This window comes from Mytilus galloprovincialis, chromosome 8, assembly GCF_965363235.1.
Source record: "Mytilus galloprovincialis chromosome 8, xbMytGall1.hap1.1, whole genome shotgun sequence".
Classification (NCBI taxonomy): Eukaryota; Metazoa; Mollusca; class Bivalvia; order Mytilida; family Mytilidae; genus Mytilus; species Mytilus galloprovincialis.
This window is the reverse complement of record NC_134845.1, coordinates 69479884-69624062: the sequence shown is the minus strand read 5'-3', so window position 1 is coordinate 69624062 and position 144179 is coordinate 69479884. Positions and strand designations below refer to the sequence as shown.

General features: G+C 32.3%; 3 protein-coding genes and 2 long non-coding RNA genes across 10 annotated transcripts; all 5 read right to left on the bottom strand.

Annotated features, from left to right (window-relative positions):
• Positions 1-23067: 23067 nt before the first annotated feature.
• On the bottom strand, positions 23068-29029 carry LOC143043495 (matrilin-1-like). Of its 2 annotated transcripts, none has more exons than XM_076215782.1 (5): positions 28868-29029; positions 27745-28287; positions 25561-25680; positions 24312-24411; positions 23068-23189 (listed from the first exon to the last, which is right to left on the bottom strand). In XM_076215782.1, exons 1-5 carry the CDS (start codon positions 28935-28937, stop codon positions 23126-23128), a joined length of 897 nt encoding a protein of 298 aa, XP_076071897.1. In that variant the 5' UTR covers positions 28938-29029; the 3' UTR covers positions 23068-23125. The 2 variants fall into 2 exon arrangements, with proteins under 2 accessions (XP_076071897.1, XP_076071895.1); XM_076215780.1 differs by having other exon boundaries at positions 24320-24411.
• A 9338-nt stretch (positions 29030-38367) lies between these two features.
• Positions 38368-131678, bottom strand: LOC143042465 (sialate:O-sulfotransferase 1-like). 3 transcript variants are annotated; one of them, XM_076214762.1, is made up of 4 exons: positions 131364-131678; positions 42183-42307; positions 40813-40951; positions 38368-39204 (listed from the first exon to the last, which is right to left on the bottom strand). In XM_076214762.1, the coding sequence occupies exons 1-4, from the start codon at positions 131620-131622 to the stop codon at positions 39200-39202; spliced, it is 528 nt and encodes a 175-aa protein (XP_076070877.1). In that variant the 5' UTR covers positions 131623-131678; the 3' UTR covers positions 38368-39199. The 3 variants fall into 3 exon arrangements, 1 of the variants encoding a protein (XP_076070877.1); XR_012968002.1 differs by lacking the exon at positions 131364-131678 and adding an exon at positions 42721-43288 and having other exon boundaries at positions 38386-39204; XR_012968001.1 differs by lacking the exons at positions 38368-39204; positions 40813-40951; positions 42183-42307 and adding exons at positions 129000-129088; positions 129554-129692; positions 130285-130409 and having other exon boundaries at positions 131364-131670.
• LOC143042464 (uncharacterized) lies at positions 101297-102407 on the bottom strand. Its single transcript, XR_012968000.1, has 2 exons — positions 101896-102407; positions 101297-101360 (listed from the first exon to the last, which is right to left on the bottom strand). It is a non-coding gene; the product is annotated as an uncharacterized LOC143042464 (long non-coding RNA).
• On the bottom strand, positions 108368-109098 carry LOC143042463 (uncharacterized). The gene is made up of 2 exons (XR_012967999.1): positions 108967-109098; positions 108368-108431 (listed from the first exon to the last, which is right to left on the bottom strand). It is a non-coding gene; the product is annotated as an uncharacterized LOC143042463 (long non-coding RNA).
• LOC143042462 (perlucin-like protein) lies at positions 120746-126891 on the bottom strand. Of its 3 annotated transcripts, none has more exons than XM_076214758.1 (6): positions 126770-126891; positions 125735-125874; positions 124308-124399; positions 123892-123973; positions 122764-122984; positions 120746-121523 (listed from the first exon to the last, which is right to left on the bottom strand). In XM_076214758.1, exons 2-6 carry the CDS (start codon positions 125865-125867, stop codon positions 121482-121484), a joined length of 570 nt encoding a protein of 189 aa, XP_076070873.1. In that variant the 5' UTR covers positions 125868-125874; positions 126770-126891; the 3' UTR covers positions 120746-121481. The 3 variants fall into 3 exon arrangements, with proteins under 3 accessions (XP_076070873.1, XP_076070874.1, XP_076070875.1); XM_076214759.1 differs by having other exon boundaries at positions 125735-125927; positions 126770-126880; XM_076214760.1 differs by lacking the exon at positions 126770-126891 and adding an exon at positions 126673-126720 and having other exon boundaries at positions 125735-125927.
• Positions 131679-144179: the final 12501 nt, after the last annotated feature.

Here is a 144179-nt window from a genome sequence, read left to right as displayed (position 1 = left end):
ACAAAACTTTACGACAAAAGAGATGATTTCAGCTTTCCAACTGTGAACTTTCCATTTCTAAGTATCAACTTTCATACGGCGTATATATCTCCCAATTGATACGATATTCCCGTGCTGGCATTTCCTATCATGATTTTCTTGATCAGTTGCTGCTCACAAGGAAGCTATTAAACCAAGAGTTCCAAATGGTGAAGATGAAATCAGCCCTTCGTAAATTTTACGGACGCCATCACGAGTTGGTTTACCGTTATGGAATAACCGTTTCACAAATGATATTGGATATGTTCCTTACGTCGTAACTACAATCCCCTTCCCTTTCATGAATGTGACCTACCGAATTAGACAATTTACCGGATTTGTTATCACATAAACAACACGATGGGTGCCACATGTAAAGCAGGATCTGCTTACCCTTCCGGAGCACCAGAGATCACCCCTAGTTTTTTGGTGGGGTTCGTGTTGTTTATTCTTTAGTTTTCTATGTTGTGTCATGTGTGCTGTTGTTTGTTTTTCTTTTTTCATTTTTAGCCATGGCGTTGTCAGTTTGTTTTAGATTTATGAGTTTGACTGTCCCTTTGGTATCTTTCGTCCCTCTTTTACTGTAGTCGAACTTTACAATGTCAGATATTTCAAAATTTATCTTCAGATGTATGTTTACATCATGGTTGATCGTTATTTACCAAATAATGAGTACTTTGTGTGCAGCCTCCATTCAAACGATTAATCGCATTTTAACGTCTTCTGATTCCATAAGTCGACTTATTTGTTGCTAAGGTAACAGCAACCATTCCTGACGAAGAGTATTGTTTATTGCATGATGTGTTTGAACTGAGTGTCCATTCGTGCACTTTACGCCCAAAAATGTCCCATATATGCTCGATATGGTTCAAATTCGGGCTACGATCAAGCCAAGGAAGATAAACCGAATTCCATTCGAACAATGGATCTTTTTCCACGATACTTATTTCCAACTTTGGCGAGCTCTGCACTATATTGGATATGGGCAACTGTGTGTCTGTACGTAGGCAAATATCCCCGAAATGGTCTTATCGCTCGATAACCAGTAGCGATGAGCCGATCTCGAACAGTTCTTGTTTAATGGCTCCTGTATGGTCATCACTCTCGTTTTAGGATTGTATTGTTTGCAATGGGTTTCCTTCTGAACAACCTTTATTATGCTTGATTTTCCCCAGCAGATGTTATAGAGGGTTTTCTTGATCTCGGAAGAAGGTCTTTAACATCGTCTGTTGCCTGATTTTTATTCTCAAAACGACTTATAGTGGAATGGTGATGACCAACAATACGTGCAGTTGTCACAGTGACATACCTGCTTTGAATTTCAATTTGGTGTTGCAATACTTTTTTCCATGTGTATAGTTAGAATTCCCAGTAAATTTTCTTTTCTTAAGAAAGTTTTCTTTATTGAAATATTGTCATACTTAATTAGTAATGCATTGTATGCATTGCTTCATTTCCTTTTGGCAATGTATATGCCGACTTAATCATAATGTATATATCTATCTTCTATTAAAAAAGCCCGATGGTAAATATCAAATAGTCCAGAAAAAAGATGTTATAGTGTGACAGTGGTGAAAATAGAAATTATTGCATTAACAAAATGATATTTAAACGTACTGTTTAGACAATAAAGGGCTCTCATTCGCAGTTTATTTCATCAATTGTATGCATTGTTTTAAGTTTAAAACGAAGGTTTTAACAAGATGAAGCAAGTTATAACTAAAATGCAAAGCATTCAAAGTGATAATACTACTTTTGATTTCCCCCTATAAGTCTTTGATAAATTTGCAAAATTTGTGCCAATTCTATCTTTGTTTCAAATAAAGAAATACTTGGTATGAGTCAAATGTTATCCTGTCTAGTACTGTTTCATTGCATATTAGACAGTAAACATCACTAGACTACACAACTCATAGTTTCACCCTTTTTCCTCCTGTTTACAATCTTTTATAACAATTTAACCTCAAGTTTTCAAAATAGTGTATAGAAACACAAAATAAAAACGTAAGGATGCGTTGAAACACCAAAGTTATATATCTATGACACAGATAATTTTTACTGCAATAAAATGTAGGATACATTTCTTAAAACTGTCAATTTCAAGGGATTTTTTTCTATCCTTTTTCGTATGCAACAGGATGTGACGTACTGTGATTATCTGGTATTACACCTACACAAGAGTTTTTAAGCGTTTGGAATGATTTCAAGACCGGTACTTTATCTAAGACATATTTATACCTTACACGTTCTTTAACAATAGAAGTCTGAAATTGGAATTTCAGTTTTCGAAATAATACTTCACTTAAAAAGTTCATGTTACATTAAGGTTATACACTCCTTTTGCCTTATCATGTTATTATTCACTAGTTCATACAATGGTAAAACATAGCCACTTGACCTTCTTTCAAGGTTTATTTTTGCGTGCTTTGAAATACCAATCAACTATTAGAGACAATTCACTTCCGGTGGTTTAAGATATATTGTATATTTGACGTGTATCTATTGAGAAATTGCTCTACGGTGCTTTTGTACTGTAAGTTCCACGAGTTTCATAATGTCTCATTAAATCCATCATGACTGATTGAAATTATGCACTATACGTACTGGAATTGAACTATTTTACTATAAAATGTGTGACGCTCGTTGTTTAGTCATGAATATTGCCCAGTGCTAGCTGCTTATAGATTTTTTCATTGCTTTTAACATGTTTAATTTAAACACCGGATGATGAAAATCCGGATTTTACTAATTGGATAGGAAATAAAAGATCATACACAATATATGGTACATGCTGTTTCTGTGAACACAAAAATGATGATCTATTTTATTTGGAGGTTTGCATGGGGTGTCATGCTTATCTTTATACTTGAATTGTTTAGATAGTTTTGCTTTCAATTCTTCATTAATTTTATCAATTATTTTGTTATACGTTAGCACGCAATTATTCTCAATTCTCGAAATTGATTACCGTTTGTTGTCTGTTTATTCATTATTTGGATGTGGTATGAGTTCCAATGTGACCACTCACTTTTCAAGTCATGTATAAATAGTAAACAATTATCATGATTTAAAACGGCATACAACACGGGGCCCTAGCTCACACAGAATAGCAAGCTATCAATGCCACCAAAAATGACAATTGTAAAACAATTCAAACAGGTAAATCAAAGGTCTAATCTTTGAAAAAAAAATACACAAAATGGCACACACTGAACAATAGGCTCCCTACTTAGAACTAGTGCATACACATGCAGTGGGATTACACGTGTATACAAGCGCCATTCTTCACTTTAACGTGTAATGAAATGAACTTTTGGTGTCTTAATATTCTTGGCAAAGAAAACAAAAACAGTCTGCGGGACAAGTTTGCAATTCCGCTGAGTGCAAAAGTTGTCACCTTCATTTTTGAAGTTAAGTCAAAATGAAGTTGATAACTTGGTTGGTATTGGTTCCCTGATATTTTTCCTAAAATTGTTTGGCTCTAGCACCACTGTTGAAAAAATATGCCCCTTTTTTGACAATTTCCTCAGCGGAAAAGTAGTTTTCCTCAAGGGAAATCAAATTTCCCTAAAGGAAAAACATTTTTCCTCAGGGGAAATTGTTTTTCCTCTAGGGAAAAAGATTTTCTCAGGAAATTTGCTGCATGAATATTTCATTCGAGGAAATTCTATTTCCTTTGAGGAAATATGCTGCGTCAAATTTTCCTTTGAGGCAAAATACTTACTGTTAAAATGGAGATTCAATTGCTAAAAAAGTTAATAATTTTATACTGTAGTTACAGTAAATGTATATGATAATGTACCATATAGACTGCACCCATGATAAAGTAAGAAGATGTGGTATGATTACCAATGTCTCCGAAAATAGAATTGTTTTGATATGATCGTCACTGATGAGTTTTATGTAGACGAAGCGCGCGTCTGGCGTATTAAGTTATAATCCTGGTACCTTTACTTTTACCTGACGCTCATATCAAAATATTTACAAGTACAAAGCTAAAGAGCATTGCTGATCTAAAATTTCAAAAAGTTACGCAAAATACAGCTAAGGTAATCTATGCCTGGGTTAAGAAAATCTTTAGTTTTTCGAAAATGTCAAGGTTTTGTATACAGGAAAAATTATAAAAATGACCACATTATTGATGTTCATGTCAGTTAACGGCCTGATGTGTGTTCAGAATATTTTACAAAAACCAAATATTATCTACAGCAATAAAACGACAACTGCTGAAATACAGGCTGCTGAATTGAGACATGCACATGCATAAGGTGATGGGATTTAACTAGTGTGGCAGCGATAACCTTCCCTTTCACCTCGAACAGTGTTGAACCAATATAAAATAAAACATAAAAAAGCATTTGAAAAGGGATTTATCTATCAGATCGATACACATTTTGTTTTACTTAACTTTACTAATATGCCTTAAAGGGTATTTCTGGTTAAATTGCCTTGGAGATGATTAATGCTGCAGAAATAAGTACATCTCTGATATTTGTGTGATGTGCAGTTTTCCCACATTTAACTTTCTTTAAATAATCAGTTATGACACGTTTAGATTTAAAGAAAAAAGCTGAATAGACAATATGAGGATGATATGAAATCTTTTATATGATTGAGGACAAATAACAGCAGAAATACGTTAACTATACAAATCAGAAGTCCGATATGATTAAAGAATGTCAAGACTAAGCATACATGTTATCTAAATATGTTCTCTTGCGTCTGCAAAATAATCTAATTAACGTTCGTTGTACGCGTCTAACTGTTAAAATACAAACCAACGGGTCAACGAGAAAATTGATTACAGAAAAGCAAATAACTAAATCTTTAAAGAAATATGTTTCTTGAATGTTGGATCCAAAGAGAAACAACAACATCTGTCTTTTATTCTTGACGAATTTCTAATTTCTGTCAAGGCATTCCTGAAACTAACATTGTAAGCAATAGTATTGCAATTCCTTTTGATATTAAAAAATGTTAACATGCACAATGGTATATCGATGGCAAAAATGCAAATGAGAATTGACGATGCAAAACAAATCCGTAATACAGTAAGGGTTGTTCCTCCATTCAGTGATTGTTGAGATGTGCATTCCATATGCTCCTTGTAGCCAACAATTCCAATTACAATAAACAATATATACACTATACAACACAGTACAATAGAAAATTGTCCCAATTTCAATCTACGTGTCACTAAAACAGATCTTGATACACATCGTGATGACTGAAAACGGTCTATTGAAACCATTGCTGTTTGTATTATAGATGAAATACTGGTACCAAGTAACAATACTCGTCCGATTGCACATTCCATTTTCAGGTCCCGATTGCATGAATAACCCAAAAATATTCCAACAGCGCTACATATATGCATTATATTAATTGAAAATAGTAGTTTATAAAATATATTTGTTCTGAATCCTTTGTTCAGGAAATAAACGACCACTACAAACGAATTTAATGTGATTCCAAAAATGCCTAATCCTATGTTAACAAAAACAAGAGAGTAAATCTTTATAAATTCACATTTAGTTTCTGACGAATTAAGAAAAGTACTGAGATTAATCGCCATGATCATGATGCTGATGACTTTTGTATGATTCCTAAAAAACCTCCATGCTTCCAATGATTCCTTATGAAGTTTTCCTTGTCATATGTCTTTTTCTAGCTTATTGATTATATAAAATGAGACAAATTTTTCTGTAAGAACGTGTAAAATTTCAATTAACGTTATCTGTGCTACTTTGAAAGTCAGACCATTCATAACTACAAATTAATTAATTATTACTTGATACTTTTTTTATTGGTACAAAGTTTAATTTGGAAATTTGATTGTACTCCTACATATATTTTAAATTGAAATAATTTAATTTAAAACAGGATATGACATTGACTGACTTATGTTCTTTCATCATGTGAATTCACTTCCTGTAAATGTCATAATGAAATCTAATGCAATTATATTTTTAGAAAAGATATTGAAAAATTTCATTGTCTTTCCTACTGTAAAAATTGAAAGACGATAAAAGGTCTTTGATGTAAATAAACTAATAAATAAATACCAGGACTGAATTTAGTATATACGATAGACGCGCGTTTCGTCTACAAAAGACTCATCAGTGACGCTCGAATCCAAAAAAGTTAAAAAGGCCAAATAAAGTACGAAATTGAAGAGCATTAAGGACCAAATTCCTAAAAGTTTTGCCAAATACAGCTAAGGTAATCTATGTCTGAGGTAGAAAAGCCATAGTATTTCAAAAAATTCTAAAATTTGTAAACAGTAAATTTATAAATATAACCATATCAATGACAATTCATGTCAGCACAAAAAGTGCTAACTACTGGGCTTGTGTGTAATACGTTCTAGAGTGTATGTGATCCAATTTTAATACCCTTTTTACAGTAGAATGATTGGATCTGGAATGTATTGTCTTTCTTATTAATTTTTTTTATACTGAAAAGTGAAACCCCATCATAAAATGAGATTTTCGAACACACGTATACGATATTACAAAAAAGGGGGTAGTTTCAGTTTTAAATGATGTATTTTTTTCTAGTAATAAAAACAACGTCTGTCAAAACTTACCAAAATTTATAGAAAATTATGAGCAAATATGTATTTATCAATATAACCAGCTAGAATACCTCAAGTGAAAACTTACGTTTTGGCCATATACGTTGAATTCGGTAAATGCAAAAAAGACAAAAAGAATTATCTCAAAATATACTTATAATTGAGTTTTTACAATGTCATGACGGTTTCTATATAATGACTTTGAATTAATAGGAATATAAACCATTTTAAGATAAACTAAAAAATCTAAAAGTATATGTTTTATGAAAGAACAGCCTTTTTTCTTATGAAAATGGAGAAAGTTTCGATTAATCAATCCCAAACTAAGTGACGCAAGATAATATTATTTTTTCTATGGAAAATAGTTTTGCATAGCACTAAATAAACGTAATTTTAATCAGTAATTCAGACCTAAAATGCCTTCTGTAATGTTAAAACGTTATAACTATGTTCTGACCCTTGGCAGGAATACATATGTTCTTAAGTGTAAGGTTTAGCAAATCTCGAATGTCATTATTGGTCCATAGGGTTTAAAGAACACGACAAAGTTCTTATCCTATAATTATATAATTGCGAATATGTATGTTAAACTTCGGACATTTAACGTGTTGTGCATTGATTGCATTAGAGTAGTGGTCAAATGTTTGTGTACCACATATATCAAGCTTTTATCCAGCATCATTGGACATTAATTTCAAAACATTTCGTCATTTCAAAATACACTTTGGCCATATCAGTCTATAAATTGGGGACATAAAACAACTGAAACATCAGTGCACCTCTAGGACAAATGTCAAAAGAACCCTGTATTGACGTAAACGTCTTGTCCTGCTGCCTGCAACTCAAGTATCTTTAAATAAAAGTCAAGAAAACCCGTATCTCTGATCGACAGTATACACTAGCCATGATCACATGACTGTAGTTTGCGGAATGTTTCCTATTGTCATGGTCGTTATGCCCTACAGTCGGTCTGTATGATTGATTTGATATCTGAACTAGGGTTAGCATTTATATCGCACTGCTGATGGTAAAAAACTTTCTTCTGTGAATGTTCTTGTAATTCAGAATACAGTTTGACTCCCAGTAAAGGTTTAAAGTGGTTGTATAACAAATTAGCATTAAACAGCCTTTACTTAAATGTTCTGTTTTTGAGAACGAAATTACTTGTCTTGGTTGTAGTTTATTTTTACAATAAATTCAAGCATATGAAAGAGAGACAAAAAATACCAGAGCGACATTAAAAGTCATAAGTCGAAAATAAATTGACAACGCTCTGGCAAAAAAGCGCGGAAAAAATCACAGACACACTATAGTACATATAGCACAACCTTTGATAGCTGTGACTTCGTTTCTTGACCTGAGCCGGCTGCTATTTTATCTGAATGTCTCAGCGAAACATTAGAGACAACAGTAGTTTATCAATGTTGTTGTTTTTAAACAAAAGCTAGGGGAATTCAGAATTTTTTACAAAGAGTTCAGTTCAACAACAACATGTAAACCCTGTCATAGCCCCCCCCCCCCTGGTTTTCAATATGTTTTGGGTTGGTCTTTGGAGGTCTATGTAGACTTGTGTTCGTTATTTACGTCGTTCTTCGACTTATACCATTTAATTTTGATATTATCGTCGACTAATATGTTTGAATATCCCTTTGAAATCTGCGGCCTGTTTTAAGTAGTCAGGGGTACACCACTGTTCACGAAGTCTGTATTGACTCAACATGCACGATCGTAAGGTATCATTTGAGATATGTGCATATTATACAATAGCGAAGATTGTAGTACATTGAGACATGGGAAATTGACCATTGAAAAGTTAAAATCGACCTTCAAAGTTTGTCATAGATTTTTGTCAATCTGTCTCAATGTCAAAGAAAAGGCCAAGATATGAAACAAAAATTCTAGTTTCTGTAGTATCCTTTGCCACAAGCTACTAGGGAAATATAGGTACTGTCTGACTGATGTGTGGGTAAAAGAGAGACAAGGAATCTTCAATATATCTGAATTTGAATTCAAAGCACTAAGCAAAATGGTTTTCTTTAGATCTTTGAAAAGGTTCTGCATTTCAAATTGCAGTGCGAACTGAAAATACCACTATGTTATGTAGACTAATGCATCATTCGTATCTGCTTTTATTTTCAAGCAAATAGAATGAACCATAGATGTAGATTAATGAATGAACTAAAACCACAACCATTTGCGCAATTTCAGGTAAATTTCATCATTACACTAATCAACTTTGTCAAAATATCTAGATTTACTGTAAGTGGTAAAAAAATCGATAATTCCACTTCCGCATTTAATAAAATAACACTATTTAAGGGATAATCTTCAATATTTGGCTATTTGAAATGTTTAAGCCAAGTTTCAAAAGACTTTCTAGTTTTATTCTCTTTTGGTGATTTTGTCGGATCCTTATTTCCTAAATAAACAACTGAAACAATTATTTTTCCTCTAATATAAATAAAATCATATTAACACAACTTAAAAACAAAAAGATTACGGATACCCAAATAATTCAACGAAACAATAAAACATCAACAAAATTCATAAATATCAAGTCCAAAATATTACAGGAAAATTATGTATTCAGCCCAATCATGGACGGGACACAACTTTCCGGAATTGTTTTAAGTTAATGATTGAATAGCAGAGATTTTTGAAAGTTTAAAAAATATCGTTGTAAACAATCTTACCTCTTAAAAACATGTGTACACATAAAGGAAAATTGCAATTTTATTACTTTAAAGTAGATACGATATAGTCCATTCATGAGCGCTGTATTGTATGATGTTGGAATCAGGTGCAACACCAAAATGTTCCCGTTAAAAGTTAGTTTTTACCTTCAAAATTTTTCATCAAAATGCTTTTAATATGTTTTTTTCTTTCTTTCGCTTAATACATAGAGCACTATGTCTAATGTTTGAATAAAACAAAAAGGAAAGATATTCGGTGACAGCTTTTGAATAAAAAGCCAAACTGCATGACACTTATGATCTGCAATTAAAGTAAAATTTGCTGACTAAAAGCTTAAATAAAAAAAAACCGGCACCACACGACATCTTAAATTTAAGTAAAATCATTTTTCAAGCACTGTGCCAATTTTTAGCCGTATACCAGGAAGTGAAATTAAACTCTTTTAATAATATATTTTTTCCTATTCGGTCACCGCACTATTAGTCAATGCATCCAAAATAAAATGCTTACAATATAGAATTATATTTTCTCCACAAACAAATACAAAATTGTATGTATAAATGTACTGGCTCAAACAACTTGTTTTTTTCTTTAATCAAATATCGAATATTTTTATACGGTTGACTATTGTTTTACAAGCATAATCAAAGCTCAGACACATCAAACGAATGGATAATAACTGTTATATTCCTGACTTGGTGCAGGCAGGTTCTTATGTAGAAAATGGTGGTTTTGACCTGATTTTATACTCGTTAAACCTTTCACTTGTATGACAGTCGCATAACATTACATAATATTGACAACGATGGGTGAACAAATTAAACAGACATAATAGGTAAAAAAATTAAACATAGAGGTACAGCAGTCAATACTGTGTTATAATCTTAATCACTATAAGAAATCTTATGTTCACGAAATGACGCGATTTATATCAAGTCTGCATTTTATAAAAGTGAACTGAAGTGCAGTTCAAATGTGAACGATATTGATATTTTAACATGTTTAAAGATATTCTAACTCATAGCTATCTAACATTCGTGATGAGTTTATTTATCACTGTTACACTACAGACAAGTCCGGAGTATAACAGTAGAATATGGTTGGCGTACATATCATAAATAACATAAAGTGTATAATATTCAACTTCAAAACGAGACATCTGAAGACACTTTAATTCTGAATCAAAACATGTTACAAATTGTGAGCTGTTTTTATAGTTAGAGCATATTTACGATGAACAGTTTGCTATTTTCCAAGGCAAACTGAAAAGTTACCGTTTTTATTTCTCAAAAAGTTTAGTAATGTGTAATAAAATTTTGTAACATTCGATGTTTTTTATGTGAATATGATAAAAACAATGGTTTTTGTTAGAACTCCTAATCTGCACATTTTATCTTTAAAATATAATCCTACTCTGTCTATAAATGAAAGGTTGAAAAGCCTCTATTCGTATACATCATGAGATATTGCCAGGAAATACATTCCTAATCATTTAAAGATGCGTCGAGTTGCTACAGAACTAGAGTTTCCTCAAAGATTAATCTACATGTACATGCCAGCACTTTTGAACTGAAAGATTGAAGAAAGGACAAATCGTCAATTTAACTCTCATTTTTCAAAACATTCAAAAGTGTTACGTATACACGAATTGTAATTAGATGTTCGTGTCAACTAAACGCATAGTATGATCGATTGATTGGTTGATTGTTTTTAAACAAGAAGTAACTTTTAATGAACAATCTGATCTTGAAGAAAATAACCATTTATCACAAGGTTTGATTATATATATATACTTTCTACAAATATTGTTATCAACAGGAACTAAATGAACGATTGAATATGCATTGTCCTAAAAGAAAGGAATATTCTGTCTATAGAACAATTCTGTAATTATATCTTTTATTTTTTAGTGCATATTTGGGCCTTGGTGGCCGAATGGGCTCAGAAGTTTAACTTCTGTAATCACAAGCCAGTCACTCGAAGGTTGTTAATTCAAACCCGCTCGTGCAAGAGAACTAGATTCTCTTCTTAATTCTTCAGAATTGTCTGCTTTCCTACTGAATGTAAGCAGTTTTGTCCGGGGACCGCGGCTGCCACGACTGAAAAAAACCTAACCGACATGAAATAACATAAAAGGTGTTGAAAGAGGCGTTAATCACCAATAAATCAATGAATCAAGCAAATACATTAAACACATTTACCAACACTTTTTTTTATTTTTATATCAATGTTTTACTGCTTCTACATGTTATATGATATTATAACATTGCTACAGCTTTATTGAAATATTGTACCAATAATTTAATGACTAAGACCACAGTATCACATTAATTATCGTGTAGTGTATTCGTTTATAGCGACGGATACATTGCATACAATTGGGTTTAGCTATTTGTTTGGTTTTGAATAAGTGTTAATTTTTACAAACAAGAGAGTATTGAAATATAGATATATCTCTCAAGTGCAAAATCAATGTGGGTCTTTGTTTAATCCTTGGTTTTGATTGTTATTGTCTAATAAGTGAACATAATACTCCAAAGATTAGCTCGGGGATGAATTTCCTCTTTCTGTTTATTTTAATTTTTTTAATTGAAATTCATGTTGGAAAATTTCAGGTCACGTACGTAACGTTTATTAGCTATCAAAGGTGCAATGATTATGATTTGATACACCAGACGCGCGTTTCGTCTAAATAAAACTCATTAGTGACGCTCAAATCAAACTTGTTATAAAGCCAAACAAGTACAAATGGAAGAGCATTGAGAACCTAAATTCCAAAAAGTTGTGCCAAATACAGCTAAGGTAATTTTTTCCTTGTATATAAAATCCTTACTATTTAGAAAAATATATACTTTTGAAAACATTACATTTCTAAAAATTTAAATGAGGATAATGTTTACAATGACCAACGCTATTTTCAAGATTTTTTTAAAAAGATGTTGGAAATGTAGACATATTTGGTGTTCAACATAAACAAGTAAGAGTTGTGTCCCTTGTTCTGTCAAACTTCCGGTTTTCGTTTGAGTCGAACTATGTGTATCTCGAAATATTTCTCTGGTCCGGCTGACTTCGAGATAATGAGAGTCGACTGTATATTTAACTGAAATCGACACTTTATATATCTATCAATATCTACCAGGAATAAGCTTACCACTACGGTGTTTCTGCGCCTAAACAAGCGAGATTCATATTTAAATGGCTTTCAATTATTGTCGTATAGTTAACGGGTTGTTTTTGCTAATGTTACGTGATATGTATAGTAACATGTACTCAAATCAACTTCAGTCTTGTTTAATCAAATAAAGGAATACAGAACTTGGCCTGTAAACGGAAACAGGCATATTAGAAAGGTTAAAAACTTGTTTCAATGACGAAATAAATTAAAAATTTGAAACGGAAAGTCTAACGGTATAAAATTACCAAAGAAAAAGCTCAAATACATCACAAATTTGTCATATTCCTGATTTGCATAACTAATCGTAAAATGTTTTAATTTGTAGAGTACTAAATTCCTGATGTGGGCAACATGTTACAGACAATCCTTGAAATAAAGTATCTAGATGACTGCACCAAGCCTTGAATATAAACCATTGTCGATAAATTTCAAAAATACCAAATCGTCGTCATGCAAGATGTGCACTGATGAAATTTAACATCTTAACATATAAGGATACATATTTTATGTATTCTTTATAATAGATTTCACCTCTGCAAATACGAAATATAAAGGCATGATTTAAACTATAACTTTTTTATAGAATTATACCGATTTACTTACATGATTTATATTTTTTTAGATTAAAAATATTTAATTTTAAACGAATATCGCAGCTGAAGATTGCCTTCTTAATAAACGAAAGTATGAAAATAACTCTAGACAATATATATTCCTCCTTTGCAAAATGCTCTTATATGTACCCTTAAGCAAACACTTAGATACCAGATAAATGTTTATATTGGTTTTGATGAAAATCCAAATCAAAACTAAAACATTAATCTTTTTGGAATTACGGCTTCTCGTGGTAACTGTGGTAGCACTTAAAGTATATAATGTAGAAATAGAAATACATGGACATTTACATGGATGTGCTAATTTCCGTGGCTTTAGAGTTTTTTTTTTCTTTCCCAATGATTTGAATATGAAATTTTAATCAGATAATTAAAAATGATCTTAAATGAAGACTATTATCATATCATCTTCAAAATCTACAATCTGATCATATTATCAAGCAATTACAGACTTCACGATAACTCTGATTACAGCTCGTGCTTCTTTTTGTTCATGTTGTTATTTGTATACCAGACTGCAGTAATAATTCTTGTGACCCTTTAAGTAATTTTACAAGCTCGTGCTGTTTAATTCGATATTCAACCCTTTTATACGTATTCTAAAATAAAAATGAGAAAAATATATACCTATCTAACCAATCGAAGTATCTTATTTTTTAAAACAACATGTCATTGTAGCTTTTGATTTTGTTCTAAAATGAACTGCAGAAAAGCGGGCGGTTAATGGTCCTTTCATCACCTCATTCTCTCGTCTTTTCATTTATCCTTCAACTTTGTATTATTAACTGCTCCAGAACAGTTTAACAGAAATTCGGAGACCTGAAATCTCATACAAATAATGCTATTCTGTACCACATCTGTTTTTTTTTTATAGTTTACTTTACGATAACATGTTTTTTGTCATATTTGCCTTCTTTGCGACTGTTATAAGACACATTTGTTTTATGCCACTGTTCATAAATTTGATAGTTTAATTAATATATAGTTTGTTGTGTCTATCCCACGTGTCTACGAACAATCATCATATTCCCCTCCATATTCGCCCCTACATATCATACTCCACTCTGAACCTTCGGGACTACGTCGGGCGATGGTACGCACGGTTTATGTATAAAACGTTTTTGACTTCTTTTTTTCCAATATCTATAACATTACTTATCGTGTTTTAATTTAATTCAAACGTTAAAACAAAAAGACTAATCTTTTACTTTTGATCCGTACTATGTGTATGGATTAAGTTATAAAAACACGCTAATAAAATCATGTATAAAACTAATATTTTATGTTCTGGTAGTAAACAAAGGTACATGTAAGGCAGTGGAAATCATCATCCGTTTCCCTTGGGTTGGGAGATATGAAGATTTGCTTACCCTCGAAAAACGATATTTCCCTCGGACAAAGCTCCAGTGAAATATAAATATTCTTGGATGAATAAATCTTCATATCTTCCTCAGGCACGGGAAATAAATGTATAAATGTTTCTCCTTTAAAACCCCCTATTGCATTTTTGTTCGATAGTTAATCAATAATTATTTGGTCTTTCAACTCCTCAAACAAACTCTTTCCCTGAATGAGATATCTCAACAAAAAACGATTTTCTTGTGATCTTTACTCCTTAGAAACCGTTAACCGATTTTGTAACTGGTAATCCTTAGTTCACTGAGGGCTTAGGGTCTTTAGATATGAGGTCATAGGTACACCAAAAAAGAGAATATATTCAAGGTAAGAGATCAAGGTCACGTTCCTCGTTTTGATTCACTTCATATCGCTTCTACTACGAAAAGGTACTTCTAAAATAATAACCCCACCCTGCAAAAATCTGTAGGAATTGCAACTTTGTGAAAAACTGATGAGATTTAAACACCGGTTAACGTCTGTTTCTTCTAATTATATTGTACTCAGTTTCATTGTTTTAATGTAGGTTAAAATGTTGAAGTCATATTCCTTTTTTTTTCATAAAATCACCAATTAATGAGCCAAATGAAAAAAATATAAAATATTTAAAATCACAGTGTTATAATTACAAATTTTATTATATACAATTGTAGGTAATTAAGTGGTAGAAAACATTCTTCGTATAACAAAACAATCACGAAACTTCAGATTCCTTGTATCGACAAGCACAATCACCTCATCACCACCAGCCTTCTTTAGAGGACGCTAGATTTAGATTATGCTCTTTGACAGGAAATGCGTATGTTTCAGGCATGAGCATTGATATAAATAACTGTTTGTTTCATTGTTACCATAGTTTCAATTTGATGAGCATATAGAAAATTAACGGTACACGTTTATTTAATTCTCATTTCTTGCAGACGTTCGTTTATTTAAACTTAAATTTATCGAAACACTATTGAACCCTTTCGAAATTACCTTATTTCATATACATATGCTGCTATAGTTACGTTTCCACGTGTAAAAAGATGCAGTTTTTCGACACTGATAGTCTTGCATTTGGTGAAAGTGTAACGTGTAACCGGGCGGAGAAGCTTAGATATTTTTATCCTCGAGTTCGTACCAGTTTCCTGGGATTTGAAAAGCCATTCAAAAGTTCTAAAGTCAATAAAAAGATTACAGTATCACTATAAATATGAAACAAATACTATACCACATAAAACGAATTTCAACAGCTATCAACCTAAAGCCCCAGTCCCACTAAACCACGATCGCACCACGCTCACCGCGATCTTAAATAAATTCAGATCGTAGTGAGGTCACGGTATGAGCGGCATGAAAATGTAAATTTTCGTTGCTTTCACGATGATACTACGTCCTCATTACGCGTCTACAACGATCCCGCTACGATTATACTACGTTCTCACCGCGCTTAGTCTGCGACATCACTACGCTTATCAAGATCTTTTATACGCTCATCACGTTCTCACTACGACCATACCAGTTATTCGATTGCAACACGATCGTACCACGCTTCTACTGCGATTATAGCACGTTCCTACCGCGATTATACTATGTTCATATCGATCTTACCACGTTCTCAGCAATTATATCAAAATCGTGTTCCATATCAATACAGTTCTTTCTTTTTCTGATTTATACGTAGATTTTTTGGAAACAATACAGTCATGCCATCAAAATCTACTAGAACGCGTGGACGTGGTGGTAGGGGTTGATTCAGAGGTAGAGAGATCTCAGATAGTTACGAACGCTGATCTAGCAAAGATGTCAGAACGACTAACACAACCTGTATAACAACCTATTACTGGTCCATCAAGTTCAAATGACGATATTGTAGAGATGACAAAGATGTATGAATATAAAAAAAGAAGATGTGGTATGATTGCCTATGAGACAACTCCCCACAAGAGACCAGAATGACACAGAAATTAACTATAGGTCACCGTACGGCCTTCAACTATGAGCAAAGCCCATTCCGCATAGGACTGGAAATGACAATGTAAAACAATTCAAACGAGAAAACTAACGGTTTTATTTATGTTACAAAAATGAATTAAAAAACATATATGTAACACATTAACAAATGACAATCACTGATTTACAGGCTCCTGACTTTTCATAAATACATACATACATAATGCGCGTATGTGCATGGTTAAACAGTGAGAGAAAATGGACAAGGAGTCCTTATTACATACAGAGAAACAAAACCTGAGAGATTTGATATATTTCAGGTGAAAATGACAATAAGAATAAAAGTCGCTGTATGGACGTAGTAAGGTCGTAGGAAGAGCGCACTGAGGACGGCAAAGTCGTACTAGAATTGTATTATGGTCTTGAACAGCATGGTTTAAACGTGGTGTAGTCGTAGGGGAAGCGCAGTTGGGTCGCGGTGATAACGTGATGGTCTTAGTGAGGTCGTAATAACGTCGCTGTGAGATCGTAGCAGTCTCACCGAATAGAAACACGCTTTCTCTACGCTCTCGCTACGATGGTAAAGCGACCTTTCAGATCTTACCTCGATCTTACTGCGCTCTCACTACTCTTCTACTACGACGTGATTTCGCTACGACCACACCACGATTGTTTTGAACATGTTCAAAATTAGCCTCGCTCATACGATCATCAAGACCACACCACGACCGTACTACGACCTTACTGCGATCTGCACGATCGCACTACGATCGTCAAAATTTGAATTTTTTTCACAGATCGTGGTGCAATCGTGGTTTAGTGGGACTGCGGTATAACCCGAACTTGCTGAATTAAAATTGTTTAAAACCCTTTCAGTCCGATACTGTTTAAACCAACTGTTTGAAACTATAGTCTAAAACCTAAATGTATGGAACTGGTTTGAAACCTAAATGTATGAAACTGGTCTAAAACCTAAATGTATGGAACGACTCTGAAACCTAAATGTATGAAACTGGCCAGACGGTTTGGAACTATTGTCTGAAACCTAAATGTTTGGAACTGGTCTGAAACCTAAATGTTTGAAACTGGTCAGACGGTTTGGAACTATTTTCTGAAACCTAAATGTTTGAAACTGGTCAGACGGTTTGGAACTATTGTCTGAAACCTAAATGTTTGGAACTGGTCTGAAACCTAAATGTTTGAAACAGGTCAGACGATTTGGAACTATTGTCTAAAACCTGAATGTTTGGAACTGGTCTGAAACCTAATTGAAACCTAAATGTTTGGAACTGGTCTGAACCCTAAATGTATAGAACGGGTCTGAAACCTAAATGTATAAAACGAGACTGAACCTTAATGTATTAAACGGGCTGAAACCGAAATGCATTAAAAGGGGTCTGAACCGAAATGTATCAAACGGCCTGAAACCTAAATGTATAAAACGGGACTGTACCTAAATGTATCAAACGGGCTGTTGTAAATTTTCGACGTATGAAACTATATTTTTAAAATATATCTTTAAAACTGTTGGAACAGGGAAGCACTAAAGTATGGTTTAACAGCAACCACTCACTGCAATAGTGAGAGATGTGAAACGCAAAACCTTAGCACTTTTACAACTTCTACGGAACCAAAACTATCTTTACTTCTCAGCAGGTTAAATTTCTAACACTCCACTTTGTTTGACTAATCCTGCTACTCATCTTTAAATATCAACGGTTCTGCCCTTCTATTCTTCTTCTTTCAACGGTTCCGATACCTACGAATGACAAAATACACTGAATTGCTACCCACTATTTATACTTCGAACGTGGACCTCGAAGTGAGCACCCTAGCAGCAACTGTACAGGTAAAGCGTCTGATATGAACTAAGGATAAAGGGATGATTTTAGATACAGTTTTCAACGATAAAAAGATTAAATTGGAATATAGATAGAGATATCGGAAAATATATAACTGTATAAATATAATTACCTTCTTAAACTTCAAACTCGTAACAAAAGCATCAGGTTACAGGGTGTTGGCAGAGCAGTTAGTGCTTCTGCAAAGAGAATAGTTATACGTGTGAATGAATCAATCTACATTCATGACATATCAGGTAAACATCTCAATACGATAGATGAGGCAACAGCCACTGATAGTCTCATTTATTTACCATGTTTTCATATGGGCTTCAACGGTAATATAACAAAACTTTTCCATATATTGTATGGCACTTGACGGCAAGAAAAAGTAGATAAACAAACATAAAGAAGAAAAAGTTACGCAAAAAACAACATAAAGGGCAAAGTTTTTTTTTCAAAAACAAGAGGTTACCACATTTACTTAAGTTTCTTTCTTATAACGGGTATTACTCAAACTTACATATTGCAAAATCAAAGGTACTTTATTCAAATTATTTGCATCACATGACTTTGTCGCTTTTTATCAAATTAACTCCCTTAGCTTAAGATTGAAAAATATAATTCATTTAGATTTGCTAATAATCACGTCCTTTTCCGTCATGTATCTAAAACTAATGTATCTTAAAAACTTCCTTTGGCGGATAAATACAAAAATGCTGTGTAATTCTAAGGGAAAATGCTTAAAATTTGACTTTTTACGAAATGGGAAGCTTGAAATCATAATGTTTTTAAAAGAATTTGGCCGAAAACTTAAGACAGCAGGTAAGTTAAAAGTTATTTAACTTTAGAATGCAACCTACAAGGTGTTTTCCTATATGCAAACAAATCATGAACAATATCTTCTTGCACATGTATTTCTGTTTTAAATCTTGCTATTTTACGATTTTCCGTCATTTTATATGATCTTATATAGCAATTATACTATGACTACGCTTCCGATTTTTCAACTAAAAAGGCCGACAGATTTCAGAGTAGACAATGTCCATTTGTACACGAACAGAAGCCTAAAACATGAACTATTCACCTATAAGCGAAGAAATTGTTCATTCGAGATAGGTATTGGCATATTGTCAATTTTATTTAAGCGGCTTATATAATCCTATTGTGATGGCTGCCGTCATGATTAGGCACGATGGCCGCAATGCAAATTAGCAACTTATCCCAAATTTTGCCTTATGACTTATGGGATTACAACATTTGTTTTTCGTCAAATAAATTGTTATAACTTAGGTGTTAAGCTTCGTTTTTTTAAATTCTCCAATAGATAACTATACAGAATGAATTTTGTCACTTTCTGAAGGTCGTATGGTGACTTTAATTGCCTTCATCCATTTCATACTGACTCAGATAAATAGATGTCTCATTGGCATTTAGAGCACATCTCCTTATTTTTATATCAAGTGATAAAATAAAGTTCTAGTGACAACAATAGTCAAGGGAACTCCAGTTTATAAGCTCTTAATTTGGTTTAATGATATTTTTCAACTATTTTTTGCCTCGATCATTACTGACGAGGCAATTATTGTGGAAATGAGTATTTGGTGTAAAATTCATTGTACATTTTATGTTATTGATATCATCTTTTATCGTGTGGTGTTATTAAGTCTTGTTTAAGGGAAAATATAGTTTTAAATTGTATGTATATGTTTTTATATTCTAACCATAGATTAGAACAATAAATTATCAATAACATTTTAAGAGTTTTCATATGTGACTCGCCATGAAATTTCAAGGCTAATTGAGGTATGATTTTCATCATGGTTTTTGTTAGAAAATGCAGTTTTTGAGTTGTCTATGAATAAAAGAACTTGGAAATATTAATTAAAAATAAAACTATTATATTGATTCAACTGTACCTGCAAAACTTTACCAATAAGTTGGGGGAGACATCACAAAGCTGTTATCCAGCGTGATATCATATTGCGGGATCAAGTAAAATAATGAAATAAAAATGCATACCTTGATGTACTTATGCTTAATATGCATCAATCAAATTGATTATGTCCCTGAATTTACTGATTTTTATTTCCATGTCAGTAAAATTGAGAATGAAAATGGGGAATGTGCAAAAGAGACAACAACCCGACCATAGACCAGACAACAGTAGAAGGACACCAATAGGTGTTCAATGCAACGAGAAATTCTCGCACCCGGAGGCGTCCTCCAGCTGGCCCCTTAACAAATATATACTGGTTCAATGATAATGAATACCATATTAAACTCCAAATTGTACACAAGAAACTAAAAGTTAAAATGATACAAGGCTAACAAAGGCCAGAGGCTCCTGACTTGGACAGGCGCTAAAATGCGGCGGGGTTAAACATGTTTGTGAGGTCTCAACCCTCCCCCTATACCTCTAGCCAATGCAGAAAAATAAACGTATAACAATACGCACATTAAAATTCACTTCAAGAGAAGTCCGAGTCTGATGTCAGAAGATGTAACCAAAGAAAATAAACAAAATGACAATAATACATAAATAACAGTGTCATCAATCTGCGATTGAAAAGAGCTGAGCGTAAGCTATACTTTTTAAACTCTGTGTTGCAACAAATATATATATAACAAACAAGAAAGTGTGATTCTACTTATATTACAATTACGCGTATAATGTATGTACACATAACTAGAAGCTAGCAATATCCTTTTAACTCTACTTTCTGCTATATTGATGATGTTCTTTCACTAACTAATTCAAAATTTGATGACTATGTTGAGCGCATCTTTCTTATCGAACTAGAGATAAAGGATACTACAGATACAGTTAAGTCGGCCTCATATCTTGACTTACATCTAGAAATTGACAATGAGGGTGGATAGAAAACAAAACTTTACGACAAAATTGATGATTTCAGCTGTCCAATTGAGAACTTTCCATTTCTATGTAGCAACATTCCAGCAGCACTTGCATATATACGGGGTATATATCACCCAATTGATACGATATTCCTGTGCTTGCATTTCCCATCATGAATTTCTGGATAGAGTGTTGCTGCTCACAAGGAAGCTATTAAACCAAGAGTTCAGAATGGTGAAGTTGAAATCATCCCTTCGTAAATTTTACGGGCGACATCACAAGTTGGTTGACCGTTATGGAATTACCGTTTCACAAATGATATCGGATATGTTCCTTACGTCGTAACTACTATCTCCTTCCCTTTCATGAATGATGTCTTTTACTGATTTTTGAGATTTGAAAAACGCTTATCGAGTCAGGAGAAAGGGCAGTTGTTATCATTTCGTCCATTTCTGTTTATCTTTGTGTTTGGTTTTGTTGCACTTCAGGGTTTCTGTTGTTCCTCTGTTGACTTTTGAACAGCAGTATATATAAACTACGGTTTACTTTGTTTATCAACTGCCCTTTGAATCCATGAGAAGCGAAATTATCTGCCCAGGAATTTGTGAGAACTTGAAATAGAAAATACAATTCATGCCTTAATTGAAAAACGAATGACAGATGTTGGGAAATGAAGTATCCCAGGAGTAAGTATATACTGCTTTACCATTAACAAGTGTTTGGTTGCTCAAGACAACTAAAACATATTATTATACTTTACTTTAAAATGACAGATTTAATTGGCTAATACGAGAGAGAAAATTTACTCCATCCAATGGCTGAGCGGGAGACAAACGTTTTGAATGTCACCCTCTGTTCCAGACCTATCAAAAATCGATTATGTTAAGATGGATGAATTACATTTACATCAAGTAATTCAAGACAATGCTTAAGTTCTACGTTTGGCTCAGATTTTATTATTTGACTGTCAAAATAAAAAAAAAAACATCTTGTTTCACTTCTGTTGATTTTTTTAAATACTTGTAACGTTGTTATGTACATGCCGTCAAAACAATACTTAAACATAGAAGTCATCTGTAAATGGACATTCAGTAGAAAAAAAAATTTAAACCCACATAACTGAGAGGGTGATAGAGCAGATTCTAACCCCTAGCAAAGCATTGTCTGACTTGGCTTCGCAGCGGTTGACAGTGTTTTCTCATGGTAGCATTCTGCTCTATCGCCCTCTGAGCTAAGTGTTATTTATATAATGTTTTGCAGATTATGGTTGTTTATTTTAAACAATACAAGTTTATACTTTAGGGAAGATTGTAGTAGTTTTTGTCTATGAAGAAATAACATAAAAAATGTGGTGCACACTGAATAACCCGCGCAGTGCGTTATTAATAAGTGCGTAAATCAAAAAAAAAAACCCATTGATGACGTCACGGTCACGTGACAAAATTATGTATATGAGATGATAAACAAAACACTGTCAGCCAACCAGAAGACACGTTACATCCGAAATTAAATCTAAACAAGATAAGATATGCTAGAGACATTTCGTTACAATTGGAAAGTTTTGTTTCATGCGGAAACAAACATGTTACTTTAAAAATGTCTTAGTCGTGTCGAAGAACATGTTTGTGTGCTAAAATCGTCCTTTGGTATTGCATCAATGATTACATATATCTATATATCCATGTGTCTTTTTTATATTTGGCTCTAAAGAATATATTCTACCTCTTCACAAAATGTAATAAAGTATCTTTTCAGATTCGAGTAGTTTATTTTCATTAATTATTAATGATTTACGATTTTAAGTTTGAATTATTTTGCATTTGTCATTTTCGGGCCTTTTAAAGCAGACTATGCGGTATACAGTGACATATCGCTGTTAGTTTCTATGTTATTTTGGTGACTGTCCCATTGGCAATAATATCAAAATATTTCTATATCATTAAGAATTTTCTTTAACATATTTGTATTGTTTTTTTTATTCATCTTATTTTCTTCTATCTATTGTTCATGTTGTTGTCAAATTTCCTGTGTTGTAAACCCAATTCCTGGCACAAAAGTGATCCTCACATGTACTCGTTTCCTACAAAAAAATAATAAAGATAAAATAGAAATTCATAGTTTTGAAAACGCTGTTGATGTGTTTGCCATCATATGTTAGAGGGTATAGTACCAGTATTCTATCTAGAGAGATTGAAAATATTAACCTGTGTATACTTCTGTTGTATGCGTTACTTAATTAGGAAATGCTAAGATCTCTGACGATATATATTATACCATACACTCAGTAAAATTGCAACTAACAAAAAAGCTATTTATTTTTTATGTTCAACAACTTAATTAAAGTTTTTTTGACAAAAATCATAATAAGCGAAGTGTCCGCAAACAATTCATCATTTTAACATATAAACACATAATGTTCTTGTAGATGACATCAAAACGCTTCTCTTTTATTATTTTATTTTTTTAAGCATAAAACGCAAAAGAAGTTTTTTTTATAATTTGTACAGAGGACAATCATTCAATTCTAGTACCATCATACATCTTGGATGACTGCGGTACAGAGATATGGCCACATATATTATCCCGATATCAATAAGTTACTAAACCCAACCATTGATCTGTTTATGATGTACAAAAACGCAGCCACATGAGGTCGGGATGAAAATGTTTATTTCAATGCCTCTCGAAGAGAGAGAATTACTACATACTCTGCAAGTTACAGAACTCTTCCAAAAATATCTTAGGGGTGCGCTATAAATCCAAGTCAACATCTACCTTGCAAACTTTATCTGTTGTATGTTTAATCAATTTGTTCTCGTCCTAAAATGCATGATATCCATGCTACTGGAGTTATCTAACTGCAATTTATTAATTCAAACTTTATGTTATATATATTTAACTTCACTAAAACTGTTACCTCTGATATGTGTCTCGATGGTCTCGCATAATAATAAGTACTAGAAATCAGGTATTCTTTAAAATCCTAGAAGCAGTCTTAAAAACATGCTAGATACATAAGCGGAAAAAATTACTTAACCTTTTTTTTCATTCACATGGTTGCTTATTATTACTTCGTTGAACGTTTGAGTTATGGCTATATCATTTGAATTCAGACATAATTTCTTTGTGAAAACATTTAATTGAATAGTTAAAGATAAATTGTTATCAAATAACGTCTAAGTAATAATTCATATAGTTTTACCTATTTACCATCATCTTATGTACAACTATAACCACGACGATAGTAACAGCAATTACTACGACAGAAGCCAATACTGTTCCAACAATTATACCTGTTTTCGCTAAAAATGTAAATTCATTTTTGTGATACAATACATTTTAAAATTACAGAAAAACAGCAATATTATAACATTTTGAAAAAAAACTTCACTACAGCAAAGATACTACCCTCCCCTTACCAAAAAATCAACAAAAAATAAACCATTCAATTCTGTGACTATTCTTTTAACAATTTTGAAAGGTACATTTCAAAACATTAGTCTTTATTAACATATGTTTTCTGTAGTTCTAATAACGAATGTTAAGTTTTACATGTTGTTAGTTGAAATCTGATATCTGAATCATACATGTATCTGTAGTATATTTAGCTAATTATAAGATAATACAAGAATGTAAATATAATGCAACAACTATTTGTCATTTGTCATTTGAACGTTATGCAACACAAACAAATACAAAACATGAAAGGTGCAGTTTGTAAAGTGATTGTTGGGAGTTTTTTTAGTGCGTAGCGAAAACCTCATAATTATTCTGTCTTTTTAAGCCCCAGTCACACTGTCACATTTCAAGAGCTCCGTTTTACTACGTTTTGAAAGCTTTGGAAAACGGAAATATACGTTACGAAGTGTATCGTTTGTTCAAAAGGGGACCTGCCACGTATGTTTTGAAAATTCAAAAACAAACGTATCGACAATTGAAACGAAGTAGAGACCTAGTGTATACGTATCAAAGCTTAGCGGAGCGTAACAAAACGTGCTTACTACGTATTGAAACGTATCAATGCGTGGTGGAAACGTTGGTCTACACGTACTAATACGTAGCAAAACATGATTAAAACGTAGCACAACCTAGTAAAACCTAGCTTTCAAAACAACGGGGCATTTTTATTCAAAGCGTAGCATTTTAAAAAAGGAATAAAACGCGATAGTGTGACTAAGGCTTTATTTAAAACCTTATGTTCAAACCATATTAATTATTTATAAAATATATATGAAAGAATCGAAATTTTCAATTTTGTTCTACAGTTTAATTCCGGTCGGAAACTCAGGTGGACCAAAACAGACTTCACTGCATATATGCTAAGAGTGTCTTTTTATTTAATTGTAAAAGCTTTTTACATGAGGATGTCCAATTGTTTAATGAGTGGAATATACATATAACATACAGACGATAATAATTGTAAAAGTATAGATCTGAAGTAAAATATTTACATCCCGTGTCCGCAGACACAATACTGGACGTAAGTGCTGTTGAGGTCACTGTTGGCCACGGTGTTGTTGTAACCGGGTCTGTTTGACAATTTCCCAGTAAGGTTGCCGTCAATGAACTATCTTTTAAAAAAAAAACATACACTAAAAAAATGTCGTCAATACCAAACCGGCATAGTTGATCTTACATGAAGGTTGCATTCAATTGCGTTTAACGATATATAAGGGCACTAGCTGTTAAATTCATGTTCACCTATTTTAATCAAAGACTCATATTTGATTGATAACAATGTAAAACATTTATCCAAACTATTAAAAGTCTAAAAAAAAAAAACAACACAGGACACGGGCATGGAAATACGTAGCTTCGTTTCGTGTGTATTTTAGTCTAAGCGTCATCTAATTAACCATATAGCGATGTAAACATAAATATAGATATAAATAGATTAAGCAAACTCGTCCTGTTGGATTTGTCCAGGTCTATTTAATTTCATACTATAGATAAAAAATGAATGTTTATCATCGTTTTACCTTCTATAAAGAAATATTGTTTTGTGTATCGAATCAGTCAATCAAATGATTTACTTTTGTTTCACTTTCAATGTTAAACATTCTTTTCCTTTAAATAACTTTACACATACAATGCACATGTTATTCATCTCAAGCTCAGGAGTTAAATTGAAGTTCACATGAATACGGATTCAATGAGGTCGAACAATTCACTTGCAAGTAAATAATTCATAATCAATGTTTTTTAGCTTATTTTGACAAAATTGAACCACACCATAACGTAGCTGCTAAAAGCGATTATTATTTCACTATTTGCATTTCATTAATGATTGAGCAAAAAAAAAATAATAATACATTAGATTTTTTATATACCTCGTAGCTAGTGCCCCTTTATAAAACCTTTACATTTCAAAGCTATTTGTGCACGTACATTATTTGTAGCTATAATTTTATTCCTTTGAATATTTGCTGCTTAAATTTTGTATGTACGTGCCTGTCCCAAGTCAAGAGCCTGTAAATCAGTGGTTGTCGTTTGTTGATGTGTTCCATATTTGTACATACATTAGGTCATTACTTTTCTGGTATGAATTGTAACAGTAAATTAAAAAAAATACATTTGTCATTTCGGGGACTTTAATACCTAAATATGCGGTATGGCCTTTGCTCATTGTTGAAAGCCGTACGATGACATACACACGTTTATTTCTGTGTTATTTTTGGTCTCTTCTTGAGAGTTGTCTCATTAGAAATCATATCACGTTAAACTTTGTTTTTATATAATTATGTCGAGCTAATTGTTTTTTTTAAGAAGCTGGTGTCCGTACATTTACCGAATTTGTTTTACGTTAACGATATTTATGAAACTGTTGATATGCCGTACAACTGACTCTTTTTTTCTGGAAAATTTAGAATATTGAAGATATTAGAGATTAAAACACCCTTTTGGATTTACTTATTACTGTTCAGTAAAGAATTTTGGTGAAGTATGGTACCTACAGTTGCTAACATCTACGTCAGTTTAGTCTCTTGTGGATAGTTCATTGGCAATCATAACACATAACTAAGTTATAATTTCTTAGTAAATAGAGTGTGAATACCGTTTGTTTAACCCAATGTTTTCTTCTCACGTCTATTGCCAATCGTCTTGAGGGTTTATAAAATTTTGAGAGTTTTAGATGATGAAATCTTATTCAACATCTAGTGGCAAGTATCACATGAATCACACCACAAGAGCGTATTAATGCAATACCAATTAGATGTATACTTAATAAACAGTTGGTTAACTGTCGATAGAGACAGAACTATCATCTACCTGGACATATTAACATTAGTTCAGGCTGGCCTAAATGCCTCATGCTTGGCGAACAAACACTTGATAACAGGCTTGTGTTCGAAACGACGAAGTCGAATTAATATGTGTTAGGCATCAATCTGCAATAGTGTCTATTGGTCATGGACGTATACACATCTTTCTAAGATTAAGGGAGATTTATCAGTTTAATTTTAGAACGTTTCCATGATTACGTAAAAGTATTAGTTTTTATTTTTGTTTCTTGTGGCGTTAGGATAATGTTGAATTTATGTAAACCCTAAATGTTATTTTAACAACGAAAATGTGCAGTATTTCTTCGGGAGAATAATTAAAATTTCTGTATCCAATAATATATGAATAATTACCTATTTTTGGAACTAAAGCTGGTATTAGACCGCACAGATATATGAATTCAGAAACATACATCACATGATATGATGCTGGATCATTTGCTATATCTTGAAGTTCGTTTAGATGTGATGTTCCAATACCAACTGCAAAAACTTCTACTCCCTCTGATCTTAAGCTATCTGCAGCTGTTCCTGGATCAATTGCACCATTGGACGCGCCATCTGTTAACACAACCACCACTTTATCTACTCCGGTTCTAGCTCCGTTTGTAGTTTGTAAAACGTCTGATTGGACATACTGTAAAGCTTCCCCAGTATTTGTACCTCCGGTTGTTATTGTACCCGATAGACCGTTAATGGCTGCCAAGAGACTTGTGTTTGTAGAGTATCTATTTAATGCGAATTCCAACCGGTTGCTATCACTGTATGTTACTATAGAAACCAGAATTGCAGCGTTACCAATTGTCAGATATTCTGTTACCATGTAAATGAAGTTAACAGCCTCATTAAAATTGCTTTCAGTCACACTCCCAGACCTGTCTATCACATATACTACATCTATGGAACAATAATATAAGTAAACTATATATCAGTACCATCAAAGACAACATTTTGTAGGAATATATTACCTTAGTTGTATAGTTGGCAAGACTTTTATTAATTTTTGATCCTGTGCTCCTCAACTTCTTACTTTATTTGTGCTTTTTAACGTTTTTTATTCGAGCGTCACTAATGAGACTTTTGTACACGAAACACGCGTCTGGCGTCCTTGTATCTAGGATGATGTTTATTGTGTATATGTTTTAATATTAGATATACCTACTAAGGTTGTAATATGTTTACAATTTTTTATATCGGTTCATACTTTAACTATATTTCTATGGTAAACAGATTAAGGACAACGCAAGGAAACCAATTCACAGTGTGCCCAATATGTCATTTCTTCAAGAGAGATTTATATTTATTTTAAAACGATAGGGACACATTTAAAAAATGCAAACTACATATGAAATCTAAATTATGATTTAAAAAAAAGTTTGTTTTATAAACATCAGAAATATTTAATACTTATTATCAGGTTACCTATATTAAATATGTTAAAATGAAGAAAAAAAGAGAACTGTTAAACGACACTCACCTTTAAGAAGGCTATTTCCTGAATGTATCCACTGTAAAACAAAATTTATAAATAATAGATGCTTTAACATGTCTTTACACAACTATGTGTGCTAGTTGTTAAACATTTTTGTTCACACTTGTGCACCCATAATAATGTATAGATACATAAAAAAATATGCAGTCCTTTAGAGTTTTTATTGGCTTACTTTACGTATAGATTACATTATACACAGTTCATTGGTTCATTTCTTTAGAATTACATATATCGTTTTTCAATCAATACACCTTTTCAAACAATTAATATAAACAATAGTATTATCTATATTTGTAAAATACATATATCTCCTTTCCTATAGTTAGTGCTACATGTACTTACGGATATAATAGTTGTTTCATTGTTGATTGTTACACGTCCAGTGGAAAATCTTTCGTGTATTTTCAACAAAATTTAAAATTATAAAATTTATCAAAATAGATGGAGTAAGATGGGATCGAATGAAAAACAACACAAAAATAAGATACAAAGGGTGAAATTAAAAGCATAGCCAAAACAGAAAGACAACATGTTCACAATACAACAAGATAAAAAATAATTGATGAAATAGCAAAACGAACCCTACCAATCACCAAGACATAAAAGACAATTTCTCCGACAGAACAACATTTGGGCGTTAATGCAAAAAAAAAAAAAAAGAGAATGCTGTGTTATCCTTTATTAACATACCTAAACATTGATACTCATTTATATCATAGAGATGCATCATTTATATCTAAGTGTAAAATGCATGTTCAAGAACAGTTTTGTTTTATAACCACATGTTTATAGTTGTGTTTACATCCCAGCTTCTTTGTTCTAACAGGAGTGATCTGAGCTGGATCACCCCTACAGTTCACCCCAGCTTGTGTTTTTTTTTTGCATGCTTTCCTTTGTTATATAACCACATGTTTATTGTTGTGTAAACCCCCGAGTAAACCAACTCGACAATCGTAACTACTCGGCCATTCTCGCTATGCAGTACAATAACTTTTTTCTTCGTGCAACCAGAAAGGCCGAGCAGTTCCGATTGCGTGTTTGGGGGTAATAAAGGGTATACATTATATAGCACTATATAAAGTATATTATAATGGTTGTGTGGCGTTCTTAACTATATTTTATGAATTGTAAAATCTGTTTTTTCGTCTAATCTAAAACAGCTGGGATGTAAAATAGTTATCCCATTCGGACTTGGTGTGTCAGTGTCAGATCACCCTCTGGCCTCGGGGTGATTTGACACTGACATACCGCTTCTTCGTGGGATAAAATATTACTTACAAATACTTTTCGTCGCCAACTATTATCGGAAAACGCCAAAACGTTTGAAACTATTCGGTAAACCTTAGAATAAGATATTGTGTGGTCACGTTTCTCCAACATTTGGTAATTAGACTAAAACAACATTAGGGATTATGGGGTCCTCTTAAGGACTGGAATTTGATATCTACCTGTAATTCACCTGTTCTTGACCAAAATATTGTTAAAAAGGTATATATTTTTTAATAGTCTCCCAAAATTGTAAAAGTCCATATAGTCTAACACAGTGATGTAATTTTTATTTTATATAAAAAAAATGTGCATGGTATGATAGACAATGAGACAACTCTCTACAAGAGACCAAATGACACAGAAGTTAATAATTATACATAAAAAAGAAGATGTGGTATGATTGCCAATGAGACAACTATTCACAAGAGACCAAAATGACACAGACAATAACAAATATAGATCACCGTACGTCCTTCAATAATGAGCAAAGTCATACCGCATAGTCAGCTTTAAAAGGACCCGAGAAAACGAAAACTAACGGCCTAATTTATATACAATATAATGAACGAAAAAACGAATATATTACACAGCAACGACAACCACCGAATTACAGGCTCCAACACTCCCACTTATCTTGAGACATTGGTGCAGAACAATAAAAGAACTGTGCAAAAACATACATAAACAAGCAACAAATAATCTAAGACTAAATTATCAATCAGTACACATCCAGTATCCGTTACCGTACGGCCGGAAGCAACTTTTTTGCTTTTTTTCATAATAATGCATTATAGATCTTGAATAAAAACTTACATTTTATATTTTGAGAGCTAATAGGAATTTATATATCTCGAGTCATTAATCTTATATAACTATGTGACTATGTGGTATGGGCTTTGCTCATTGTTGAAGGCCGTACAGTGACCTATAGTTGTTAATGTCTGTGTCAATTTAGTCACTTGTGGAGAGTTGTCTTATCGTGTAACACAAATACAAAAATATATCAAGTAATAGATTAAATTACGAAAATGAGGTACAGTCAGTAAACAGTTCGATTTTTCATGTTACTTTTAATAAAAAAAATTCTTTTGAAAATAATAATTTCGAGATTAATTCTTGCTAATTTTTGTATGAAATTTTCAGTTTGATTAGAATTTCCCTTGTTTATTTAAGGATTTTGTTGTTGAATAACCTTTTTAATTTTGTAATTCAAATACGGATGAAAATAATTACTTAACAGTTTCGGGTTATACTCGACCAAAAATATATGGTTTGTTAATGTTTTGACATAAATATTTTTTAACAATATCCCTTTTTACAATATTTTAGTTAAGACCTGATATAGGCGAATTACAGGTAATTATCACGATGCCAGTCCTTATGAGGACCCCCTAATCCCTTATGTTGTTTTAGTCTAATTATCAAATGTTGGAGAAACGTGACTAAACCTAAGATATAAGCGATAAGTCTTCTGCAAAAATATGAAAGTTTGAAGACAGGTGACATTCGAAATATTTATTTACATACTATTACAAGATATGAATTTTATATAAATATACAGTGTTAATTTCCATTGTTTAACGCTAGCGTACATTTAAAATGAATAAATTGAATGAAAACTACGTAGTAGGGTGCCCAATCAACAAATTTTATCGATTAGCCTTAACGGAATAACACACGGCAATATGACAATGTTATATCATTAGAAAGAGGAGAATAAGCCTCATAGAAATAGCGTTGTCGTCGTTGTCTACCGTGGTCACGTTTCTTTTACTGTTGTCTGTTTTTAGAGATATCCTTTTGACGTAACTCTGTGCTTATGTATCCCATCATACTTTGAACGACAAAATTATTTTATGATGTGACTCTGTACCTATGTATCTAGTCATACTTTGAATGACAAAATTATTTTATGATGTGACTCTGTACCTATGTATCTTGTGATACTTTGAATGACAAAATTATTTTATTCATTAATATTACTTTTACTGTTAACCAACATTTTTAGTGATATACATTTTACGTGACTCTGTACTTATGTATCACGTCATACTTTGAACCACACTATTATTTTAATTATTATTATTACTTTAACTGCTTAGTCAGTGTTTGTTATATCTATTTTGCGTGACTGTATTTATGCATCCCGTCATACTTTGAACGACAAAATTATTTCATGTCTACCTGTGCGAATTTCAAACGCGCAATTTTACACCAGTACCCATACCCTCCTTCCTTGATGGGTGCATTTTACATAGACAAATATAATCGTATAATATGAACAAAATGAGGATGTTAATTTGATGTATGCCTTTTTGTGCTTCTTCGTTACATTTGTTGTTTTTATAGTGATTAAGATGATAACACAATGTTGACTGCTGTACCCCTATTTTTGACATTTTTACCTATTATGTCTGTTTGTTTTGTTCACGCATCGGTGACTATATAATGGAATTTGATGCGACTGTCATACAAGTGAGAGGTTTAGCTAGCTATAAAACCAGGTTCAATCCACCATTTTCTACATTTGAAAATGCCTGTACCAAGTCAGGAATATGACAGTTCTTGTCCATTCGTTTTTGATGCGTTTTGTTATTTGATTTTGCCATGTGATTATGGACTTTCCGAATTGATTTTCCTCTGAGTTCAGTATTTTTGTGATTTTACTTTTTTCTTTTAAATCAGGGTCAAAGGTCAAAGCAAAATTTCAAGAAAAATGCACAGTCACATTTAGATAGCTTGATTCTCCTAGATATATGCGTTTGGAGCAAAATAAAAACAATTAATTAATAAAAAAATATCTTTTATATCTACATTTAGAACTTATTTTACATTTTTATCGCCAAAAATGACTTCAGATTGACTTTTTTGCATATAAGGTGCAAATTTGAAATTTTCAAACAGCTGTTAAATAACAGTGACCTTGACCTATTTCAAATTCTAAATTTGTTATTTTTGTATTCAATTACTTACAAGTGATATCGAAAGATGTTTTTTTAATCTTAACATTAATCATTTGTCGAAAACAAAATATGTTTTTCACGTCTTTTGAGAGTAAGGTGTTGGGCAATTTCTAGGTAAATATCAATTTTTTGTTTTTGGGTGCGAAATAGTATATATAAATGATTTGTTCCAAAATTAACGTCGAACTTGGTTGAATTTAAAGCTCTGTGTATAGCTTTGCTTTAAAGAAGTAAAAAATACTGCAAACAGAGAAAAAGGGGGGGGGGGGGGGGTTATGAAAACAAAACGTCTATTAGATCAGGTAAAACACCCATTCCTTCATATATATCTATATATATACAGATGACTAAATGAGCAACAAATTGGCTATACTGTTTATGAGTATTACAAACATAATGTAATAAGGGAGAGTGTTATGTACAGCACCGATGTTTTTACAAACAAACGCAAACAGAAAAGGCCTGATAAACCAAGGAACATTAAAAACTTATAAAATGAAAACAAGCAGACAACAGTATGGCTAAAACACAAAATCGATCAAATGCAAATAGAAAACTATCACCGAGGCTAGTATTCCCTACTACGTTACGTTCTATGGTCTCATGTAGTTTAAGCCCACCAACCATGCCAAGGTCATAGAACATATGGCAGGGTTTTTTAATTTTTTTTTTACATATCTTTCGGAATCCCCACTAGGAAGATTATAACTATATTTCCAACGATATTAACATTTATTATATGTTTTATTTATTGTTTAGAAAATATTATGGACTTCTCAGTTTTCATCCGAAAGCTAACAATGATAAATCATTTATAAGGTACATATAGAGAAATGAAATTTTATACATCGTCATCTTCGTCTTCATCAATGTTTCTAACTGCAATCAGACGAGTATTTACATTTTAACATATGTCATTTGCCTGACATGAGCATACATCTGTACATGATAGATTTTGTCGAAGCAAATGCAACCCTTTGAAAACAGAGATTTCCTCTCACAAGTACAAACTATATCTTGCAGAAATTCGGATGACATCTGACATTCGAGATATACGAGTCAATTTTCTTTTCCCTTTCGAACTGAAGAGGAGAATGTTATGGTAATTTTGCTATTTTGGAAGACATCTTTACGTCTTGAGTGAAGCTCATATTTCATATTGTTTAAAAGTAGATTCACAAGGAGGAAATTTGACAAGGGCGAAATTTTAAATTGTAGCCAATTTTACGCTCAATTTGTTTAAGCACAATGATCTTTTTTTAGTTTTGACTTGAGATAATTCAACCTAACAACATGATCTCGAGCTGCATTTATCAATTCATCGATGTCACAATAAGAAAGGTTTGACAAATCGGTGAAATCATCTGGGTTGTCCTTCAAGACTAAAAAAAAAAAAACAGTGCGCCTATCGATCCTAAACAGGACCGATTATATTGTATCGCAACATGCAACATCATGTGCGGCTGGTACAATGTTTTAGGTGGCAAACGCAATACTTTTACATACACTGGTGTCATGAACAGGCAAATAGCGGCGAAAATCTTGTGTGCAGGTTATAGTGCCTGTTTGAAACCATGGCTCATAAGTATGCTGCATAAAAGTAAAGTGAAGTAAAATAACATAATACTGAACTCCGATGAAAATTCAGTCCCTACATTTTGTAATCACATGGCAAAATCAAATGACAAAACACCTCAAAAACCAATGGATAACAACTTTCATATTCCTGACATACTACAGACATTTTCAAATGTAGAAAATGGTAGATTGAACCTGGTTTCATAGCGCCAAACCTCTCACTTGTACTTATGAACGCATCAGATCAGAACATCTGTATCTTGTGATTTTATTATTAGCCAACCCTTGATTCCTTTCACACCGAACTCTTTGTCTACATAAATAGCATGTAAAATCATGCGAGTATCTACTTCATCGGCGTACAAAATTCTTAAAACCTGAATAATCCTTCTGAGCTGATTTAGGGTCATTGAAAGTGCTAAATAGAATATGACTTCTTCGTGTATCATAGTAACTGTTGATCTACAATGATGCCGAACAATCAATTCACGAAGAAATCTGATTAAGGCCTGTTGTTTCTCACTGACCTAAAGAAACTTTATCCAGTCAGGAATTTGACGACCTTCTATTATATGACCTGAAACACTTTTAGAGACGAACAAGAACTTGATTCAGCTTTAATTAAGATATATAACTGCAGTTGTGTCTGTTAGTGTAAGATTTATAGCAAGAATGGTGGTACATGTACATCCCTTTTGTTTTCCACATACTTAATATTGCCAATAATTAGCAAGTTCCAGGTCGAATCCGATACCGATATTAATAGTATATTCACCTGTTACCTATTATCTTATCTGTACGTCCCGCATCTGACAGGCGCACCAACAAAGTTTAACGGTGTATGTAGGATTTTGCTATATACACGGGTCATAATCACAGGGTTGACACTACTAAATTCAATCATTGTCAAATTGTTCCATATTGTAGTATTTTAATCAGTAAGACTTTCTAAGATAACAATACGAATACTAAAAATCTGGACTTAAAATAAGGCGTATAGGTACAGTTTTCAATAAATTGTTAGCGGGCATGACGTAAAACAGCGAATCAAAGAATTCAACTTTATTCATAACTAATTCAGGACAATGCTGTTGATTAAAAAAATACTCCATTCCGGGACCTTTTGTTTTCCAAATAATTAATATTACCAATAATTGATAAGTTCCAGGTCGACGGGTTCGCACAGAAAGAGTTTGAAAGCAGAGAAAACTGTGTATCTTATAATCGGCATGACTCTATCAAATGCCAATACCAGAACTAAAATAAGGCTTACGCATAGTTATATACTTTAATTCACAGTCACGGACCCGCGATATAACGGGTGTGTTCTAGTTACGTATAAGGTTTATAACATTTGATTTAGTAAAACTTATTAAAATGAACGAAAACGAAAATATCAGCATTTTCTATGTTTTTAAAGGAACATGATAACTCATGAACGGTAAAAGTGAATCTACAAAATTTCAAATTTGATTTTTTTATGTGGAAATAAGCATTGTCCCAGGTAAGGGAGATGGTGGAGACCCCGCTAACATGTTCAACCCTGCCTTATTCAGTATATACATGTGCCTGTCGCAAGTCAGGAGCCTATACATTTGTACGTTTCTTTTCTCGTTTGAATTTCGTTTTATCGTGTGTTTTTCTATGTTGTGATGTTATACTATTGTTTCAGAAAAACAGAGAAGGTTTGGTACCATTAAAACGTTTAATCCCGCTGCAAATGTTTCCACCTGTCCTAAGTCAGGAATCTGATGTACATTAGTTGTCGTTTGTTTATGTAATTTATACGTGTTTCTCGTTTCTCGTTTTTTATATAGATTAGACCGTTGGTTTTCACGTTTGAATGGTTTTACAAAGGAGTAGGTTCAGTAAGACCCCTTTTTGGCCCCAAAATATAGCAGTTTTGCAAAAGTTTAAAAATGTAACCTTTTAGCTATTTACTGGAAAGTAGAATGCTTCTGCTACATAAATATGGGCTGTTTTTGACAAAACAATGCACAAATATTGGGGGGTACTAGCATCATAAAGTTATGCTAAATTACTGAAATCTTCACAATTTGAGCATTTTAGTTAAATTTTAAACGGTTTCCGTCTTAAATGAAAGTGGCCGCATTCGTGTTCATTCATAATATTGAAATGTAAGTTGTATTTGATGATAATACATAACATATATAAAGGTTGAGGATGAACACGGATGCGGCCACTTTCATTTTTGACAAAAACCATCTGAAAAGTGACGTTTTTTGGCATATTTGATAGATTTTTCATATTTAAACTTGAATGGGAGCGTTTTTAATTACTAAATCAGTTAAAATTATTTACAGAAACTAATTGAATCAATTTAAATAGACACTTAAGTTTTTAAAAAGTGTTCAAAATCTTTCGTTCGATGAACGTGAAACTTGAGGCCAAAATCGGCCCTTACCGGACCTACTCCTTTATTGTACATATACATTTTTGTAATAATTTATAACTTTCAATTAAATAAAGCTAACAAACTAAAATTGATCATCACTCTCTTTTTATATGTCTTTAAACATTCCGTTTTGAACATAATGATTTGTTACATGCACTTCACACGTATTTTTATCAAATCTGACATTATTACAAAGCAGCTATTAAATAAAATTCATTCGAACTTTAAATGTGCAAACCAAGATATATATGCAAGTCGTCAACTGGTCAAGTGGCTAGATGCATATATCGTTGGCCAATTGAACGACAGGTCCTAATTTTTGTTGTTTTAAAACTTCTAGAAGTATTAACGGAAATAAGGAATAAGTAAAGGGAAATAAATAAAAACAGAACGACTAAATTAAATAAAAGGATGTTCACTATAATGTATATTTCGTTTTATTCTTAAAATCTAAACGATGCTTTATTTTAGTTTCCTAATCAAAATGATTAGAATGAGAAAATAAATACCTTACAGCTTCTTTTACCGTTGATCCTGAAATGTTTAATGTTATAAAACAATGTTAGCGTCTTTGACCTGCTTTATCTTTTTATTCGGATACTTGTGGTTATCTTCTCCAAGTTCAACGGGAACATTAGAATAATCTAGAACAGATCCCAGATAGAACCAAAAAGTCGGGTTGCTTTGACCAAAGTTACCATGGTTTCGAACCAAAGAACCCGGATAGAACCAAGGTTCAGAATAAAACAACCCAGATGGAACCAAGGTTTAGAACCAGAGTGCCCGGATTGAACCTAATTCCATTCGGAATTCTCATGACTTTTTATACCTTCAACGTATTTTCCAAATCATTTATTTATTTAGTATACTTATATATAATTATATATAATTTATTTAGTATATTTATATATAATCATATATAATTATTGTTTCTGTTCGTGTTTTGTCATATGGCACATTTTTAGTTTACATACTGAAAATAAAAATCTGATTTTAAAGGAAATCATCAGAAACGTATAATTAGAAAAATGTTCAATTTTAAAAACAAAGAAACAAAACAATACTCCAATACGTAGGTTAAAAGTCTGACTATTTAGATTTAACGTTTAAGCTTGTTGTGTGATACATCTAACAGGGTCACTGATTTGGTATTTAAACATGCACAGTAATAGTCTAAGTAATTAAAACGACACTTTATCGAGATCTAATTACTTTTTTTTCAATTTAATCATTGACAAACATTATTGAAGTGGATCCAACCTTTAAAAATTGTAATCTGATAGCAATAACTTCCTAATACCTGATATTTGAAACTGAACTACCGTATTCAGGTGTACATTCTGCTGTTGGAAAAAAGGTCAAGTATGAGATAATTTTGATATTTAATATTAATTTCACACTGACAAATTTAATGTGTATAATGAAAGGTTAAAGTACATTCACTGTATACCGTCATCTTGCATTGCACATTACATATATTACATATCGGTTAAGATCAAGCTTCTGTTATTGGACAACAAGGGGCACATGCCATTTTTTATTCTTCGGTAATAATTTCTATCGGCCTTTAACACAAAAAAACGGACAAGAAAACCTATCGTTAACAGACTTTAACATGTTAATGACCGATTTGGCGTGATTTCCTTTTTCATAGAGATGTCCCTTTAATAGAACATTTTCCTGTTTTCAATTTCATATTGAATTGTTCGCCATATGTTTTCGTTAATTATAAAATTATAGAAAACTTTTTATCTGTTGTTCAGTGGTTTTCGTGTGTTGATGTGGTTCATAAGTGTTTTTCGTATTTCCTGTTTTATATAGATTAAACTGTTTGTTTTTTATGTCTTGATTGTTTAACACTAGTCAGTTTGGGGCCAGTTATAGTTTGCTGTTTGGTATGAGCCAATGACTCGTGTTGGAAGACCTACTTTGGCCTATTTTTGTCTTCTTTTTATACATTGTGACTTGGATCTTCTTATTCATAATGATAATTTTATTTCACGTCGCTTTACTGTAATACATTTATTATATTACTAATCTTGCACTGGAATAGTTCGGTAACACGTGTTGTTTTCTAGGATCACATCAGCATTAAACTGTAAAAAACACAAAAAAAAACGAAATAATTAAAACACACTATTGTATTGTTTTGTTAACAAAATGAATTCGTCATTTTAATTTTTTTCTAATTAAAGTTTTAGTTTTAGGTGTAGTTCTTAACGAATCTTGTGAAGCCTGAACTGCAAATCCTATCGGAACACATCAGTTCATAGTTTGTGCGATATTGCAGATTCCTTAATTGCCCGTGTTATATTTGTAAACTTTTCCTATTTTCAACTTTATTCTAATTGCATCTTCGTTTCCTATTAAATTTGGTGATTTAAATTTGAAATACACTTAAAAGTCATAAGGTCATCAACTATAATCTGTCAATTTTCTATGTTTTATAAATCCGTGTTTCTATCTCTAAAAGTCACACTCGGTCAAGATTCGGTGTACAAAATGTTTACATCACCAATGGTATTGATTTGAAAGTTGTATAGTTAGAAAGGGGCGAGTAAACCAACTCGATACTGTGTGATGCATTGTCACTTATATTTGTATAGGAGATTGGGATTATAAATAAGAAATGACGAAACAAATTTCATACTTTGTTAAAAGGTAACATACATTGTGATATGTTAAAATGTAAAATAAAAAAGATAAGTCAGCGAGTTTTGTCTCCAGCTACAGGATGTGAAAAACATCATAATTTGAATGTCCCTGAACAAAATTATATAAAAAAAAAGATTATAGCTTTGAAGAAATGCTTTCAGAATATCAAAAGAAAAGTCACCATACTCTTTTCCCTGCTAAACAAAAAAAAATTCATGAAGATTCTTTCAGAAAAGGTTCTATTTCAGAGAAAACACCCCTTAATGTACCAATTGACTTATACATTTTGAAAATCAAGCAGACCTTGTTTAAGTAGTTATTGATGCAAGCTATTCGTGATTATTTTTGCCCGAGTGATAGTGCAGGCTAAAATAACACGACTATAATGCCTACCAATGTTAAAACTACAATAAAGTATAGCTTGCATCAATTATTTCGGTTCTGATTAGGATAATAAAGTAATTTCTATGTCCGATGTGTAGACCGTTCGTATAGGCTCTTCCATTAACCTTCTTTTGTTGTTTGTAAGCAAGCAAACGACTGACAATGAGATTTTTCAGAGGGAGGAGTTGTGAACTGTAAATAGCCAGCATAAACGGTTGTCGTATTTAGGTCAAATATGTCGATTTCGAATTGCAACACATTAGAGTCATAATAGTTAAGTGTTTGGAAGTGTTTTGATTTCATGAAATATATCGAATGCATACTAATTTCATATAATTCATTATTCTGCAGTATTCAATATACGCATTATTAGAGCATGGGTATATTCACTAAACGAATGAAGCACGTCATGTTATAATTTAGTTTAAAGTTTTAAGTTTCAATACTTATGATTTTTTGATGAAAATATATTGACTTTTGAAATAACAAAAACTGCAAAAATATAATTCCTGCATTTGCCTTCAATAAAAGCTTATAATAAGAAAATAACACTGAGGCAAATTTAAGACAAATTGAGCAATTATTCACCTTATTGTAGTTGAAAAATGTATTGCCTTGTATCGGTTCTTTTTTTTTTTACTAGTATAGATTTATAGTTCTATTACCTCTATAGATGGAGTTTCTCCAATTAGCTCCACACATTCGGTTAGATTCTCCTGGACATCGCCTATTGCATTCACTTTCAGGAACACGTGGGTAAGCAGGATTAATCAGCGTATTCCCACAGGTACAAGCATTTGAGGACTATTAAACGAAACAAAAAAAAAATAGACAAAAAGGGTTCAGTTACATTCAATAGTTCTATTGAAAAAAAACCAAAAGGTAAAAATCCCATAACAAAACATGTATATATCATTTTAGACAAACACATACATAAAACACTATTTTATGATTTATTTAACATGAACATAAACAATTTGTAAGAGAGCCAGCTGAATGCAAGAAGGAGAACTCAAATATGTAAACTGTCGATAAAACAAAAACGTGAATTTTAGAGTTTCAAGTTAATTAATTTTTAAATTTCTAAATATACATGTTATACTACTAGTATGTCGTCAACTGCCTCAGTGGTCTCATGATAGGATGTTTGTATCAAGTGCCTTAGGTCGTCGCTTCTTATCAAACAAATTAAAAGACTTTAAACTTGGTATTTTCTGTTTCGCCGCTAAGTACAAGGCATTTAGGAGAAAGAGCAAAGATTTGTCGACCTGGAGTCATAATTAAAACAACGTTTTCGCCATTCTCGTTGTTTCTTATTTTTCTCAGGTTGAAATGAGAGATAAAAACGAAGTGGTACTAAATGCATTTGTTTCGATCGAATATAAATTAAAATAACATTGTTTGTTTGAGAAGAGTCGTATCGATTAAAGACAAAAATTTTCATTACGGAAATTTCTAAACGGTAAGTCCATAAACAGCATTACAATATTGCAAAGACAATGCACTCTAGAAAATATTTTACTTCGATAAATTGTGTAGCCTTATTCTCATGAGTAGAGAAAGAAGAACAATCATTGATAAACTGAGAAAGTAGTTACAGTTTCAAAACTTGCTTTATGAATTTGTCTTTACGGACTTAATTACATGTATGCTGTTCAATATCTGCGATAAACTTTGCCCGAAAACACACTCTTAAGTCACGACAATCAATTTTTATCGAAGTACTAAGATATATGTTTATAAAAGAGCCCCAGTATCTAAACTCTTGCTTTATTCAGAATGACAATCCATAAATATTCCATAAGATGTCCTATTAATAGGGAAACTTGATTAGTCTAGAAAATTCATCATATATCTATAGTATTCATATGTTCATAAAGTCAAGATGTCCTTTAACATTGATGAATATTTTTGCCGTGTAAAGCCTTTAAGTGCTGAGGCTACGAAATTCTATCACTAATCATTCAATTATTTACCTCATATCAAAAGCATTTACGATCACACAAGATCATGATTATACAATGTTTCTTCTCACCTGCAAACCTGTATACTTGAAACCATGACAATGTCGTTTGCACTTCAAGAGCGTTGTTTGACTCAAATTTGCTATTCTGTATTTCAAATGTCGGTTTCTGTCATCTTTGAAACAACCCATATACCCTTAAAGAAAAATTGTAGACTGCAACGTTTTTATTTGTTATTTATTGCATTATCTTCGTAAGGACTGCTAATATCGACAGTAGTAGTATCAAACGTGGTAACATCAATAATTAAGTTATAACCATGTATAAACGAAATAAGCCTACACACAATTTTTCCTTTTTCAAGTAGTTAATTGTCATTAGTTCATTGTAGTTAGCAGACGATGCAGTATGGGTTTTGCTCAATATTAAAAGTCGTACAAAGACCTATAGTTTTTAACTTAAATGTCGTTTGTAATGTACAGTTGTCTAATGAGCAATAATAACATCATTTTCTTAATTTTATGTTGTTCTTCAAATGCTTATGTAATAAATGATAAAGAATTCTTAGCAATTATTTGCATGCAAATGATTTCAAATAATAATACATACCATCTTTTATCCATGGATTTTGTTTATTTATGGTGGGTTTTAATTCTCGTATCTCTTTTTCCAGATTTAATATGGTTCTATCCTGGCCTTTGTTTGCATCTATCTCCTTCTTTAGTGTTGCTTGTATCAGGTCAAGTTGTTTTTGCATCCGATTTGAATCGCTCTCATATTTGGTCTTTAAAAGTTTAATGTTAGTACGAATATTACTAATATTTTGTTTGAAACCATTGAACACGTCATTCTTATTCTTATCCGGTAGGTTTTCAGAATCTAAAGTAGGATTCTTCTGTATTTCATGAACCGATTTCTGTATTTCGTCTATCCTTTTATCATTATGATGCAGTTTTTGGAGGATGTACCACACAATTGAGTCTCCCTTACTATATTTATCTGATCCGAGGAATTTATCTCCATTCTCACAGCTACATAATGCAATCAGAGAAAAAAGGGTGAGCTGAATCCACATTGTGTTTTGAAAAAGAAAACAAACTAAGCTATCCACGTCAATCTATAGCGTGATGTGGTATAAAAACATGTACACGAGTTAAATGACAAATATGGATTTCTGAAAACGATACTTTTACATTTATTATCTACATGTAGCATGTGTAGTGTTAAATAATATCAATTGAAAATATTTACTTAAAGATAATTAAAAAAAAGAGATGCCGTGTACGCTGGCATTTTCCACCCCATTTAAAAAATAACAATCCCGAATTATTTTGGAGGATTTGTTTTTAGTTTTATTAGCTTAATGAAATATCCTTTAGAGAAGTACTAGTATACAAAAAGAAAAATCATTGACATGTTGATATGTCGTGAGTATTAATTCGATAGAAAATATCGCACATTAATAGATACGTACATGTATCAATAGATTGAGATTGGTAAGGGTCTAATTTAATATGCAGGGTAAATAAATTTTGCATTTTTAAACACACTTAACCATTTGTTTCAAGGGGCTCTAGCTGTCAAATTCATGTTTACAAAGTTGACTCTAATTATGATATTTGATTTATGTTATGTAAAACATTTATCCAAATTATAAAAAGTCTATAATATACAATTAACAAGGCATGGTGTCGAGCATATATAGCTTCGTTTCGTGTGTATTTTAGTCTTTTTAATTTCATATTATAGATTAGAAATGTATGTTAATCAATTTAGACCTACGATTGTACTATTGTCTTTCAAATTGTTGTTTATTTCTTCAAAAAGGATGGAATTACAATTATTATATTAGCCTTTCAGTTGGTTATTTCAATTGTTGGGTTGCCTCGCATGGATTCAGCTTTATTTTTGGTTATATATATTAAAATCCAGAGTGGTCAGTCAGTCTATGGAAGAAACGAATCGATAAAATGTTTCTTATATCATACAGCGATATTGTCTAATATCAATTGTTTATAAGATGCAGACATTCCATGCGGGAAAAGTTGTTTTTGGCAAGGAAAAATAAAAAAAAAACGAACTTAAAAACAAATTGTTCAAATAAAAACAACAAGAACACACCCGCGAAATCGCGGGTATTTAAAGTTTGGTTGAAAGTATGAAAACTGTTGTATGATGAATTTTTGTAAAGATTTAATGTCTGGAGAATTTCAGAAAAGTTATCAAACTGACCCATAGGCACTTGGAGACAGGAAAATTATTTTAACATGTTTAAGACCTCTCCTTTTTTTCCAAAGTCCGTTATTTTTTTGCTTTCTGTTAAGTCCTGTTACACTCCATGATTTTCGCGTTTCTGTATACTATGAACAAACATATAAACTAAAAGAGTGTTTTGATATCAATAGTTTCCTAATACCTGATATTTGAGATTGTAGCAGCATGAAATGTTTAAGTTATAGCAGTGTGCATTGCACATTCAAAGTCAATATGAACCACCTCGAGCTGGAGAGTTAGTCTTCGGATAATGCATCCAGCAATAAGCAGATCCCACAATTTTGATGTAAAATGAATAATTTATATAATACATATACTCAAATATTTATAACTTACTAAAAGGTATATATCCCGAAAAGTCATCAATTCAATTTCGGGAAACAGTGTATTGGAACTTTGATAATTTACCGGAAACTCAATAAAGATCTTGCATCACACAATATAAGTACATTATTGGTCATGTACTTCGCCCAAGTCTGCCTATTTTGAGACATTTTCGCAATGTATTTGTAACACTATTTATTTGAATAAAGAAAGATAAGTCATGTATTACATTATCAGAGATTGACGTTTATTCATGTGGTTCATATTTGCTTCTCGTATCACGTGTTTGATATAGATTAAACCGTTCGTTTTCCTGTTTGTATTGTTCTACACAAGGAGCCCTTTATAGTTTGCTTTTTGGTGTGAACCAAGGCCCTATATGTGTTTACATTTTACACTTTGTGACTGGGATCTTCTGATTTCTATTTATTAATTTATTTCAATCGTTCGTCATCAATTTCATCGTCTACAGAAACCTTTCAGATTATCAAGAGTCTCCACGCCTTCTAATCAAGAGTCTCCACACCTTCTAATCACGAGTCTCCACGCCTTCTAATCAAGAGTCTCCACGCCTTCTAATCAAGAGTCTCCACGCGGGTGCTTTTAACCGATCATATTCCAAACAATGCACAGAAGGTAAGAAAATATAAAATGCGGAGAACATGATGTTTAAATTCGCTTGGTAAGTAAAAAAGTTCTACCAAGATTTTATGTATATACATCTTCCTGTAGATTGACAATTCTAGTTGAGATCTCACAAAATATGTTCAATTCCTTGCATATACGCGTCTGCGCCAAGAAATACCTAAAATTTATCAAATGTTCGGGAATGTACAAAACAAAACGTGTTTCGTTTCTGCCAATCTATAAATTAAAAAACGATCTTGGTTACAATGATAACGGGCACTGAATATATATTCCAATACCTAATCAAATTCAACCATATTTGCACTTTATTTATATGTATATCTATGAAAGGACGTATTTTAGAGGAAAGCATCATTTTAACACATGACTACAAATTTTTGTTCGCATAAATTTAGGGTGCCAGCATGTCCTCCTTTTATGCAAAATATTGATGCATAAAAAAATTTAGTTTTTGATACCTCATGCTGACTTGTACAACAAAATTATTTGACCGCGTTGACCAAAACTGACCATGTGTGCACTTTTATTTATAAATCTATATACCTGCATAGTAAATCAAACATATTTTTTCAAATTTTTGTTCGCATAAATTTAGGGTACCAGCATGTCCTCCTTTTATTCAAAATTTTGATACGTAACAAAATTTCAGTAGTTTTGATACCTCATACTGACTTGTACAACAAAATTATTTGACTGCATCAACTAAAACTGACCATATGTGCACTTTAATTTGTAAATCTATATACCAGCATAGTAAATCGGATACATGTCAACTCGTACTTTCGGCAACTCGTACTCAGCCAACTCGTACTTTCGGCAACTCGTACTTCTACCAACTCGTACTTCTACTAAGTCGTACCCAATATTTTTTTAGCATTATAATATAAGTTTTCTACGTTTATATCAGTAGATATGGATATTTTAACTCCCTGAAGTATCCCAGTGCACCCTGAGGTAGATCCATAGAATATGAAAAGGATATTTTTTACTGAACATTGCGTTGAACATGTCTTAGTTTTTTCGTGTTAGTAGAAAATATTTTTAACATTATAATGCTTCATATTTTATTATTTACCTACTGATTTATCTACTGATAGGATTTGTATCTGAAAAAAAAATCCTCAAGTGTCAAGGTGTGCTCGTATTTGAAGAGATTTTTTACTGAATATTGCGATAAACACGTTGTTTGTTGATGTGTTAACACTTTGTTTTTTGTTCTTTTTTTTTATATAAGTATGGCAGTCAGTTCGTTTTCCGTTTGAATTGTTTTACTGGTCATTATAGCTGACTATGAGGTATGGGTGGGTTTTTCTCATGGTTGAGGGCTGTACGATTACCTATAGTTGTTCATTTCTGTGTCATTTTGGTCTCTAGTGAAGAGTTGTCTCATAAGCAATCAGACGAGATCTTCTTTTTTATATATCTTATTTCGTATATTTTATGTATATAAAGAATGCATTTCTAATAGTTTTGAAACCATAAAGTGTAGGATTTAATAATGTCCCCAATGAAATAGTGTCCACGGGACATTATTTCCTAGTAAATAAGGTCTCAGGACGATATTCACTTATTTATATGTGTCCTGGACACATTTTTCTATGAAAAACTGTCCTCAGGTATGAAAAAGTGTCCCTGAAAGTGGACACATTTAAATACTATATTTCAGTGATAAGATGTCAACCTTAGTATTCCTTACATGTTCTACAATTTCAACATCTTGATGCATTCAATAAACTCAAACACATTCTAAACCCCATCCCTGAACTTGTTTGTCATATTGGAGTCTTCATTAAACAGTCTTTAGATCTGAGGGAGTCAGACCCGTGTCAGGCAAGGTTATGATGATGTTTTTAATATACATTTATAATTGAACTCTTAATGTTCCATTATTCTATATATTGTATTGTATTATATTGAATTTCATTGTATTGCATTGTATTACATTGTATTTCATTGTATTGCATTGTATAGTATAAAATTATTGTTTGATTGTATTGATTGACCCTTATGGGTGTAATTTTGCAATAAAGATTATTATAAGTGTTATAATGTTTGGAAAGTAATATTTAGAAGTAATTTTACTAACTGTCTTGTTAAAACCAAGATGGCATCCACTTTCATCATGACATATGAATAAAACAGCATCTAGCTTGTCACAGTGTACCACTAGTTTTTCTGACCTTTGTATATTACTTCCCTTGGAGGACATAATTTGTTAATAATAGTAGGATTTAATAATGTCGTCTATTTCATAACATTCTGTAGTCAAGTGGACACTATTTCATAGATATTGCTATGACAATCTGTCCACTTTGGGGACAATATTCCATGGCAATGGACATTATTAAATACCTAAATTCTAGGAAATAGTGTCCATGTGGACACTATTTCCCAGGACACTATTTTGCCTTACAAAAGCACATACATGTATAAAGCAAATTGCAAAAGATTCATATATGTTTTATTAGATACTATAATCAATAACAGATAAGAATAACAATACATTAAATAATTTGATTTATCTGAATCAAATTCATTTCATATATCTGTTCATCTCAAAAAGTTTACATGTTCAATAAATGTTCAATACTGTTCAATCACACTGAGCGGTTTTCATTCAGAAAACGAAATGTCTTTTAATCCGCAGACGGACCGTTCAACAGACCACACATTCGGACAAGTTGACTTGCGGTTAAATCCCCGTCTCTATACTGGTCCCACAACTGGAAATACTTGGCTTGTAGAAACTTGGAAGTAGATCGCTGTTGACGTGTCAACTTACACTCTGAAACCATCTTCAGCTGATTGGGAAAAAGTTCGGCTTCTTCTTTCAGTTTTGGAAGCAGTAAGTAGAAGGGCTTCTTTTCTTCTGATGATTTCTTGTTGATGCGGCGATGCCACCCCTCTACATCGTTGTTTGTACGAGTCGGCTGGCTGAAGACTGTCCAAGATTCCACGGGCCAAACGGTACTTTTGATCCACGTGTCTTCTACATACGTAACAAGACGCTGAAGTGGGTCGGTCTGAAGGTCTTTCAGGCGCCTGAAAGCTGGTCTGATGTGATCTGCTGGCAGGAAAGGCAACGCCATCAGCTTGCGGACATACTTAAAAATACAGTAGTGCCGCACTTATACCGATTTTTTGTTTTCATTTACTTCTCTCTGTTTATTCTACTTTTAACAAATCCATTCTATTTTTGTAGGTATGTTATCCACTAATGACCACTGATTAGCATATTGTGTACTCATAATAATTTACAAAATTTCAGTAGTTTTGATACCTCATATTGACTTGTACAACAAAATTATTTGACTGCATCAACTAAAACTGACCATATGTGCACTTTAATTTGTAAATCTATATACCAGCATAGTAAATCAGCCATATTTGTTATGTCAGGATTCAATGTACATTGTATATTACAATGGACAACAATATTGCTATACAATAACAACAATTTTTTGTTTGCATAAATTTAGGGTGCCAGCATATGTCCTCCTTTTATTCAAAATATTGATACGTAACAAACTTTCAGTAGTTTTGATACCTCTTGCTGACTTGTGCAACAAAATTATTTGACCGTGTTGACCAAAACTGACCATGTGTGCACTTTTTTTTATAAATCTATATACCCGCATAGTAAATCAGCCATATTTTTTCAAATTTTTGTTCGCATAAATTTAGGGTGCCAGAATGTCCTCCTTTTATTCAAAATTTTGATACGTAACAAAATTTCAGTAGTTTTGATACCTCATATTGACTTGTACAACAAAATTATTTGACTGCATCAACTAAAACTGACCATATGTGCACTTTAATTTGTAAATCTATCTACCAACATAGTAAATCAGCCATATTTGTTATGTCAGGATTCAATGTACATTGTATATATTACAATGGACAACAATATTGCTATACAATAACAACAATTTTTTGTTTGCATAAATTTAGGGTGCCAGCATATGTCCTCCTTTTATTCAAAATATTGATACGTAACAAAATTTCAGTAGTTTTGATACCTCTTGCTGACTTGTGCAACAAAATTATTTGACCGTGTTGACCAAAACTCACCATGTGAGCACTTTTATTCATAAATCTAATATACCAGCATACTAAATCAGCAAATTTTTTCAAATTTTTGTTTGCATAAATTTAGGTTGCCTTCATGTCCTCCTTTTATTCAAAATTTTGATACGTAAAAAAATTTCAGTAGTTTTGATACCTCATGCTGACTTGTACAACAAAATTATTTGACTGCATCAACTAAAACTGACAATTTGTGCACTTTAATTTCTAAATCTATATACCAGCATAGTTATTCAGCCATATTTTTTATGTCAGGATTCAATGTATAATACAATGGACAGCAATATTGTAATACAATAACAACAAATTTTTGTTCGCATAAATTAAGGGTAACAGCATGTCATCCTTTTATTCAAAATATTAATACGTAACAAAATTACAGTAGTTTTGATACCTCATGCTGACTTGTCCGGCAAAATTATTTGACCGCACCAACTTAAACTGACCATATGTGCACTTTAATTTGTAAATCTATATACCCGCATAGTAAATCAGCCATATTTTTTATGTCAGGATTCAATGTATAATACAATGGACAGCAATATTGCAATACAATAACAACAAATTTGCGTTCGCATAAATTTAGGGTGCCAGCATGTCCTCCTTTAACAATGTTTAATTGAAAATATTGATACGTAACAAAATTTCAGTAGTTTTGATACCTCATACTGACCATGCTGACTTGCACAACAAAATTATTTGACCGCATCAACTAAAACTGACCATATGTACACTTTAATTTGTAAAGTTATATACCTGTATAGTAAATCAGCCATATTTTTTGTGTTAGGATTCAATGTACAATACAATGGACAGCAATATTTCAATACAATAACAACACATTTGTGTTCGTATACATTTAGGGTGATAGAATGTCCTCCTTTTATTCAAAATATTGATATGTATCAAAATTACAGTGTTTTGATACCTCATGCTGACTTGTACAACAAAATATTTTGAGCGCTTCCACCAAAACTGACCATATGTGCACTTAAATTTGTTAATCTATATACATGATATACCATATATACCCGCATAGTAATTCAGCCATATTTTTTATGTCAGGATTCAATGTATAATACAATGGATTGCAATATTGCAATACAATAACCAGCTGATAACAACAAATTTTTGTTTCGCATAAATTTAGGGTGCCAGCATGGCCTCCTTATATTCAAAATATTGATACGTAACAAAATTTCAATAGTTTTGATACCTCATGCTGACTTGTACAATGAAATAATTTGACCGCATTGACCAAGACCAAAACTGACCATATGTGCACTCTAATTTATAAATCTATATGCCAGCATAGTAAATCAGCCTTATTTTTTTATGTCAGGATTCAATGTATAATACAATGGACAGCTATATTGCAATACAATAACAACATGAACAACAAATTTTTGTTCGCATAAATTTAGGGTGCCAGCATGTCCTCCTTTTATTCAAGATATTGATAAGTAACAAAATTTCAGTAGTTTTGATACCTCATGCTGACTTGTACAACAAAATGATTTGACTGCATTGACCAAAACTGACCATATGTGCACTTTAATTTGTAAATCTATATACCATGTATACCCGCATAGTAAATAAGCCATATTTTTTATGCCAGGATTCAATGTATAATACAATGGACATGATGGACAGTAATATTGCAATATAATAACAACAAATTTTTGTTCGCATTAATTTTGGATGTCAGCATGTCCTCCTTTTATTCAAAATATTCATACGTAACAAAATTTCAGTAGATTTGATACCTCATGCTGACTTATATAACAAAATTATTTGACTGCATCGACCAAAAACTGACCTGCATATGTGCACTTTAATTTAAAAATCTATATATATCCGCATAGTAAATCAGCCAAATTTTTTATGTCTGGATTCAGGGTATAAAATAAAAGACCGCTGTTGGGATGGCGCCTAATTATGTCTTCTCCTGGCACTCCTGTGAACATGTAAGTAGGACGGCAAATGTAAGCAATAAGGAAAACAATTAATGCAATTTTTTTTCCGCATACATTGAGAATGTCAGCGTTTCATCTCTGTATTCATTATATTGAACAGTCACTAGGGTGTGTAAAACGAAACTATTAGGCCGCATCATCCAAGTACATGTACCAACACTGACATGTCTGAATTCATTTGTGATTTTTAATAAAAAATGTATTTGAAGTTCTCTTCTGGTAATAGTATACTGTTAATCTATTATGTCGGTTGATTGATTTTGTTTGTAGTTAAACGTCAAGTGACAACTATTTCATTCATGTGCACAAATCTCTCGACAAATCTGACGAATTTGACGAGTCATTGTTGGTAGTTTTACCACCTCGTACATATACGGACACTGTACAACTGTACAATTTTCGTTAGAATATTCTGCGGAAAAAGAATAGTAAATCCAATCCAAATAAGTAGAATAACAATGAAATATCCATGCATGTATAAATGCGTAAAGTAAAAATTATGAAGGGACAGGTAAAAAACGGGGAACGAAGTAACGTCAAAGATGTTGATATCCCATGATATACGAATGTTGTTCCGATGCGTTGGATAACCCTAATTTCTATCCGCCTTCTAATTAAAAAAATATGATAGCTCTATGTAATTGACTAATGTTTATAAGAATATATAAAAAGAAAAAAAAAGAAAGAATTGTGTTGTTATTAATAATGTCTAGTAGAGTATAGCGAGTAAAGAAATTTGCTATCAGAGGCCTTCTTGGGAAGAACAATGCAAATGTTGTTAATACATATTTTAATAAAGCTCAAGTCTGATATGAAAAGTCGCAAAAACGATAACATTTCATAAGCAGAGACATGTCCCCAGGTCTGGTCAATAGCAGACTTGTCCACAGGTCTGGTCAGAAGCAGACCTGTCCACAGGTCTGGTCAGGAGCAGACCTGTCCACAGGTCTGGTCTGGGGCAGACCTGTCCTAAGGACTGGTCAAAAGCAGACTTGTCCACAGGTCTGGTCTGGAACAGACCCGTCGATAGGTCTGCAGCAGTCATAAAAAAGCGGACCGTAGGTCTGGTCCACCGTAGACGAAGTTAACTTGCTGGTCTGCTTAAAAATTCTCAAGTTAACTTAAAAAGCAGTCAACAAGTTAACTCTTAGTTAACTTTTGTCAAGGTTAGGACCGCACCCATCTGTACCACTTCTTTTTTTATAAATAACTTTCTGTTTAAATTGTTCACATAACAATGCTAACAATATTGTGTCAAAATCGTGTTTATATTTTATATTGAGTCTATGGTACGTATATAAACGTTAAACTAACTGCATTTGTTTGCACCTGTCCTTAGTCAGGAATCTGTCGTTCAGTAGTTGTCGTTTGTTGAATTGTTCATACGTGTTTCTGGTTTCATGTTTTTTTACATTAAATCTTTATTTTTCCTGTTCAAATAGTTTTACACTAGTGTTTTTTTTTGCGCCTTTCATAGCTTGCTACTCGATAAAAACCAAAACTCCGTATTAATGTCAAACCTATAGGGGTATACTTATAAAAGATGTAACTTAAATAAAAAGTTGTCTCATTTGAACTTATACCGCATCTTCTTATATGTATACATCGCTATGTTAACGATGTCAAGTTGTCAACGATGTTAACAATATATAAGAGTTCAAACAATGTTAACAAAGTTGACTAGATATCGGTTTAATATTGTGTATATCGCAATGTTAACGATGTCAACGATGTAAACAATATATAAGAGTTTAAACAATGTCAACGATGTTCACACGACATCGTTTTAACCTTGTAATAATCACGATGTTAACGATGTCAACGATGTAAACAATATATAAAAGTTCAAACAATGTCAACAATATTGACACGACATCGTGTTTACATTGTATACATCGCAATGTTAACGATGTCAACGATGTAAACAATATATAAGGGTATATGTAAACGATGTTAACACAACATCGTTTTACCATTGTATGCATCGCGATGTCAACGATGTATACATTATATAAGGGTCCAAACAATGTAAACAATGTTGACACTATATCGTGTTAACATTGTAGATATCGCGATGTCGACAATATTGAATAAACATCCTTCACTGGACATGAATGTATTTCATTTGGTATTTAGATTAAAAATAAAAAAATAAATGATATAAATTTGCCTTATATTTTATTTTACTATTAGGAAAACATGTACATGATGTACGCTAGCTGGTTAAAACCGTATAGAAATATGCAGAACGAATCCAACTGAGCTTTATGTATGTCTGGTTCTAGTTTGGTTTTTGCTGTTTGTAAACATTCAGCGATTGTAAACCATGGTTATTCGTAAAATATATTAAATAAGGGGAGAAACACTCAAAATATTACGGTGTCGGCTATTGAAAATATTCCTACAAAAATACAAAATGTAATTGATTACTCTATCCCCTCAGTTTTTTCTGGTCAGTAATCAAGACAAAATTTTCGAAAATCGAGATTATGACGACAGAAAAATATAAACTTTTATATCACCAAATTGTCTGAATTTGTAAATGAACACTCAAATTACGAAACGAGCATTCAGACGTACAACATTTTAATTTAAATCTGTTGTCAATGATGAGTTTGTTTAGTGACAATTTGTATTGTTGCAAGCTACTATTCATCATGTGCAAGCAACCTTTTATTAAAATAATGTTGTTTTAGTATTCAGTATGCACAATTAGTCAATGTTGAGAACATAGCGCATAACTCTGAACGGATGTCTCCAACCTTGGCTCTGATTGTGCATAGTATATATTAAAATAAGAATACAAAAAAAAATCTAATTACTTGCTGACTGTCAATTTTACCTAAGCATATTATTCAAAGCCATACCCGCTTTTTTTGTTATTCATATTCATACGACATTTCTTTTCTTTCAGAATACATTGGTTGAATATTTACTTCCAAAGACTTGTAATCATTCAATTTTAAAAGCTAAATGGCTACAGATTACGTCTTCACATACCCTTGATTTGTGAATATTGAAATCAGCTCTAACGGCTATCATGAGGTAAGACACTAACTCGAAATAGTTGTTACTCAGTCCCCCCCCCCCCCAAAAAAAAAGAGAAAAATCATATTCATCAAAATAAATTCTAACTAACAATTTGATTTGTTACAAATACCATAAAAACGAATTGTAGGAGGAGACATATTTACCAGAGACCAAATATTGTTGGGTGAAAGGAATCAAGAGTCAGCCAACGCATTGCAACAAGGATTGAAATACATGGCGTAGTAAGATATAAAAGGTCAAATCATGACAATACATGTACATTATCACCCCTTCTTAGGATGTTTCGGCAAAACTCATATCGAAGCATATGTATCAAGTAGTTCAAGATAATAGTGTAACGAACGGAAAAAATTGAGAAAGGCTTTCAATCCTTTTTTATGAGTTTACATTTTCTGCTTAAAAATTGGCATTTAACATATTGTTGATTCACATTTATCTTATAGTGTACAAGTACGTATAGTAAAACTGTATATTTGAGAATCAAACAAAAATGTTGAAAAGTAACTCATTTAAAACAAACGCCCATGTACATTGTACAAAACATCTTCATGACTTGTTACAGGACATACTATGAAAAATCATGAGTTCCATGGGTATACGAACCTCCTGCTTATATGCAATGTTAACAAAACCGTTAATTGACAATATTACGTAGACCGAATATAGTACAAATGAAAGGAAGAACACTCAGGACAGGCACATACAAAGATAAATTACGTAATAGTACATTCCAACAGGTAAACCACAAATTACCGACAGCGGGATAAAACATTTCGAATATAGTTATTTTTTCCGTTTTTGTTGGGAATATATATAACGTCCAGAGAACAAAGACAACACATTTTCAATATCTAAGCATTGAACCGAACAATGTAGAAATACAGATCCTTAAAACTTAGCTTAGAACCACGTTTTAGGGCATTAAACAGATTACACATCTTTATCAAATGCAATAAACACACAAACCTTTCTCATGTGATCCATTTAAATTAATAACGTTATTAATTAATTATTTTTTTATATCTCAAATAAACGAAATTCCTACTGCCGATGCTGATGAACTGACGTGCAAAACACACACAACTATTTAGCATGGAGAACTGTCAGCTGAATCAAATAAAGCTGCAGAGGAAATAGACTATTTGAAAATAGATCTAATAATGATATACATGTTGATGACATGCAGATAACAACAACATACAGCTGTAGGCAATGTTAATACAACAAGACCATGAATGCTAGATCTTACAGGAAAGGCCAGATAGAAGCATGGAAAAAACAAAAAAGTAATCCAAAGAGGATACAAAGAAGGAGTTCATTAAGAAAGTATATTACACGAAATTCATCCACTAACTTGGCAGTTCGCTGATCTTTTGTGTAGATTATCTAACCATTGGTTGATAAGTCATTATAAATGTTATAGTTGCTGTTGTTTGATACTTTTGTTTGATTATATTTGTTTACATATTGTCTTTACAAATGTATATTTTCAATTATATTTTATGCAAACCTAACAAATGTGACATGAAATGTAAAAAGAACTGATAATTTCGTACATACTTTTCAGGGTAAATAGACACTATTTAGGTTCAAACAGTTCTTGAAATAAAAAGATATGTGTTCTTTTATTCATTTAGTTACAGAACTAATCTTATCATATAAATAAAAATTTGGAAGATCAAATTTAAAACGATGACCCATTTGTATTTAAAATTAGTTTTATATCATCATTAATTTTTCAAATGTGTTTTTAACGTGTACATATCGCATAAGTTGTTAAAACATGTCTTTTGCATTATAATAACATGGAAATGTTTCATTCATTTTACTAAATAATTTGTGACGTACTTGTCATGCATGAAATAAATTTTAATACCACAAGAAAGGGCTATTAACGTCATTAAAAGCAATGCATGCGCATTTGTCATTCATACATAAGAAATTGGACATTAATTGAGAATTGATTTGGTACAATAAGGTAATGCATTTATGGATTAAGTCACGATATATCAGAATATACAGAACAGTATCTACATTTCATTGACCACTAGCAATATTGTTCCTAGCCAATAATAAACATACTGATATATTTGAGTATTTTTCAAGTGAAATGACCATCAAAATAAGCACAACTGTTATTAGTTTAGCACTTCCTGGCGTCTTATACAGCTTGTTTCCATGGAGTTACGTAATTGCATTTTTACATTTTCAAACATCCTATTATTCTAGTGTTTCCTGCTTACAGTTACCATTTTTTTTATAAACTAATCAATAAGGTAATGTTGCAATTGTTATTGTAATTGCTCTTGGAATAACCAACATTTTGACTGATGTAAACCTACCGATTCTTAAACAATGTGTGAACATTTTTTTTTCTCAGGAAAGCATATACCTATAAGGATTAATATGTCACTTGAACATATAGATAGTTGCAGCGTGAAATGACCTATTCCTCTTTATACGTCCAAATAAGTGGTGATTAAAGATTTGGAGTTTGCGAAAAGTAGGGATATTTATAATTTCGGAAGACCAGAAATTTCTATAAAATGAAGTAATAATATCACTTTCAATCAACACAAACAAAAATGTAAGTATCCTTGATATTATGTTATTCAAATTTCATCAAACAAGTTAACTCCTGCATTCAGAATAAATATTTTTAATCTGATCATAAAACCTTTTATTTTAAATAACGTTCATGATGTCCATACAAATTACGAAATATATGCGTTCAACACAAACAGAAGTTTAAATACCTGTACTTTTAAATTATTCACATGCAATAATAAATATCCAGCGACACTTTAATAAATGATTGCCAAAATATGTGCATGCATTTCAATAAAAATAAGAAACGAGGACACTTTTCAAGAATGCAAATAGTCGTTTTTGTGTTTTCTTCGATCTTTTAGATTAATCAATTTAATTAAACATGCCATCCTGGTGTGCATATAATACTAATATATAATGCCGAAAAATAATTTCTTTTAAAACCGAAACAAAGAAATTGCAATTTTATTTGACACAATCGATACATTGATTAACTTTTCCAACAATAATCACATGTAATGAACACCTACTCATTTAGATGCTCTAAAAATGTATGATTTAAAACCGAAATATAGGCATTATATAAAACATTGCAACACCAAACTGTGAAGAATCTTATATTTTATATTAATCTTTATTTACGAAAACCAACCAAATGTACAAAAAGTAAATAAATGTAAAATTTCGCGTCATGATTTCCATTAAAATTAAGAAATAATAACATCCTTAATCAATACAATCACACGTTTACCTATATTCACTCTGTTACCACTCATATTGATTAAAAACAAACTTACCCAGAACCCCTCAATTGCTGAACGTAGCGCATGAATTTGAGATAAAAAAGAAATAAATGGGAATTTTTTGACATTTCAAACAATTTTATATATTCTTTTCTTTTTTTATTCATCATATTTTTCAAAAAAACTATTTATACCAAAAGTGCAAATATTTAATGACGGTCCCAGAACTCCATTAAGTTTAAGAATTTATTGACTGTTATTCAACACAGACCCATACATAATAATGAAATGAAAAAAAAAAGAATCGTACAATAACAATAAGTCACCCGAACTCTGTTCTTGTGACATATTAATCATAAGTGTAACATTATTTACATTGTACAAACAAAGAAACTTTATAGATAGTCACTAAAACACTGACTTTAAATAACGGTATTGAAAAAAAAAGAAATGCATTGGGCAGTTTTCGGGCACGTTTCATGAGAAATGAGACTAATCTTTAGCACTAAAATATTGATTATAAAAAGAAGAAATCCTATTGGGATTACACAATGGAATCCATAATCAAATAAAATCAAAGCTTGACTTCTTTAAATTTTAGTTGTAGACTGTTGGACATGGAAAAATCTGGCACTGTATCATGATTTCCTTATTTATAAAGTAAATCTAACAAAGAAAACGAGAAAAAAGTATTATGTAAATGTCTTGATCTTTACAGAAAAGGAAATAACTTTCTTACTTTTTAAAGAAATTAAGATTGGAACATTTTAAAATTGATAATGCATATGATTTGAAATTTTTTTTAAATGGTAAAAAATAACTTGACTTGTCCAATGCCAACCTTGTCTTGATAAATATTCTTAGTGGTAAAAAATATAAATTACTTCCCTTCTTTGTGTTATTATAGCGTGTTAAAGGTTCATTAACATTTTTGAAGATATTTACTCATAATGTATTGTTTTTGAATGAGTATATCATACAATTTATACACACGGTTATAAAAGAAAACAGTATTTTATTTCTTACTTAGATGATTGAAAATATTAATTTCCATGAACAATAATTCAATATCAAATGCAGAAAGAACAGGTGTAATAAAACGATGGAAAACTATGAAACTCAGTACTGGTTAGTGACGACTGTTTGATCATGATTGATGGGCGTCTTTTCATTTGAAACCCGCACCCTACATTCGTTTAGTTTTACTGAATTAAAAGTACTTACAAGTATTTTTAACTCTGGTGGTGAGTTTGATAGTATATATGTATTTTTTTATCGCATATTGTCTGTTTTTGGCAGGTGCATGTTATGAATCGGTAAACTATGTGTTAAAATGGGTATCTTAAGATATTTGGGCTGTTCCAGCTAGTAGTTCCGATGGAATTGTGTAAAAATGCACTATCCAACGGAAGAAACAAACCATGGTAGTGTAGGTTAATTGCACTCTGTACCCAGGCATGGACATGCTTCCTGTCTGAGGATCAGTCAGGCAGCAAACATGCCCCTGTCTTGGTTATTAAATGCAAAAACTGTTTCATGATATACCCCCTTCAAATAGAAAACTTTTGAAATACAATAAAAAATAAATAACTATTAACACAATAGCATTATTATGGTCAGGACATTCTAGTTCTAACTTTATCTTTACCAGAATTCCAGTTTGAAAATGTAACTCTTTGTTCTTTTGAAAACAAGTGATCTATTTTGCGAGAAAAACACTGTCCAACAGGATACGTGTACATATACAACAAACTGGTTAAAAACCTATAGTATTTCATACCCTGTATATCATGACTACCAGGTTAGGGACGACCACTAGTTGGCACCGCTAATCTATATACATGCTTGTAGCCAATTTGAAGGATTTCTTCGGAATTTGCAAAATTTAAAATGATTGAATATTCGAAGTACGTTAGCGTTATCAAGTAGTGCATACCTTTGAAAGGATTTACAAATGGTGGTAATCATAAGATTATTGTAAGTAAAAGAAATTGTTTCAGATTTTAATTTTATCAATTGCTTCTGAAGTTTTCGTTTAGAATTTTCTTAGGAATTCGGTATTTTTGTTATTTTCTTTTTGCTAAACCTCAGAAAAACAAATTATGCTGAAGCACGTTACATTTGAATAATGAAGACGTTTTTGAACGTCCAGTGTCAAGTTTTTTCAACAGTCTTTTAAGCAGGAAGTTCTGGCGTATGATTGCCGTCAGAAGGGTAAAGTGGGATTGTGAATGCAGCTTTTATGTAATAGTGACAGCCTAATTTGTTTTTTTAAATTAACAAATAAAAGTATCCATGTACAATATGTCTTTCAGAGTTTGTTTGTCTTAAGCAAAATATGATTTAGTCTAAGTACAAATTTGATACCAAAACAGATAAAATAATACGGTATGTATTCATATTGCAGTCCAACAATTACTATTTGTTAGCATATTTCTGTTAGGATAATATATGTGTACAAAAAGGTTGTAGGATAACAAGTGTAAAACCGGTTCCTGGCCTAACAAATAAATTTCGCTTAGTTTGTGAATAAAATAAACAAAACTACAAAGTCGATTTTCCATTTAGTATTTAGCATTTCAATCTGATTGCAGTTTGAATCCACATGGAATCGTTAAATGTTATTATCTACTATTCAGACTTATAATTTATGATAATCCCCAGTAAAGAGATAACGATATTTATGGGCTTTGGTCAACACTGTAAACGATCTTGATATGATTCTGTAAATAAAACAGGTTGTAAAATAAGAAATAGAAAGTTACGTAAACATTCTAAGTGGTGATAACAGTAATAAATATACGGTCCGATTTAATATTATTTTTACCAGGTCACCTAATTCTACTTCAATCTGTTTTACACATTTCTCTCATTTTATCTCAAATCTAGTAGAAATCTTTTCCAAAAAAATTTTCAATCAATATTTTAACAATTGTTTTTTTCTTTACAAGTAAATAAACTTATATTGTATTTATCAGATGTTAAAACACTTATATCTATTATACATGTTAGAAAAACAGATTATATTACTACAAAACTGTATATTTTGTTTTAAAAGATTTTAACATAAAGCATTTTATTATAGAATCAATATGTTCTTCTTCGGAATATGATTTTGAATAATGAATATCAAATAAAACGATATTTTGCATACTTAATAAGATGGTTTTTTTTCTTTTTCTTCAGAAAGTATTTTGATCACAAATTCTGGAAGGTTGTTTAACCGTAACTAAATATGGAAACAAGATGAAGAGATCTGTAAACTCCTCGATTAAACAGTGTTATTTCTACTTAATACAACATTAAAATGATTAAAAATGTAAAAGCAGACAAATACTGTGACAATTTATATATATATATATATATATATATAGTACTTTTTTATATTATAGTCTTTTTTATATTTTATATCTTTGTTTCTGCGTGCAAATTTTGTTTATCTTTAGAAAAAACACTATGAAAAAAATGTTTGTCAGCACAATCTCAGATGTAGTAGTTAAAATATCATGAAGTATTCAGTATGTGATGGCAAACGCGGAGTCATGTCATGTATACTCACAAAAAATAACTCATCATCATGATTCAAGGAATCAATTGATAAAAAGACTTTTAAAAACCACAATTTACAACAAGATTTATCATGTGAATTATTTGTGGAACCAGCTGATAACATTTTTTTATAATTCATAGACATTTTATTTACGTACGCATGCAATTTATAGATATGTTATGGGGTGTATATAACAGTCTTACATATCGTTACCATATGAATATTGGAATTATAACATGTCATACGCACTATTTATTTTATGTAGGATGCTTACATATGTTTCGTATGGATCAGAAATCGAATGACACGTTTAACTAAGAAAGAGATTGAAAATTGGAACTGAGTTAAAGAGCATTTATATGAACCAATACCCAATACAAAATGACAACACCTTTACACATATACGAAGACACAAATTAACTTTGGTTATTCAGTACGGTTTAGACACTTATCTGTATCTTTTCATGCTTTATCCAGACTGTTCAGTGGTTTAAATGCATACACAGCCAACATTCCAAATTGTCTACAATGATATTGAATAGTTTACAAACAAATTGTCTGAATAGCACTGAATTTACCGCCGCCTATTAGAAGACTGTTTGCCCGAACAGATTTTAAAATATGCAATGTTATTCATGTCTCAATTTACTCTGTTCGCCTTGGACTAGTTCTAAACAACATGCACACTTTCACAAGAATATTTTAAGGGTATTGACTATAGTGCTCGAATAATGTGATCCTTTACGAGCGTAACGTATTTAATTGAGAAATATAACCACTAAACGTTGGTTCAGTAGGTTCAGTATGTTAAGACAATATATATATACGTTAGTAATAGAAATAACTGACATTTTCTAGTGATGGTTTCTTCTGCGAAGTCATCCACCTGTTATGTAAAATTATGAGTGTAACCTAGTTTTATGGATGTACAAACCTCCTGCTTATATGGCAATATTAAAAATACCGCTAAATTGACAATATTACGTGAACTAATTATTGTACAAATGAACGCAATAACACTCGGAACAGACAAATACATAGATAAATTACATAACAGTACACTACATTCCATAGAATATCAACGGCAGAATAAAACAATTTGAATAAAGTGATTTTTTCGGTTTTTGTGGGAATATATATGACGTCCTGAGAACAGAGACAATACATTTTCAATATCTACGCATTAAACCTAACAATGAAGAAATACAGATCCTTCAAACTTAGCTTTACATACTTTTTTAGGCAGTTTTTTTCTTCAACTTATATTTAACGTATGTGCTCCTGACTTCAGAACCACGTTTTCTTACAAGGCATTATACAGATAAACATCTTTATCAAAGGCAATTTACACACAAACCATTATCATGTGATCCATTTAAACTAATAACGTTATTATTATTTTTTTTATCTAAAATAACCGAACTCCTACTGATATGCCGATGCTGATAAACTTAAGCAAAGCAAACAGCATTCAGCCCGGAGAACCGTCAGCTGAATCAAATAAAGCTGCAAAGGAAATATACTATTTGAAAATAGACCTGATAAAGATATACATGTTAATGACATGCAGATCGCAACAACAGACAACTGTAGGCAATGTTAATATAACAAGACCATGAATGCTAGATCTAACAGGAAAGGCCAGATAGAAGCATAAAAAAACCCAAAAAAAAAGTAATCCAAAGAGGATGAAGAGAAGGAGTACATTAAGAAAGTAAATTAAATAAAATTCATCCACTGATTTGGAAGTTCGACGATTTTTTTTATGTATATTGTGTCATACATACATTTCAGGGTAAAAAAGAAACTATTTAGGTATAAAAAGGTATTGACAAGATATGTGTTCTTTTAAACATTTAGTAACAGAACAAATCTTATTATATAGATAAAATTTTGAAAGAACAAATTAAAAACGATGACATATTTGGATTTTAAATAAGTTTTATATAGTCATTATTTTTCAATTGTCTTTTTAACATGTACATAGCGCATAAGTTGTTTAATATATGTTTTTTGCAATTTAATAACCCGGAAATAAACTCATCATATACACCAGGATTAAATTTTGTCTTTACGCCAGACGCGCGTTTTGTTTACAAAAGAATCATCAGTGACTCTCGCATCCAAAAAAAGTTTAAAAAGCCAAATAAAGTATTTGAAATTGAAGAGTATTAAGGACCTACATTCCTAAAAGTCTTGCCAAATACACAAATGTTTTATTCATTTTACTAAATAATTTGCGACGTCATTGTTTTAAGTGAAATTCATTTTAATACTACAAGAAAGGGCTACCTTCAGACATTAAATGAATTGTCCTAAGTTAAACATCAATTGAGAATTGATTAGGTGCTATAAGGTTATTCATTGATAGAACAAATCCCGATATACCAGAATATACAGAACAGTACCTTCATATCACTGACCATTGGCAATGGTGTTCTTAGCCAATATAAACATAATGATTTATTAGTATTTTTCAAATTAAATGACCATCAAATTAGCACACATGTTATAAGTTGTGTGTCGTGTTATCCAGACGTGCTTGTGTCCATGGAGTTACGTAATTTTATTGTGACATTGTTTTAACATCTTATTAGTCTAGTGTTTCCCGCCTACAATTACCATTTTTATAAATAAACTGATGAATAAGTTAATGTTGCAATTGTTACCATATTTGCTCTTGGAATAACCAATATTTTTGAGGGATCTTGTAATTTATATTAATCATGTTAATCTTTATGTACGTAAACCAACCATCCAAATGTACAAAAAGTACATAAATGTGAAATCATGGGACATGATTTCAATTAAAATTAAGAAATGCATGCATTTTTTATTAACAAAATTATAATTTAAAACTCCAGACGCGCGTTTCGTCTGAATAAGACTCATCATTGACTCTCAGATATAAAACGTTATTAAGTCAAACAAGTACAATGTTAAAAAGCAACATTGGAGGAACCTAGCCAAATATTTGAACGTTTTACTCAAAACACTGCAAATAGTAACAGTTCTAAAATGTACACAATTCTATGTTTAAGCAGGCGCTTTTGACGGCCTTTCATATTCTCTTCATACAGATGAATCAGATATGGAAATTAAATCTATAAGCTTTATACCATACAAAGCCTTTCTTTTTTAGGAATATGTCGATTCCCGACAAAAATGTTTGTTATTAAGCATATATTTTTACATGTCAGTATTTAATCGGTCCTGTATAACAGTTGGCGCTTTTATATACCTACTGACGTCAATCGCGCAATCTAACTATGAACACAATACATTTTGAGCAAAACCATATTTTGAATCAGTATTTTTACACAATTGTTTTTCTTTTCGAGTAAAAAAAATATATTGTATTTATCAGATGTTATAACTCAGTAAATAAAACAAGTCTATCTAATAGAAACATAGATTAGATAACCAAAAAACTAAATATGTGTTCAAAGATTTTAAAATAAAAAAAATCATAATAGTAACAATATCATGAATATGTTCTTCTGCGGAATACGATATTAAATAATGAACATAATATACCATTATACTGTGCATACTAAATTAGATGTTGTTGTTTTTCTTCAGAAAATTATGTTTGATCACAAATTCTGCAAGGTTGTTTCACCGTAACTAAATATGGAAACAGAGTGAAAAGATCAAATCTGTAAAATCAGAAATTGAATGACATCGTTTACTAAAAGTGAGAATAGTAAAATTGAGAATGAATTGGGGACTGGGCCAAAGACACAACAAACCAACCAAAGAGCATTTATATGAACCAATAACCAATAGCAATTGACAACACTTTTACACAAATTCACTGTGATTATTCAGTTTTTCTCAGACACTTAGATCTGTATCTGTTCATGCTATATTCAGACTGTTCAGTAGTTCACATGGATACACAGCCATCCTTCTAACTTGACACCAATGATATTGAATAGACTACAAACAAATCGTCTGAATAACATTTAATTAACCGCTGCCGATTACACTGAAATTTGCTTGAACAGATTTTTATATTTGCAATGTTATTGATGTCTCTCTATTCGCCTTGGACTAGTTTAAACAAAGTGTACACATTCACAAGAGTATTTTAAGGGTATTGGCTATAGTGCCCGAATAATGTGATCATTTATGTATTTTATTAAGAAATATAGCCATTGCACGTTGGTTCAGTATGCTATTTCTGGGACATAATACGTTTACCATAGAAAAACTGACATTCTTATGTTGGTTTCTTCTGTGTAGTCATCCATCTGTGTCTGTGGGACAGTGAGACCTAGGCATAGAAGGTTATTTAATATCAAATATAAATATACGAATTTTCATGAATATTAGTAATTCTAAAGATAGGCGAGTTTAAACAATAGGTACGATAAAAAAATAGGGATACCAAAGGTACATTCGAACTCATACGTCGAAATAAAAATGACAAGGCCTTGGCTAAAATGGAAAAATCAAACAAACAACAATACAAAAAAAAAATATATAAAAAACGACGACTGAGCAACATGAACCCCACCAACAACTTAGGGTAATCACAGGTGCTCAGAAATCGTAAGCAGATTATGCTCAGCATATGACATCTGTCATGTTGCTCATGTATGTACAAACACGGTGATAAGTCTAATTAAGAAAGTCAAAATGGACATGACTGTAGATACGACAATTTGAAAAATATTTTTTGTCATCTATGAACGTATACTACATCAAGGTCAACCAATCCGAGATGGCGTCCGTTAAATTTACAAAGGGGCGATTCAACTTCAACACTTGAAGTGCTTGTTTAAATAGCCACCTTGTGAACAGAAACTACCTATAATGAAGTCATGATAGGAAATACACATCCTGGAATATTGTATTAGGTAGTAATAAACAGTTAGGAAAAATTTTTAAATTTGCCCTTATAAATTTTACCATCCCCCTTTCATTGCTTTCTTGCAATATCAAGCTTACTGTTTGTGTCATATATGGGCATATGTATGTAATCAGAATCTTCCATAGATTTTATATCCAGTATATAGAATGGTAAAATATAATTTCTTTTGGGTGTATCCATGGCAACAATCTGCATTTATTTGTTATAAAATATTGCAAAAAGGGGGGAACAGATGTCACATATTTCCCCAAAATTTGGCTAGACTAGAATTTCAATCGCTTGAAGTAATACCTTTTCTGAAACTGTGTACATATATCATTCAGCAAATCCAATGAAAATCATATGTCTTTCATCTCATTTTTTTTTGTAAAATTGCGTCAAAAACTTCGTGTAGAAAAAAGTGTTTGTAAACATTACTTTAATTTCTGGACCGATGGTCGGTCTAGCTATGAAAATACGGATTGTCAAACAGAAAACCACCCATAAAACATGTAAAAAATAATCTTGATGCTCTTACAAACCATCTTTGAAGGCTAAATTAGCACTCAGCTGTCTAAAAATGAATTTTATTACACAATATCTTTCCTATTTGAAAAATCCACAGGGGCCAAAATGCGAAACTAAACTCTTAACTGTGTATTGCTACCTTTAAACTAAGCGATATTTGCTCCGCATACAAGCACTGATTGAATGTTGTTACATAGAAAAAGAAGGATTATAATTGGTAAGTCATTTGTCAATTTATAGATGTAAGGCAAGATATAATGCAAACTTAACTGTATCTGTTGTAGACGTTTTCGTGAATTTCTGTGAAGAATATCTTCATTCGGTTATTGATTCTGTTTTGAGTTTGAGATTTGCTCTAGTTTTGAACAAATCATAATTATTAAAACTAACATGTTACCGCAATGTGGACTTTTAAAATATTCCTCATTCGCTAGAAAACATGTTATAGTAAATGTGCTACTAGTAGCTAACAATTATTTGTAACAAAGATTGTTTATTGGTAGCAAATTGTTTTGTATATTTCTAACACATTTGAGTTTAAATTTGACGAGTACAAACGACTTGGTATTAATCTCGATCTATTTCGGTCCTAAATAATTAAAAATTGTTACATTTATTCCAAAGGTTATATTGATTTTATATTTTTTACAAAACGGTTGTTAAACTAAATCATTGATAGAAGTAAAACATACACACATACTTTCAATTCAATTATGTATGATTTTATTTGCATGGGATATTTACAGGCTCCATCAATATATGTTGTAAATAAATTTATGGGGAAAAAGTTATTTTGTCATTACTATAAACTTGTCGGAATTCAATCTGTAAAGATCCAATTTTAGGTACAATATGATATTAAAGGAGAAATACAATATTCAAATTGTTATGTAACAAATCGGTGATGACATAAGATTATCTAAAATGTAAACAAATATGCAAAATATTGTAACTAGGTGTATTTTACTGAATATTAAATGTTCGAATTTAAATTGAATTAATTTTCTTAAATTACATGTATAGAAGATATTTAACGGGGAGGCCATACAAGCATGTCAATGATATCGCAATTAACAGATAGCTATCTTCACAATAACTTTACTACTGATAGATATTGATAAATGCATTTACTGTTGTTGTTTTACAGAAAAAAAGGTCAGATCTTAAAAGTTTGTTTTCTTGTTTCGCTTTGCACTACAGTGTTTTTTTCTTCAAAACTGTGGTTATTCTACAGCAACTTGGTCAAGGTTTTAAGCACCTGGATAGTTTGATTCTATAAACCACTTTGTAATCATAATGTAAGAAGTCATAAAGACAAAACTATTTAGATGTAACAAAAGTTGAAAAATGCAAATAAAGGAAAACTGTGCGTATTTTATCTTTGTGTGTAACAATTGTTGTGAATTGAGTAAACATGTACTTTTGCAGATATTTGATATCGAGGTTTTGCCAAACTAAGCATGCAAGTCTTTAGTAATTGTTTATTATGTTGAAAATATAGTTTCGTGGTCCACATTTATCTACGAAAACAACAAAAACTTGTGACCACCAATAATAATTAGTTCACAGTATATATATATGAAAAAAAAACTTACTGTCTATTGTTTCTCTCGATAAAGCCGACGTGTACTGTCAAATTCCCAATCGGTAATACTTATTTGTTTAAAAGCAATGCGCATAATCGTACTCTGGTTTAAATACTTTTGGAAATCATGTTTAAACTGATTATCGATATACCCTATTTAAAGTTTACCGTGTTCACACAGGAAAACCAGTATTCAACAATTTCATGTAAAAAGTAATTACAAACATGATTGACAATATAAATACAAAGAACATGCGATTTTTGTTTCGACTTCTAATTTGTAACAAAACTAAGTAGTTAAATTACTAAAATCAGTATTTTAATTTAAACAATCTTTTGTCTGATTGTACTTTCATTTATTTTTGAAAATATAAAAACACATAAATTGTTAAATACAATTAGAATTTCAAGCCCATCGAGCTGTGTTAATTGTGCTCATAGATATACTATATAATGGACAACACATATATCTTTAGAACAATGGTTGGTTTCTTTTTACATTGAACATTTCATCTTTCAATAACAAAACTAAATTTAAATAAAATACACCATGCATCACAAATCAGGTTTTCTATTAAAATGGTAATATTTTTTTGTCATCTCTTTACAATAGTATGCATTATTTAAACGAGTACCCTATGACTATTTAAAGTAGTTGTAGATTCAACTAGCAATACAATCGGGATGGGAGCTTTCGAAATATTCATTGAAGACGATGAGTTGAATAACTACTTCGGCAATAATGCTTATCATTCTATTATGTCTAAGGATTCTCTTGATCTATAAGTTTTCAACGGAAATGCATAAATTAGTAACAAGAATTTTGGACAATCAATTATTCTTATAAGGAGTCGACAGACTATTTTAGTAATTTTTACGAATGAATGGATCATATATTGATGATCCTTTCTATTCTTGACCATTTTGATCTATCGTCTTTCCATTTTACAAGTAGTACACCTCGTCATTGAAACCGCATTAAAACTTATACGACTTCAAAACCGAATAACACTTATAACCCTTTTGTACTAACATGAGCATCACGACGGATAACACATGTGTAGATGTATCTGCTTACACGTCGGGAGCACCTGAGAGTGGTCCCTCTTTTACACCTCACAACCTAGGATGCACCTGTCCCATTAAATGCTTTCAATGATGGTACATTGTGTTGAGATGACACGTTTAGACGTTTGTGTCTGACATTCCACCGATCCTGAACAATTATGATTTATGAAATTGAAATACAACCGTAATTGATGCAGAACTGCTGTGCGGAATGTACGGTAAGCCACTTATCTACCCCATACAAAACATGTTTTTCAATTTAAAAGATGGTAGCATGCGCTATAAATGTAAACCATGGGTCCAACCAATTTGGTTCCTATAGGAATATACTTCTATTTTTTACCTCTCTTGTTTTGAAGAAATTTACTGGAGAAATTCTTTTTTTGGTGAGAAATCATATTTACTTCTTCCACTTGCAGCTCATAAAATGACTGTCTTTTTGATTTTTTCACGTTTTTCTTTTGCATATATTAATCGAATCGATTAAACGCATGTGTGATAAATGATTTTTTTTAAATGGAAGGTCAAAATTCATGATGTTAAATGCAGATGTGTCTGCAGCTTGTGATGGACAAGTAGTCATTGGACACACAATTATCCAAAAAAAGTAAAATCCCACCTTGTTTTTACATTGGAGACCTGTTCTAGGAGTCAAAAATGTCTTTAGATGACCACAAACACATTGCTATATGTCAGAACCATCGTCATCCTCAATCCTTGTTCAACATATTCCTGTATCTAGGATCAAATAAATTGCAAATAGCCATGATATATTTTTTTCATGGCAATAAAGTATTCGATGAAATCCCATATTCTCTTGTTAGTATTTTGGCATGCGAGCAAATATCTTTTGTTACAGCGTGTTCAAATGAGATCAAGGTGGTTGTTCTGTGATTAACATGTCCATAATAATTAGGAGTATGTAATTGGTTCAACAACATCTAGTCAAGCCCAAGAGTTTTAAATGCACTGTAGATTTTAGAAGCAGAATATTGTACCCAGTCAGAATAATGCATGTAAATGGGAAGACAGGTATTTCTATGGGAATATTTAAATACATTGGAATATACATAATATACAGCAATATTACAATCTTATTCGAGAAGTTGTTTTAGTACCAAGCAAGACAAAATACTCACATCACTCATTAATTTGATTCTTTTTAAGGAATACGCGGGTTATTTAATAGTGTGCACCACATGTTTTATGTTATTTCGAATAGACAGAAAAAATATTACAGTCATTTCTTATAATTTAATTCTAAATTCCATTTTAAACCGTAGAAAACCATGAAAAAACGTTGATGACGTCACGGTCACATGCCTAAATTATGTCTATGGGCTCATAACAAAATAACGTCAGCCAATCAGAAGACACGTTACATCCAAAATTAAATAATATCTCGATAAACAGTTTCAACTGGATGTCAATCAACCAACAAACAATCATAACCTGTCTTAGGTCAAGAAACGGAAGTTCAGGAAGTGTCGAGTGTTGATGTAAAACATTCTTTATTGTTTGTCCATTGTATTGGACATACATCCGGACAATTAGTTTTCTCGATTGAATCGCTTGACATTTATCTCTTTGCATGTTTTGGGCCTTATTAAGGCTGACTATGTGGTATGTGTTTTACTCATTGTTAAAGGCCGTACGATAACCTATTGTTGTGAATGTCCGTGTCAGATGTTCTCGTGAGGCGAGTTTTATCATTGGCAATTATATCACATCTTCTAATTTTTTATAATTTACATATAACAAAAACAACTTCTATCAAATTGTCAGGAGCATTTGTTGAATGGTTACACATATTTTAATTTGCTTCTACATGTGTTATTTTCCCTAAGTCACATACTTTCTCTTGTAAAACTGCGTTTTCTTTAATTTTTGCTCGACATTTAATTTCAATAGAAAATTGTACACATATATTATTAATAATAATGTCCGAGCCATAATGAGCTACAACGACATGTTTTATTTGAAGACGGTCCGTTGTCGTTTAGTTTTAAAACAAGTGTCAGTAATACATCGTATGCGGTGAAATTACTTATATCAGTAACATTGAGGTATACATTAGAGTTTTTTTTATAAATAGATTTTCTTTAATTTGATATGTGACACATACCAGTATTTTTTTTTAAGATCTGAAAAGTTCTGCTCCGTGCCTTCTGTCGATTGTTTTGTTTATCAATTACTCATATTTGTGTCTATTTCCTTATTAAGGGTGCATTTCGTTCTAACCAAAATTTTGTAAACGTTGTGTCGCATTTGTTGTTGTTTTCTAAATGCTACAAAAGTAGAAACAAAAAACATTGTTTAATCTTATATGACGTGCTTCTTTCGCTTTGTGAACAAACCCATGATCTAAATCCAATAAAATGTGTTTGCACATGCGTATATTCACAACTACAGAACAATGATTTCTTTTCAAATTGGCATGCATTTAATATATTTCATTAACTTAAAACACTTACAAACTTTAAATGATGCACATGTTGTTACTAATTCATGTTTAACGACTTCCGAAAATGACATATTTAACCTAGATACGACAATCTTTCATACTGGTTGTTCAAAACTCCTCCCTCTAAAAAAATTCACAGAACCATCCGCCGTTTGCTTCTTTACAAATAAAAAACGGAGGTTCTTGGAAGAGCCTTCACAAAAGCTTTACACTTACTAGTATACTTATCGGACATAGATATTGTCCTAATCAGATTCGAAACAATTTATCACTATTGTTCGGGCAAATATAATCACGAATATAATGCCTACCTATGTTAAAACTACAATAAAGTATAGCTTGCATCATTTATTTCTTGAATAAGTCTTTACAGACCCTGTTTGAACTTTGAATAATGCATGCAGATGTTGTTGGTAAACAGATTTTTTACAGACGTAGAAACAAACACATCGTTTAATCAGGTTGAAGTTAGAAACACATGTAGCATTTGTACTAAAAAACGACAAACGACAAACTGCAGACGGATTTTTAGCGTGTGCATAGTTTGTCAAAGTTTATTTAAACTTTGCAAACGTTTGTTTAAAAGAAATGAACTCTTATTATTTACATTTATTTATTATTTATCTAATATTGTATCTATCTATTTGAACAATTTTCCTGAGTTTTAAATCGAACCCCTGGTACAAAAGTTATCAGCACATGTACTCTTTTCCTAAAAAAGAAAGGAAACATGATCTTGAAGACAAAATATGTATTCACGGTTAGGAAAAATCATTCTCATTAATATGTCTATCTTAAAGTTTTATTAATATTATTAGTATCATTTTTATTAATTACAACATATATCAGTCAAACAGTTATATTTTAATTATATTAAAACTCAATGAGCTTTGATTTTGCGAATTAATTTATTTATTAATTTAATTTGTCTTTTTTCTGCTTCTATGTTTCTAATATAAAAGCATAAGACAATATTTGATATGCTAAATCAAGAAACTTATGCTATACCATTATCGTAAATGTTGACTGTGGTATACAAAAATGGTCACACAGAGGACGTCGTATTGTTTGGGACGTATAAGTACGCTGCCGCTTGAGGTCGATATGGTGATGTTAACATTTGCTGTTTCGAGAATTACAAGGTTCAGAACTCTTTTATAAACTATCTTATGATCTGAAGGTGACCTGTTGCAAATGAAAGTATCTGTCCCTGTACAAAATGCCCACACTTTAAATAAGCTGTCCGAATTTGTATTCCCTTATTCAAGTCGACAAACTTATCTGTTGTGTAAAGATGTATTGTTCTTTTGTTCGCGTCCTGCACAGTTAAAGTTTCAGGTGTAGTTTGTAAAGTGTTCTTGTTAGTGTCTTTTCAAGGCTTCATGTTTATTTATATCGTTGCAGAACCGTGTCTAAAACTGCGTTTATAAATAAAAATTCCAATATATGCAGAATAATACACAGCCTTCGGCGATTTTCTGCTCGTTAGTCGGGTTGTTGTTTCTGTGACACATTACCCATTTCACTTTTCTATTTTTAGGTCATTTTCTCATTTGATTTTTTTCATATTTTTCATACATGTTTTTTTTCTAATTACTGAAGGTCGTGTGGTTGCCTGTAAATGCTCACATCCTCTTCATTTGTTGGATAGTTGTCTTATTTGCAATCATACCAATGCTTCTTTTTTTTATTGTTATTTTTTTGGGGGTTATTTCTCCAGGTTGAAAGTCCATGTGTATCAAAACAAACTTATATCCACATGTTAAAAATGAGAACAATATTGAAATGACTTTTCGTCAATTCAAGAGAAGCTCTAGTGAAATAGACAAAGTATTCCCTGAGTACTATGTGGCAAAATATTAATTTAGTAAAACATGTAAATATTTACATCCTGTGTTTTTAGACGAAATACTGGACGTAAGTGCTGTTGAGGTCACTGTTGGCCACAGTGTTCTTGTAACCGGGTCTGTTTTACAATCTGCCAGTTAGGTTGCCGTCAATGAACTATCTTAAAAAAAAACATATATAAACAAATCATTCTGACCAATTCCAAACCTGAATTAGTCGTTGTTAATTTCAGGTTTGCCTTGTATTTGACGATAAGTTTGTTAAATCTACAATTCTCGAAGGAATTTTTTGGTGTTACTAGTACAGGTACAAATATACATTATACTTTCATCTCAATACATCTATGCGACTGTTATCGGTCTACTTTTTTTTTTAAAAGAAAGTCGTATCTATCAATATGGAGACACATAAACATATAATGTTGAAGGCCGTACCTTGACCTATAAAGGTTTACTTTAATAAATTGTTACTTGGTTGGATAATTGTCTAATTGGCACTCATATCACATCTTTCTGCATCTAAATATTACATAAATCTACCGTTATTTTAACGAACTTCAGGCAAGCTCTTTATTTTAGAGTAGTAAACTTTTCATTTGATATTGAGCAAAACACTCTTGGATCCCTTTGCTATATTTGTAAATCAATTTAAGAGCAGATTCTACATAATCCATGAAAACTATCCTACCTAGGCCATGCGAATGTGAATATAACTAGTTCAATCATGTTTTATTCGCATTTCTAATATACAGTTGAGTTTTGTTCTAAGGTATAATTGATGATAATGAACTGGTGTTTAACATCCAGTGGCAAATATTTCATTCATAACATACTACTCATATAACATGTATAACATTGATTCACACAGGGAGTGATTAAACGTGCTAGTTCATACTTCTATAAATTAACAGGTAATAGAAGGAACTGTCAGCTTTTCTGAACAAATTAATCTGTGTCTCTGTTGACCAGTTATTTTTTTATGTAACTTCTAAATGTCATATGACTATTTAAGAAGCAACAAATATCATTTTTTTTTGTTTAATCAGCCAGAGATCGAGGTTAGTATTTCTGAGGGGAAATATTTAAAAGTAATGTGTCTATTAATAAAAAATATTACCTAGTTTTGAAACTAAAGCTGGTATAAGACCGCACAAATATAGGAATTCAGAAACATACATCACATGATATGATGCCGGATCGCTTGCTATATCTTGAAGTTCGTTTAGATGTGATGTTCCAATACCAACTGCAAAAACTTCAACACGATCTGATCTTAAGCTATCTGCAGCTGATCCTGGTTCGATTGCATCGTTGGATGCGCCATCTGTTAACACAACCACTACTTTATCTACTCCGGTTCTAGCTCCGTTTGAAATTTGTAAGATATCTGATTGGACATACTGTAAAGCTTCCCCAGTATTTGTACCTCCATTGGTTACTGTACCCGATAAACCGTTTATGGCTGCCAAGAGACTTTTATTTGTAGAGTATGCATTGAATGCAAATTCCAACCGGTTGCTATCACTGTACATTGTACGTTACTATACAAACCATAATTGCATCGTTACCAATTGTCAAATATTCTGTTACATGGAAAAGTTTACAGCCTCATCAAAATTGCTTTCAGTCACACTCCCAGACCTGTTTATCACATATACTACATCTATGGAACAATAATATAAATAAACTGCATATCAGTATCGTCAAAGACTACATTTTGTAGGACTAGATTACCTTAGCTGTATTTGGCAAAACCGTTATTAAATTTTGATCCTATGCTCTTCAACATCTCACTTTATTTGGCTTTTTTTTTTACTTTTTTATTTGAGCGTCACAGATCTCTTGTGCACGAAAAACTCGTCTGGCGAAAACACAAAAATGCAATCCTGGTATCTATGATGAGTTTAATTATTGGGTATATGTTTTAATCTTAGATATGCCTACCAAGATTGTTGCGAAGTAATATGTTTACAATTTTCAAATCGATTTAAAATATGAGTTTTTTTCAAAGTAGTTTGGATGAGATCAGATGGGAAAAAACAACGAAAGAAGATAACATGGGTGAAATAAAAAAAAAAGCTTGACCAAAAAGAAAGAAAATCGTTAACAAATTAAACATGTCAGAAATAAGGGATAAACTAGCAAAACTAACCCCACTAATTACCAAGGGCATAACACAAATTATCCGAAAGGACAAGATTAAAACCTTAATTGTGGCAAAAGGTATATGCTGAAAAAAAATATACTCATTTGTATCCAAAAGTTGAATACCTTTGGATGTTGAAATCAATTTCGATTTATAACCACAGATAACAAATGAATTTCGTCGCAAACTTTTAACGAAAAACACTAAAATTGTGTTAAAACTTTTCTGTAAACCCTAGAATACAATGTAAGTCACAAACAGTAAATCCTCTTTAAAATATGAAAGTTTAAGGATTAATTACTTTTGTAATATGTACTTATGTACGAAAGCCGAGAAGGATCATTCAAAATTCATAATTCAAAATTCAAAATTCAAAATTCAAAATTCAAAAAAAAAATTCAAAATTCAAAATTCAAAAATCAAAAATCAAAAATCCTACATTAATCTATCATGATTCCCCGCCCTTACGAAAGCCAAAAAAGATCGCACTTTACACTTTAATATGCTACTAAAAGCTATTTTAGAAAGTTTGTTAAGAATACGAACCCACTGAAACAAGGCAAAGGGTCCGTTAAACCTTCATAGGGATACATCCAACTTTACCATTTGACATCCTTGGTAACACAGCGTCCTTGCAAGTATCAACCCTCTATCAAGAAAATAGGAAAGGAAACCCGAGCCCTATACTACTACAGCTGGAAAGTCGCTTCACTGAAGTGGAACGTTCACAATGGAAACATTGAAATCATCGCTTTTTCGTAAAGTTTAAAATGTTAAGCAAACAACAACAAATATCTTATAATAACCTATTTTCCGAACGGGAGAATCTAGTTATTAAAATATGTATATACAAAACACAGATTTTGTGTATCGTTTATCAAATACTGATAATTTTAGGTTGTTTTATAAACAAAATTCGTGTTAAGTTTTTGACGATTTTTCTTTATGTTATTTGGGAGTTACGATCTTTGATTGACGAAAGATGATACTTTTGGCATTTACTTATGTAATTCCTTTATTACGAAAGCGTATAAGGGTCATCCTTTTTTATTTATGTTTTTCAAATTGCCGACTTTAATCTTGGAATTATCAACTTTAATCTTGCAATTTCCAACTTTAATCTTGGAATTATCAATTTTAAACTGGGTGGAAGGGTTAACTTCGATTTTTTTTTTGGTAGGGATGTGCTATGTTTGTCTAAACAATGTACCCATTTTTATATAATATTAACTAATTTATGGTACCTATATTTATATATTAAAATTGTGACCCCCCATGACATTTCTAGGCTTATGGAGGTAGAACGTCATTGTTAGAAAAATTATAAACATGATAAATATCGAGATTCAATGAAATACGTATTTGTGAAGAAGAGATAAACTATCTCCTTGGCTTCCTTTTTTGCGGACGCCGAACTATACATAATATATAAAATTTGAAGTGAAAAATATTTGAATCAACATTTTAAATTGATTCACATAAAAAATCAAAATTCTTTGCTCCATAGATTTTATTTCATAAATGGAGTCTGAAATATATTCATAACAAATGCACCGTATCAAATGCATATAAGAGAACGCCTACTCATAAACTGTTACGCGTCGCGTACTATGTATAGAGACATGCATTATCAATCTAAATAAAGAAGGAATTCTTAAAGCTTACTTTAACAAATTTTAAACTAACTTCATTTCAACAAGTTTAAATTACATGTTCTAAAATAGAGTTACAAAAAAATCAAAATGCTCTGCTCTATAGATTTTCTTTCATAAATGGAGTCTGAAAAATATCCATAATAAATGCACCGTATCAAATGCATATATGAGAACACCAAGACTTATGAACTGTTACGCGTCACATACTTTGTTTAGAGACATGCATGATAAATCTAAATTAAAAGACAAATTAAAAAAAAGGAATTCTTAAAGCTTATTTTGACAAATTTTAAACTAACTTCGTTTCAACAAGTTTAAATTACATGTTCTAAAGTAGAGCTAAGAATTGTTTGTATTGTTACAGTAGTAAATTAAATTTTTTGAAATTTTATTCAAATACGCTGTTGAACATAACTAAGAGCCAATGAATACAATAATTTTGTATTTTATAATTTGGTGCCTTCAATAAATAAAAGTCGTTATAGAACAGTCTCATTTTCATACCGGTATTCGAAATGACTCGTTTCATTGCTATTACAACAAATATGTCATAATAACAGTGTACGTATAGGAGCCAGGGGCAAAAAGGGGACAAAACTATGCCCCCTCCCATTTTAAGACAAAAATTGAAACTAAAAAGTGAAAATGAAAGAGAACAATCACTAAATTTTAGATAATTACACTACATAGAAATTTTTTTTTTCTTGTCACTTTCAGAGGTTTGCCTCCCCCCTTTTCCACACACAAACTTTTTTTCAAATTATTCATTCTTGTAAATGGCCTATTTCTATACGAAGGCATACACAGACAAACGTGCCGCCGGAATAATCTCAGCTACAGCGAAAGGGGGCATTTATTTTAACGCTTGTCTGTCTGTACGTCCGTACGTATTCGTGGGAAAATTTACAACTTGGAAGTTTCCGCAATTTAACTTTATTTCGCCTCAAAGAAATGCTATGAAACTTATACACAATGCTAATTACCACCAAACTGAGATCAAGTTTAAATTTGGCTGGCATCACTTTCACCGTTCAAGCCCATTTATAAATGGAAAAATGTTAAATTTGTCGTCTACGCGCTCTAACTTTATTTGCCTCAACAAAATGTTATGAAAGTTACATACAATGCTTATTACCACTTCAACAATGAGCAAACCTTATACCACATAGAAAATTATATCAAACCCCGATGTCATTATATGAAAAAGCGGACTGCTTCAAATGCCATCAGCACCACTGAACCAAAATGTACATATGATACCTATGCGGATAATTAGCATGTTCCAGAGAGGTATACAGCCGGTAAAAACATAAATTAAAGCTGGTACTCCAGGAATTTATTCGCATAGGAATATTTTCACCTAATTTGAAACAAAGCTTCTGTTTTTAATCTTTATTATACACAAAATTTATGTAGCCTGTTGTACTCGTCGTTTAATTGCTATTTTAGGAGGGGAATGATAACTTTATTTGGAAATGTTGTTTTTTAGTGCAAATCTTTTTTATTGTTACTACCGGAAAGTTTTCTTGTGAATTTTTAACTTATAGTGTCTTTGCTGAAACAGAACCAACATTGAAAGATCAAGTTTTCAGTGTTTACTTAGAAGGTAATATTTTGACACTAGATTTCCCAATGACAGCAATGAAAAAATCCGAAAACCCTGGGTAAAATTGATATCCAGGAACATTGCAAAACATTTTCACCAGTTTCAAAGGCGGTTTCGGGTTAAAGAAATAACAGAAATAAATTAATTTCACACTATCTTATTAAACAAAAGTTTTCCTATTTAATTAAATGGTCGTTTGGTAAAGCTGAATGTAGATTTATTTGCTGCAACTCATTTAAAGCCTTCTTATCAAATGAGAAAGGTAAATATGATAGATATACTTACTGGAGGTGTGATGAGATGATTGAAGCTGTTAATTTTCTCCTTGATAATATTTATGTACGTTTCGGCAACAAAGTTTATCGACAGGTTGTAGGTATCCCTATGGGAACTAATTGTGCCCCTTTTATAGCAGACTTGTTTTTGTACTGTTACGAATCACAGTTTATGACTAAACTCAGTAAAGACCCGTCGAAATTGCATTTAATTGATAAATTCAACAACACTTACCGTTATCTTGATGATATTTTTTCGTTAAATAATCAAGAATTTTCTCAATATACTGCTGAAATTTACCCCAAGGAACTTACTTTAAATAAATCAAATTTATTCGGTAATAACTGTCCTTTCCTGGATTTAGATATTTCGGTTTTAAACGGGAAACTCCAAACTAAAATTTACGACAAAAGAGACAATTTTCATTCCCTATTGTTAATTTTCCATTTTTAGATGGTGATGTTCCTTTGGCACCATCTTACGGTGTTTATATTTCACAACTTGTTCGCTATGCCCGTATCTGTTGTGACGTTTTTGATTTTAACGAACGCAACCTATGTATTACTGGTAAATTATTAAATCCAGGGATATCGTTACCATAAATTACTTAAAACCTTTACTAAATTTTTCCATAGATATAAAGATTTGGTTTTGAAGTTTGGTTGTACCTGTAGAAAACTTAATTTAAACGGGATAGCACATCCTCATTTTTACGGAAATGTTGTTAACCGTACCCGGAAATTTAGAAATGATCCATGTAAACTTGTCCTCCTTTAAATAAACTTATTCTAAAAGGTTACCTATTCAACACTGTAATAAGATCATTGAATATTGTTTTTATTGGTATAAATATTGATTTTGTTATCAGTAAATTAAAAGCTAACTAAATATTACTAGTATGTTATATACATATACTTATTCATGGATCTACAATCTGTCGATACCTGTAACTTGGTATTGCACAAGGTCTTGTTTTTCTCTGGCTGTTTATGACGTCTTTACACTAAATCCATTGGATGTTGGATGTGTACGGATTGATAGTTTAGTCTTAGATGCATGATTTTTTTATTAGTTGTTAGTGGCTTTGAACTAGCTGTCAGATAACTGCGAGTACTCTCAGATCTGTTCATTGTGTCTTTTTGTGTCGGGATGTATAAGTACCCGGCCACGTCTACTTCTACTTTTGTCCATCTGATGAGTTAAGCCTTTTTCAACTGATTTTTATAGTTCGTTCTTATGTTGTACTGTTATACCACTGTCCCAGGTTAGGGGGAGGGTTGGGATCCCGCTAACATGTTTAACCCCGCCACATTATTTATGTATGTGCCTGTCCCAAGTCAGGAGCCTGTAATTCAGTGGTTGTCGTTTGTTTATGTGTTACATATTTGTTTTTCGTTCATTTTTTTACATAAATAAGGCCGTTAGTTTTCTCGTTTGAATTGTTGTACTTTGTCTTATCGGGGCCTATTATAGCTGACTATGCGGTATGGGCTTTGCTCATTGTTGAAGGCCGTACGGTGACCTATAGTTGTTAATGTCTGTGTCATTTTGGTCTTTTGTGGATAGTTGTCTCATTGGCAATCATACCACATCTTCTTTTTTATATAATAAATAATCATTTAAAAAAACAGTTGAAATTTTATATGACAGTCAAATATAGTATGTCAAAACTATGTAAACATCCTCTACAATGAAAGAAAATTTGTCTTTTCGGACACAATGCCAAATGCTTAATTTCTTACAGCATAAAACTCTTAATGTGTTCCCTGTGTGGAAAAAAAACGCTACGATCTCCATTCATAGCCTGCCTATTCTCTAATTTTACACCTGACAATAATTCTCATTCACTACAACAAAAAGTGGACGACATATTTTTTGTGTTGTATAAATGAGGATGGTGCACATTCTGTATGTGCCTGTCCCAAGACAGGAGCCTGTAATTCGGTGGTTGTCGTTTTTTGCTGTATATCAAATTTGTTTTTTCGTCTGAATTGTTTTACATTTGTCATTTCGGGGTCTTTTATAGCTGACTATGTGATATGGGTTTTACTCATTGATGAAGGCCAGTGGCGTAGCTAGGTCATTTTTACGTGTACGCCCGAACCTCGGTGCGGGGCCTGAAGGCCCAAGCGGGTCCAGGTCAAAGAACCTGCTGGTAGTGGATTAGCGGAGGCGAAGCCTCCTGAAGTTTAAGAGTTATCGAGAATGACATAGCATTCCTCTCATTGAAAACTGATCAATTACAACATTCTTAAGATTCAAAATGGTTTATTTTTTATGTTTAATCTATTCATTGTGTTTATTTAGAAGCTAATGACTCTCATTGGCTTAACTTGGAGTAAACGTCCAAACCAGTTATTTTAAAATATGATTAAAGGGAACCGTGGGGTAAAGCACTCAATCCACAAAGCACATTTTTATGTGCAAATGTCGTAAATGAACATGAAATAATTAATTTTTTGAGTTGTTCAGGTGCAATACTAAAAGAAGAAGACCCAGTTAGACCCCTTTTTGGTCCCAAAATATAGCAGTTTTACAATATTGTTAAAATATAATTTTTTTAGCTGTTTAATGGAAAGTAGAATACTTCTGTTACATAAATATTGGCTGTTTTTGACAATATAATGCACATTTATCGGGTACTAGCATAATTATTCATGGCGCTAAATTACCAAATCGTCGAAATCTTAACATTTTGTTTATTTTTTAGACGGTTTCCGTCTGAAATGGAAGTGACCTCATTTGTGTTCATTCTTTATAATATTTGATAGATTTTTTATATTTAAGCTCGAGTTTGAGAGTCTTTAATGGCTAAATGAGTTCAAATCTTTCACATAAACTAATTTAATCGACTGAAGTATACGTAGACATTTAATCTTTCCTCAAATGAACCTGCATTTTGAGGCCAAAATCGGTCCTTACCCTACTCCCTTGTAAAGAGTTCTTAATGGAACCCTGGTTCTCGCCTTGGATTTCTCTCCGCGAAAAGTATATTCATTTATCAGTCTATTTCTACATTTCAAAAATGCCTGTACCAAGTCAGGAATATGACAGTTCTTGTCCATTCGTTTTTGATGCGTTTTGTTATTTGATTTTGCCATGTGATTATGGACTTTCCGAATTGATTTTCCTCTGAGTTCAGTATTTTTGTGATTTTACTTTTTACAGGATTTAAACGAATGAAATATTTTCTTTAGATATTTTTTCTTGGTCTGGAATATTAATTTCTGCACAAGTTTCATGACAAAATATGGAGGTTTATAAATTTATCATGTAAATTAAATCATGATAGATACAAGGATTGAATTTCGCCCTTGTGCTAGACGCGCGTTTCGTCTACAAAACACACATCAATGTCGCTCGAAACAAACGTTTAAAAAATTCCGGATCGTCTGATTTAAATTGCGTAAAGAAAGCACAGAATAATACTGAAAAATGAACGAAAATAATTTTGCTTCAGAAGTTAACCATGAAAAAAAAATCAAGAAAGTTTATTAAATTCGACGAAGGTTTAACAAAGTAATTGATAGGTAACAAATTCTAACCATATGATAAACTGTAAATAAAATTGAGAATGGAAATGGGGAATGTGCCAAAGAGACAACAACCCGACCATAGAAAAAAACGACAGCAGAAGGTCACCAGCAGGTCTTCAATGTAGCGAGAAATTCCCGCACCCGGAGGCGTCCTTCAGCTGGCCTCTAAACAAATATATACTAGTTCAGTGATAATGAACGCCATACTAATTTCCAAATTGTACACAAGAAACTAAAATTAAAATAATACAAGACTAACAAAGGCCAGAGGCTCCTGACTTGGGACAGGCGCAAAAATGCGGCGGGGTGAAACATGTACTTTGTAAGATCTCAACCCTCCCCCTATACCTCTAGCCAATGAAGAAAAGTAAACGCATAACAATACAATATTAAAATTCAGTTCAAGAGAAGTCCGAGTCTGATGTCAGAAGATGTAACCAAAGAAAATAAACAAAATGACAATAATACATAAATAACAACAGACTACTAGCAGTTAACTGACATGCCAGCTCCAGACTTCAATTAAACTGACTGAAAGATTATGATTTCTTCATATGAACATCAAGCACAATCCTTCCCGTTAGGGATTTAGTATCATACCATCATAACATATATGAGAAGAACATAACCCGTGTCATGCCAACAACTGTTTTTTGAATAAATGTGTTTAGTTCCGATGCAAAGACCCTATAAGTGAATCAATATTAACGTCAAAATATGCAATCTTTAATGACCTGACAACAGTATGGTAACTATATCCCTTCTTAATAAGTCTATTCAAAGGTTTTGTTAGTTTTTGAGGTGAATACTGACACCTTTGTGCTTTATAAAGAATATTTCCATAAAAAATTGGATGTGAAATACCTGAACAGTAGCTAAATGCAAAAAAAAATCCCTTTATCCATAAAATATGGATTTCGTCATTATGACCATAAATAGTTTTTGTACAGCTAGCGTAAAATTTTACGAAGGTTTGACAAAGTTATTGATATCTTTAACTCTTAAAACTTTAACCACATACTGAACATATATGTACATACATAGTTGTAATATTGGCACCGCCGACGAGATTAAGGATCGAAATGTCTCGCTTTCGCGTCATATTTCAATGGCTCGACAAAAAATGTAAACCACATATCGAATCTTAGCACATAATGAATTGCTTAAAAAAGGAAAGTGAGTAAAGATTTCACGAGACAGAAAATTAAAAAATGTATAATATGATACTAATTATCGTCACTCTTATTTGCAATTACAAGCCATTGAAGAAAGGTTGATGTACTGTGAACCAATTCTTTTAATTTCATTTAGATGAAAATATTATTTTTTTTACCAAATTCAAGTGTAAGCCCGGGCGTTTTGACGTAAACGTAGCTACGTGCATGATTAGGCCTTACGGTGACCTATAGTTGTTTTAATTTCTGAAACAATTTAGTCTCTTGTGGGGAGTTGTCTCATTGGTAATCATACCACATCTTCTTATTTTTATATTATGAAAGATGCTCAAGTCATGAAAAGAAGAAGAAAAAAAAACCAATCGAACAAGGATTGAAGTAACACTCGATATCTCTCTCTCCCGGAGTAAAAGTGATAACAAGAAACGTTTCACTTGACTGGCATAATGTCGGCACATATCCTTTGAAAAGTGTTATAATGTTTGTCTGTGCACAATTATATTATTAATCTACGGTATATTTTATCAGATCAATTGATCAGATTAAGACAATATTTGTTGTGTTTGGAGTGCAACTGCAATACAACAGGATTATCTTTCTTGATTTGCGAGTTTTGAATTCTGAATTCTGAATGATCCTTCTCGGCTTTCGTACTTATGCTATAGTTTTTAGTTTTACACAATGACAATACAGATTTAATTGTTATAGAAATCATCAGAAACGTTTCAAATACTATCTGCTGATTTAAAAAAACAAACAAAAACAAAACAAAAATCAAACAGTAGCTACAATGCAGAACATTCAAATTTAACTTAAAGCTTGTAGTGTGTTAATAGTGTCATTGATTTTGTATTTAAACATTTACAGGTAATAGTAATTTAAACGACAATTTATCAAGATCTTTTTTCCAAAGTAATCATTGGCAGACATGAATTGGTACCACAGTTTTGTAATCTGATCATAATAGCTTCATTCTACCGGACATTTGAGATTAAAGTTCATTATGCATTATTTTACTGCCCGACTACCGAAATCAGTGCTTTCTCATCTGCTGTTGGAATTAAATAGTTAAGGCTATGAGAATTTCATTTTCAAATCTAATTCATATTTTTTGTTAATTTAAATTACGGTTTTCACTTTCATAATTAGTTAAAAATTAACATGATTAAAGGGAACCATTTGCTATTTTGCTATACATTTGTACATGTTATATTACGATGTCGTCAACTGCCGTAGTGGTCTCATGGTAGAGTGTTCGCCTCAATAGCAGATCATTGCGTCTAATCAAACCAAAGACGTCGAACTTGGTATTTGTGTTTCTCCGCTGGGCACTTGACATTACGGATAAAGAGCAAATATTTATCTGCCCGGGTCTAAAAAAAAGTGTAAAACAACTTTTTTGTCGTTCTCGTTTTTACTTAATCTTCTAATGTTGAAATAACATAGTAAAACGAAGCAGTACTAATTTGTTTCGATTGAGTATCAACCAAAATTATGTTGGATGTGAAGAGTTGTATCCTTTATAAAAACCATTTTTCTTTTAATGGTAATGAGTAGTATCGTCTTTGGGGATACATAAGGCAATCTCTAATTAAGCAATCCATTGGCCAATTGATGACTTTGCAGCTGTATTCAGTTGGTCATTAAATCAAAATATTCGCTTCTTGCCATTTGTAAATAGAATTCATGGATATTATGAATTTGTCATATGAGAAGAATTTACAAAGTCATAGCATAATTATAGCATGTTTTTCCTCTCACCTGCAAACCGGTGTACTTAAAACCATGGCAGTGTTGTGTGACCTAACTCTGCGATTCTATATTTCAAATGTCGATTTCCGCCATCTTTGAAACAACCCATATACCATAAAAAAGAAATCGTATACAACATGTACAACAAAATGTATTTGTTTTTCATTGCTTTAACTTTCGTAGGGACTGCAATTATTAACAGTATTGATGAAAAGCAAAGGAAAACCAGTTTAGATTTAACCAAGTACAGTAAACGAAATACGCCTACACACAAATTTACTCATTTTAAATCAATAACTGTCATTAGTTCATTGTAGTTAGCCGACTATGCATGATGGGTTTTTCTCATTGTTAAAAGTCGTACAATGACCTATAGTTGTAAACTTAAATGTCGTTTGGAATGTAGAGTTGTCTAATGAGCAATAATAACATCATTTTCTTAATTTTATGATGTTCTTCAAATGTTTATTTAATAAATGACGTAGAATCCTTAGCAATTAATTGCATGAAAATCATTTCACATAATAATACATACCATCTTTTATCCATGGATGTTGTTTATTCATGGTGTGTTTTAATTCTCGTATCTCTTTTTCCAGATTTAATATGGTTTTATCTTGGCTTTTGTTTGCAGCAGTCTCCTTCTGTAGTGTTGCTTGTATTCGGTCAAGTTGTTTTGCTTCCGATTTGAATTGGTCTCATATTAAGTACTCATTATAAACTCATCATAGATACCAAGACTAAATTTAGTATATACGCCAGACGTCTACAAAATACTCATCAGTGACGCTCGAATCCAAAAAAGTTAAAAAGGCCAAATAAAGTACGAAGTTGGTTGAAGAGCATTGAGGACTAAAATTCCTAAAAGTTTTGCCAAATACAGCTAAGGTAATCTATGCCTGAGGTAGAAAAGTGTAAAGTTAGTACGAATATCACTGATAATTTTTTTGAAATCTTTGTTCAGTTCAATCTTATTCTTATCTGGTAGATTTTCAGAATCTAAATTAGGATTCTTCTGTATTTCATGAACCGATTTTTGTATTTCATCGATCCTGTTATCATCATGATGCAGTTTTTGGAGGATGTACCACATAATTGAGTCTCCCTTACTATATTTTTCTGATCCAATGAATTCATCTCCATTCTCACAGCTACATAATGCAATCAGAGAAAAAAGGGTGAGCTGAATCCAAATTGTGCTTTGGCGAGAAAAAAATTAAGCTTTCCACGTCAATCTATAGCGTGAGGTGGTACATGTATAAAAACATATACACGAGTTAAATGACAAATATGGATTTGTGAAAACGATACTTTTTCATTTATTTTCTGCATGTAGTGTTAAATAAAATCAATTGAAAATATTTACTTAATGATAATTAAAAAAAGAAGATGCCGTGCACGCTGCCATTTTTCAAATTTATTTCAAAAATAATATTCCCTGATGATTGTGTGTTTGTTTGATTGAGCCTAATAAGTATTCCTTTGGGGGAGTATGTAAATGGGAAATTTCATCGACACATTGATATGTCTTGATTATTTTATAGAAATGTCGCATATTTAAAGATACATTCATGTATCAATGATTTGAGATTGCTTATCATGGTTCTGTAATTTCGGATTTCAATATTATACATGTATGAATCCATTGAAATCACACGCACTAACATATGTTAAAGAATTACTTATTTTTATTACAAAAGAACTAAATAAGTAAATATTATTTTATTTTTACTGCCGTAGTCAAACTACTATAGGGAGTTTAAGGTTGTTTTTTAACAACCCAATCACGTTTAATGCAAAATATTTCCTAAATGCTAGAACAGTTTTGTAATAGGAATATTGTAAACTTATTTTAACAGGCAATAAGGGTTGTGAAGTTAAAAAGTAAACATGAGACCAGTGTTTGAACATATTATCTGATATTTACAAACATGCCTTAAATAGTAATTAATGTTTATTCTAAAAAAAAATGTCACCAAGCTGTTAAATTTGAGGAAAATTTAGACCTACGAATGTACTATTTCAAATCGTTGTATGTTTCTTAGAAAAGATTCTACCGGTAATTGAAACAACAAAGTTTCGTAGCAGAAAAAGTCGAGTGGATAATCATATATCAACGCGATAGGAGAAAAACGAGTTACGTACGTACGATTGAAAATGATCCACAACAAAAATGCAAACAACTAAACAAATAAATCTGTGACAATTCTGCTTCTATTGGTACCAAATTGCTTATCTAACCAGAAATGACTAAAAAATAGTTTTTTTATAAAATGTAGTTTTATATGAAATATATAAAGAAAATCTCAAGTGACAAATACTAATTCACTCTGTATGTATACGCTCGATGTCATTTTTAACAAAGATCGATGCGTAAAGTATAAAAAAAATACAAAACCAATTCGCTTAAACGTCAGCCTATTGTCTGATTCAAAAATATATCTATAATTTACACTAGTAAGAGCTACATCATTTCATATCACAGGAAGTGGTTTTTCAATGTCGCAGGTACGTGACGTGTTGTGTCTGTTTATCTTTGTGAAAGCAAAATACTAGAAGTAACCACGAGCCGAAACTAAACAAAAGAAGGATCACAAAAAACGTGTATTAATCTTTTAAACAACAATAAAAAGGACAGCAAAAAAATAAAGTTTAACATAACAGGAGAACTACAAATGTATGTGAACTAAATAAAGCCCTACCCTGCAAAAAATTAACAATATACATATTTAACTACTTGTATATATTGAAGATTCTATAAGTTTTGTACGGAAGGAGAAAACAAGTGACTAGTTTGATTTCAATTTCCAATTCCAAACAAAATTGCCTGAATGATAAAACGCTATAAAATTTGTGGGGAATGTTGTAAGACTTAATCTTACAATTACTAAATGTTGCTAAGTTTAAAAGTTGACATGATAGTAGTGTTGGAATATGTTTTTGACATAAATTTCACAAAGTAATGAAAACTAAAATTTTTATCAATTTTAATTCCTTACAAAGTGACAAACACCATTGAGCTAATAGGTGGATTTTAGTTACTATAGACCTTGTAAATTCTTAGTTTACTGATATTTTGCATTTGAGGTCATAATACTTAAATTGTATGTTTCTTGAATTGCAATGACTACGTAATTCAAATAAAAACAAACAGTACTTAGATTATGTCTTAGCGCTGAACAGAAATGAATTACGGCCATGCTATATAAACTATAAACTGGAGTCTCTCAAGAGCCTGTGTCGCACACCTGTATTTATTGATGCTTTGGAAATCATGTAAAATGAGGTTAAAATCATAATCAATAGTATTAGATACTAGATATTATAATGATATCTAAGATAATAACGAAAACTGCAAAATTTCCGTAAAATTACTAACTCAGGGACAGCAACCAAACAACGGATTTCCGGATTCGTCTGAAAAATTCAGATCAGATAAATCTAAATCTAATAAACATTTTTGACACCTGTCAGATTTGCTCTTAAATTTTTAGTTTCAGAGATATAGGCTAAAAGCTGCATTTTACCCCTTTGTTCTATTTTTAACCATGTCGGCCATGATGGTTGAAAGGCGAGGTCATCGGACACGTTTTTAAAACTCGATACCCCGATAATAATTATGGCAAAGTGTGGTCAAATTTGTCTCAGCAGTTTCAGAGAAGAAGATTGTTGTAAAAGATTACAAAAATTTACGACAAATTGTTAAAAATTTACTATAAAGGACAAAAACTCCTAATGGGGTCGATTGACAATTTCGGTCATTCAACTTATTTGTAGAACTTACTTTGATGAACATTATTGCTGTTTATAGTTTATCTCTATCTATAATAGTATTCAAGATAATAACCAAAAACTGCAAGATTTCCTTATTATTACCAATAAAGGCGCTGCAATCGAACAATGGGTTGTTGGATTCGTCTGAACATTTAAGGGCGGATAGATCTTAATCTGATGAACATTTTTATCCTGTCAGATTTGTTCTAAATGCTTCAGTTTCAGAAATATAAGCCAACAACTGCATTTTACCCTTATGTTCTATTTTTAGCCATATGGGCCATGTTGATTGGCAGGCTGGGTCATCGGATTTTTTTTAAAGATACCAGAGTAATGATTTTGGCCAGATTTGGTTAAATTTGGGCAATTAGTTTCAGAGTAGAAAAAGTTAGACGACGACGACGACGGACAACGGACGACGGACGATGGACGCCAAGTGATGATAAAAGCTCAATTGGCCTTTCAAGTCAAATGAGCTATTAATTAGTTTATCGATTTGATAGCCAATAGATAGGCCAACAAACAGGTATGTATGAAGTGAGACAACTCGGGAAAGAAATCAATACCTATTTAGGTCCGTGTGTATCTGAATCCATTCGTTTTTCGTTTTGAAATATCAAAAACAAAAAACAAAAAACGAAAGCGTTTTCATTTTTCGTTTTTGATTTCTTAAAAACCAAAATGAAAAACGAAAGTGTTTTCATTTTTCGTTTTTGATTTCTTAAAAACCAAAATGAAAAACAAGAGTGTTTTCGTTTTTCGTTTTTGATTTCACAAAACAAAAAACGAAAAACAAAAGTATTTTCATTTTTCATTTTTCATTTTTCAAAAACTAAAATCGAAAAATGAAAGTGTTTTCATTTTTCATTTTTGATTTCACAAAAACAAAAAACGAAAAACGAAAAACGAAAGTGTGTTCAATTTATCTTTCCCACACTGTTTTTAATTGTCATTCAAAAAATGACAATGTTGTCATGTGTCATTCATTTAAAGGTGCTTCAGACAATGAAATTATAACAATGTTGTCGATTTTTGTTACATACCAAAAGGGTGAACATAAAGTTTTGTATATAATTTTAAAGTAATCAAAGACTTTCAAATTACTTTGTTTATATCTTTGATAAAGAATTAATTATTATACTTAAATATTAAACGAATCACAAATTTAAATTGTACAATATAATCTATAATACTAAAATTACGAGGTCCAATTTGTCAGCCGTCATCGGATAAAAACGACGAATCAAAGAATTCAACTCTATATATAACTAATATAGGACAATGGTGTAGATTAAAAATTACACCACTCCAGACCCTTTTGTTTTCAGCATAATTAATATTGCCAATAATTAACAAGTTCCGGGTCGAATTCGATACCGATACAAATAGTATATTCAGCTATTACCTTATCTGTACGTTCCGCATTTGACAGGCGCATCACCAAACGGTGTATTTAGGATTTTGATATATACACGGGTCATAATCAAAGGACTGACACTACTAAATTCAATCATTGTCAAATTGTTCCCTGTTGTAGTTTATTTTCAGCAATCAGCAAGACTTTCCAAGATAACTAATATAGGACAATGCTGTTGATTAAAACAACTCCATTCCTGGATAGCCAGGACATTTTGTTTTCCAAATAATTAATATTTCCAATAACTGATAAGTTCCAGGTCGACGGTTTCAAACAGAAAGATTTGAAAACAGAGAAAACTATGTATCTTATAATCGACATGACTTATCAGATGACAATACCAATAACTAAAATAAGGCTTAGGCATAGTTATATACTTTAATTCAGTCACGGACCCGCGATATCACGGGATTGTACTTGTATTATATAAAGGTGGTACAAATAAATAGATTGATGACAACATTACACTAACAAGGGAGGTAACTACTTTTAAAACTGACACGAAAACTAGCCTGGTCGTTAAAGTATACATGCACAGTGGTTGTGAGATCAATACTACTTAATTGAAGATAATGTTGACAGATGCAAAAGTCTTTAACAATCTGAACAATATGGGTGGGTGAAATTTACTTTAAAGTTTAGAAAGGTCGATCCAAGATTATTAGAATTGATTACCAAGGTCCATCTGCCAGTATTTTACGAACATCGAGGACGATAATGCATTTTGCTTGATCAATTGATTAAAAAACAAATTTCTGCAATTTCACAATTCAAACCGGGATATTAAAGCATTCAATTATTTTGCCATTTGGAGCCTATTCGGTATTAGTTTTTCGTATTTGTGAAGACTATAAGCCAAGGTGATATTAACTAGAGGCCGTTGATGGGGGATATTGGAATTGAGAATAGTGGACAAAAATATAAATGATAGAGACAATGGACCAAGAAATAAATAAAATAGCTAGAATAATGGTGTTAAAATGTAATGTAGTTTGTCTCTGGGAGATTGTTATTGGTTATTATACGGTTTCTCTTTATTTCTATGTCTATTAATTAAGAAGCGTGCTTTCATTATTTGCCAATATATTACTTATTTTGCAAACTACCATAGATTTCAGGTAATTGTTCAGCATAAAACCACATTGCATTTTTTTTTTCAAGTGGACCTCAGTTACCCAACCTATCCCATCATTACATAAAAGTTAATAAACAAATTTCTACGGCAATACTTTTGTCCGCACAATGTGTAAAGGGGAGCTGGGAAGCTGGATACAAAAAATCAAGGTTGCTGTTTGGCTTATTTTTTCAAAGATAGGTCCAAAGTTGAGGTCGAAACCCCAACCCCACCCTTACCGAAAATGTAATGAAAATTGTCCCCACTAGGTGCAAAGGGAAGCTGGGTAGCTGAGGTCTACAGTAGAAAAATCCAGGGTGTTGTTCTGCTTAGTTTTTTTTCTTCTAAAGTAGGTCTAAAGTTGAGGTCGGATACCCTACCCAACCCTTACCGGACAGTTAATAAAAAAAATCTGCGGCAATACTTTTTTCTGCACTAGGTGAGAACGTAAGTTAGAGATCTGGGGCCTACTTGATCAAAATTACAAGTTAATTTATAACACAGATTAATCTTTTTTAGCTAATAAATAATGTTCTTGCCCACCATACTTCGAATACAAAAAATAAACCTTTTGTCCAATCATATTTATGCGGACTCCACTAGTTCAGAGGTAGAATGTTTTGTAAAAACAGTTTTGTGTGGCAAAAAGTTAAAGGTTTCTTTTAATGCAGAATAATTATTATTCAGTTTCATGAACTATTTGACAGGATGCCGATAATAAGGAAAGCTATTTCACACAATAGTGCAATTTTGCCATCATTTAAAAAAAAAGTCATTATTATTTACGATTCTATAAACACTCAAAAGTGTTGACTATTTAAAACGTAAAGCGGGCAGTACACTGTGTAATATATCGACAGCGATTGATTTGATAATATAGTGGTTATTTATTAATTAAAACATTTGAAGTACGTTTGAGTCTTATGCAACATTTGTGTTTATATAAATATTTGAAAACTGGCTGCTACCGACTGGCTGCTTGAGCCTGGTCTCACAAACTCCGCATTTTCATTACAGCTGATTACATTGAGTGTGTAGACAAAGGTTATATATTTTGTTTGCTTGCTTGTTAGATGAACCGTGAAGTCATTATTAGGTAAGGTATAACTACTCTCCTGTAGAAGGATCCTAGTCCTACAGACAGATTGATTGGTTAATTGTCGAACTAGTCTACTCTGAAAGGAGGGTAGTTTACCTATATAATCGAATAATACAAGCAAGCTAAACAAGGATGCTACCTTTGCCTACACACTCAATGCAATCGGCTGTAACTTCTTTACATAAAAGGTTGCAACACCTTGCCAAATTATTGGGTTCCAATAAACGTTTGGAAAAGGAAGTCAATGTGCTTTCCCATAGGGTTTTATGCAGAACAATTACCGGAAATCTATTATGGAAGCTTGCAAAAACAATATCAAAATCGAAATCTAACTGAACAATGAAGTTACTCACATTAAAAAAGGTTGAGACATTGAAGGCCAAATAAGTTTTCATATTTCAAAATTAACAGTACGATACAAATAAAGGATTCTCAAATGATCATGACTTTGCTTGAAGTAAAATGATCAATCAATCAATCAATCAATCAATAAAATTGAGAATGGAAATAAAAAATGTGTAAAAGAGACAACAGCCTAACCAAAGAGCACAGCCGAAGGCCACCAATGGGTCTTCAACACAACGAGAAAATCCCTCAACCAGACGCGGGCTTCAGCTGGTCTCTAAATAAAAATATATACTAGTTATGTGAAAATGGACGTCACACTTAACTTAGATAAAAAAAAAAAAACACATTAAAAACTAACAAAGACCGGATTCTCCTGACTTGGGACAGGCGCAAAAATGTGGCGGGGTTAAACATGCTTTGTGAGATCTCAACCCTCCAACTATTCAACTATAGCCAGCTAATGTAAAATCAACAAACACACACAAATATGTACAGAAAAACTCAGTTTAAAAGAAATCCGAGTCCGATGTCAGAAAAGTAAACAAAAGAAATTACGCAAAATAAATATGATTCATAAATTGACAAAGAACTACTAGCAGTAACTGACATGCCAGCCCCAGACCCCAATTAAACATATCTGTGCTGTCTCACAAGTAAACACAGCTAACCATGGTATATCTTTATTGTTAATTGTTGTACAATTGTCATATACTGAATGCGGTGAAAAGCTACAATATAAAAATAAAACAATACTGTAGAAATTTGTTACAGAAAAAATACCTTAATAAAAATAGCAACATGCTAAGAACATAATTAGATGAAAATGTCTGAATTAGCAATTTATATAGCACATAGCAAGTGTGCATTGTTCCAGTATCACATAGAAATATTAAAAGACAGTACAAATTCACAAAATTGTAACTGCATGTTTATATACCTGGTGTACCATGAAAATATCTCAAAGTAGAAAAATATGGCTTATCAGTAGAAATTACCTAAATCTACACTTTAATTACACAATTAGATGTAAATAATAAATGAAATTATTTCTAAATTTCAAATACATGTTAAAAAATATCATAATTCTCAAAAACAATCATAATATAATAACGCGGATGGCGTTCCATACATAAAAAATCTCGCAACTTGACCCTTTGACAAAATAATCTGAAAATGCCGTTATCGCGCAGCATACAAAAACTACAATTAATATGCATTAAGAACTATTTAAATGTGCACTAAAGACATGAAAAATTTACTTACATTGTGCTTGGATTAACAGATTATTACTTTTAGATGATAGAATTAAAACGTGATAGTTTCAAGGAAGTTATCGTAATTCAATAATAAAAAAATCAAATCGGAAAAAGCTTTACAAAATTCCGGAAATCGTTCCAGCATACTCCTCGCCTGATATTGAAAATTTCACCTTAAACTCAACAATATCAAAAATAAAAACAAAAAAGAAACTTGCAACGTACATATTTACAAGTGTTTATAAGACATTGATTCATATTTAGAAGACTAAACATTTTTTCATTAATAATGTCAAAATATATGCAAAAATACCAAAGTTCAAAGTTCACATGTACTCTAACACTGATTATTGTTCTACAAGCAGAACCACTTCACTGATAGGACGCAAGAATGTTTTTGGGTTGCCATCTATAATCATTCTGAGTTCTACCTTTCGGACTAGTCCATCATCACTGGGCATGACTTTTGTAACAATACCCAAAGGCCAAGAATTTCGAGAGAGTTCCTTGTCATGAACGAGTACAACGTCACCTAGTGAAACATTCTTTTCTACAGAAGTCCATTTCCTTCGATTTTGTAGTGTATTGAGGTATTCAACTTTCCAACGCTTCCAGAAGATTGCAGCGAGATTTTGAACCCTTTTCCACTGTTTACGGAGAAGATCCTTTTTGTCAACAGTTTCAAAATCTATGATGTTAGATTGCAATACATTAGATTTCTGAGTGAGTAATGTCAACGGTGAAAGAATAAATGGATTGTTATGATCTGTTGATGTTTCAACGAGTGGTCTAGAGTTTATGATATAACTAGCTTCGGCTAAGAATGTTGTGAGTACTTCATGAGTCAAACTACGAGATCCATATTCAAGCAGCATGGCATCCAAAATACGACGAGTCACACCAATCATCCTTTCCCACACTCCTCCCATGTGTGAAGAGTGTGGTGAATTGAAGATCCATGAAATTCCATGTTTTTGTAAGAAATTCTTAATCGGTCCATTTTCCACTTCTATGACATTTATATTCATTTCATTCACGGTACCTACAAAATTTGTGCCTCTATCTGAACGAATATTCTGACGGGACCACGTATTGCTTGAAATCTGAGTAACGCATTAATGAATGATGAAGCTGACATCTCCTCCACGACTTCGATGTGGACGGCTCGTGTTACAAGACATGTGAAGAGAGCAGCCCATCGTTTACTGTTTGCTGCACCGCCTCTGGTTTTCCTTGTTAACACCTCCCACGGACCAAACATATCAACGCCGACAGACGAAAAAGGTGGTTGTTCAGGCTCAATGCGATCAACAGGTAAGTTTGACATTTTTTGACATTGGAATTCTTTCCTGAGTTTTCTGCAAGTAACACACTTGTGCAGAATGGATGAAACAAGTCTTTTGCAACCTACTACCCAGTATCCTGCTGAACGAATTCGGCCTTCAGTAAAATGGCGTCCCTGATGTTTCACATCTTCATGGTATTTACGGACGATAAGAGTTGTAACATGATGTTTTGCAGGTAAGATGATAGGATTCTTGAAGGAAGAATCAAATTTAATATGTTTCAAGCGTCCACCTACACGTAGGAGCCCATCATTGCCGATAAATGGATCCAGTTGTACGATAGAACTGTGTTTGTTTAGAGGCTTTGAGTCACGAATATCATTTAATTCACTTTCATAAAATTGCTGCTGTACCTCTCTTAGAACAAGCTGCTCTGTGTTGTGCAGCAATTCAACATTGTCCATGTTCTTTGAGCCATCTGATCGCTTCAAATTTAAATGACGCCGAATGAATTTTCGAACTGTAGCTAAGGCAAAATTCAATCTATTCCAATCAGAGAATTTCTCAAATACACTGTTGCCAAGACCATTCGGTTTAACATTCTCAATATCAACTTTGTTCGAACGGATTTCCACATCAACATCTGGCTGAATGAGTGAGAAGTCGGAATCTTTATCCAAAGATACATTAGGTGCTTCGATTCTGCTTGGCCCATGTAGCCAGAGACTATTCTGTAAGTCTGCGGGATGAATACCTCTAGTTCCTATATCTGCAGGGTTCTTTTCAGAACGAACATAGAGCCATTGAGTAGGTTCGCTATAACTTCTGATCCTTGCAACACGGTTGGCTACGTAAACAAAAAAGCGTCTCTTTTCATTGTTAATATAGCCTAAGACTACTCGACTATCACTGAAATATTTGATGTTATCAATATTGATCTGTAAGTGGTCCACTGCAATCTGAGCAATTTCAACCCCTAGCACTGCAGAACAGAGTTCTAGTCTTGGAATGGTGGTACATTTCGCTGGAGCAACCTTGGCTTTACCTAGCACGAATCCAGTAGAAGTAGAACCATCCGAATAACTAACATGAAGGTAACACACAGCTGCAATGGCAAGTTCTGACGCATCACAGTAAATAAATAGTTCCTTGTTTACAGCATTGCTAAGATTTGGCACGATAATACGGGGTATGCGCAAATCCTCTAAGTCAGGTAAGTTTTGACTCCATTTATTCCATTCAGTCAACAAATGTTCAGGCAATGGATCATCCCAATCAAATGTTGAAGACACTATTTTTCGAAGTATGATTTTGCCTTGCACAGTTATTGGGGAGATAAATCCCATTGGGTCGTAAAGACTATTAACAACTGAGAGTATGCCTCTACGCGTTGCTGATTTAGTTTCATTAGAGATGCTGAATTTAAAGGTATCGGATCCTAAATCCCACAGCAGACCTAGGCTACGCTGAGTAGGCGAGTCTTTCTCAAAGTCCATATCCACTAGTCCCTTTGCTAAGTCTCCGGGTTCCAACGCATTCATAACAACTTTGCTATTGGACGCAAATTTATGAAGTCGCAGATTTCCATGCATTTTCATGGCTTCTTGGGTTTTAAGAATCAAGTCTATAGCATCTTGGCTTGACGGGCAAGACTTCAAGCCATCATCAACATAGAAATCATTGTTTATAAAATTCTTCACATCGTCACCATGAGATTCAGTGGCTAATTCTCCTATTCGACGTAATCCATACATAGCTATTGAGGGCGAAGGTCGATTCCCAAAGACATGTACACGCATACGGTAAGTAACAAGTGGGTTTTCAATCACATTATCTTTGTGCCATAGAAATCTGAGGAAATCTCTATGTTCTTCCTGTACCAGGAATGAATGGAACATTTGCTGGATATCAGCGACTACTCCTACCATCTCTTTTCTAAATCGAATAAGTATTCCGAGAAGACTGTTGATGAGATCAGGACCTTGAAGCAGCTGGTCATTCAGTGAAACATTGTTGAATTTTGCAGATGCGTCAAAGACGCCGCGAATTTGCTCTGGCTTGCGAGGGTGATATACCCCGAATAATGGAAGGTACCAACGTTCTCTATCAGGAGGTAGATACGGGGCAATTTCAGCATGGTGATTGTCAATAATTTTCTGCATGAATTCGAGTAGATGCTGCTTCTTTGTTTCATTCCTATGCAGTGAAGCATCTAGAGATTTGGCACGATTAAGCGCAAGCAGATAATTGTCTGGCATAGTATAATGTGGTGAACCAAAAGGTAAAGGCGCTACCCATTTACCATCAAAGTCTAGGCGAAATTCTTTGTCCATTATGTCTAGAAATTTACGATCGTCAATTGACAGTCCGGGCTTATTGTCGTGACTAGTTGTTTCGAAAATGTTATATTTTGTCAATTGGGGTTGTTCACTTCTGATGAATGTTTTTCGAACGTTAATAATTTGTTCACATGGTTTCAAACTCGTAGGGCGCCCATTATCTATGATGAAATTCTGATCACACTCCGCTGATGAAGGACAATGTTGTCCAAAGAGACAAACATCACCAATGATAGTCCAGCCTAGTGGTGAACGTTGTGCAAAAGGTGACCGTGGAGGTCCTAACTTTTGTTCAAGAACGTGGTGAGCACTTGAAAGGTCACGGCCTATCAGTAACATTATTTTCATAGAAGCGTCGTGTTCATGTAATTGATGAGCAATGTCATGCAAGTGTGGGTAATGGCGAGCAACATCCGGTGTCGGAATTTCAGTTTGATTGTCTGGAATATTGTCACATTCTATAACAGGTGGTAATTTCATTTGCAGATTGTTACTGACGCTTTCAACTACCAGTCCTCCTACAATCCGTCCACTACTTGTCGACCTTCCGGAACATGATTCCATCTTGTATTCGATTGTTTCAGATTCAACAGATAAGCTATCAAACAAACAAGTTTTTCCTAGAGTCCTATTGCTTTGGTCATCAAGCATTGCATATGCGAGTACAGCTTTGTCCGATTGTCCTTCCGGAAATATTCGCACTGGAAGAATTTTTGCGCATGATTTGCCTGTAAAGCTGGGAATACCACAAATCTCGGTACAACGAGAGCTTACTTCTGCTGGTGTCTCCTCGCCATGCTTTGGTGCAGCATTACCAGTTCTTTGATTTGAGTTATTGTTAATGTCTGCATTATTATTGTTAAAGTCTATATGAAGAGCAGTGCAATGAGTTGACGCTTTGCATATGTCACACTGTATCTGAGCCCGACAACGGTTTGCAAAATGGTCTGAAGTATCGCAACAACGTAAACAAATGTTATGACTTCGAAGCAGAGTCTTTCTGTTTTCTAAACTTTTGCTCCGGAAAGCTTTACACTCATTAATGGTGTGTTTGGCTCCAATGTGAATCAAACAGGCATGTGTTGAGTTTGAGTTTGACTTTGTTACAGGAGTAGAATTTACCTCCATCTTATTTGCCGTTATAAGATGCTGATCTTTTTGTTTGTACATAGTGTTTTGTGGTTTACTGTAACTTGGTTTTCTTGTTGACTGATTCATAGGTGTTTCAAAAAGGAGACTTGGGTCATTTCGAATAACACTTATTTCACCAATGAATTTTAAGAACTCGCTAAAAGGCGGGAAAATCACTTGGTTCTGCTTCTTATAATTCACCACTCGTGTGATCCATTTATCTTGAATAAACTTTGGCAGTTTTTGAACTATTGGTCTAATGCCTAGTGAGGAGTCTAAGTATGAAAATATCACACTATATTCTCGGAGTGTTTTCACAGCCTGAATTTCATTTAGCAAATCGTGTAGGTCATAAAGAACTTTACGGTCAATCATATTTGGCAAATTTGAAAGTTTTGTTTTCAAAGCAGATTCTAATAACTCTGCTGAACCGAAACGTTGGTCTAGTCTATTCCAAATATTGGTTAAACACAAGTCTGGACTGTCGGCACATGAAGCCCTGGTGCTCATGATCAGACGATAAGCATCGGAATCCTTTTTTACACAATTTGTCAACAGAGTGATTTCTTCTAATGCAGAACATTGAATGTCAGCAGCCATAACTTTGAATTGTTTTTTCCACACGATGTAACGGTCTGGCTTGTCGTCAAATCTTTGTTGTTGAAAACTTTCTAATAATAAGTTTTTCTTAATAAGAAACGTTGTAAATTGTGTTTCTGCAGCAGCGCTATTGTGTGAAGCTGAGATTAAAGTGGTTGGCCCTTGGACTGGCATTGTTGGTTTTGCAGTAGTTGTTTGTTTAGGAATAGTGTGAACAATGTTCTGTACTATTGGTGTAGAAGCAGTAATATCTTTTTGAAAATAGTCTGGCGAGACTGCAGGTACAAACAATTTTGCTTCAGCTGATAGAGGTTTGTCTTGTGGAGAAGTAGAGCCCAATCCATCTAGATAGTTTAAAGTTCTTTCGAACGCACCAATTTCCTCTTTAGGTAAGATATCAGACCCATCATGTTCAGATCCGCCTTGAGAATGTCTCTCTAGATAAGTTGCTTCTACATCAGCCGCTGCTGCATTTTTTTGTTGTTCAAGAATTTCTAGCTGTAAGGATTTTTCAAATTGTTCTTTTTTCAATGCCACTTCTTTTTCAACATATTTGAGCTTTATTTTTTCGGATTCTGCTTTGGCTCTTAGCCCAACTGTACGACTCCCAGATGCTGACGAACGAGTTCTGTCTGATCTTTGTGACGTGTGCGATTTAACTGATTTTGTTTCTATGGATTCCTTTGCAAACTGAATTTTGTCCATTAACATACTGTATTTGTTTTTAACATCAGTCATTATCACCCAGTATGATTCCAATTCGTTTTGGGCTTCTGAATCTCTTGAACGTGACAGAAAATCAATGTACTCATTTGCATTTTTGTCATATCTTTTGTACACAGTGTCTAAATCTGTTTCTGCACTTTGTAATGCTGACAAAGACTTTGGTAGTGTATTAAGATTGTTCATACAATTTGATAACATGAAACTTGACGCTTTTGCCCTTTTTATGTGAGTGTCCTTTTGTTCCTGGTGGAACAGAGTTCCCTTTTCAGTCATCTGACTAGTTCGTTGATCTGTGTCTCCTTCACGACTGTCTGTAAACATGGCGGACATGTACCAGTGTGTTGTAAGGATCCTTCAAGTAATCTTTTCACTGTGCTGTCTCACAAGTAAACACAGCTAACCATGGTATATCTTTATTGTTAATTGTTGTACAATTGTCATATACTGAATGCGGTGAAAAGCTACAATATAAAAATAAAACAATACTGTAGAAATTTGTTACAGAAAAAATACCTTAATAAAAATAGCAACATGCTAAGAACATAATTAGATGAAAATGTCTGAATTAGCAATTTATATAGCACATAGCAAGTGTGCATTGTTCCAGTATCACATAGAAATATTAAAAGACAGTACAAATTCACAAAATTGTAACTGCATGTTTATATACCTGGTGTACCATGAAAATATCTCAAAGTAGAAAAATATGGCTTATCAGTAGAAATTACCTAAATCTACACTTTAATTACACAATTAGATGTAAATAATAAATGAAATTATTTCTAAATTTCAAATACATGTTAAAAAATATCATAATTCTCAAAAACAATCATAATATAATAACGCGGATGGCGTTCCATACATAAAAAATCTCGCAACTTGACCCTTTGACAAAATAATCTGAAAATGCCGTTATCGCGCAGCATACAAAAACTACAATTAATATGCATTAAGAACTATTTAAATGTGCACTAAAGACATGAAAAATTTACTTACATTGTGCTTGGATTAACAGATTATTACTTTTAGATGATAGAATTAAAACGTGATAGTTTCAAGGAAGTTATCGTAATTCAATAATAAAAAAATCAAATCGGAAAAAGCTTTACAAAATTCCGGAAATCGTTCCAGCATACTCCTCGCCTGATATTGAAAATTTCACCTTAAACTCAACAATATCAAAAATAAAAACAAAAAAGAAACTTGCAACGTACATATTTACAAGTGTTTATAAGACATTGATTCATATTTAGAAGACTAAACATTTTTTCATTAATAATGTCAAAATATATGCAAAAATACCAAAGTTCAAAGTTCACATGTACTCTAACACTGATTATTGTTCTACAAGCAGAACCACTTCACTGATAGGACGCAAGAATGTTTTTGGGTTGCCATCTATAATCATTCTGAGTTCTACCTTTCGGACTAGTCCATCATCACTGGGCATGACTTTTGTAACAATACCCAAAGGCCAAGAATTTCGAGAGAGTTCCTTGTCATGAACGAGTACAACGTCACCTAGTGAAACATTCTTTTCTACAGAAGTCCATTTCCTTCGATTTTGTAGTGTATTGAGGTATTCAACTTTCCAACGCTTCCAGAAGATTGCAGCGAGATTTTGAACCCTTTTCCACTGTTTACGGAGAAGATCCTTTTTGTCAACAGTTTCAAAATCTATGATGTTAGATTGCAATACATTAGATTTCTGAGTGAGTAATGTCAACGGTGAAAGAATAAATGGATTGTTATGATCTGTTGATGTTTCAACGAGTGGTCTAGAGTTTATGATATAACTAGCTTCGGCTAAGAATGTTGTGAGTACTTCATGAGTCAAACTACGAGATCCATATTCAAGCAGCATGGCATCCAAAATACGACGAGTCACACCAATCATCCTTTCCCACACTCCTCCCATGTGTGAAGAGTGTGGTGAATTGAAGATCCATGAAATTCCATGTTTTTGTAAGAAATTCTTAATCGGTCCATTTTCCACTTCTATGACATTTATATTCATTTCATTCACGGTACCTACAAAATTTGTGCCTCTATCTGAACGAATATTCTGACGGGACCACGTATTGCTTGAAATCTGAGTAACGCATTAATGAATGATGAAGCTGACATCTCCTCCACGACTTCGATGTGGACGGCTCGTGTTACAAGACATGTGAAGAGAGCAGCCCATCGTTTACTGTTTGCTGCACCGCCTCTGGTTTTCCTTGTTAACACCTCCCACGGACCAAACATATCAACGCCGACAGACGAAAAAGGTGGTTGTTCAGGCTCAATGCGATCAACAGGTAAGTTTGACATTTTTTGACATTGGAATTCTTTCCTGAGTTTTCTGCAAGTAACACACTTGTGCAGAATGGATGAAACAAGTCTTTTGCAACCTACTACCCAGTATCCTGCTGAACGAATTCGGCCTTCAGTAAAATGGCGTCCCTGATGTTTCACATCTTCATGGTATTTACGGACGATAAGAGTTGTAACATGATGTTTTGCAGGTAAGATGATAGGATTCTTGAAGGAAGAATCAAATTTAATATGTTTCAAGCGTCCACCTACACGTAGGAGCCCATCATTGCCGATAAATGGATCCAGTTGTACGATAGAACTGTGTTTGTTTAGAGGCTTTGAGTCACGAATATCATTTAATTCACTTTCATAAAATTGCTGCTGTACCTCTCTTAGAACAAGCTGCTCTGTGTTGTGCAGCAATTCAACATTGTCCATGTTCTTTGAGCCATCTGATCGCTTCAAATTTAAATGACGCCGAATGAATTTTCGAACTGTAGCTAAGGCAAAATTCAATCTATTCCAATCAGAGAATTTCTCAAATACACTGTTGCCAAGACCATTCGGTTTAACATTCTCAATATCAACTTTGTTCGAACGGATTTCCACATCAACATCTGGCTGAATGAGTGAGAAGTCGGAATCTTTATCCAAAGATACATTAGGTGCTTCGATTCTGCTTGGCCCATGTAGCCAGAGACTATTCTGTAAGTCTGCGGGATGAATACCTCTAGTTCCTATATCTGCAGGGTTCTTTTCAGAACGAACATAGAGCCATTGAGTAGGTTCGCTATAACTTCTGATCCTTGCAACACGGTTGGCTACGTAAACAAAAAAGCGTCTCTTTTCATTGTTAATATAGCCTAAGACTACTCGACTATCACTGAAATATTTGATGTTATCAATATTGATCTGTAAGTGGTCCACTGCAATCTGAGCAATTTCAACCCCTAGCACTGCAGAACAGAGTTCTAGTCTTGGAATGGTGGTACATTTCGCTGGAGCAACCTTGGCTTTACCTAGCACGAATCCAGTAGAAGTAGAACCATCCGAATAACTAACATGAAGGTAACACACAGCTGCAATGGCAAGTTCTGACGCATCACAGTAAATAAATAGTTCCTTGTTTACAGCATTGCTAAGATTTGGCACGATAATACGGGGTATGCGCAAATCCTCTAAGTCAGGTAAGTTTTGACTCCATTTATTCCATTCAGTCAACAAATGTTCAGGCAATGGATCATCCCAATCAAATGTTGAAGACACTATTTTTCGAAGTATGATTTTGCCTTGCACAGTTATTGGGGAGATAAATCCCATTGGGTCGTAAAGACTATTAACAACTGAGAGTATGCCTCTACGCGTTGCTGATTTAGTTTCATTAGAGATGCTGAATTTAAAGGTATCGGATCCTAAATCCCACAGCAGACCTAGGCTACGCTGAGTAGGCGAGTCTTTCTCAAAGTCCATATCCACTAGTCCCTTTGCTAAGTCTCCGGGTTCCAACGCATTCATAACAACTTTGCTATTGGACGCAAATTTATGAAGTCGCAGATTTCCATGCATTTTCATGGCTTCTTGGGTTTTAAGAATCAAGTCTATAGCATCTTGGCTTGACGGGCAAGACTTCAAGCCATCATCAACATAGAAATCATTGTTTATAAAATTCTTCACATCGTCACCATGAGATTCAGTGGCTAATTCTCCTATTCGACGTAATCCATACATAGCTATTGAGGGCGAAGGTCGATTCCCAAAGACATGTACACGCATACGGTAAGTAACAAGTGGGTTTTCAATCACATTATCTTTGTGCCATAGAAATCTGAGGAAATCTCTATGTTCTTCCTGTACCAGGAATGAATGGAACATTTGCTGGATATCAGCGACTACTCCTACCATCTCTTTTCTAAATCGAATAAGTATTCCGAGAAGACTGTTGATGAGATCAGGACCTTGAAGCAGCTGGTCATTCAGTGAAACATTGTTGAATTTTGCAGATGCGTCAAAGACGCCGCGAATTTGCTCTGGCTTGCGAGGGTGATATACCCCGAATAATGGAAGGTACCAACGTTCTCTATCAGGAGGTAGATACGGGGCAATTTCAGCATGGTGATTGTCAATAATTTTCTGCATGAATTCGAGTAGATGCTGCTTCTTTGTTTCATTCCTATGCAGTGAAGCATCTAGAGATTTGGCACGATTAAGCGCAAGCAGATAATTGTCTGGCATAGTATAATGTGGTGAACCAAAAGGTAAAGGCGCTACCCATTTACCATCAAAGTCTAGGCGAAATTCTTTGTCCATTATGTCTAGAAATTTACGATCTTCAATTGACAGTCCGGGCTTATTGTCGTGACTAGTTGTTTCGAAAATGTTATATTTTGTCAATTGGGGTTGTTCACTTCTGATGAATGTTTTTCGAACGTTAATAATTTGTTCACATGGTTTCAAACTCGTAGGGCGCCCATTATCTATGATGAAATTCTGATCACACTCCGCTGATGAAGGACAATGTTGTCCAAAGAGACAAACATCACCAATGATAGTCCAGCCTAGTGGTGAACGTTGTGCAAAAGGTGACCGTGGAGGTCCTAACTTTTGTTCAAGAACGTGGTGAGCACTTGAAAGGTCACGGCCTATCAGTAACATTATTTTCATAGAAGCGTCGTGTTCATGTAATTGATGAGCAATGTCATGCAAGTGTGGGTAATGGCGAGCAACATCCGGTGTCGGAATTTCAGTTTGATTGTCTGGAATATTGTCACATTCTATAACAGGTGGTAATTTCATTTGCAGATTGTTACTGACGCTTTCAACTACCAGTCCTCCTACAATCCGTCCACTACTTGTCGACCTTCCGGAACATGATTCCATCTTGTATTCGATTGTTTCAGATTCAACAGATAAGCTATCAAACAAACAAGTTTTTCCTAGAGTCCTATTGCTTTGGTCATCAAGCATTGCATATGCGAGTACAGCTTTGTCCGATTGTCCTTCCGGAAATATTCGCACTGGAAGAATTTTTGCGCATGATTTGCCTGTAAAGCTGGGAATACCACAAATCTCGGTACAACGAGAGCTTACTTCTGCTGGTGTCTCCTCGCCATGCTTTGGTGCAGCATTACCAGTTCTTTGATTTGAGTTATTGTTAATGTCTGCATTATTATTGTTAAAGTCTATATGAAGAGCAGTGCAATGAGTTGACGCTTTGCATATGTCACACTGTATCTGAGCCCGACAACGGTTTGCAAAATGGTCTGAAGTATCGCAACAACGTAAACAAATGTTATGACTTCGAAGCAGAGTCTTTCTGTTTTCTAAACTTTTGCTCCGGAAAGCTTTACACTCATTAATGGTGTGTTTGGCTCCAATGTGAATCAAACAGGCATGTGTTGAGTTTGAGTTTGACTTTGTTACAGGAGTAGAATTTACCTCCATCTTATTTGCCGTTATAAGATGCTGATCTTTTTGTTTGTACATAGTGTTTTGTGGTTTACTGTAACTTGGTTTTCTTGTTGACTGATTCATAGGTGTTTCAAAAAGGAGACTTGGGTCATTTCGAATAACACTTATTTCACCAATGAATTTTAAGAACTCGCTAAAAGGCGGGAAAATCACTTGGTTCTGCTTCTTATAATTCACCACTCGTGTGATCCATTTATCTTGAATAAACTTTGGCAGTTTTTGAACTATTGGTCTAATGCCTAGTGAGGAGTCTAAGTATGAAAATATCACACTATATTCTCGGAGTGTTTTCACAGCCTGAATTTCATTTAGCAAATCGTGTAGGTCATAAAGAACTTTACGGTCAATCATATTTGGCAAATTTGAAAGTTTTGTTTTCAAAGCAGATTCTAATAACTCTGCTGAACCGAAACGTTGGTCTAGTCTATTCCAAATATTGGTTAAACACAAGTCTGGACTGTCGGCACATGAAGCCCTGGTGCTCATGATCAGACGATAAGCATCGGAATCCTTTTTTACACAATTTGTCAACAGAGTGATTTCTTCTAATGCAGAACATTGAATGTCAGCAGCCATAACTTTGAATTGTTTTTTCCACACGATGTAACGGTCTGGCTTGTCGTCAAATCTTTGTTGTTGAAAACTTTCTAATAATAAGTTTTTCTTAATAAGAAACGTTGTAAATTGTGTTTCTGCAGCAGCGCTATTGTGTGAAGCTGAGATTAAAGTGGTTGGCCCTTGGACTGGCATTGTTGGTTTTGCAGTAGTTGTTTGTTTAGGAATAGTGTGAACAATGTTCTGTACTATTGGTGTAGAAGCAGTAATATCTTTTTGAAAATAGTCTGGCGAGACTGCAGGTACAAACAATTTTGCTTCAGCTGATAGAGGTTTGTCTTGTGGAGAAGTAGAGCCCAATCCATCTAGATAGTTTAAAGTTCTTTCGAACGCACCAATTTCCTCTTTAGGTAAGATATCAGACCCATCATGTTCAGATCCGCCTTGAGAATGTCTCTCTAGATAAGTTGCTTCTACATCAGCCGCTGCTGCATTTTTTTGTTGTTCAAGAATTTCTAGCTGTAAGGATTTTTCAAATTGTTCTTTTTTCAATGCCACTTCTTTTTCAACATATTTGAGCTTTATTTTTTCGGATTCTGCTTTGGCTCTTAGCCCAACTGTACGACTCCCAGATGCTGACGAACGAGTTCTGTCTGATCTTTGTGACGTGTGCGATTTAACTGATTTTGTTTCTATGGATTCCTTTGCAAACTGAATTTTGTCCATTAACATACTGTATTTGTTTTTAACATCAGTCATTATCACCCAGTATGATTCCAATTCGTTTTGGGCTTCTGAATCTCTTGAACGTGACAGAAAATCAATGTACTCATTTGCATTTTTGTCATATCTTTTGTACACAGTGTCTAAATCTGTTTCTGCACTTTGTAATGCTGACAAAGACTTTGGTAGTGTATTAAGATTGTTCATACAATTTGATAACATGAAACTTGACGCTTTTGCCCTTTTTATGTGAGTGTCCTTTTGTTCCTGGTGGAACAGAGTTCCCTTTTCAGTCATCTGACTAGTTCGTTGATCTGTGTCTCCTTCACGACTGTCTGTAAACATGGCGGACATGTACCAGTGTGTTGTAAGGATCCTTCAAGTAATCTTTTCACTGTGCTGTCTCACAAGTAAACACAGCTAACCATGGTATATCTTTATTGTTAATTGTTGTACAATTGTCATATACTGAATGCGGTGAAAAGCTACAATATAAAAATAAAACAATACTGTAGAAATTTGTTACAGAAAAAATACCTTAATAAAAATAGCAACATGCTAAGAACATAATTAGATGAAAATGTCTGAATTAGCAATTTATATAGCACATAGCAAGTGTGCATTGTTCCAGTATCACATAGAAATATTAAAAGACAGTACAAATTCACAAAATTGTAACTGCATGTTTATATACCTGGTGTACCATGAAAATATCTCAAAGTAGAAAAATATGGCTTATCAGTAGAAATTACCTAAATCTACACTTTAATTACACAATTAGATGTAAATAATAAATGAAATTATTTCTAAATTTCAAATACATGTTAAAAAATATCATAATTCTCAAAAACAATCATAATATAATAACGCGGATGGCGTTCCATACATAAAAAATCTCGCAACTTGACCCTTTGACAAAATAATCTGAAAATGCCGTTATCGCGCAGCATACAAAAACTACAATTAATATGCATTAAGAACTATTTAAATGTGCACTAAAGACATGAAAAATTTACTTACATTGTGCTTGGATTAACAGATTATTACTTTTAGATGATAGAATTAAAACGTGATAGTTTCAAGGAAGTTATCGTAATTCAATAATAAAAAAATCAAATCGGAAAAAGCTTTACAAAATTCCGGAAATCGTTCCAGCATAATATCGAAATGACATATAGATATAAGAAGATGTGGTATGAGTGCCAATGAGACAACTCTCCATTCAAGTCACAGTTTGTAAAAGTAAACTATTATAGGTCAAAGTACCCTCTTCAACACGAATCCTTGGCTCACACCGAATAGCAAGTTATAAAGATCCCCAAAAATGACTAGTGTAAAACCATTCAAACGGGAAAACCAACGGTCTAAACTATGTAAAAAACGAGAAGCGAGAACCACATCAACAAACGACAACTACTGTTTTTGTGTGTGATTATTTGATTACTAGACCAAATATTTCATGATTTTTTATCATCTAGGACTGTATTTTTGATTAATGATTGATTACCAAGTTTAATAAAAAAAAAACCTAAATCCTAAGATTGAACGTTCGTTCAACAATCTTATTAAAATTAATATCTATATTAATGTTCTCATACACATAAGTATAACGAAATCAGAGATATACCTTTTTATTAGATTAGTTCGTCTAATTTACATATGTAGTATTTTTATCTGAAGTAAATTTACTAACTTCTTTAATAAAGAATTTGAATAAGAATATGTCCATAGTACAAAAATGACCCACTCCCACTATCATTTTCCATGTCTAGTGGACCGTGAAATTGAGGGTCAGAACTTTATATTTGGCATTAAAATTAGAAAGATCATATGATAGAGAATATGTGTACTGAGTTTTGCGAGAAATATGAATACCTACTCAAATCCAATCTATTAGAAAAATCGAGTTATTACAGAAGAGTGTCCACCATACACTTGCACTGTACTATTATTAGTATAGTAAAATAGAATGATATACAAATGGATGAAAATCATATATACAAGATGTAGTAACTGTAATATACAAATATTAATATATTAACATATACAAACAAACCAGAATGTACTGATTTGTATCACTACAATATACTACAGGGCATATACAAGATATTACGTTGAAGTTGATTCCCTGTCATTTATTCACCATACACGCAAGAACTTGTCTCAGAAAGAAAATTTTATCTGTATATTAACCTCACTTTCAGGTATAGAGATGTGATCTTTTTTTCTGAAACAAGTGCTTGTGACAATCCAAAAGAACTTGCAGTCATTCGATGTTCAGTACTTCAGTACTTTAATTGTTTTAAAACGATGTATAAATACCCTGCCACATTCGGTATGTGTTTTTGTTAGATGTTTTATTTTTTCATCTGTTTTGTATCGATCTATCTCATGCGTTAAGACCTTTTCCGATGATTTGTTTAGTTTGTTCTTAGGCTGTGCTGTAACAAACTGTTTCAGGTTCAGGAGAGGATTGAGCGCTCACAAACATGTTAAACTCCGCCGTATATTGCATGTGCCTGTTCCAACCCAGGAGCATGTAGTTCAGTGGTTGTCGTTTGTTGATGTCTTCATATTTGTTTTTCGTAATTTATGTTGTTTTAAAATAGGCCGTTATTTTTCTCAATTGAACTGTTTCATATTTTTCATTTCATGGACTATTGTAGCCGACAATACCGTATGTTGTTTTCTCATTGTTGAAGGTTATATGGTTGCTTGTATATAACTGCTTACATCCACTACATTTGAACTTTGTGGGATAGTTGACTCATTTGCAACAATACCATATCTCCTTATTGAAAAGTTGAGGGGGGGTTGTATTTCTTTGGAAAGTTTCAATGTTTTTCTCCCAGGTCACCCAATTTGAATAGAATATTTTGACATTTTGCTGTGCTCTTGGATTTGAATTAAGAGCCAACCAGAGCTCACGGCCTGTTGGTGGGTAGTTGATGACTATGGTAAGCTCTGGATGTCTTTTTGAGTATTACATACATGTACGGTGATTTGGTGATGTCGTCATGTCATGCATTGTCCCATTACTTTATACAGACAGCTTATCAGTCAACCTGATCTATCAAAGTAGCTCTCCTAGCCTTTTGTATAGTTAGACGAGAAACAAGATATAAACTGACTTAGCTTGGTATATACACGTATATTTAATATACTCATATAAATATAAAAAAGAAGATGTGGTATGATTTTCAATGAGACAACTCTCCACAAGAGACCAAAATAACACAGAAATTAACAACTATAAGTCACCGTACGGCCTCCAACAATGAGCAAAGCCCATACCACATAGTAAGATATAAAAGGGCCCGAAATAACAATGCAAAACAATTTAAACAAGAAAACTAACGACCTAATTTATGTACAAAATTGAATGAAAAACAAAAATGTAACACATAAACAAACGACAACCACTGAATAACGGGCTCTTGACTTGGGACAGGCACATACATTTAGAATGTGGCGGGGTTAAACATTTTAGCGGGATTCAAAATTCAAGTGAAATTGATATTTTAAAACAACATAAAAATAAAAAAGTGTAAAAAAAAATCATTTTAATAATTGTTGAAAATATTATTGTGTTTGTGAGTGGAAAACTGCTTGAAATTGTAGAAATATGCGAAAGTAGCTCTCTCGTTTTGTTCTGCAGCTACGTTAAAGGAACACCAATCAAGTAATCGATCTTTATGACTATGGATTCAATATTCAATGGTATAAAATATCATGTTCTGCTTGTCGTACACTCAATAATACTTAAGTTGGAATAGATCTACAAACACTCAAGAACGGACATGTGTGGTTTGGCAATTGCACATGCCCACGGCACAGATGTCCAGATATTGCTCGGAAGATGTTTTGAGAAGTTACGATGCTACCGGACATGGAAAATTAAACTGTCACAGTATATTACAGAACACAAAACTGGCTATCTTTGCTGTAAACACAAGTTAAAGCTGACAAGGGTTACATTAAAGCTAAAAATCCCAATCCCACGGCATCAAATAATTAAAAAAAAACATATGACCTAGGCCTTTAGCATTGGAGGGCTAAAACTAGCATTGAGCCGTATCCAGGTCCTAAATAGAAAATAAAGAGATGTGGAGTAAATGTACACGGGACAAAATCGCACACAATATATAGAAAAAATACAAATTATTAATGAACAGGGCTTTTATTCCTGTTCTTCATCTTGAAAGTAGCGGGAGGGTCTTCAACGAGAAACCGGACCATTGATACTCATTATACAAAAGTAACATGGGTTAGTGCATCGGACTACAAAAACAGAAGTTCCTAGTTCGATTCCCGTTCCGGGGAAAACATTGCCTATCCACTATTAATAAATATGTTTAAACTAACAATAGCCACACACTTGACTATGTAGATTACATTGTTTTTTCTTCATCCTGCATATGTCTTTTGATATTGCTTTAATAATAAAAGTCTTACACTGTATCTATATATTTTGCTCCGAGACCAGAAGCATAATAAAATAAATAAGACAAAACTTGCGCTTTAGATTAAGAAAAGATCCAAAAATTCTGTAAAATTTTGTCCAGTTCTTCCGGGGACCTTGAGCCCTTCCCTCGCCAAAATATAGTTTGCTTTATTTGTGATAGAGGTTAGTTACGCTTCTATATTATCATCTTATATCAACCTCTCCAAACTTAAAAGTTAAGATCACGCATCCTTAGTGTTAAGATTGATGAAGACTTTTGCATCCGTCGACATTTTCTTCGATTAAAATAATATTGATCTGACAACCGCTGTTCAGGTATTATTTCCTGGCCCATAAGGGATAATGATAGCCTTTTTAGAATTTTCACCACTTTCTAACACTGCAAAAAAATCTACATTCACAGTTAACTGAAGTACTTTCATTTTACTATTCAGAAATGAATTTGAATATGTATCATGACCGTTTACTTTTTTTTGCTATTTTTAAAAACCTAAGGCCACTAGTACTTTTAGGTCTTTTATGGTGCAGTGAATAAAAAATTAAAAACAATTCTCAAAAATTCATTTTCATCTGTATGTATTTTTATATTTTTCTACACCTGATTCATCCCTCAGTTTGGGAAAGTATGTTCAGTTGATACTGTATTTTTTGTCCAATCACACTGTTTAGATACATTAACCTAAGTAGGGTACACAAAAGAGCAACCTAAATTCTGGAATGCAAATACTACCGTGCCATCTTCATGTATACTTTAACGACCGGGCTAGTTTTCTTGTTAGTTTTAAAAGTAGTTACCTCCCTTGTTCGTGTGATGTTGTCATCAATCTATTTATTTGTACCACCTTTATATAATTTATATTGTACAATTTAAATTTGTGATTCGTTTAATATTTAAATATAATAATTAATTCTTTATCAAAGATATAAACAAGGTAATTTGAAAGTCTTTGATTACTTTCACCGTAGTTCAATTCAGAAGTCATGCGGTCTATTTTGTCTAAATTATGTTCAAATAACACCGGAGTGTTTGCATTAGCAACATTTACTATCAATGACTGTACATCAAGAAAAGAAAACATTTTATATTATAAATCGAGAAATAATTAAAAATTATATACAAAACTTTATGTTCACCCTTTTGGTATGTAACAAAAATCGACAACATTGTTATAATTTCATTGTCCGAAACACCTTTAAATGAATGACAAATGACAACATTGTCATTTTTTGAATGACAATTAAAAACAGTGTGGGAAAGATAAATTGAACACACTTTCGTTTTTCGTTTTTCGTTTTTTGTTTTTGTGAAATCAAAAATGAAAAATGAAAACACTTTCATTTTTCGATTTTAGTTTTTGAAAAATCAAAAATTAAAAAATTAAAATACTTTTGTTTTTCGTTTTTTGTTTTTGTGAAATCAAAAACGAAAAACGAAAACACTCTTGTTTTTCATTTTGGTTTTTAAGAAATCAAAAACGAAAAATGAAAACACTTTCGTTTTTCATTTTGGTTTTTAAGAAATCAAAAACGAAAAATGAAAACGCTTTCGTTTTTTGTTTTTTTGTTTTTGATATTTCAAAACGAAAAACGAATGGACGCAGATATACACGGACCTCTTTACTATTGATTCATCAATGAGCACTTTTAAGTTGATAATGCAAATATGAAATTAAAGACACTATTTTGATACCATTATGGATTTCTGGATACAAAATCTGTTAGTTGTAGTCTATGAAAATAAACTGGGTGCATTTACGATTGATTGATTGTTCAATTCTTATGTTCAGTATGGAAAACTGTTCTCGTCAAAACTATGTCTAAACCATTTTTCGAAAAATTTACACACTGAGCATTAAAAAAAAAAACGCACTGAGATTACAAAAATAAAATTACACACTGAGAATTGAAAATTACACAATGAGATTTCAAAAAGAAACACTGAGATAAAAAACCCGAAAAACACACACTGAGAATTTGAAATTATACACTGAGAATTGAAAATTACACACTGAGATTTTTGCGCACTTTTTATGCTTACATATATTTAGGGGCCAGCTAAAGGACGCTTCCGGGTGCGGGAATTTCTCGCTACATTGAAGACCTGTTCATGACCTTCTGCTGTTGTTTTTTCTATGGTCGGGTTGTTGTCTCTTTGACACATTCCCCATTTCCATTCTCAATTTCATTTCATTATCATACTTAATCTGAATCTATTACAAGCTTAAAACCACTAGGGGACAGAACTCGTTAGTACTTCAATTCGGCGCTAAATGTTTTAAAAAACAACATTAAAAATACAACATATAGAAAAACTACGTTATAAAAGACCAATAGAACAAGAAAAATACACACTTACTCTCATAACAAAATGTAACCAAATGGTGAAAAACTTTATTAAAATTATAAGAAAACATTGGAACAAGATGCAAAAATACAAACGATGCAGTGAATTGTTTTCCGAAGTGCCTATTATAGCAAAAATATAAAATATAACCTTGCGAAATCAGGGTACCAGTTGAAAGACTTTTGAAAAGGGACCAGTTTTAAGCAAAAAAAATCCCGATATTCATGTACGGTTAGTAATGATCTATCTATCTATTTCATCTCAGTGTGGTTTTTTTTAAACCTCAGTGTGTAATTCTAAATTATCAGTGTGTGTTTTTAATTTTTTTAAATCTCAGTGTGTAATTTCGATTTCTCAGTGTGTTATTTTATGTTCTTAAATCTTAGTGTGATTTTCTTAATTCTCAGTGCGTAACATTTTTTCGAAAAAATGGTTTAAACATAGTTTTGTTGAGAACGGCTTGCCATAGTTCAGTGATAAATAGTTCATGCACAAATAAGAAACAACAAATTGACAATTTCAAAATACAATAGAAAAAAAGTATTACAAATATACCAAACTACAAGGAAAATGAATAACATCTGACAAAATCAACCAACATAACGAATGGAAATCAATTGTCACATTTTTTTTTCATTTTTTTTTTTATTATTCATAAATTCTTTATTGCACTCTTTGCTTAACAAATGACTTAATTACACTTGTCACATTCTTGACATGGTAGGTATAGGTATTTTCCGAACACAATGGTAGTTCACACCTGGTTTTATTGTTTGTGCAGCTACATGTAAACCTCCAACTTATTTGAAAGTTGAGTATAGTTCCGTTAAATTGACAAAAATGGGGGAGCAACACACACAGACATAAAAGGAAAATGTGACAATAATATTAATAAAGCAGCCATATTTGTGTAGACATACATCACAGACAGTTGATAGTATATACTGCATAGTTAACATAATGCCATACTTGTCTTTTGAGGACAGTTGTCTCATTGGCAATCATACCACATCTTCTTTTTTATATTTTCTTCAGGGTTTGTTACTCGTGCTGTGTGGATTCAGTAGAATGTGTCCTTGTGCCTGAAGTGTATGCCCTTAAATTTTACAGTTAGGGGTTTTTTTGCTTGTGAGAGAGCTGTCTACTTATTCTACTATCATGATTAATGATCTATTTCTTATACTGTATTTTTTTATCCTGCCCCCTTCTATGGTTTTACTAAGAGTTCTTATATTTTCTTGTATTTAATAGCCTTTAAATAGGTCCGGGACACAGTTATCGTCCTTCTTTCGTTGTCTACGAATATAGTCTCTAATGCGGAGAGTGATTTACATTTGATTCATACACCTTTCAATTTTATTTCCTTATATTTTATGCATAATATAGTCATGTGGAATGGAAATTACATGTCTACAGTTTATAGTAATTTTACATTAGGATAAATAAGTGATCTGGTCCAGTTTGAAAAGGTCATAAATTAATACACTACACTGTAAAAATCCAGCAGGTGCTAATTTTTGTTAACAGATTTTTGTTGTTTTCTGTTATAGATAAATTCACTACGTCATAACTGTTTTCTCGGACCTATATTTGTTTCACGTCTGTCTTGTTATATTACGTCATTTTTTGTCGTTCTGTTCAATATAGTTTTTATAAGAATTCTTCGACTGTTTTATAAATTTGTTTATATATTCCGTTATTGTAACTCTTAATTCAATGTTATGACTTTCGGACTCATTTTATCTTCTCATAACCCCTTTAAATAATCATAATTTTACGAAATGGTAAAAAAAACAATAATCCTTCAAGGATATTCACATGCTTTAAAAACCTTATTCCAAATATTAATTCAACCGCCGTCAATCGAAATTCCCCACCTAAATTTAGCAGTTTTTATAATTGTGTTAAAGGTGGCAATGCTGCTGCAGCCAGATTATTCAATAAAAATGCACGTGGATATCCACAAATATTTCCGTTCAATGCCAGAAAATGACAAACCTGTTCTAGATTATCTTCTGATAATACTATAAGGTCAACAGTGAACGGGAGAGCTTTTTCGCTTTTCTTTTCCTGTGACATAACATGCAAAACCCAAAGCCTCATTTATTTGGTTACATGAACAAAGCCAAAGTGTGGTATACAATATGTAGGACAAACAGGACGGGAGTTTTTTTAAACGAACACAGGAACATCTATACCGCTTCCGAAAACCTAAGAAATTCAAAAGTATAATTTATCTACATTTAGGTAAACACAACTACAAAATTAAATTTAATAGATTCCAACCGCTCGAAACGGTCCAGAAACAACAAGGGCAGTCGCATAAACTATTTGAAGATTCCCGTAAAATTATCGAACTGCCTTGGATTAAACGACTTCAAACAGCTTATCCCCTGGGTCTAAATGGCAATATACTTGGACAAGGGAACATATCTACTACTTCTTCTATTGATATCATGAATATGATTGATAAAAAACAACGAAATAATAGGTCTCATGGGAAACGTATCAATCGAAATCAACGAGTTAAACATCGTATAAATTATACACTTGGTAATCTCCTATCTATATTTAAAAACAATGGTAGGCATCAATTATTATGTAAACTGGGTCAAATACCTTTTAGTAAATTACACGATATTTTCAAAGAGTGTGACACAATCTCATTCTTCAGCCCAATGTATGAATATTCTCGTAGAATTACAGCTTTTTGCCACCATAGGCTGTTCCCGCGTATTGACAAACCTGAAGATCATAAACGTCATTTTTTTGAAAATTAAATATATTAGCAGAGGTATTGATGTTATCAACTTATCTTGTATATTTAATGACTCTACCGTTCAAAACATTATACCTCCATATTTTGATAATATAGAACCACCTATAATTTCATACACATACAAAAAAAACAGCATACGTCGGTTACATCAGACGTGAATATAGATATTAATACTCCCTTAACTTGAAACTGTGAATCGTCGAAGTTTAGATATGTTCCCTATGGCCATGTTATTACAGGGGGCCTCAATATCGTCCAGGACAGAGAGGTTAAAAACTTTTTGAAAAAAGGACCAAAATATCGTCCTCCATCTAAAATAGATTGGAAAGAGTGTCGTCAAGTCACCAAAGATGCTCTTTCCTCGTTTTGTAAAAAGTGGTTTTAAACGGGAAAAATCTGATAAAAAATCTCTTGATTCTTATTTGAATAAATATATGAATGTAATAGATAAGAGAATATCACATTTTGAAAATAATTTAGAAGTAAAAAATAGAGTACATAATACATCTATTTCCAGAATAAGAAATAAACTTCAAGAACTTTCAAAGCGGTTTGTGTTTGTATCGGCCGACAAAGCAGCCAACAATGTGGTGGTGGTATGCCGTAAATACTACACGGACGTCCTTAAGAATGAAGTTTTAAATTCATCGACATTCAAGTCCATCCGCTCCACGGAGAGTCATATAGTTAACAAACATATCACAACCACATCAAACCTTAAGGCTTCTTCTGAACATTTGAAGGTCCCTTCTATGTATTGGCTACCTTAACTACACAAAAAACCATTTAAATATCGTTTCATCTCGGCCTCTAGTAAGTGTTTTACAACTAATCTTTCAGTGCTCTTAACTAGTTCATTAACTACTATTAAAGAGCTTATCATAAACAATTGTAATAGAATATATGAACATAGTGGTATAAACCATTTTTGGAGTGTAAAAAATTCTTTGGATGTTTTAGATAAATTACGTGCTTTTGATGGTCCTTTTGATTCTGTTGACAGTTTTGATTTTTCTACTCTTTACACTACACTTCCACACTATCTAATTAAACAAAAGTTTTCCTTTTTAATTAAATGGTCGTTTGGTAAAGCTGAATGCAAATATATTTGCTGCAACTCATTTAAAGCCTTCTTCTCTAATGAGAAAGGTAAATATGCTAGATATACTTACTGGAGGTGTGATGAGATGATTGAAGCTGTTAATTTTCTCCTTGATAATATTTATGTACGTTTCGGTAACAAAGTTTATCGACAGGTTGTAGGTATCCCCATGGGCACTTATGGTGCTCCTTTAACAGCAGACTTGTTTTTGTACTGTTACGAGTCACAGTTTATGACTAAACTCAATAAAGACCCGTCGGAATTGCATTTAATTGATAAATTCAACAACACTTACCGTTATCTTGATGATATTTTTTCGTTAAAAAATCAAGAATTTTCTCAATATACTGCTGAAATTTACCCCAAGAAACTTACTTTAAATAAATCAAATTTATTCGGTAAATAATTGTCCTTTCCTGGATTTAGATATTTCGGTTTTAAACGGGAAACTCCACACTTAAATTTACGATAAAAGAGACGATTTATTGTTAATTTTCCATTTTTAAATGGTGATGTTCCTTTGGCACCATCTTACGGTGTTTATATTTCACAGCTCGTTCGCTATGTCCGTGTCTGTTGTGACGTTTTTGATTTTAACGAACGCAATCTATGTATTACTGGTAAATTATTAAACCAGGGATATCGTTACCATAAATTACTTAAAACCTTTACTAAATTTTTCCATAGATTTAAAGATTTGATTTTGAAGTTTGGTTGTACCTGTAGAAAACTTATTTCAAACGGGATATCACATCCTTATTTTTACGGAAATGTTGTTAACCGTACCCGGAAATTTAGAAATGATTCATGTAAACTTGTCGCTCCTTTAAATAAACTTATTCTAAAAGGTTACCTATTCAACACTGTAATAAGATCATTGAATATTGTTTTTATTGGTATAAATATTGATTTTGTTATCAGTAAATTAAAAGCTAACTAAATATTACTAGTATGTTATATACATATACTTATTCATGGATTTACAATCTGTCGATACCTGTAACTTGGCATTGCACAAGGTCATGTTTTTCTATGGCTGTTTATGACGTCTTTACACTAAATCCATTGGTTGTTGGATGTGTACGGATTGATAGTTTAGTCTTCGATGCATGATTTTTTTATTAGTTGCTAGTTGCTTTGAACTAGCTGTCAGATAACTGTGAGTACTCTCAGATCTGTTCATTGTGTCTTTTTGTGTCGAGATGTATAAGTACCTAGCCACGTCCACTTGTGTTTTTGTCCATCTGATGAGTTAAGCCTTTTTCAACTGATTTGCATAGTTCGTATTATGTTGTACTGTTATACCACTGTCCCAGGTTAGGGGGAGGGTAGGACTCCCGCTAACAAATTTAACCCCGCCACATTATTTATGTATGTGCCTGTCACAAATCAGGAGCCTGTAATTCAGTGGTTGTCGTTTGTTTATGTGTTGCATATTTGTTTTTCGTGCATTTTTTTTTTATATAAATAAGGCCGTTAGTTTTTTCGTTTGAATTGTTTTACATTGTCTTATCGGGGCCTTTATAGCTGACTATGCGGTATGGGCTTTGCTCATTGTTGAAGGCCGTACGGTGACCTATAGTTTTTAATGTCTATGTCATTTTGGTCTTTTGAGGACAGTTGTCTCATTGGCAATCATACCACATCTTCTTTTTTATATTGTTGTTATTTCCTGATAAAGTACGGATTAAGTAAAATATTATTACAAGGGTAAACAAAACGACAACATAGCTTCGTGCGAAAAAATGGCAACTTTTGCACCAACCAACACAAAATCGCCTAAAGTCTAAAACCCGACTGCTGGATGTACAATTACCAAGCTCTGTCAAGACTCATACGACCAAAAGAAAACAAAAAAAACGAAAACTGTGAAGTGAATAAAATGCACATAGACGTATAAGTGAAGACCTTCTCGTATTATTTGTGAAGTAGACATCGAATATATATCTATTAAGTCAGAATCGTCAGAAATGGAAAAGTGTAATTTAGGTACTTAACTTAAATGATGAAAAGAATAAGTTTATGAAAATGTGCTGCAAATACAAATAAAGAATTGGAAATTTGCAACTGCTAAGAAAGAATTGGGTGCAGATAAACAAGAGACACACATCGCTATTCAATTTGTTTAATTAGTTTAAAGTCAACGATAAGTAGTAGAAACAATCGCATATAAAGACATAATTAGCACAAAAGGTCTACATGTATAGGGTAGATATTCGGCGTATACCAATTTGTAAAGCACAATGAAACAAATTGATTTTTTCTGGTTAACTAGTAAAACATCAAAACTTATAAAAAAACCGATTTGAACTGGTACGGTTAATTTAAAAATATTGTATGAAAGGAATAACGCAACTTAGTTAGTATCACAATCCAGATAACTCGCATTCTGATATAACCTGTATGCTTTTGTTGTTGAAATCGCAAAAATCAAACTCAGATATTTGTTCATATTTGAAAATTTGCAATCATAAATGCACGCAATGATGACCGAAAAAAATAACTGAACTTATAATATATAGAACAGTAAAAGCTAAGTTTCGATGAAATACTATTAATATTATAATATCTTCTGAGATAATGAATCGAACGAATATCATTCAAACTGAGATTACAAAATAAGAATTCAATTCCAATCTAGATTTTACTGCATGTCCTTATAAAACTTACATGAAAAAAGAGCAAAACAGAAATTACACAAATACATTTGTACCATAATCAGAATAATATTGAGAATGATTGTGCCAATATCAGATTTAATGTTAACATGTGCATATTGTTGTCACCATTCGCTGAATATGTAAACAATGTTTGTCCTTTAATTTTTTCCGATTTTGAAACTTCATCATCTGGGGAATGGTTTTGAGTATGGAATGCGTGCTCCACCCTGAAAAAAAAAGCTAAATTAATAAACGTATATTGCAACATTGACAACATATCATGTTTTTTTTGGTAAAATTGTGTAACGTGTTGGTAATAAGATTAATGAGTTTGTAGTATGACATGATATTTCTGTACTTTGCTTGAAATGAAACCATATTTTTTTTTGCTGACAAACAGTCGAAAGTTAGAAAATGTTTTTCTTCTTTCGTGTTTTTGTTTATCTGAATATTGTCTTTGAGTTATATAATTTCTTTTAGTTTAGCAGTCGATACAACTTTAGAAATGAAACATAAATTCGAGAAATCGGCAATCTAATCCGAGTTTTTTGTCTAAAATATAGGTAACTGGTGTTATTAGTTACATATTGTGCTAGTGACCTAATACGATATATTAGGGATCAGTAAATTCCTTATAGGCTGAGAGCTAGGTTCGAATCTCCATACAGACTACCGTATTACCATATATATCGTATTTGGTCTCCAACACACTATGTAACGAGATTATCTTACCGACTATCTTGAAATGAAATATTTAGACTAGTGGCTTATCAAAATGGGCAATCCTTCAATATCATTAGTATAAGAAGCTTCTTCTTTACAAAACCAAATTTCCAAACATAACAGCTTGTGAGCTTTAAATGTGTTTCATGAATTTATTTCAATCATTCCTCACCAATTTCTTCGTCTTTAAAAACCAGCAAGATTTTACCTCAACACTGTGTTGTTTTTATAATTGGACTTCTAACTGTGTATTGACATAAGCTCGGACTACTAACCCAATATGGAACCCTACTGACCTAATATGGAATATACATGGTCTCCATGTGGTTGCTTTCAATCAATCATATTCCTAGAAATGTATAGCAGGTTAGATAATAACCAATACATCTATAGCTGGTCTATATAATATGATTATAGATGAGAGGCAACAGCTAGGTCCCTGGTCGGGCCCGAAACACTACACAGTTATATATATTACTTGTATTTAGAATACACATTTGATACAAAAGATAAAAAAAAACACGTCGATGTTACGCTGCATCATTTAGTGTACTATCAGATGCGTGTTTAAAGAACGACACATTGATATAACGGTAATTTAAATAGGCCTCTACGTACCTACATGAATGTTGGCAATATTCTAGAATGAAGGTCAGTTACAATTGTTATGCAGGAAATTTAATATGCATATTTCAGCTCAACTGAAACCACATCGCTTGCAAATTGCTTCATGTTCATATATACCTTTTCAATTTCACATATATATGACATGTGTGAACTGCATGGTGCATCATTCCATTCATAACGAAATGGCTTATCAAGGTGCATACAGTCCTCCTTTCCTCCCCAGTTACTTGGTTGCCCAGACCTCCAGTCGGTATAGGTAACATTGGAGAAATCTACAACCCATATCCAATCACCTTCCGTGAAATCAGCAGCTCCTAGCCAGATATGATCATTCACACCTTGAAAAATAATTAAATAAAACACATTCCTTACATTTTTAAAATATAGACTGTTTCGTAACTCTCGTTACATATTATTATCCTTCGCTAATCTATATCATAATTATTATTTCTAGCTATGACATGTAATCTAGACATATTATTCTAAATCGCAGTAAACATGTTAATAAATTGCACTGGCTTCGCGGAAGAGCAGCACATACTAATTTTTAATTCTTCGGTTTTACCTGGGTGTTGCACAAATCTACATCCTTCAACACACTAGGTGAGCATGCATGTGATATTACAATGTTACAATACAACCGACTAAGGAGAGTAGACTAAGAATCTGTATAACTCCAAACAAAGAGACACCAGGCTCGTCGACATATTTGTTTGTTGAGCTGAGCGATTAAAAACTATTGCTCAATACTAATCTACAGTGTTAAAAAATATACATTCAGTAATAAACCTTATTGATGATTGAATTGATAGAAAAGGAAGAGTGACATATAAATTCATGAAAGACATCTTTACCATGTTTACAATCGGGTAATTCAACAAGTCGATTGTTGCAATGTACATAGTCGATGTAATTAATTTACAACGTTCACATTCATAATGTAAAGATTAAGATAATATTAATCTAGAAGTAAACGTTTTCTATGATAAAAAAGAACCATTATTGATCATTATTCATTCCTTAATGTAAACATGATTTAAAGATGGTATCTTGAAAAAAAGCTATTTGTTTCATTCATTGCGACAGGTACTAATCCCAAATGTTAGTCATATCTGATCATAAGTTAAACATTCCTCTGTTTATTCAGAATATTCAAACATCAGACTGAAGTGATTTAGGAATAGGCCTTATCACAATGAAAAAATCTGTCTGTGTTATTGAAATATCAACTTTGCTCTTACGTACCTATTGCCTGTTGTTTTAACCAGTTATTTTCTGTTTCATCGTTCACCTTTACTAAATATCCTCCTAGCTTTCGACATGCCCACTGTAAAAATGCAGTTGCTTAATTGTTTAAGGTACGGTATTTGATGTCATGCATATATGGCTGTATAAATATAATAAATATAAAGTGCAGATGAAGATGCATGTGAAGAAAACTTGCTTTATGTATCAAAAGAAATAAGGGACAGTTTCGTTAATATACTTTTTTCGAAGATAGGTTTTTACAACGCCATATCTCTGTTTATTATTCTGTTTTGTAGAATATCAAAAAAAACGAAAAGAGTATAACGTGATGGAATGAATATATACGCTTGGTATATAAAAAAAAGTTTAGCTTGAAAAATATAAATGTATCAGCAATAAATAGAATAGTATACCTCTGCTTCATTCCATGGAAGTTTTGTTGTGATGAAATTGTAACAGTGATGTGCAAATTCTTTCCATCCCACGGGACATCGCAAAGATTTAGCTAAAAATGATCAAGTACAAGTTTGTAAATAAAGAATGCATGTTGTTTGACAATTTTTTTTAGATTTATGCTTGCCTATCTTTTTTTTCTGACCTTTGACGTATTTATGTCTTCTCTAAAAGAGGGACGAAAGATACCAGAGGGTCATAAATCGAAAATAAACTGACAACGCCATGGCTAAAAATGAAAAGGACACACAGACAAACAATAGTACACATGGCACAACATAGAACACTAAAGAATAAGCAACACGAACCCCACCAAAACTAGGAGTGATCTCAGGCGCTCCGGAAGGGTAAGCAGATCCTGCTCCACATGTGGCACCCGTTGCTTATGAGATAAAAAAAAATCCGGTAAATAGTCTAATTCGGTAGGTCACTTGTATGAAAAGAGAAGGTGAGTGTAGTTACGACGTAAGGAACATATCCGATATCGTTTGTGAAACGGTTATTCCATAACGGTCAACTAACTCGGTATGGCGTCCGTAAAATTTACAAAGAAATGATTTCAACTTCACCATTTGGAACTCTTAATTAATTAGCTTCCTTGTGTGAGCAACAACCCTCTATGAAGAATATCATGATAGGAAATGCAAGCACGGAAGTATTGTATCAATTGGGAGATATATATACACCGTATGCAGGTACTGCTGGAATGTTGCTACTTATAAATGGAAAGTTCACAATTGGAAAGATGAAATCATCTCTTTTGTTGTAAAGTTTTGTTTTCAATCGACCCTCGTTGTCAATTTCAAGATGTAAGTCAAGATATGAGGCTGACTTAACTGTATTTGTTGTATCCTTTATATCTAGTTTAATGGGATAGATGCATTCAACAAAGTCATCAAATTGTGAATAATTTAGTGAAAGAATATATCTATATATGTCACAAATATCAACCTTTTCCCAAATTAAAGCTTTGGAAAATATCACAGGATTTTGTTTGATGTTTCAAAATGTAATGTACTTCAAATTGTGCAACCGCATTTGATAGACACATAACGTAAGAGGTCATTTGAGATTTAAAAAAAAATTAAAAAATAAGAACCCATGCAAATTTTATTATATGTTCATAAACTCTTTGCATCATACAGGAACATGTGTTTATCTCATATCAAATGCATTGTTGCGATTCAGAGATAAATCTTTTTTGAATAAAACACCTTTCTACAGTTAGGCGGTCATTTTTTTGTTGTTGTTTCTTCTAAATGTTCTCTCATATTCTACGTTGCGTTTGAATACTTCTATCATTATAAACTTTCTGAATATTAGAACATGCTTTTCTTCTCATGCTTTCAGTAATAGAGGATTGTTGCTTTAAGACTGAAGACTATACCTTTCAATCTTGTTTCCAACTTCTGTATATCAGATTTTATGTCATTGAGTAAAGATTCCTCGTGACTTCCAAGACAGGAATCAGCAGAGATAAGAGAAAGACAGCAAGACAACAACATCACGTTAACAAACATCTCTGAACTACAATTACAATACTAATAAAGACAGCAAAAACGAAAAAGTGGTTAATTTGCCTACAATAAAAAGAGTTTTTTACAATTAAAATAATGTTGTGTTTCTTTTAATTTGTTTGTATTGTAACCAGCACATTGTTCAGTTTATGAGGTCCTAAGTGTTAGTTTTGGCAAAGGCGAACTAGTTGTTAAGTTTAAATGACTTTTCGATATAAAGTTTAGTGTGCATTATATTTAACTCCTTCCAGTTTCAGTGTAAACTAAAACATTTGTGAAAGGGAAATACGTCATGCTTTGCCTCAAATCTTGTATATTATAGATTATATAAATACATTTGTACCTGATCAACCTTTCAAAAAGCTATCTTCAACGACTGTTGTATTGTAAATATTATAAGGCAAGCTCAACAATATATTTAAACTTCACACTATTTATATATCGATCAAAGTAAAATTGGTCAGTTACTCTTTTTTGTGTCATTGCCAGAGAGAGAAATAATAAAAGAAGTTAAACATTGATCAATTTCATAACATGAGAACACATATTTCTACATTAAAATATCGTTTTCAATAAAAGTGAGAATGGAAATAGGGAATGTGTGAAAGAGACAACAACCCGACCATAGAGCAGATAACATCCGAAGGTCATCAATGGGACTTCTAACACAGGGAGAAACTCCCGCACCCTGAGGCGTCCCACAGCTGGCATTTAAACTTATATGTATACTATTTCAGTGATAATTTACGTCATATTAAACTCCGAATTACACACAATAAACTAAAATCAAAAATTATACAAGACTCACTAAGACCAGAGGATCCTGACATGGGACTTCAGGCATGCACTCTACCGTTATTGTATCCATAAATAAAACACTTAATCGTTTGTATAATTTACTTTACCTTGAAAAATAAAATCGTTTGAGTCAGACGTATATTTATCCAATATAGATTAAGAAGATGATGATGTAGTCTGGTTATCCGTATATGATTTAAAATGAACGTCGCAGTTTGTCAAAAGGAAGGTTCATTTGTCAAATAACTTATGTGAAATTTCCGTTAACAAATATAGCGTACAGTTGTCGGAAGTAACATGTTTTTTTTTATATGAAAACGTTAGGTTATTGTTTAATAAAAACTGCCATGTACCTTTGCACAGTTGTATATATATGGCTAAGCAAATATTTACTGTAGTAAGATGCACGTTCCATTTGTTGAACTTACATTGGTTTAATAGCAACTGTATGCGAAGGAAATATCATTAGACTTATGCTTATTTAGTGAATACTTTCAAAGTATATTTTACTTATAAACAAACGTTTGATTATGTTATAATTTTTTTTTTAAAATGATATCAATATTTTATAAATGATTTGTGTATTGTCAGGTAAAAGAACAAGGAACAAAATAAGTGGTATTAATCGAAAATACAAGGGTTATTGATATGATCTTATTATTACAACATTTGTGCAATAAACTTAAATTTCTAAAAATAACAAGAGTCTCCTTACAATTTAATGTAAAATACTTTTATACCTAAAACTCCACATACCAATTTATAAAAGTTATATAAAATAAAAAAAAATATAAAAAAAAAAAACAACGAGAAACGAGAAACACGTAAAAATTACCTAAATAAACGACAACTACTGTACATCAGATTCCTGACTTAGGACAGGTGCAAACATTTGCAACGGGATTAAACGTGTAATGGTACCAAACCTTCTCCCTTTTTCTGAGACAATAGTATAACAACACAACATAGAAAAACACACGATAAAATATCAATTGGAAGGGTGAACTCAATAAAAAAACGTACATTAACACACTATGAACAAATGAATTTGATCTGCAATACATGAATGCAAATACATACTAGTTAATATAAAGTTATTAGGGATTAATATTTCAGGTCAAAAGTAAATAAACAAGTTTAGACAAAGCTATGGTAAGATACCACTGTCAATTTTTTTACAATTTACAGAAAATCCTCACTTTTGAAAAAACACGGTTTAATATTCTATAAAAGTAAACAAACAAAAAAAATTTGTCGTTAGGTATTTATATCAATTTTGTCTAAAAGAAAAACTATGTGCAAAATTTTCGATTTTTGTTAAATCTGATTCTTTTCAATAGCTTTTGTGTAGTTTCATGTGCCATGTCTGTCCTTAAGAGTAAGAGAATATTTTCTTTCGTCGGTAGAAATAAAAGATAAATAAAAGGAATTATTTTTGCAATTCCATTCAATGTGGTTAAACATTGCTTATGCAATTACTTCTTTTTAAATACTCAATGTACCTGGTTTTATTTCATGAGTGTTTTATTGTGTACATGTGTTCAATAATATCAGATTTTATTCCTGTATAAAGTATAATTTGGTCAGCATTCTTTATGTCATTTTATGTAGATTTTTTTTAGCTATTTTTTTTCAAGCAACAAGTGTATGTGTATATTTGTAATTTGAATATGTATTCCTTCTCCCTAGATAGGTACTACAAACTTCAATCAATTTCAACTCGCGGTTTCTGACAGTTTACATGTTACAATGATGAAAAGGGATAATAAGTTACAAGAATCAATACAATTGAGGTCGCATTTTTTTTTAATTTGATAATTTGATTAAATGATAGTTGTTCATTTGACTTAAAAGGGTTAAAAACCAACAGAACGAGTGATATAGCGCATATGCCTTGAGCAAAATGAATCACAATATTTACATGGACAGATGTAGATACTGTACAGATGATTCAATATAATTCAATTTTGGATGTAACGTTTCGTCTGTTTGACTGACGGTGTTTTGTGTATCATTTCAATGACATAATATTGACATGTGGCTGTGACGTCCTCGGCGTTATTTCATAATTTACTCTGGCTGAACATGGAATTAAGAAATAATTTTAAAAAAGTGACTACTCAAAAATTCTGTCTTTCTTCAAAGGCAGAAAAATATTACAGTTATTCCTTAAATTAGTTGTATATGATCATGATGATGAAAGTTTTAACACCCACCAGCAACATGAGCAAAGCTGATATAACACATTCATATGACAATCTCAACATCACATATCCACCTTCTTTTCTTATTTACAATGAGTTAAACACGAGATGTACAAAAAACAACTATATAGTATACTGCTTTAAAAATTTAATAATAAACTGGAATCTTTCTTGTTGACACCATTCTGTTTCTTCCCATCTTCATACTAATTCAAAGTCAAACTATGATAAACATAAAGATAAATACAAATATAACAATAGTAGCACTAGTAATATAAATAATAAGTATTATATTAGACAAAAAAAACCCACATCATCCATACTTCATAGCAATGAGGAGAAATCCGAAAACAATAACGAGCATTTGATTAATCAATTTTAAGTATTTCAAATGGTAGCAAACATTATTTCTCTTTAAATTTCTTTTTATAACCTGTACCGTATGTTGAACTATTTTTCTATATAACTGTGATTTTATTTAAATTTGTTCTAAATGAATAATATTTAGCATTTTGAATTTATATATAAAACTGTTTAAGTCTTGGACACACAATAAAAATTAAAATGAGTTTCCATGTGATCCCTTCAATCTTTTATATTCTTTTTTGTGTGTAGGTAAATATGACGAGTGTATATCACAAAGATTTTAGATATGTTCATTCCTTCTGTTATTTTATACGATTTTACCTCTGTAAATAGAATTTCTCATTCCAGCTCCACACATACGAAAGGATTCTCCTGGACAAGGCATGTTGCATTGATTGTTTGGAACACGTGGATAAGAAGGGTTATGCAGCGTATTTCCACATAGACAGGCAGTTCTGTCCTATGAAAAAAAAATATAATGAAAAAGCCAAATAATTCAAATATTCAATCTTCTATATCATTATTGCAAACCAATAAAAAGTTATACTGTCACTCTAACTATCCTAAAGAGAACAATGTCAAAGAAATCAAAGTATTTTTTTTTATTCTGATGTTATTTGTCAGACTTGTAGCATTTACTAATTAAACATTATCATTCACATTTATAAATACTGTATTACTGAAATCCTTCCAGTTACTGGAAGAGGAAAAACTTGAATAAGAGCCTTTATATATTAATATTTTCTTAATTATCAGTCTAAATAAAAAAAAATCTGAATGTGTTTATCTATTACTTCTTATTAAAAAGAAAACAAATACAAATAACATGATGTTTGTAAACATCGAAAGATGTGCAGACTCAGACAGTCCTTGGTGAGCATAAAATCCCAATAGAGATACATGTATGATCGATTACACAGCATTTCATTCTCTGTCACGCTACCGATCCTCGTAACAGAACAATAGCAAAAAACAATTGACGCATTCTTCACTTAGTAAAGCCATTTCATAAAAAGGCTAACAACGAGTATTATTGAAAGTGCTGCACTCACCTGCAAGCCGGCATACTTGAAACCACGGCAATGTCGTTTGCATTTCCAGAGAGTTGTGTAACTGATGCGTGTGAGTTTATGTTTCAAATGTCGATTTCTGTTATCTTTGAAGCAACCCATATACCCTGAAAAGGAAAATCGTAAATATTTTTTATACAATGCTATACTTGCGTCTTATTACTTGAAGTTGAGTTTCAAACAAATTATTTATATACCTCTTCGCTATCTAGTCCAAGAGGTAAAACAGTGAACCTAATAAAACCATCATAAATATTACTTGATTTATTTCACTTGATTGGGCGGAGTTTAACCGATTCGCGCACAATAAACAAGTCCATCTATAGATATGCGTTTTAAGATAAACTCTACAATGAAGTCATTGTTTTGTAAATTCCTTTGATGACACTGATAGGAGATTGGAAATTAGTAATAATGAGCGTCACTGATGTGTCTTATGTAGATGAAACGCGCGTCTGGCGTACTAAATTATAATCCTGGTACCTTTGATAACTACTATAACGGCAATAGTCCTTATCACACACATCTTCAAATAGACTGTCCTTAATCATGAAAATTAAAACGTTAGCTCTGCGCCATCAACTGAAATTACATTGCTTATACCAAGATTGATATTTTGTATTTGAGACATACGCGATAATTTTCGAATAAAAAAAGTTCAACAGGCCAAATAAAGTACGAAGTTGAGGAGCATTGAGGAAAAAAGGTTCTAAAAGTTTGCAAAATACAGCTTGCACATGTAAATATAACATCGAACACGCCCAAATACCTTATATTAAATATACTCAGTATACAGTTTTTTAAAACGTGTTTGCTTTTACTCAATAATTTCTTGGAATTGCTCTAAGAAACAAAACATTCATTCATTTTTGTTGGTTAAACAATTGTCTTACTGCCGTGCATGTTATCGTCATAAACTCAAAATAATGATAAACTAATTTCTAGTTAAACATAAGCCTTACAAACCATTTGCATATGATGGAAAATGATTCTAAATCGTGTGCATATTTATTGAAAGACATGGAAAAATTTATCTGTACTTACTGCATTTACGTACTTACCATCTTTTGATAACGGGTGGTATGTATTTATAGTGTGTTTCAATTCTCGTTGTCGTTTTTCAAGATCTGATATTTGCTTCTTCTGATGATTGATTGTCTCTGTTTGACTCGTTTGTGCTGCTTGCATAGCTTCCAGTTTTTGAAGAATGTACAATAGAACTCCGCCTCCCTTACTTAATTGGTCTGATTCCAAGAATCTTTCATTTTTCTCACAACTACAGAATGCAATAATACAACAAAACAAGAATTGAATCCACATTTCTTCTTTGGAGATCAACTCTCCACGTCAAACAGCAATTGCGTGATCTTCCTATAAAACACGTACAAGTGTTTTATTGCAAATATGGATTTCTGAAATTGATACGATTACATCTGTTGTAAATACTGTTTCATGTATCTATTGTTGAAAAAAGATCAATAAAAATATAAATTTCAAATAATTAAAACAAAAAAATGATGACGTCGGCGCTGATAAAATTATATGATTTCATTTCATATATTTCTACTTACTTTTTTTTCTTGTTGAAATCTTATTTTTTTTCCGTGCTTTAATCGTAAATATCTCAAGGTTTTAATGAAAATTAGGCCAAAGGAAAATCACAATGCTATGTTGATATATGTGAAAGGTAGATGGCAAATGCTTCATTTCAGATGACTATGCGGTATGGGCTTTGCTCATTGTTAAAGGCCGAACGGTGGCCTATAGTTGTTAAAATGTCTATGTCATCATGGTCTTTTGTGGATAGTTGTCTCTTTGGCAATCATACCACATCTTCTTTTTTTTTTATATATATACTCGATTTTGTTAAGTTTTTTCGATTTTCCATCTGATACAAAAACGTCTCCTAGGTAAATTGACAAGCAGGAGTCTGTTTATATAATTACATTTGTACATGACATAAAAAATCATCGGATTTAAAAAGGTTTTTGTAGACGCTAACCCCCCAAAAAATACAAAGTAATTTCCCTTCTGGTCCGAGACCACCATTGTCGTGCCTTGATTTTCGTTGTCCACAAATATAGCCCCTAGTGTTGATAGTGGGTTACTTGTCAATATTTTGACATCTCCTTCGAAATTTATTTCTCCATGTTTAATGCCTCAAATTGCAAGTAGGGGGTGAAATTACACTGTAAAAAAAGGAAAGTAGTGATTTGGTCCAGCTGAAAAAGATTAAAAATTAGCACTTCGGAAGCTGTCAAAAGATTTCAAGACTTCCTAAACATAAAATTGTCCATATTTTGAGCTAGATGAAATTTTCTATACTTTTGATATAATTTGTCCCAAAAGTAGTATAACAAACAGTAAACATTTGATTGAGAAAGCGCAGGTGGGATGTTTTTAATTTTCATTTATGATCTAAAAGAAGTGCACTACGAATTAGTTGAGGTCTTGGACCTTCTAATGACTTACCATTAAATGCAATGAACTCCTTTATTTATTTATCTATTTCAAAATAATCTTGCATCTAGCAAGTATAGTCAGTTATATCTATTAGTAAATACTTCATTTTTTGGTCGAGCGGATTCGGATGAGTGATTGATAATTGCTTACTTCCTTACTTAATTGCATTTTTTTTCTTGCCTATTCAGATTCTTTAAGAAGAAGGTGACTTAATGATATGTTGATTTTATGACGTATTTCCATGTTAAGCATTGGGAAAAAGGCAATTAACGGATGGTGTTCGAATTCATAATTCGTCTAAATGTAAACGAAACATAAGGTTAATGTAAATCTGTTTCTATGGTGACCTGTTCCATTTGCCGGCGTCACACGAACTTACACATCATTCAGGTCATTACAACCTGTAAGTTGAACAAGAGGATGACAAATATGTAGCTTTCTATATAGAAAAAAAGCAAGATACAGAAGGAGCTTAACTCTTCCACATGGAATATCTATGTAATCGTAAACACAGAAAGGGATGTGGATGATGCTGATTATCTATGGAGTGCAGATGTTTTTTTTTCAATTTTTTCAGACTTTGATATAGAATTTTGTTTTGTTGTTACCAAAATATTTTGTAGTAACTACGTGGCAGCAACCTGTCTTGGTGTAGCTTTCAATGTTGAGCAATTAATGAAAATAAGTTAAAAGTGAAATTGTACTGTCACGTAATTTGCCTTGCAAAAGTTATTTGGGTGTGGAGATAAACTATACTGTCGACACCATTTTGTGTTTTAACGTTCCAAATATAGTATAAATTTGATAGACAAAATGATTTCTAAATAGATAATACCAAATTAACGCAGAAAAATGTAAACTACCATTCTCTATCTAAAAATAAATAAATGTTTATAAATGGAGACATCTTCATAATTCACATACATGTAGCTAATATTCAAGGAGCACTGACAAATTGATCTAAATAGGGTATATTATCTTTGCAATATATTCATGGAGCAAAGTCAAAATTGGATTATCTCCCTTTCTACAGAAAAACTTAAAACAACAACACATGTAGATACACTAATTATATTATTGTCCATTATAAATGCATCATGCTCGATGAATAGAAAAATAAAGTTGATATAGAAAAATTAAGAAAAAATATTGGAGAGTCCAGGATGTAAAAATACTAAGAAAGATAATTATGACTAATAAGGACTATAGTAGAATGCCATCAACCACAAAAACAGCTAGCATCTTTGGTTCAATCAACGGGAAATGTAATATAGTATATAATATATCTTTCGTGAAGTACTGATTACTGAGCTGACGATGCTTAGTCCTTGTAAGCTAATAATCCAGTAGCCATACATGAATTTGTTATGTTGTTTTTTTCCCATAATATTTTATTTTTGAGAAAGAACTCCATAATAAAAAAAAAGATATACCCAGTCTAGTGTCTAATTGATTTTACCCTGAAACGCATACTGCAATATAGAGATGAAAATAATGAAAATTCAAGGGAACTAAATTAAAATAATAAATGACGTACCACAATAATAACATAGTACTTATTTCAATAAATGTACAAACAAAGCAAGCAGATATATATATATATATATATAGCAATCAAGGATAAAATAAATTAAACATGACAATGAAAATAATAAAATAAAACACGCTGATTATGTAAACGTCTTTTTTATATCAATATATTCGTGACTACATTTTGTACTATAGCTAGGCACATCCATTTTACAATGCTAATGTTTAAAGGTGAATTTTAGATACGGCCTACATGTATCTATTCCCAATTCATTTCAAACCAGGATCATTTGTCAAGTATTCTTCCAATCACCTCTAAAGTTCACATGCCGACTAATTAAATATTGTTTTATAGATTTCGAAAATGGAACTTCAATCTCTAACATACACCAAATAATGGCTTTAAACTGCAGTTTTGGTAAATTTTTCATAAAAGAAAAACCAACAAAATGATTTAAAAGAACTCGATTAAAAAAATAAGAAATAATAGTAAAAGTAAAGATTTTTTTGTCATATTCAAATATGTTGGTGTGATTTACAGGTGTGGCATTGTAAATATTCTTGTCCATTCGTTTTTGATGTGTTTTGCTATTTGATTTTGCCATGTGATTATGGACATTCCAATTAGATTTTCCTCTAAGTTCAGTATTTTTGTGATTTTACTTTTTGTACGGATTTTATTTCCTGCTTCAAAATTATGTGGAAATGTTTATTTTAAATGAAAGCTGCCAACAGCAACGGCTAACGATAAAACTGTTTTACAGGTAGACTTTTCTGATAATAAAGCTATTTGGAAATCTTTAACGGTTTTAAATAAAGATAACAGAGCATACCTTTGTTCGAAAGTCATTAATCGATTGAGAAAAAAAATCGAAACAACTAGTTAATCATATAAAGAAATTACAAAACAAACAATATGAGTGCTTATTAACTAAAATTGAAGGGGCTATTTTCATCACATCTGTTTCAGCGTTTGGTCCTTCCAAAAACTTTATAACATAACAAACCTCCACACGTATTTAAAGCTTGTCTAAGCCCTATATCTAAGTCATTTTATTTAATATACAGTCGAGCCTCGTTCTGTCGAACTCGGTTGTGTCGAAAACTCGGATGAGTCGAAGTAATTTCTCGGTCCCGGCATAATTCCCGTTTGATCAATGCATTTTAACCTCTGATGAGTCAAACTTGGATAATTCGAATTCTCGGTTTATTCAAGGTAATTCTTAAGTCCCGTCGATGTAAAATTGATGTAAATTGACCCCGATGTCTCGAAGTTCAAAAGTTAAAAAAAATATCGAAAGAAATAAAAACCATTAAAATAAAATTCATAACGGATGTTTTTCTTGTTTAACCTATTTATTTCCATAAGTGATTAAAGCTGTGTAAATTCCATAAGTGATTAAAGCTATGTAAACATACTTGTTTGTATAACAATTTAAATGACATGTTTATGATGACCGCTAATCAACTCCTTTGTTGATCGTCCAAGCGGAACTTGAATGTGCTGAACCTATTTCACTTGGTATAAAAACGAAACGCATTTATTGACCCAAGCTGAGATTAAATTAACTGTTAGAATAAGAACAATAATTAAAATGATTAAAATAGTTTATTAATTATTATGAGTCGATTTAAAGGGATAGTAGCTACGATTTTGACAAAATTATGAACAAGTTTTAAAGCTGCTAAAATCAAAGATATGTACTAAATATAAGCAATAAGATCGCTAAAATGTTTTCATAAACTACAGAAGTGTTCATAATTGATAATTCATATCGTGTTGTGTGCCTATTCATCTCATTAATTATGCATCGGGTTTACTTCCCGAACTTTGCCGACATAGCGAGTGAGCTAACCAAGATATATATAGATACGAACACGTGCTTTTTGTTTTCTTACATATTTGATAATTACTCTTTATTAAAAGTACATATTTGACGCCATTTATCAAATTATGTAAATAAAAAATAAAACAAATACCGGCATATTATTCCAACCCCAGATTCTCCAACAATGGCGATATTATACACTTGTTATTACATTTGTATGACCAAACATTGCCGATAATGTCTACACGTGTTTGTGTGTTAAATCGGGGCCTCCATGAAGGATACACTTGAAGAATAATACTTAAGTTTAGGAAGTTGATTTCTTATTTCTTCTAAGGTGGGAGATTACTGCCCGTAAATTTATAAACATATTTTTGACAATTATGAACACGTTGAGATTTTTTTTCATGTGATCTGGAAAATTTAAGAACTGTAAACATTACGCAAACCGTCGGCTACTTTTGTTTGACTTTGCCTGCGTCGCAGGTGTTTCGAGTGATTTTAATGACCGATCTCATCGACGTTTTTGTATTTCTAATTTAAAATAATTAGTCTGCACCTCTTTTTTGTTTCTTTTCTCGCTGAAACTGCAAATTCGCGTACCATTTCCGCGATAACATTCCCCTGTTCGACCATTTTCCCTTCGAGGCACAATATGCGATTGCGCATTGGGAACTGACGAGTAAAGGTCATATGAATAAGGGTTGGGCTTAACATCGAATTATTATCTATAGATAATAAATAAATGTAGGTGTTAAACGTTAAAAAACTTCTAAATGCTTAATGGAACGTAACCAGTAATTGTTTTAATCATAATTATTTTACTTTTTGTACAAAATCCGGCATATAGATTAAAAAAGTAATTTTAACGAAAATCGTAGCTACTATCCGTTTAATAATCTATGAACACTGTTCACATTCTTTAAAGATTAGTTATGAAAATATTTTCGCGAGTGATTCCATAATTTAAACATGTTATAGTGACTGACCATTGTAAATATTTGTGTATTGATTTTATTTGTGAATGCTGTGTGTTGAATCATTACTTGTGTGTTTAATTATTATGATGTAATTTATGAATAGCTAGTGCTTACCTTTCAAAGATAGTAGTGCTTGTCTTTTGTCTTTTATGAAAATAAATGTAAGCTTTCTTACCTGATAATTTATTTGCTCAGTAAAGAATAAACTACGTTGACTGTGTTTACATTTTTATTTATAGAAAGAAAAAAATACGGAACATAAATACACAATCATATATTATCATATCGAAAAAAGCACAATGAACAATAAACATGTATTTAGTGTACAGAAATCACATTTTGGTATTTCATACATTTTAAACATATGATTTCACACTCGACCTCGGATGAGTCGAACGTCGGATGAGTCGAATAATTTCGTCTGGTACCTTCGACTTCGACACATCGAGGTTCGACTGTACTGGACCTGTAAGAATTCTCCTCATTAAGCAATTAAATTATTGGTCAATATTAACGTGTAGATGTGTATGGCATCCTAAGCACGAATATTTTCTAGTTTCATAGCATTTTATAACTTTCACAAAGACACAGTAATGCCAATCTAATTAGGATCGTGTTTATATATTTGAAATATAGTAAGATTGTATTAATGTTATAGCGTCATCAGCAGATTGTGATTTCATTTACGATCTGTGGATTTCGTCAAATGGGTTATCATTGAAAAGTGAAAATTTAGTGATAACGGAAAACTATATGAATGATTAACCTTGTACATTCGTGTACATTGGGTTGATTTGGTGCATATGGAGGACACGGTTTTTAAATGAAAAAGAAAAAGAGGAGCAAGAGATCAGGTTTTTTTTTATTTATAGAAAAACCTTATAATAGTTAATTGATTACTTAAACATCAATAAATATCAACCCTGATTTCTATCGAATTTTGAATCGATTACTGTATGTTTTTATATATGTCATTTAAAATGTAAAATTAACCATACACTCCGTTTTTATTATTTCTATGTATACTTCATTTTGTATGATGACTTAATTGAATGTTTAATTTATATTTACCGCAACTGCACGCTTCTTTTGCTATATCGATCGTGGTCATCATTTTGATTTTATCTTCGGGGAAGTCGTAATGCCCGATGTGATCTATAGCCATGCGTTTATTAAACGAGTTGTTTTATTTAAAGTTGATATTTTGATAAGTTTTGTTTTCGCAATACCATGGATTCCTTACTGTAACACAGAATGGTTCACAATCATATCACACTACCATGTTCTGAATATACATTTGATTTGCAACTGGATGTTAAAAGCCATCTACAAGTATCCGTTTACACATCTTTAATATTGTTCCATTAAAGTTAGATTTAGGGCACATAACCAAATCTTACATCTAGTAAATTTTGCAGGATGCCAGTTTTGTTTATTGATCCGTCATTGTAAACATATTATTTTTTAGGAACACCTTTGTGTTATCACTTATGTTCACATTTTTTACTTTGTGCTGGTACGCACCTGTTCTATGTTAAAAAAGCGGGACGACAGAATCAGAGGGACAGTCAAACTCATCAATCGATAATAAACTGACAACGCCTGTTTTATGTTAACAAGATGATTGAGTTGTCACGCGATTAAATTACCTGCCACACTTTGTATCCACCTAAGACATTTTAAGAAGAGTATCATGATGTTTTTGCACACATTTATTTGTAAAGCGGTCCAGGTTTACATTATTTACATTGTTTCAATTCGATGCTTCATAGCATCACTTATATGCCTCGTACTAATTTTCTTCAATTATGCAGCATCTTAGTGCTATGTACTTTTGGGTTCGGAGTTGCGGGATTCAAATTGATAGAGTAAAACATTTAAAAGTTGAATTAAGTATGATCGGATCGATTTACTCTAAACTTCACACAATTTGAATAATTTTATCTTTTGACATTATTATTTTTTCTTTTGTACATCTACAGAAATACATATGACCTACCAGTAAGATTTATTATTTTTTTCCACCAAATGTCGCACACTAGCTTTTGTATGATGTGATCAAGTTTGATTGTTAGAAATGGCGAATGTTGACTTCCGATTTGGAATAATGTCTAGTTTGTCATTCCAGATTTATGTGGAAGTTTAACAGTCATATTAAAAGTAACATGTTTACGCTGAAGCATATCGTAATTATAATCACAGTTTGCTATATTATATTAAAAGAGAATATGGTACTATTGTGTCTTGAATAACTATCCATCATAAACCAAATGATCTAGATATAAGTAACTATAGTTTATTTAGTGATTGTCGTTTATTGCTGTTACTAACTAATAGTTTTTCGATTAATGTTTTGTATAGTTTGTTCTTGTAGGTGTAATTCCACCAAATCATAGTACGTCACATCCGGTTGTATACGAAAGTAGGTCTAAACAAATATTCCCTTGAATTTGACAGTTGTAGAAAATTAACCCTGCATTTCACTACACTTAAATTTTTCCGAGTCATAAACATGTATGTTTGGTGTCTGAAAACATCATTCTTTTTTTATTTGATAGTCTTATAAAATATTTTGGAAAGTTAAGGTTACATAGTTACCAAAGCAGCTAACCAGTAAATAACTGTGTAAAAATTGGGTTGTTTACTTCCGGTGATGGTTACTTTCTAATATGCAATGAAATGTAGTGTGAAATTTTCACTGAAGCACTGGAAATGATTCAACTATAGTCATGCAAAATATTTCTTTGGTTGAAATAAAGTTAAATACTGTTAACAAAGACTAATAGGGGAAATCAATGGTGGTATTACACCTGTATTGTGCTATTGTACCATTACGGAACTATTGTCCCATGATAGAAGGCGGGTTAGGCAACAACAAACCAGTTTAACCTCATCAGATTATGTATGAACCTGCTATTCAGTGGTGGTCGTTTGTTGTTGTATATTATATTTGTTTTTCGTTCATTATTTTGTGAATAAATCAAGCCATTTGTTTTCTTGTTTGAATTATTTTGCATTTATCTCAAGCCTTTTAAATATACCTGCCTATGTGGTACGGGTTTTACTCATTGTTAAAAGCGGTACATGATTATATGTGTTTATGTTTTTGTCATTTTGGTCTCTTGTGTAAAGTTGTCTCATGGACAATCATACCACGTCTTCTTATTTTAATATTATTTGTTTTTCATCGTACATACATGTAACTGATACATATATTTGGATTTTTGCAGTCAAAATAGCACTTTTACACTGACGGAGGCAATCACAGACGAAACACTTGATTCCGCGGAATTTGTAACTTGAACAATGACAAAATCATTTCACAAAGAACTACTTGCTAGCAAAAACCACGGCACATGGACTTCTCTAATGACAAATACACCGGCAGAGTAAAGCAAATCATTATCAATATATAGAAAATTTGTAAAAAATAACATTTCTCTCACCCACTAAACTAGAGGCTCTCAAGAGTCTGTGTCGCTCACCTTGGTCTATGTGCATATTAAACAATGGACACAGATAAATTCATGACATAATTGTGTTTTGGTGTGGTGATGTGTTTGTAGATCTTACTTTACTGAACATTCTTGTTGCTACAATTATCTCTATCTATAATGAACTTGGCCCAGTAATTACAGTGACAAATATTTTCTAAAAATTTACAAAAATTTACTATAAATGTTAAAAATTAACTATAAAGGGCAATAACTCCTTAAGGGGCCAATTGACTATTTTGGTCATGTAAACTTATTTGTAGATCTTATTTTGCTGAACGTTATTGCTGTTTACAGTTTATCTTTATCTATAATAATATTCATGATAATAACAAAAAACGACATAATGTCCTTAAAATTACCAATTCAGGGCAGTAACCTAACAACGGGTTGTACGATCCATGTGAAAATATCAGGGCAGATAGATCTTGACCGGATAAACAATTTAACCCTGTCAGATTTTCTCTTAATGCTTCGGTTTTTGAGTTATAAGCAAAAAACTGCATTTTACCCCTATGTTCTTTTTTTAGCCGTAGCAGCCATTTTGGTTGGATGGCAGGGTCACCGGACACATTTTTTTTAACCTAGATACCCAAATGATAATTGTGGCCAAGATTGGTTTAATTTGACCCAGTAGTTTCAGTGGAAAAGATTTGTGTAAAAGATTACTAATATTTACCAAAGAATTGTTAAAAATTGACTATAAAGGGCAATAACTCCTAAAACGGTCAACTGACCATTTCGGTCGTGTTGACTTATTTGTAAATCTTACTTTGCTGAACATTATTGCTGTTTACAGTTTTTCTCTATCTATAATAATATTCAAGATAATATTCAAAAATAGCAAAATTTCCTTTGCTGAAAATTATTGCTGTTTACAGTTTTTCTCTATCTATAATAATATTCAAGATAATATTCAAAAACAGCAAAATTTTGTTAAAATTACCAATTCAGGGGCAGCAACCCAACAACGGGTTGTCTGATTCATCTTAAAATTTGAGGGCAGATAGATCTTGACCGGATAAATAATTTGACCCCATGTCAGATTTCCCCTAAATGCTTTGGTTTTTGAGTTATAAGCCAAAAACTGCATTTTACCCCTATGTTATATTTTTAGCCATGGCGGCCAAATTGGTTGGTTGGCTGGGTCTAGCCACACATTTGTTAAACTAGATACCCCAATGATAATTGTGGCCAAGTTTGGATTAATTTGGCCCAGGAGTTTCAGAGGAGAAGATTTTTGTAAAAGATTACTAAGATTTACGAAAAATGGTTAAAAATGACTATAAAGGGCAATAACTCCTAAAGGGGTCAACTTACCATTTTGATCATGTGACTTATTTGTAAATCTTACTATGCTTAACATTATTGCTGTTTACAGTTTATCTCTATCTATAATAATATTCAAGATAATAACCAAAAACAGCAAAAATTCCTTAAAATTACCAATTCAGGGGCAGCAACCCAACAACGGGTTGTCGGATTCATCTTAAAATTTGAGGGCAGATAGATCTTGACCGGCTAAACAATTTGACCCCATGTCAGATTTCCCCTAAATGCTTTGGTTTTTGAGTTATAAGCCAAAAACTGCATTTTACCCCTATGTTATATTTTTAGCCATGGCGGCCATCTTGGTTGGTTGGCAGGGTCATCGGACACATTTTTTAAACTAGATACCCCAATGATGATTGTAGCCAAGTTTGGACTAATTTGGCCCAGTAGTTTCAGAGGAGAAGATTTTTGTAAAAGTTAACGACGGACGACGACGACGACGACGACGGACGACGGACGACGGACGCCAAGTGATGAGAAAAGCTCACTTGGCTCTTTGGGCCAGGTGAGCTAAAAACAACATTTTCATGATTACAAAATACATACATATATAATGCTTCTTAGAGATAAATGCTCATGAATAGAGACGTCTACATAAGCCACATAACACTTATTATAACTAGTTGATCGCAAGTACGGTACCTTATCTTTACAACATATTTCAAAATTGGATTATCTCCCTTTCAACATAAAATCTCAAAACACATGGTAATATACCAATTGTATTAATGTCCATTATAAATGTATTGTGCTTATACTAGAGCAATAACAAAAATGACATTTATCGTGGAGAATCAAAAACAAATATTGGATAGTCCAGGATACTTAAATATTATCAAGGGAGATAAAAATGACATAATTTTTATATGACCCATAGAAGAATACCGGAAACTACCAAAAAGGCAACTTTGCTTGAAGGAGTTGGAATCAACGGAAAAAACAATAAACTATATATGTTTTGTGATGAAATGATCATTGAGATAATGATACTTGGGCCTTTGGGATTAACAGTTCAGTAGCCAATCATAAGATTATTGTGTTGCTTTTATTATTTTTCATTTTGAAGAATCACCCTCATAGTTCAACGAAATCTATACTTAGTCTAGTTCTATATTCATAGGTGTCTACCCTAGATAGAAAGGCTTTAATGAAAAGATAACAAAGGGAAAATTCAATGCACCTTAATTAAAATAAAATGTAAAGACGTTTTGCAACGATGACATATTTATTTTAATAAATGAACATACAAAACAAGCAGATAGCAATCAAGGATACATAAAATCATTCATGAAAATAAAAAAAAAATGAAATAAATAAAACACACTGATTATTTATGTATATATTAATATATTCTTGACTAATAGGCAAACACATTTAAAAAGTGACTGTGGCTTTTTGTCCTGAATTAATTTCACATTAGGGCTATTTTTCAAGTATTTTCCGATCATAACTAACTAAAGGTACATAATCGTATTAAGGCCGGTCTAGTTTCCGAGATTAAAGTTGATAATTCCAAGATTATAGTTGGAATTTTCAAGTTTAATGTTAATAATTCCAAGATTAAAGTTGAAGATTTTAAGATTGAAGACGACAATTTGAAATAAAAAGATGGTGTTAATACGCTCCCGTAATAAAATGCACACTACGACTGTTGAATTATTTTTGAGAGTCTGACAATATAAAGACAAATATGAAAATGGGACTTCAATTTATTACATACACAAAATGATGACTGAAAACTGCAGTTTTGTTCGGTTTTTGGTAGATTGGTAGTGAAAAAGAATCCCAAAAATTATTAAAAAAAACTCAATTAAGAAAAACCAAAATAATATTACTATTTTAAGTAAAAAGTTCATATTAAAAACGGACGCCAATCTATGTATTGTTCTTCTTCTTTTTGCAGAAATTTCTATATTTACTGTCAACAACAATGCATAATGCTAATCCTGAATAACAGTAAGTCTTTGTTGATAATTGTAAAGTGATTATAAAATCTTTTATTTTTTTTCTATTCAGACTATATAAAATCTAAATTCAAGCAATATAAGTTTAACGAGTTTTGGATAATGACGATATATATGAAAGAAAGTCATGAAAGTGGCGACCTACATTTGCTCGAATTTGATTATCACATTACGTTTGTGCAAATTTACATGAGATTTTACCTGGGATTTAATCTTTAGAAAAAAACGGAATTTAAGTTTTTGTTTGTGTTTTTTTTTTCTTTTCTAAGAGAATGAGTTATTTCG

What these genes read in the sequence shown, in the direction of transcription:
- LOC143042462 (XM_076214758.1), bottom strand. Translation starts at nt 125,867, where the DNA reads ATGTTTGTTAACGTGATGTTGTTGTCTTGCTGTCTTTCTCTTATCTCT. An exon ending in TTCCATGGAATGAAGCAGAG is followed by an intron (nt 123,974 to 124,307) that starts GTATACTATTCT and finishes GCATTTTTACAG; the next exon opens with TGGGCATGTCGAAAGCTAGG. An exon ending in GTTAAAACAACAGGCAATAG is followed by an intron (nt 122,985 to 123,891) that starts GTACGTAAGAGC and finishes TTATTTTTCAAG; the next exon opens with GTGTGAATGATCATATCTGG.
- LOC143042465 (XM_076214762.1), bottom strand. Translation starts at nt 131,622, where the DNA reads ATGTGGATTCAATTCTTGTTTTGTTGTATTATTGCATTCTGTAGTTGT. An exon ending in CCACCCGTTATCAAAAGATG is followed by an intron (nt 42,308 to 131,363) that starts GTAAGTACGTAA and finishes TTTTTCTTTAAG; the next exon opens with GGTATATGGGTTGTTTCAAA. An exon ending in TCAAGTATACAGGTTTGCAG is followed by an intron (nt 40,952 to 42,182) that starts GTGAGAAGAAAC and finishes TTCGTTTAATAG; the next exon opens with TCCTCAAATGCTTGTACCTG.
- LOC143043495 (XM_076215780.1), bottom strand. Translation starts at nt 28,937, where the DNA reads ATGTTAAAGCATCTATTATTTATAAATTTTGTTTTACAGTGGATACAT. An exon ending in AGGAAATAGCCTTCTTAAAG is followed by an intron (nt 28,288 to 28,867) that starts GTGAGTGTCGTT and finishes ATTGTTCCATAG; the next exon opens with ATGTAGTATATGTGATAGAC. An exon ending in AGCTTTAGTTCCAAAAATAG is followed by an intron (nt 25,681 to 27,744) that starts GTAATTATTCAT and finishes TTTTTTTAAAAG; the next exon opens with ATAGTTCATTGACGGCAACC.